General features: G+C 39.1%; 1 protein-coding gene across 6 annotated transcripts; it reads left to right on the forward strand.

Moving 5' to 3' along the window:
* Positions 1–46,354: 46,354 nt before the first annotated feature.
* On the forward strand, positions 46,355–121,190 carry usp7 (ubiquitin specific peptidase 7 (herpes virus-associated)). 6 transcript variants are annotated; one of them, XM_072268956.1, is made up of 33 exons: positions 46,365–46,459; positions 46,915–47,048; positions 63,986–64,090; positions 78,954–79,152; positions 79,845–79,983; positions 83,181–83,269; positions 83,532–83,640; positions 84,643–84,773; positions 85,281–85,335; positions 87,095–87,175; positions 87,323–87,413; positions 87,492–87,574; positions 88,459–88,568; positions 89,949–90,105; positions 93,264–93,426; positions 94,023–94,153; positions 96,655–96,789; positions 97,518–97,619; positions 99,008–99,113; positions 100,107–100,199; positions 100,276–100,343; positions 100,813–100,913; positions 104,537–104,690; positions 106,280–106,347; positions 106,809–106,917; positions 108,563–108,640; positions 110,281–110,381; positions 110,954–111,053; positions 111,139–111,258; positions 111,408–111,479; positions 113,134–113,224; positions 113,416–113,451; positions 119,747–121,190. In XM_072268956.1, exons 2-33 carry the CDS (start codon positions 46,979–46,981, stop codon positions 119,851–119,853), a joined length of 3,354 nt encoding a protein of 1,117 aa, XP_072125057.1. In that variant the 5' UTR covers positions 46,365–46,459; positions 46,915–46,978; the 3' UTR covers positions 119,854–121,190. The 6 variants fall into 6 exon arrangements, with proteins under 6 accessions (XP_072125059.1, XP_072125060.1, XP_072125061.1 ...); XM_072268958.1 differs by having other exon boundaries at positions 46,355–47,048; positions 106,815–106,917; XM_072268959.1 differs by having other exon boundaries at positions 46,356–47,048; positions 93,282–93,426.
* The last annotated feature ends 706 nt before the right edge of the window (positions 121,191–121,896 follow it).

Here is a 121,896-nt window from a genome sequence, read left to right on the forward strand (position 1 = left end):
CTTTCAGAATTTTGTCATTTCAGTTCTTATTTTTCTTTGTAAATCTTCCAAATTGTCTTCAGCCCAAGATATTATGCCAAAAGAAAGTGTTAATATGGGTATAGCATAAGTGTTTATAGCCTTTGTTTTATATTTACTAATGAGCTCTGTTTGGCAGATATTCTTAAGCCTTGAAGTGAATTCTGTTGAAATTTTTCAATTTATCAAACTATGATCTTTCTTTGCTTGTTGATATATATATTTCATATTCATCGATCGGTTGTATTGTATCCTGCTGCTCTGTTTTGTATTCTATTAGCTCTATTGTACCTTTCTTTATGTTTAATTAATATTATTATAAAAACACATTTGTCCTCAGCTCAAGCTAGTAAAACATATGGTGTAGGCAAAGCTGAGCACGCTCATTTATCAATTGCTAGGAACTTTTGGACTATTCCGGTGTTGTTTAGTAAGATAAAGATGCATGAGTTGGAGGTGATGTATTAGCAGAGATAGAGGATTGGTTAACTCATAGAAAGCAAAGAGTTGGAATACATGGGAGTCACTCTGGTTGGCAATCAGTGGTGAGCGGTGTGCCACAGGGTCGGTGCCTGGCCTGCAAATGTTCACAATATATATTAACGATCTGGAAGATGGGGACCGAGTGTAGTGTATCTAAGTTTGCTGATGATACTAAATTGAGTGGAAAAGTAAGTTGTGCAGAAGATACAGAGAGACTGCAGAGAGATACAGATAGGTTAAGTGAGTGGGCAAGGGTCTGGCAGATGGAGTACAATGTTGGTAAATGCAAGGTCATCCACTTTGGAAGGAAAAATTAATGAGCAGATTATTAATTAAATAGTAAAAATTGCAGCATGCTGCTGTGCAGAGGGACTCGGGAGTGCTTGTGCATGAATCACAAAAGGTCACTTTGCAGGTGCAGCAGGCTATCAAGAAGTCAAATGGAATGATGGCCTTCCTTGCTAGAGAGATTGAATTTAAGAGCAGGGAGGTTGTGCTGCAACTGTACAGGGTTCTGGTGAGGCTGCACCTGGAGTACTGTGTGCAGTTCTGATCTTCTTACTTGAAGAAGGATATACTGGCTTTGGAAACAGTGAAGAGAAGGCTCACCAGGTAGATTCCTGAGATGAGGGGGGTTAGACTATGAGGAGAGATTGAGTCGCCTGGGACTGTACTTACTGGAATTCAGAAGAATGAGAGGAGATCATATAGAAGCATGTAAAATTATGAAAAGGGTAGATAAGATAGAGGCAGGAAAGTTGTTTCCACTGGTAAGTGAGACTAAAACTAGGGGACATAGCCTCAAGATTTGGGGAGGTGGATTTAAGATGGAGATGAGGAGGAACTGCTTTTCCCAGAGTGGTGAATCTGTGGAATTCTCTGCCCAATGAAACAGTGGAGGCTACCTCAGTAAATATAAGATGAGGTTGGATAGATTTTTGCATAGTAGGGGAATTAAGTGTTATGGGGAAAAGGCAGGTAGGAGGAGATGAGTCGATGGCCAGATCAGCCATAATCCTATTGAATGGCAGAGCAGGCTTGATGGGCCAGATGGCCTACTCCTGCTCCTATTTCTTATGCACATGTGGCTTTCTGAAGATTTACATTGATATTGCTGTGTAGTTCTAATTGTTTAATCCTACTGTGTAGTGCCTTTGGGATTATTATATCCAGATGGTTGCTAAGGATTGTCCTATTTGTGATAATGGATCGGTCATAATGTATTAATAATAATATGTATTTATAATTATAATAATAATACCACAAATTATATTATAGCCAGTCCATTAATAAGGATAGGACAATCCATAATAACCACCCGGATATAATATTACAGGATAAACAAGAACAACTTACTTAATAGATATAGCCATTCCTAACACATAGCTTACAGAAATTAATAAGTGAAAAATACCAGAAATATGCTGAATTAAAGGAGGAAATGGGAAGATTTTGGAACATGAACAAGGTATACATTGTCCCGATAGTAATATCTGTGACTGATGTCATCCCAAAGGCACTACACAATACCATTAAACAATTAGGGTTACACAACAACATCTACGTAAATCTTCAGAAAGCCACAATACAAACACCACTAGAATAGTCGGAAAGTTCCTAGCAATTGAGAAATGAGCGTACTTGGCTATGCCCGTATCTTAGGTTTTATTAGCTTGAGCTGAGAAACCAAAATTATTTTTTTTAATACAATTTTTATTGAGTTTTCAAAATGAATACATGAAAAGATAATATCTACCCTCCCCCCTCCCCTTAACCCTCCCCCCCCATATAAAGTCCTACCTAAAAAAGAAAAGAAGAAAAAAAAGAAGAACCGCCTGGGTATTGGAAGGTTTCCACATGCTCCATGGAGTTCAAAATAAATTTGGTATACTTACTCGTTACTTTCCCCAAGGGACCAAGATCTTTGTCGGAGCACTTAAATATGCCATCCTATCTTCTGTAAATAAGGACGCCAAATATTCAAAAATGTTACATATTTATCTCTTAAATTATAAGTAATTTTTTCGAGTGGAATAGAACTAGCCATTTCATTATTCCAACATTTCATACTTAAATACGAATCAGATTTCCAAGTAACTGCTATAGTCTTCTTAGCTACTGCCAATGCAATTTTTATAAATTCTTTCTGATATTTATTCAATTTAAGTTTCGGCTTTATCTCTTCAATATCACCTAATAGAAATAACACAGGGTTATGTGGAAGTTGAGTTCCAGTAATTTGTTCCAATAAGACTCTTAAATTTATCCAAAAGGGTTGAATTTTAAAACAAGACCAAGTAGAAAGTAAGAAAGTACCAATTTCTTGATTACACCAAAAGCATTTATCGGATAGATTTGAATTTAATCTATTTATTTTTTGTGGTGTAATATATAATTGGTGTAAAAAATTATATTGTACTAATCTAAGTCGAACAGTTATTGTATTTGTCATACTGTCAAGACAGAATCTTGACCAATTTGTTTCATCAATATTAATATTCAGATCTGTTTCCCATTTTTGTTTTGACTTATGAATTCCTTGTTTAATTGTCTGTTTTTGAATCAAATTATACATACAAGAAATAATTTTTTTAATTTTCCCTTTTTGAATTAAAGTTTCAATTTCATTAGGTTTTGGCAAAAACATTGTTTGACCCAGCTTACCTTTTAAGTAAGCCCTTAATTGAAGGTAACAAAAGAAAGTGTTATTTGATATTTTATATTTAACCTTTAGTTGTTCAAAGAAACCAAAATTATTATTATTGATTACAACATAAGAATAATAATCACCCACATCAGATAAAGTACACAATAACAACAGTAATTATAGTATATAATAATAATGATTATTATTATTATTGTGTACTTTATCTTTCATGGGATTTTTTTGTGCTGCTTCAATCAATCCAGAGCAAAAATTACTTTTTCTCCTTCCACCTGTGTAAAGGAAATTAGTTCAAATAGTCTTGAATCTTGAGTAAAAGGGTTAACATATGAAGAGCATTTGATGGCTCTGGGTTTGTACTCGCTGGAGTTTAGAAGAATGAGGGGGGAGTCTACTTGAAACTTGTCAAATATTAAAAGACCTAGATAGAGTAGACATAGAGAGGATGTTTCCTAAAGTGGGGGAGTCTAGGACCAGAAGACCATAAAATATGGGAGCAGAATTAGACCACTGAGCCCATCAAGTCTGCCCCGCCATTTCATCATGGCTGATCCATTTTCCCCCTCAGCATCAATCTCCTGCCTTCTTCCCATATCTCTTTATACCCTGACCAATCAAGAATCTATCAACCTCTGTCTTAAATATACCCAAGGACTTGACCTCCACAGCCACCTGTGGCAACAAATTCCACAGATTCACCACTCTCTGGCTAAAGAAATTCTTCCTCAACTCCATTCTAAAGGGATATCCCTCTAATCTGAGGCTGCATCCTCTGGTCTTAGTCTCCCCCACCATAGGAAACATCCTCTCCACATCCACTCTAACCAGACCTTTCAACATTCAATAGGTTTCAATGAGATTCCCTCTTATTCTTCTGAATTCCAGTAAGTAGAGGTCCAGAGCCATCAAACACTCCTCAGATGACAAGTTTATCAATCCCAGAATCATTTCATAAACCTCCTTTGAAGCCTCCCCAATGTCAACACATCCTTTCTTAGATAAGGGGCCCAAAATTGTTCACAATATTCCAAGTGAGGTCTCACCAGTGTCTTATAAAATCTCAACATTACATCCTTGATTTTATATTCTAATTGTCTCGAAATGAATGCTAACATCGCATATGCCTTCTTCACTATTGACTCAACCTGCAAATTAATCTTCAGGGAATCCTGCACGAGGACTCCCAAGTCCCTTTGCACCTCAGATTTTTGAATTTTCTCTCCATTTAGAAAATAGTCCACGCTTTTTTTCCTCTACCAAAGTGCATGACCATACACTTCCCAACACTGTATTCCACCTGCCATTTCTTTGCTCATTTTCCTAATCTGCCTCAGCCGTTTTGAAGCCTCTCTACTCCCTTAAAACTGCCTTTCACTCCAATTACCTTCATACTGTCCGCAAACTTGGCCAAAAATGCATCAATTTTGTCATCCAAATCATTGATATATAATGTAAAAAGCAGTCCCACCACTAGTCACCAGCAGCCTCTTGACAAGCAGCCGATGCTGTACCCATGCACAAGAAAGAGTTGGTTTTCTTCACTCATGGAATGTCTTCCCATTAAGGGCTGGTGACCAATTGCTCAGTTCTTCATGATCAGCAATGGTTAAAGGCTGACACCTTAAGTTTTTGAGCCATGAATCTTGTATATTGGATTGAAATTGTGTTCTGTGGATTGGATTTCATAGATTTTTGATGTACATTTGTCTGCCCTCCTCACATGTCGGTGGACCATTACTGTTGAAATCAGTCAGTCTGGATATTAGTGGTTGGGTTTTGCTGGTGACGGCTGAAAGTGCGTCCGAATTGTTAATTCATGTAGCCATGCATTAATATATGGAAAATTTGGCCCTGTTGGCCCCTCATGCCTGGTCTGCTATTCAATGAAATCCTGGCTTCATTTTACGCCGTCTCTCAACTTTGCTGCATTAACTCCATGTTCGACCTAGTACAGGTGTTGCACCCTGACCCAGAGATTGCTTGTTCTCCTACAGATCCTGCCTGGATCTCAGGTCACAAATTTTATTTCAGGTTTTCAGCTTCTACTTTATTTTGCATTTGTACAAACATCCAAACCATCCAGCGATGAAGATCTTCGCTGCTCTCTGACAGTTTATTTCATAATTGGACTGACTGGAGGACTTCAGCAAAGAGTTTAATGTTCGGGTCTACAAACCTGGAGTTCCCTGATACCTGACACAGTGGGGCAATAGATTCATTACTAGTCTAATAATCTAGAGAAATTCAACTCAAATCCCATCAGTGTAGCACAGGTATTTATGTACATTTTAAAACAAACAAATAAAAGACACATTTCAACTAAAAGCCATCAGGTCAATGGAAAGGAACAAACTGATTTAATCGTAAGTTCCGTTTCATCGAGTACCTCCGCTCCATCCACCAAAAGCAGAACTTCCCGGAGGCCCAACATTTTAATTCACATTCCCACTCCCGTTCCGACAAGTTGGTCCTCTTGTGCCACGACGAGGCCATCCTCAGGGTGAAGGAGCAACACCTTATATTCTGTCTGGCTAGCCTCAACCTGATGGCATGAATATCGATTTCTCCTTCTGGTTAAAAAAAATTCCCTCCCCCTCCCCCTTCTTCTGTTCCCCACTCTGGCCTCTTATCTCTTCTCAACAGCTTATCACAACATCCCCCCCCCCACTTTCTCCTGTGGTGCACTCTCCCTTATCATATTCCTTCCTGTCCAGTCCTTTCCCTTTCCTACCCACCTGGTTTCGCCTATCACCTTCTAACAAGCCTTCTTCCCTCCCCCACCTTTTTATTCTGTCATTTACCCCTTCCTTTCCAGTCCTGAAGAAGGATCTCGGCCCAAAACGTTGACTGTTTATTCATTTCCACAGATACCGCTTGACCTGCTGAGTTCCTCCAGCATTTTGTGTGCTTTCCTTTAGATTTCCGGCATCTGCAGAATTTCTCACGTTTATGATTTAATCACTTCCTTCATCCAAGAAAATCTAGTATCCTTAGGTTATCACTTGTTTATTAATTTTTGGGATGTGTATAGTGCGGCCAGGACAAGATTTATCACTACTCTGCCCTATACCAAATCGGCTCCCTGCAATCTCTCAAGAAACAGGATGGCCAATACAGTAAATGGTAGGATTACCTACATTCCAAGAATTAATATAAATGAACATCTCCAGGACACACTACATCTGGCCGATTGACAACTTTCAACTCCATCTTAAAAGTAAGAGATAAACTAGTTTAAAGTAAATTTATTACCAAAGTACATATATGTCACCATATACAAACACAGTTTAATTTTTTGTGGGTATACTTCATAATCTATAAAATAATAACCATAACAGAATCAATGAAAGACTGCACCAACTTGGTATTCAACCGGAGTGCAAAAGACAAGAAACTGTGCAAATACAAAAAGAAAGAAATAATAATAAGTATCAAGAACATTAGATGAAGAATCCTTGAAAGTGAGTCTATCGGTTGTGGAAACATTTCAATGAATGGTTGACGGGTAATAACTGTTCCTGAACCTGGTGGTGTGAGTCCTAAGGCTGTTGTACCTTCTTCCTGATGGCAGCAGTGAGAAGGGAGCATGACTTGAGCGGTGATGGGTGCTGCTTTCCCGCGACAGTGCTCCATGTAAAAATGCTCAATGGTAGGGAGGGTTTTACCCGTGATGGACTGGGTTGTATCCGCTACTTTTTGTAAGGTTTTCCATACAAAGGCATTGATGGTGTTTCCATACCAGGCTGTGATGCAAATAGTCAATATATTCTTCAACACACATCTTTAGAATTTTGTCATAGTTTTAGATGTCATGTCGAATCTTTGCAAACTCCTAAAGAAGTTGAGGTGCTGCCGTGCTTTCTTCATAATTGCACTTACATGCTGGGCCCAGGACAGGTCTTCCGAAATAATAACACTGAGGAATTTAAAGTTCCTGTCCCTCTTCACCTCTGGTCGTCTGATGAACAGTTAAACAAGCATTTACTGGTAATTAGACCACTGCTTCCTTCTGCATTTCTATTACAGTCAAATGATTCAAACCTAAAAGCTATTCCATAATTTGACTTACTCTGTGACCTGGAAAGTTTAACTCATTTCAAGCGCTATAATTGTTAAACTCATCTGCAACACTAGGTGTTACATTAATAATGTTTTGTCACCACGCATTCTAGAAGTGACACATTGTTGAAAGCCAACTTATTTTGAAGTTTATTGTCATTGATATTACATACCCAGAGTCTAAATACCATAAAAATTACCTTTTTTGCAGCAGCACAGAGCACTACAAACATCTAACCGTGTGCCTCTCTAAAACAGGAACAGAATGTCTGCATGCTTATAATTCCCACAAAATTCTGACCCATGACCAAAACAACGAAGAGTGATTACACTTAAAAAGACAGACGCAGTTGTGTTTTCTCAGCAGACCAATTCATTGCCCGGTATGTTCTCCATTCATTGAGCTAGGCTGGAGGTGGGAGCAGGAAATAAGGCTGGGGCAAGCTAATCATTGGGTTGCACCAGATCCACTTGTGTCACCAGATCTGTAGAAATTTGCCGAATGCCTCACCGGCATTCTTGCATTGCTCTGCCCTCGGCCCTGAAATCTAAGGTGGACGTTATCCACCGTCACAGTTACTTCTTGAGTGTAAAACAGGCACTTCACTGTCTGTGCCCGACAATCGATCAGCAGGTTAACAAATTTGGGTACAGCATCACCAACTACTGGATGAGTAATTCAAAGCCCCGCATAAATTCAGAGACTGTGAGTTCATATATCCCCCCCCCCCCCCACCACCACATTGCAGCAGTACGTAAATAAAAATTTTGGAATTCATAAAATGTCTTTGTATCAGTAACGGTAACTATGAAACTGCATTAAATATATCTGGCTCATTATGTCCTATTGGGAATTTGATGTCCTTTATTTTTATCTGGCTTGACTCCAGACTCAGAGTAATGTTGTTGACTAAGTGTCCTCTAAAATGGAGGACAATTTGTGTTATAACCATTGCTGTACAGTTCATGGACAAACAGGAACAGTTATTAGATACTGCCCTTGCCACTGATTTCTATATTTGATGAATAAAACCATTTAAACAATGTACATCTATCCTTTCTGGGTGGTGGTCTAAAAGAGGATCTTCACAAACTTTGGCCAAGTGTTTATTGCTGTAGGATCTTGAACCCCATTAGGCTGCCCCAGTCATTCAGTGGGCCAGCAAAAACGGACATTAAGGGAATTCCTCCCTGTTACTCCTGCCAACTTGCCCTGAATGCATTGATCACATGCAGCAGAGTAATTTCACCAATAATTTTGTTGATTCTAGCTTTGGGCACATGAATTACTTATTAAGCAGCCTGAAGGAATGACCAGATCTCCGTTCTGCATAACACATCCGTTTGTGCAGCTTCCCCCTACTGATGTTCCATTGGTGGCAACCCTGGACATAATGTCTTCTCTGAAGCCTTCCCGTTCCACTTTGCCTTATTTATAGTGTCATGGAGCCATACAGCAGGGAAACAAGCCATTCATCCTTCCACACCTATTCTGACCATTGGGCAGCCATCCATATTAATTCCACCTTCCAGCACTTGGCCATCAGCCGTCCGCAGTGTAGGGAAGTGTATGGTCCTGCATTTTGGTCGAAGGAATAAAGGGCATAGATTATTTTCTGAAAGGGGGGAAAATTCAGAAAACGGAGATGCAAATGAACTCGGGAGTCCTAGTGCCACATTCCCTGAAGCTTAACTTGCAGGTTGAGTCTATGGGAAGGAAAGCAAATGCAATGTTAGCATGCATTTTGAGAGAACGAGAATATAAAAGCAAGTATGTGATGCTGAGGTTTTATAAGGCATTGGTCAGACAACGTTTGGAGTTTTGTGAGCAGTTTTGGGCCCCATATCTAAATGTACTGGCATTAGAGCGAGTCCAGAGGAGGTTCATGGGAATGAAAGTGCTGACATACTGTATGAGGAGAATCTCATTAAAACATACCAAATGTTGAAAGGCCTACATAGACTGGACGTGGAGAAATGCTTCCAGCAGTGGGAGAGTCTAGGATCAGACAGCACAACCTCAGACTACAAGGATATCCCTTTAGAACAGTGATGAGGAGGAATTTCTTTAGTGAGAGAGCTAAATCTACAGAATTCATTGCTGCAGATGGCTCTGTAGCCAAGTCATTGGGTATATTTAAGGTGGAAGATCATTACCAAAGGTGTAAAAGGGAGGGAAAATAAATAAGCCGTGATCGAGTGTTGGTGCAGACTCATCTGCTCTGATGTATTATGGGCTTATGCATAGATAATTCAAGTGCTCATCTAAGCATTTCTTAAATGTCGTTAGTGACTGTCACGGTCCCCACTGTTAATTCCTCTTATTATCCTAATTCCCTTTTCCCCGTGTTCTCCTGGCACCCTGATTGCGGCACCTGATTCTCTTCTAAACCTGCTGCATAAAAACCCCGGCTTTGCATCCACTCGTTGCCAGACCATTGCTTCAGTCAGTGCGGTAATTCACATTCCCAGCCACTTGGTACGGTGTATTCTAAGTTATACTTCAGTACCGAGGTTTACCTGTGAAACTCTGTCTCTCCGTGTCAAGAGAAGGATTCTAAGTTTTACTTCAGTACGGAGGTTTACTTGTGTAACTCCATCTCTCCGTGTTAAGAAAATTATTGTCTGCCACTTGCCTTTCTATGCTCCATGTCAAGATAAGTTTTGCCTGCCGCCTGTCCCCTGTTTGCTGTTCAGCTCCAGCAACGCCGAGTCAAGGAAAGTATTGTCTGCTGTTTGCCTTTTCATGTAACGCTCCGTGTCAAGATAAGTGTTACCTGCCGCCTGTCTCCTGTTTGCCGTTCAGCTCCAGCAACGCCCTGCTTCAAGAAAAGCTTTGTCTGCCTCCCGCCCCTCCGTTCACCCGTGCTGTTTGCTTGTGTTAATTCTGTCTCTCAACCGCTTAGAATTGTGTATTCTAAATTCTGTTTCCATATTGTTTGCTTGTGTTAATTCTGTCTCTTGACCACTTAGAATTGTGTATTGTAAGTTCTGTTCCTGCACTGTTTTCCGGTGTTAACCCTGTCTCTCGACCTCTAAGAATTGTTTATTCCAAGTTCTGTTTCCGCGCCGTTTGCCTGTCTCTCCATGTTAATAGGAGCATTGCATGCCACCTGTCTTCCCGTTCATCCTTCCGCCTGTTCTCCTCAAGCCACGCTTGCACCCTGCTGCATCCCTGCCCTGTCTCGTTCCACCGCCCACCTATACTCTCTGCTGGCTCGGTGGTTTAACACCGCATTCCCACCGTAGTGACCCGGGTTCGATTCCCGGTCAAGCCTTCCTCGCTCCTCGGCTTTCCTCTGCCTAATCCTTGCTCCCCGGCCTTCCCTGTAACCATTAATAAATACTTTAGATTACTCTACCTCCGTCCCTGTGTCCTGCGTTTGGGTTTGCCCCGTTCCATTGCAACAGTGACTCTGTTTTCGCCACTCTGTCAAGCAAGCAACCAGGTCCTCAACTGCTTGGATGAAAAAGCTCCCCACTCAGATTCCCTTTAAGTCTCTCACCCCTAACACTTAATATATGTCCTCTGGTTTTTGACATAGGGAGATGCTTTCTGCAGTGTGTCCTATCTATCTATAATTTTATAACCCCCCCCCCTTTCAATGAAGGAAAAACAGACCTAGCCTCACCAGTTTCTCATAACTGAAACACCTCATCCTGCAAGACCCAGCTGATTTAGATTTGATGAACTGGGTATTTCCCCAAGCTGGCAATGTGCCTTTACAGTGCCATCTTGTGGTATTGGATTTTGAGAGGCACTACAAATGGGCAATCACTGGATGATTTGAACAGCATTATAATATAGTTGCAGCACATTCTGTGCACTCTAGAGCTTTTTGTTTTGCTATCCAATGCTGACACAGGCAAAAGTTGCATTGCTTGTTTGGGGAACAAACAATAGAACACCGTTGAGAATCCTGTGATAGGGAGCCATGACAGAACTTCTTCCAATACCTTAGGACCTTCTCTTGCTTGTCAATGCTATTCCTCTATCTCCAATGGAATTTCCAATCAGCAACCTGGAACACTAACACTGATTCTCTATCACAGATACTGCTGAAGCTTTCAATATTATAGGAGGCTTTGGAGAGAGTGCAGAAGCTGTTTAACCAGATGCTGCCTGAATGAGAAGGCATGTACTGTAAGAAGAGGTTGGATAAACTTGGGTTGTTGTCTCTGGAGAGGCAGAGGCTTAGGGGATACCTGATAAGGTTATGCGAGGCATAGAGAGACAGCCAAAATCTTTCTTCCAGAGTCAAAATGTTTAGTAATATAAGGCATGCATTTAAGGCAACAAGGGACAAGTTCAAAGGATATTTGCCAGCATTATCTCAAAACATGAGTAATACATCTAAGTCCTATGTAACTATGAAAATGGACAAGGGAGAACCAGTGGATGTAGTGTACCTGGACTTTCAGAAAGCCTTTGATAAAGTCCCACATAGGAGATTAGTGGGCAAAAGTAGGGCACATGGTATTGGGGGTAGAGTACTGACATGGACTGAAAATTGGCTGGCTGACAGAAAACAAAGAGTAGCGATTTGGAATGGCAGGCGGTGACCAGTGGGGTACCACAGGGTTCAGTGCTGGGACCACAGCTGTTTACAATATATATTAATGATTTAGATGAGGGAATTAAAAGTAACATTAGCAAATTTGCCGATGACACAAAGCTGGGTGGCAGTGTGAAATGTGAGGAGGATATTATGAGAATGCAGGGTGACTTGGACAGGCTGGGTGAGAGGGCAGATGCATGGCAGATGCAGTTTGATGTGGATAAATGTGAGGTTATCCACTTTGGTGGTAAGAACAGGAAGGAAGATTATTATCTAAATGGAGTCAAGTTAGGAAAAGGTGAAGTACAACGAGATCTAGGTGTTCTTGTACATCAGTCACTGAAAGCAAGCATGCAATTACAGCAGGCAGTGAAGAAAGCTAATGGCATGCTGGCCTTCATCACAAGGGGAATTGAGTATAAGAGCAAAGAGGTCCTTCTGCAGCTGTACAGGGCCCTGGTGAGACCACACCTGGAGTACTGTGTGCAGTTTTGGTCTCCCAAATTTGAGGAAGGACATTCTTGCTATTGAGGGAGTGCAGCGTAGGTTCACAAGGTTAATTCCCGGGATGGTGAGACTGTCATATGTCGAAAAATTGGAGTGACTGGGCTTGTATACTCTGGAATTTAGAAGGCTGAGAGGGGATCTTATTGAAACATATAAGATTATTAAGGGATTGGACACACTGGAGGCAGGAAGCATGTTCCCGCTGATGGGTGAGTCCAGAACCAGAGGCCACAGTTTAAGAATAAGAGGTAGGCCATTTAGAACGGAGTTGAGGAAAAACTTTTTCACCCAGAGAGTGGTGGATGTATGGAATGCTCTGCCCCAGAAGGCTGTGGAGGCCAAGTCTCTGGATGCTTTCAAGAAAGATATGGATAGAGCTCTTAAAGATACCGGAATCAAAGGTTATGGGGATAAGGCAGGAACTGGATACTGAATGTGGATGATCAGCCATGATCACAGTGAATGGTGGTGCTGGCTCGAAGGGCCGAATGGCCTTCTCCTGCACCTATTGTCCTCAAAATGAGGATGCAACATCCTATGCCCTGAGTGAAATTGTGAATGAAACTGTAGCAAGATATTCATGCTCCAAAACCCAAATCCTATTGCAACGACAATCAATGTACCATTTCCTTCTGAACTGCTGCTTGCATGTTTGCTTTCAGTGACTATTGTACAAGGCCACTCAAAGCTGTTTGTATATCAATATTTCACAATCTCTATCACTATTCAAATAATACCTCTGCTATTCATACCAAAGTGGATACCGTCACATTTATCCATTTGATACGGGAATAGCCACAGTATGTAATCCTCCATTCCTCAACTCATCTTCATCACCTGTATGTCTTATGGTCTTATGGTCGTAATCAAAGTAGTGGACAAATTTTTTTCCTGTGAGATCATCCTCAGAAACTTACTGTTTCTCATGCTTTATTTCCTATTATCCTGCAATGTCAACTCAGCTTCTCCTGGTACTGAGCTGTGTGCAGCTGCTTGAGTACTCTTCATCTTAGGTGTTGTCTCTCTCGACTCACAGACTTGTACAGCACAGAAGCAGGCCTTCTGCCCATCAGTTCCACACTGCCTTCGTTGGCCCTTCCACTAATTCCATTTGCCTGCAATACATCTGTACCTTTCTGTGCCTTGCCCTTCTAAATGCCTGTTTAAATGTCTCTCAAACATGCTGATTGTATTCTACTCCAGGGCCTCTTCTGAAAGCTTGTGGTTTTCTACGGTTTGGCTGCATCTATAGCCTGTACTGCAGCGTGACTTGCCTTCCCAATCAAAGCTTTCTGCACCTCTGCCTATGCTAACTCCTAAAAGAGTTGATACACCAATCATTTCCTTCAATGTGCTTAACCTTGCTGTGCTTCCAGCTCACTGGGAAGTCACCACTGGGCTCATTAATTCCTGGCTTTGGCTTTATTTGTGGAGCTGGTGATTTTGCCATTGGTCATGGGGGTGTGATAAATTTTTTGACTATCTACTCAAGACTTGTCATCACTGACTCAATAATTTTCCAACTATTGCAAAGCTCTAATTCTTTCTATGTAGGAGCTTTCCTGTATACTTTTCCACAATTTATGTCATCCGTGGTGTTTCTCAGAAAAATGTTGAATGTTAAAATTTTTTGTAATTTCTCCTCAGCACCATTGTCTTTCCAGTTTATCATGGATTGCAACAGGGAAGATATAACAGCTGCTTTTCATTTGCAATTACCAGAGATTAGTGTCTTGTTTTAAAGAATCAAATTCAGCATGCATGTCATCTATGTGATATGGAATTTTATAGATTGCCATATTAAACGTTCTTATTTCCAGAACTCCGTTCCTTGAATGCATGTTGAAACTCAAAACTGTGACTTACACTGATTTTCTGACCGCAAGCCACGTGTTTTCAAGGGAATGGATGCATATTTTCCACACAAAATATAATGCCCTAGAGAGTAACACAGTACAATGAGTGCATTGTAGTCAATAACGAATTTCACCACCTATGTCTGCCTTCAATGTGAGATGGCTCCCAAGATATTAGCTGTAGTTCATGTTTTCCAGAATGTTACTGTGAACCTTTCCTATCAGAGGAGGGAGTTATTCAGCAGGGGAGGTTGGAAGAGTGCATCAGTCAGGAATGGAAGGGTGTTTTAAGATTAAGGGCATAGACTTTGCACAAAACTCGTCTACCAGGAAGGATTGATCTCTGTTCATTTATGTGCTTCTAAGACCTGGAGCACCTACAGTTACCACCAATGCTGTCACTGAAAAATTCTCCAAATTAACTCAATTTTAGCCTAGTTGAAAAACACCCCAAACATTCCCACGCTGACATGAGGCTTGCAAAAAAAGACACACTATTCTGATTCAGATTTGATTCCAAGCTGTCTTCCTTGATTCTGCCTCTTTCATTATTCTCACTTCAGCATATTTTTTTACACAAGATCAGGTTGCACTACTATACACAATTCTTTTGTTTTCACACTCGGAGCTGTACTTCTTCTTTCATTTATTATTGTCATAGAATCTACTGGCTCTGCAAGCTTCACGCAAGCAAGGAATTTCGCTGAACCTTGGTGTTTATGTTCTTAAACTAATCTGAATCTGAATCTGTCATGGGAAGAGAACACTGGAAGAAAAATATTCAAGGATTTGTTTGAAAAAATGCATAATTTCGAGTGACTCTTGAGAATCCCTTGCTCACGACAATATTGGTACTGAAAACTTCAAGTCCAGGCATTGTGAAACACAGCTCTGAAAATAGCAACAGAAGTGTTTCTTCTTCAGAAATGACTCCCATTTGCCTCAGCAGACACCACTTTGAGATCATCATTAACTCCGAAGCTACAAGATTGGAATGGGAGCCATCTTCAATCCTGTCTAGATGCCGAAGAAGACATTGCAAAAAATATACTTCTGCCTGTGACAATGCAGATCTCTACCATTCTTTTATAACAATGTTATATACTGGCACATTTCAAAAATAAATGCAAGTCATATACTCGTTGTAAACAAATGAAGAATTTGTCCCTAAATAAAACCAACTACCCCGAAGTGGCATCCTGATTCTGAACTTTAGTTTGCATGTGGTGATGGATTTACTAATTTCTTCACTTTTTCTCTTTTTTTATTCAGTTTTAGGCATCACTGCCAAAGCCAGTATTTATTTTCCATCCCTTATGAGAGCATGACTTAAGGATTGAAGGGCGCCCATTCAGAACAGAAATGCGAAGGAATTTTTTTTAATCAGAGGGTGGTGAATCTATGGAATTTGTTGCCACGGGCAGCAGTGGAGGCCAAGACGTTGGGTGTATTTAAGGCAGAGATTAATAGGTATCTGAGTAGCCAGGGCATCAAAGGTTATGGTGAGAAGGCGGGGGAGTGGGACTAAATGGGAGAATGGATCAGCTCATGATAAAATGGCGGAGCAGACTCGAAGGGCCGAATGGCCGAATTCTGCTCCTTTGTCTTTGTCTTATGGTCTTATTAGCCTTGAGAGATGGTAATGATTACACTTCTCTCACTGCTGCCATCCTTTTGATTAAGGTATTCTGGACATACTGTTGGGATAGGGGACTTCCAGGTCTTAGACCAGGGGCTCCCTACCCTTTTTTGTGCCACGGATCAATACCATTATTCAAAGGGTCCATTGACCCAGGTTGGGAACGCCCTGATTTAGAAAAACTATGATGAAGGATCAACAATATGTTTCTATGTCACGATGGTGTGATTTGGAACTTTCAGGTTTGTGGAATTCCTACATCCTCACTGCCCTTGTATTTTTCTTAGTGGTTCAACGTGAGGGTTTGGAAGGTGCTGTCAGAGCAGCCTAGATGTGCATAGGTGGTGGAAGCAGTAAGTGCTTAGGACGGTTGATGGGATACCAATTAAGAGGGCTACAAACACAAGAGATTCAGCAAATGCTGGAAATCCAGAGCAACACACACAAAATGCTGGGGAACGCAACAGGTCAGACAGCATCTGTGAAAAGGAATAAACGGTTGAAGTTTCGGGCTGAGACCCTTCATCATCAATTAGATGGCTGCTTTGGCTTGGAAGGTGTTCAGTTTCTTGAATGCTGCCGCAGCTACAAGTGGAGAGACTCCCTCATATTTCATACTTGCACCTTGTGGGAAGTGGAAAGGCCTTTGGGTGTCAGGACACTTGTTACATGATACGTTGCTTCTGACCTACTAATGTAACTGTGGTACTTATATGGTGGTAAGGTTGAGCTCCTGCTTAGTAGTGACCCACAGGACATTAGGGACACAGCAATGGGAATGTTATTGAATGTGAAGGATAGCCACTTCTTTTTTTTGAAATGGTCATAGGACCAGGAGATGTAGGAGCAGAATTAGGCCATTTGGCCCATCAAGTCTGCTCCGCCATTTTATCATGGCTGATCCATTTTCCCTCCATGGGACCATAAGACAAAGGGTCTCATAGTCTGGCAAGAACATTAGTTGCCATTTACCAGCCCTTGCCTGAATGCTTTTAAGAGCGTTGTTGCATATAGGCATGGACTGCTTCAACGAATTATAAAGAGTTGATAGCAACACACAACAAAGTTGCTGGTGAACGCAGCAGGCCAGGCAGCATCTCTAGGAAGAGGCACGGTCGATGTTTCAGGCCGAGACCCTTCGTCAGGACTAACTGAAGGAACAGTTAGTAAGAGATTTGAAAGTAGGAGGGGGAGGGGGAGATCCAAAATGATAGGAGAAGACAGGAGGGGGAGGGATGGAGCCAAGAACTGGACAGGTGATTGGCAAAGGGGATATGAGAGGATCATGAGACAGGAGGCCTAGGGAGAAAGACGGGGGGGGGGGAACCAGAGGATGGGCAAGGGGTATAGTCAGAGGGACAGAGGGAGAAAAAGGAGAGAGAGAGAAAGAATGTGTGTATAAAAATAAATAACAGATGGGGTACGAGGGGGGGGGCATTAGCAGAAGTTAGAGAAGTCGATGTTCATGCCATCAGGTTGGAGGCTACCCAGACGGAATATAAGGTGTTGTTCCTCCAACCTGAGTGTGGCTTCATCTTTACAATAGAGGAGGCCGTGGATAGACATGTCAGAATGGGAATGGGACGTGGAATTAAAATGCGTGGCCACTGGGAGATCCTGCTTTCTCTGGCAGACAGAGCGTAGGCGTTCAGCAAAGCGGTCACCAGTCAACGTCGGGTCTCGCCAGTATATAGAAGGCCACATCGGGAGCACCGGATAATAAAGAGTTGATAATTATCCAATCATCAGCAAACAATTTCAATTCTGTCCGAAAGAATGATCTTTGATTAATAAAAACTGTAGGTGGCCAAGCCCAGCACACTATCCTAAGGAACCTTTGCTGTGTTATGTTGAGGCTGGGATGACTGACCTTTAAACTATAAACTTTTGTTTAGGAAGGCGTGTGATTCTGACCTTTGGAGAGCTCCCCCTTGAGGCCCTGTGATTCAAATTTCCACAGCCCAGGCTCTTTTCAGTACTGCTTCTGGGACACCCTCTGGCTAGTTTGGATTACAATGACATTGGAATTTTAATTGTAACCAGATACCTCAATTTAAATATGTATCTATGGTTGACATCAGCAAAGCTTAAAGTCATACAGTTATATAGCATGGAAACAGCTCTTCAACCCAATTTATCTATGCTGACCAAGATACCCATGTAAACTAACCTATTTGCCTAATTCACACTCACCAGTGAAGAAACTGGGATTGAATACAGAGCCCCATACATGAAAAACATGTGCTCCCTAGCTGTGTTACAGCCCAAATTGTTAAAAGGGCACCTTTGAAAATCAATGTTTGCAAGCAGGAGTTCATTAGATAATACCTGAACACCTTTTGGATACCAACCCACTCCTATCTGACTAGTAGGCTCAATTTGAGAATGTTACTTCACCAGTGTTAGGGGTGAAAAATATTTTGAAGATCATGTCAGATAACCTTGCCGGTTCCAGCAAAATTAAATGAAACAATCAAAGAACTACCAAACTTCTTGTCTGAATTGTTGTCATCTTCTGAACATTATTTTAGAAATAACAGAGAAACACAAAAAGCATTTACTTGACCACCATAATCAGAATCAGGTTTATCATCACTGATTTATAGGACGTGAAGTTTGCGGTGACAGCACAGTGCAGACATCAAAATTACTGTAAATTATGAAATAAATAAATAGTGCAGAAACTGTAGTTTCTTCCCCTGGAGTTGGATCAACTGTTGCCGAACAGTGGAAAAACGAAAAATTTTAATTCTTCTCATAGTCAATTAGCACCTGTTGCAAAAAATATCAAATATAATTGTTCCAATTGCCCAGAATCTGTAATCGTTGCAATCTTCACCTACTCCAGATCTAGCAGATTTTGGCTAGTGATCCAGTCAGGTTTAAAGCTAAAATCCAATCCAAGTCGAATGGATCCCAGTCAGTCTAAACCTTCCCTGAGCTCAAGTACTTATTACTTTTGCCACCTGACCTGATCACAGAGGCAGCTCCATAAAAGCACATTAAAATACTTGTTATGCTTTTGATCAAGCAAAGAGGACGGATGCAATTATAGCAAGCCAGTCACCCAGACCTAGATAAAGAACAGCATGACATGACCCAACCTAACCTACATCTGAATGTTTAAAGAAACTACGCACCCAACCCAGTCTAAACATGATACATGCAGACAGGTCCTGTCAGGCTTTGACCAGGTAGCCAGACTTCAATTTTAGCAATGCCATGAAAGAACAACCCATAATATTCTTCCTTTTTAATTTGTACTGCTCTCTCTTCAGCACGTGACAAAGTATAGAGTCTGAAATCATGATCTTCTTAATAGTTCTGTGATATTTGGAAAAGCTTCTAATTGCTGCTTTACAAATGCAGCCAACTAGCTGATGGGATATTTATAGCTGGGTCTGAGCATTCAGTGATGTTGTCAGGATGAGTCACGGGTCATCCACAATACTGGAAATATATCAATGGCATTTCATCAGACCACGCTGTGTAGCTTAGCTTGTACAAGGTAAGTCAGTTAAATTAGAATTCTCCCTTTCAAGCAGGGGAAGATATTAAATTTTTAACAGGAAGGATTTCTTTATCTAGCCCTTGAGTGTGTGCATTGATTATGGCAATCACTGTCACTTGTAGCATCTGGCCAGACATATTAAATTCTGAGGAGCAATAATAGGGAAGATGTTGAAAGGCTGCTTTTTATTTCAAGAGTAAAATTTATTCACAATAAAATATGTATATGTAAAATAAAAGTGCAAAATTCCTCAAATGATTAATGTCATTTGGTCAATACTTTTGGTCTGTAGTGTTAATACTTTCTTTCTAACCAAAGCACCATTCCCACTCATGTGACGTCCTGGGGTAATACACCTCTTCAGGCTTTGAGTGGTTTCCTCATCAGTATCTGCCCTTCATGTCTAGTAGTGGAAAGACCCAGACAGTGGTCCTTCCCCACAGGATGTTTGCATTGGCTGTTCTAAGCTTCTCTGCATTTTTCAGCATATACTCCTGCAGCCTGGAATGTACCAGTTGGCAGCATTCCCTTAAAGACATCTCACTGTGCTAGAAATACCAACATGTTTCAGGTATAGCTTTCATTATGCTGATGATTCCAGAAACTGTGTGTGTGTGTGTGTGTGTGTGTGTGTGTGTGTGTGTGTGTGTGTGTGTATACGTACATACATACTTGGGAACAGCCTATAGATCAAAGTCCTCTGTTACACAGCTGCTTGGGACAGGGACTCTTGCATCTTTCTCTAGACCATCTTATCAAATTCACAGAAGTGGAGTTCTGTGCAGTTATCCCCCGAGGGCAGTAGGTGTGGGAATAATATTTCAACTGCTCTGGAAGGATCTGACTCTTCACACTGTGCACATTTAACCTCACAGACACACAGTCCAATTGGCCTTCAGGCCCACAGGTTTGATGAACGGCAGCACTGTTTTTGGGCTCAGGTACCAGGAGTGGTCTCCCCTCAGGTGTGGGCCCTTTGTGCTGGGCCCACTGTCGGGAGATCAGTCTGAGTTCCTGTGCTGGCCCCTGACTGTTCTGTACTCACCAAATCCCGGGACTGGGATGCAGTGGGCTCCACACTACTCCCAGTCTCCTGGAGTTGGGGTGTGTCAAACGTTTTGCTGCTCCTGGCCTTCTGGAGCTGGGGTGCGTCAAACAGTGTGGTGCTCCCGGTCTCCTGAAGCTGGGGGGCAATGGGGTTGTTTCTTTCCTCACTCACATTTGCCTATAGGGCTGTCCTCCTTCTCTTTGTCCCCTCCGTTTTGCCGCTTTCTCTGCCTATGTTGTCGGCTTCCTGAAATTGGCTTCATGTTCCAATGAAGAGAGATCACTGGAGTTCATCTGTTGCATAACTCTTTTCGTCCCAGAACTCTTATTCTTAGTGGCTTATTTTCTCCTCAGACTAAAGACTTCACACTAAGGGGTGCAACCTCACTCGTTTTTTTTCCTTAGACTAAAGACTTCAACAGTGAGGGGTGTAGTCTCACTCATTTTCTCCTTAGACTAAAGACTTCACAATAAGGGGTATCGTCTCACTCATTTTCACAGACTAAAGACTTCACACAAAGGGTTATCGTCTCGGGGTAAGGACAGGGAGAAATCTCCTTACGCTGAAGGTTATGATGTTTTGGAATTCTCTACCCTTGAGAGCTGTGGATTTATCTGGGCTTTGTTCAAGGCTGAGATTGAAAGATTTGTGATCACTAAAAGCTTCAAGGAATTTGGGCTCTGGGCAGGAAATTGTGTCAGATAGAATACTACTCATGATCTTTAGTTAATGTCAGAGCTAACTCAGATGTCAATTTCTACTTCAAGCACTTATCTCCTTCATCATGTAGAACCGTGCAAATAATCTACAATAAAACACTGCAGATGTGGGAAACCTGCAATAAAAGCAATGAAGACTGGAAACACTCAGCAGTGAGTGCCAGTGCCAATGACGTATTTGTCTAGGTTAAAGTGTTTCCAAGCTACTGACAGAGGACAGCAAAATTCTGGCAAGATAGTTAAACCCAGATCTGATCCCTATTATGTCCATTATTCATCAGTTGGAAGATCAAAATGCCTTCTCTTTTTGCCTGAGTTGCCTGTAAGGTTGTTCCAAAACTTTCCTACTTTTATACTTCATGCCACTTACAATAAAAGCCAACATTCCATTAGCTTTCATAATTGCTAGTTATATCTGCATGAAAACTTGCTGTGTTTCCTGTTCTAAGATCACCAGATTCTGCTACACCACATCTGGTGGTCTCACTCTCTTTAAAGAATAATTTACTTTCTGATTCTTCCTTACAAAATGGATAAATTGACATTTTCCCACACTGTACTCCATCTGCCAACTTCCTTTAAAGGATCTGTGCTCCTTGTAACTTACTAACCCAACTAACTCGGAGACTTCAGCAAATTTGGCTGCAGACGCGCGGTCTCTTCATCCAAGTCTTTAACATGGATCGTAAATCAATGAGGTTAGAATCAGAATCAGGTTTATTGTCGCTGTCATTAGTCAAGAAATTAGCTGTTTTGTGGCAGCAGTCCAGTGTAGGCATAAAAAATTACTATAAATTACAATAAATAAATCGTGCACAAGGGGAACAGTGAGGTCCCAGTGCAGATCCCTGCAGCTCTCCACTCATTAGTGATTGCCAACCTATATTCTCTGTTTTTAGTCTCCTATCTTGAAGACTGATGCAAAATAATTGTTAAGAATCTCTGCTGCTTTTCTTTTTTTTATGACTAAATCTCATTTTCTTTGCTAATTACTAACTCTTAGATTCAATACTTACTTTAGTTTACTACTGAGGTCAACAGAACGAGAGCAAACTATCCAATAATATAAAGCAGGATACTAAGATTTTTTCAGTTATGTAAAGAGTAAAAGGGAGCTAAGAATTGATATTAAACCACTGAAAAATGATGCTGGTGAAGTAGTAATGGGGGACAAAAAAATGGCTGATGAACTTAATGAGCATTTTGCATCTGCCTTCACTGTGGAAGACACTAGCAGTTTGCCAGAGGTCCGTGAGTGTCGGGGAGCAGGAATGAGTGCCATTGCTAGTATAAAGGAAAAAATTCTAGGCAAACTCAAAGGTCTTAAAGTGGTTAAGCCACCTGACCAGATGGACTACATCCCAGAGTCCTGAGGGAGGTTGCTGAAGAGATAACAGATACATTGGTCAGAATCACTTGATTCTGGCATGGCCTCAGAGGACTGGAAAATTGCAAAAGTTACTCCACTTTTAAGAAGGGAGGAAAGCAAAAGAAAGGAAATAATAGGCCAGTTAGCCTGACCTCAGTGGTTGGGAAAGTGTGGGAGTCTGTTATCAAGAATGAGGTTTTGGGGTACTTGGAGACTAATGATAAGTCAAAGTCAGTATGGTTTCTGTGAAGGGAAATCTTGTCTGACAAATCTGTTAGAATTCTTCAAGGAAGTAACAAGCAGGGTAGACAAAGGAGAGGCAGTGGAGGTCATTTACTTAGATTTTCAGAAGCTATTTGATAAGGTGCCAAACATGAGGCTGCCTAACAAGATAAAATCCCATGGTGTGACAAGAAAGATACTGGCATGGATAGAGGAATGGCTGACAGGCAGGAGGCAGCAAGTGGGAATAAAAGAGGGCTTTTCTGGTTGGCAAGTGGTGTTCCTCAGGGGTCAGTATTGGGATCGTTACTTTTCATATTGTTTGTTAATGGAATTGATGGCTTTGTGGCAAAGTTTGCAGATGATACAAAGATGGGTGGAGGGGTAGGTAATGCTGAGGAAGCAATGTGATTGCAGCAGGACTCGGACAAAGAAGTAGCTGATAGAATACAGCTTTGGGAAACACACAATAATGCATTTTGGTAAAAGGAACAATAGGTCAGACTATTATCTAAATGGGGAGAATTTAGATAATAGGTGTGAAGGAACTTAGGAATCCTCATGCAAGACTTCCAGAAGGTTAATTTACAGGTTGAATCTGTGGTAAAGAAGGCAAATGCAATATTAGCATTTATTTCAATAGAAATAGAATATAAAAGCAAGGAGATAATGCTGAGTCTTTATAAGACACTAGGCAGGCTGCACTTTAAGTATTGTCCACAGTTTTAGGCTCCATATCTCAGAAAGGATGTGTTGTCATTGGAAAGAGTCCAGAGGAGGTTCACGAGGATAATCCTGGGAATTAAGGGGTTAACATATGAGGAGCACTTAGCAGCTTTGGGCCTGTATTCACTGGAATTTAGAAGGGGGATCTCACTGAAACCTACCGAATGTTGAAAGGACTAGATAGAGTGGATGTGAAGAGGATGTTTCCTCTGGTGGGGGTATCCAGAACTAGAGGGCACAACCTCAAAATTGAGGGGCGAACTTTTTAGAACAGAGGTAAGGAAGATTCTTGTTTAGCCAGAGAGTTGTGAATATGTGGTATGCTCTACCATGGACCGCGGAGGCCAAATCTGTGGGTACATTTAAGGCGTAAGGTGATCGTTTCCTGATCAGTCAGGGCATCAAAGTATATGGTGAGAAGGTGGGTATATGGGGTTGAGTGGGATCCGGGATCAGGCATGATGGAATGGTGGAGTGGACTCGATGGGCTGAATGGCCTAATTCTGCTCCAATGTCTAATGGTCGAATCCAATTGAATGCCTGCAGCTCGGTAACATAGCGGTTAGCACGACACTTTATAGTACAGCTGGTTCGTTCAATGCCCCCACTGCCTGTAAGGAGTTTGTACATTCTCCCCGTGACCACGTGGGTTTCCTCTGGGTGCTCCTGTTTTCTCCCACAGTCCAAAGACGTAGCGGCTGGTAGGTTAATTAGTCATTCTAAATTGTCCTGTGATTAGACTAGGATTAAATTGGGGCAAGTAGCATTGCTGGGTGGTGTGGCTCGAAGGGCTGCAAGGGCCTATTCCACACTTAATCTCAATAAATACATAAATAAATAAATGGCTGATACTCTCACATCCCTCTAGCACTAACCTTCAGAGTAAAATTTCAACCTAGTAAAATTCAACATGTCATGAAGATTGTGTTTATGATTTATGTCATGTGGATGCAGCATCAGTGGCGTGTTTTTCTTATATTCACTGAAATCAATATGATGAATTTCAGTTACTGAGTACAGTGCATTGATGCTGTTATATAATATACTCAGTATAATTTATTAGAAATGAATTTCTAGACATTGATTTTTCCATCTTCTAATCCTAACACTCTACTTCTTAACTCCCATAATTATATTTTAGGATGGTGGCAAAATTGAGACCAACACAGACTGACAAAATGAAATTGAACCATTTCCTCAGAAACTTGCTCACTCTTTGTATGCACCTGTCTCATTTTACTCAGCCTGTATAATTCATGCTCACACCACCAAGAATATGGGAGCTGCTTATGGCAATTTAGTCACGGATCAACGTGCCTAGCACCTAAACATCAGGAGCAATTTGGCAGAATTTGGCGTCAAAGTTAGAAAGTGAGAAAATGCTGCTGAGGCATCCTAATAGGAACGATCTGGTTACTGGTTCTGAAAAGCAATGCATGCCCTGGTCAACAGGACTTCTGTGCAACTTGCACTGAGATTTCACTTACAAATTTCAATACCAGAGAAGGAAATGATTCTAAACATAACGACATCACAGAGAGAACGAAAAATCAACTTGCCTTCCCGAACATATTTCAATTCAGTTATGTCTTGCATGATAACCTTAAACAATAGTAAACATCTATCTATACTAATGCTATCAGACTTCTGAACCAATCACACCTTTCACCTCTTCCCAGTGATGCTGCCACATTCTCAACCCCCTAATCCCACCTCTTCTGTGATGGTCACTTTAGCATTTCTTTCCTCACTACTTCAAGTTGCACTACGATACTATGCACCATTCTGTTGTTTTTCACTTGTCCCTGCATTTGTGGTTGTATTTATTATTACCGTGTATAATGTTGGTCAGTAAGCTTCACATGAGCAAGGAATTTCATTGCACACTGGAGTATATACAGTAGACTAACATGAATCTGGATGATAGCAGTAGTGTGATCACTCAAGTTGAATATGATGTTCTCCTAAGGGTTGTCTATTGGAGGGGTATAGAGGCCGATCCAGGATCAATATATTTTGAGATGCTTCCAGACCTCACAATCCTGCATCATTCGCCACTTACTGACTGGCATGGGACTTAATCAGGGATGTTAGGGAGGATTCCCAGAATTGAGAACGCCTGTGCATGACTTTGTTTTGTATGGAGAGACCGGTGCCTGGGCAGCCACCATACAGTCCTTGGAGGACCAGAATATAAAAGCAAGGACATAAAGTTGAGACTTTATAAAGCATTGATGAGGCGCCACTTGGAGTATTGTGAGCAGTTATGGGCCCCTTATCTTAGAAAGGATGTGCTGAAACTGGAGAGAATTCAAAGGACGTTCACAAAAATGATTCAAGGTTTCAATGGATTGTCACAGGAAGAGCTTTTGATGGCTCTGGATCTGTATTGACTAGAATTCATAAGAATGAGAGGTGATCTAATTGAAACCTATCGAATGGTGAAAGGCCTTGATAGAGTGGATGTGGAGAGGATGTTTCCTACAGTGGAAGGGTCTAAGACCAGAGGGCACAGCCTCAGAATAGAGGTATGACCTTTTGCAATTGAGATAAGGAGGAATTTCATTAGCTAGAGGGAGGTGAATCTATGGAATTTTTTTGCCACAGGCAGCTATGGAGTCCAAGTCTTTCCGTATATTTAAGACCGAGGTTGATAGATTCTTGATTGGTTGGGACATGAAGGGATATGGGGAAAAGGCAGGAGATTGGGGCTCTGAGGAAAATTGGATCAGCCATGATGAAATGCTGGCGTGGACCTGATGGGCCAAATGGCCTAATTTTGTTCCTATACCTCAAGGTCTTAAAATACTGAGATAGCATTAGCTCATCCATGACTTTGCCACTTTACATCTATTTGTCCAGCATCACCAGTACAAGCAGTTATTTCCTTACTCTTTGCTTCTCAGAACAACTAAAAGTAAGCTCATAAAGTTAGCTGAAAGTATTATTTATCTATTTAGAGATACAGCATGCTGTAGACCCTTCGAGCCTTATCGCCCTAGCAATCCCCGACAAACCCAATTACCCCCCAACCTGATCATGAGACAATTTATAATGAGCAATTAAGCTACCTGATACATCTTTAGACTGTGGGAGGAAACCGGAGGACCTGGAGGAAACCCAAGCATTCCATGTGAAGGACTACAGAGACTCCTTAGCACCAGAATTGAACTCCAAAGTCCAGGACTGTAATAGCTGTAATAGCGTCATGCTAACCGCGACACTGCCGTGGCTCCTCACTGTGTCATTAATAGGTCAAAGTCGAGTTTAATGTCACATGTACAAGAGCATGGACGCACAGATGCAATGAAAAACTTACTTACAACAGCATGACAAGTAGATGGTATCATATAAGCAGCATTCACAAGGAAAACATAAATATAAATTATAAATACATTTTATAAGAAAGTACACAATTAGAATACAGAAGTCTATTCTTGAGGAAAAAGAACAAAGTGTTGCTGAACTGTAAATACTAGCATTTCAGCAGTTGGTTCAAGAACCAAGTGGCTGAAGGAAAATACTGTTCTTGAAACTGGGACATCAGGTTCTATACTTCCTGTATGGGGTAGGTGAAAAAGGATGGTATCTATGTGCTGAGTTTAGGACAGGTCAGTCAATAGGTTAGTGCCCAGGAATTGAAAGATAATTACTCTCTCTGCTGCTGATCCTCTAGTGGGTCATGTTTGTCCTCCTTCACCTTCCTGAAGTCAACTATCAGCTCTTTAGTTTTGCTGACGTTGAGCAAGATGCTGTTGTTGCAGTACCACTCAACTACGTGTCCTATCTCACTCCGGTAAGCTGACTCATTGCCCCCTGAGATTCGTCCAACAACAGTTGTGTCACTGGCAAATTTGAAGATGGTATTACAGCTGTGCTTAGCCACACAGTCACAGTGTTTCAAGTAGAGCAGAGGGCTAAGCATGCAGCCTTGAGGTGCACTGTGCTGATGATTAGCAAAAAGATGTTGTACTTCACTATGATTGATGTAAGCAGTACCGGGTGGTAGTCATTAAGACAGTTCACCAAACTATTCTTGGGCACCTGTACAAGATTCCATTTTGAAGCAGGTGGGAACCTCAGACTGCAGAAGAGGGAGGTTGAATATGTCCATAAATACTCCAGCAAGTCGTTCCCCACAGATCTTTAGTATCTGGTCAGGTTTGCCATCTGGACCAAGCATCTTTCTTGGATTCAACCTCTTGAAGGATGTGGATGTTGGCCTCAGAAACTGAAATTACAGAATTATTCAGAAATGTGGAGGCTCATATGATGTGTCATAGTTCTCCTTATCAAAGTGTGCATAAAAGGCTTGAGGACATCTGGTAATTTTCATTTATAATATCTGATCTTGCTTGTAGGAGGTTGTATTGTGCAAACCCTGCTTCAACTGTTAAGTGTCCATCCATCTGTGATTCTAGTTTAGTCCAAAATTGCCTTTTTACTCGCAATGGCCTGGAGGTAGTATCTGGTCTTCTAATATGACTGTGGCCTACCAGCCCTTAATGGCACATTAGAAATACTTAAAGTAAAAATAATTGTTTTCTTTTGAGTGACATTGATACCACATCCCCAATCATATTACTGTAGTTTGTTCTTATTCCAGCTTGCATCCCATTTGAACAGAGTAAATCTCACTCTAATATAAAGTGGTAGAGGGCAAGAGGGGATGTAGGATCTGTTGTGGAGGGGTGGATCATAATACCTGAAACGGTCATGAAGACTTTGACACTTTCTGAATCTGAGATGATAAACACTGCATTAAGATACCAGGTACGAAGATTTTCTAGGACTCTAATGGTGTAAGCTTCAATTTGTTTTCCTTGGTGAATTCATGTCAAAAATTCTATAAGAAAATGTAACAATATTCCTGATGTTCTCAGCTTAGTCTATTTAAGTATTAGCAGCTAAAATTACAGTTCAGAAAGTATCCATATCACATGTATAAGTACTGTTTATTTCAGGGCTAGTATAGGTTTGCGTATTATGTTCATTGTACTTCAGGTTGCTATTTCCCATGCACCATTCGGTGACTGAGAAGATAGGCCGTCGGCCTGCTCCTGAAACCCAACCAATGGCAATCTGTGGTTAAGTGCAAAGAGGCGATTCGGGTCAAATCACCTTCAGGACTTTGTTTCCCACGAGTGAAGAACTGTTTCCTGAATGAACTGGCTGTAATTAGAAGAGCAAGGTAAGATAATTCAATGTCACAGCAGCTTTTAGTGCCATTCTGTAATGGAATGGCAAAACCTCGTGCTCACCAGTGCTGCAGAATGAGTGCATGTTTGAGCTCGGAGGATGGCTAGAAACGTTCTTGTCATGGATGTTGTCTAAAGCATTAAATACAGTTAATTTGATGCTGGATGTGGAATTGCACAGATAATCCAGTTCCCTGGTGTTGATTCAAAGCTACTATTAAAAAATATTAATTGATCTAGCCAGAAGTGTTCCAGTGGTTACTCAGTTAGTTTCATTTGAATTAATATCTTCTGGGTTCAACCACATTCCAGAGATATGTGCATAAAAATTCTGCTCTGACTGTCCGGTGCAGTACCGAAGGAATTTGAACTTTCACAGTTGCCAGCTTTTAGCTGTAACTTTAAACTGAGAACTTGTTTGTCCCTCAGATGAAGATCCCATGAGCAGGAGAGTTATTCCTAATGACTTGTCCGAGTATTTATTTCTCAAACAAGATAACTGGAAATAGATTATCTGGTCATAATCTAATTGCAGAAGCTTGCTTATTGAAATTAGTTGTTGTCTTCCAAATCACAACAATCCTCCTTGGCTGTGTGATGTTTAAGAGCAAGCTGACAATGATAACACCAGTGATGTTTGTTTAATCAATTCAGTCGGACCACACTTGGGAGTATTGTGAGCAGTTTAGGGCCCCTTATCTAAGAAAGGATGTGCTGGTTTTGAAAAGGGCCCAGAGGAGATTACAACAATGATCCAGAATAGAAGGGTTAACATATGAGAAGTGTTTAATGGCTCTAAGCCTGTAGTTCAGAATGAGCGGGATCTCCTTGAAAACTACAGTACCGTGCAAAAGTCTTAGGCACCTATATGTATCTAGGGTGCCTAAGACTTTTGCACTATATTTGTCAACATGGAACGGAGAGTGAGTTTTTAAATTTGGCGGGAGTAAAGGATGTTGGGAATGGAGAGAGCGGAACATTGCAGGAGGCGGGTGGGGGGTGGCGTGAGTGCAGACACACCCATCCCTGAAACACCAGGCAAGGTCATTTGATTCCTAACTGGTTTATTGATCATTACAGAATGTTTATCTGGTGCTTCATTCTCTCTCCTCCACCTTTTCCCTTTTCCCATGATTCCCTTCTCTCTGCCCTCCGTCCCACTCTCAGTCCGCAACAGACACCCATATCAGAATCAGATTTATCTTCACTCACATATCTGATGAAATTTGTTTTTTTTTTGTGGCAGCAGTACAGTGCAATTAGCCATCTGGTGGTATAGTGGTACCTGCACCACACTTCAAGGCAAACGGTCCCTCGTTGGGTTAAATGTCGACCTAGCAACTTGGCCTTGTTTAAAAAAAACAGAAAATGCTAAGGAAACAGTAAGGATGCCACCTGATGCACCACAAGGCATGGAGAGGAACAACTACAGTGCAATACATACAATTACTACAGTACTGTGCAAAAGGCACCCTAGCTATCTACATATATCTATATATATACACACACATACACACGAGGGGTGATTGATAGGTTCGTGGCCTAAGGTAGAAGGAGTCAATTTTAGAAAGCCTAGCACATTTATTTTTAAACATAGTCCCCTCCTACATTTACACACTTAGTCCAGCGATCGTGGAGCGTATGGATCTTGGACCTCCAGAAAGTGTCCACAGATGGGTGATTGATAAGTTCGTGGCTTAAGGTAGAAGGAGATGAGTTATACAGCTCTCGTTACATGCACATGCAGGTCAACTCTTTGAGCCGATTATGCAGAAAGTTTGAAGTTAATAACTCATCAGGGGTGATTGATAAGTTCGTAGCCTAAGGTAGACAGAGATGAGTTATTAACTTCAAACTGTATAACTCATCTCCTTCTACATTAGGCCCAGACCCTATCTATCACCCATCTGTGGACACTTCCTGGAAGTCCAAGATCCGTATGCTCCACAACCGTTGGACTAAGTATGTAAATGGAGGAGGGGACTATGTTGAAAAATAAATGTGCTAGGTTTTCTAAAATTGACCCCTTCTACCTTAGGCCACGAACATATCAATCACTGTGTGTGTGTGTGTGTGTGTGTGTGTGTGTGTGTGTAATATATAGCTAAGACTTTTGAAGAATACTGTATTGAATATCGTACTGTTGATGTTGAGAGGATATTTTACCTATAGTGGGGGAGTCAAGTCCGAAGGGGACAGCCTCAGAATAATACAAGAATGTCCCTTTCAAAAAGAGATGAGGAGGAGTTTCTTTAACCAGAGGGTGGTGAATCTGGGACTTATTGCCACAGATAGCTGTGGAGGCCAAGTGAACGGGGAAATTTAAAGTAGGAGTTCTTTATTAGTGTGGGCATCAAAGGTCATGTGAAGAAAGCAGGATAACGGTGTTGAAAGGGTAAAGATATCAGGCATGATTGAATGGCAGAGCAGACACAAAGGTCTGAATGGCCAAATACTACTCCCATGTCTTATGGTCATATGGTCTAATTCAGACTTGGGTGGTTTGTGTGGCATTGCTACAATCTCAGCACTGCTACATTAGATTCCTCAGGTGCTCCAGTTTCCTCCGATATCTCAAAAACATACTTGTTGGCTAATTGGCTCTTGTAAATTACCATTTAGTGTGGGTAGATGGCAAACAGATTCAAAGGGGAAGTTGACGGGCATATGAGAGAGGAATTGGAACACAAGGGAAGGATGAATGATACAAATGGAATTTGCTCTACTGGAAATCAGCATTGGAGCTGACAGGATAAGTGCTATCATTTTACATCAAAGTTTTTTTTCTGTAAGCATTGCTTTAGCAGCTTGAGTGACCTATCTCTCTGACAATCCAGGCTTACAAGCATTTTTTAACTGCATAGCACAATGTTTTGCACAAAATTTACTAATACTGAGTGATACTTTGAACTTCTATCTCCTATCATATTTTACAATTCATCTTAAGAAAAATCATTAATCCATTTGTGTTTAATGAAGATGGAAATAAGAAGGGATAGTGCAGGTTGCTGCAACAGATTTTCATCATCTCCCTCCCTGGTCTTGAATAGAAATGTGAATCTATTCCTTTATTCTTCAGAAAATTTCACTGAGATTATAATACTGTACTGTATATGTATTATCTAGCATGCAATGCTGAAGCATAAACAGGCAGTTTCAGTCAGTTTTATTTTCCAGAAACAAGCTCAGAAGAGAAGCAATGAAGTATGAAATTGGGTGATCAGTCCAAAGATCTGACTGTTCCCTGTCCTCTAATTCCTGAGAGGTTTTGGCTGGTCAAAGGCTCGTGTCCAAAACAAATAGGAAGTTCAAAACCATATTGCTGAAAAGAAAATAATATCACTTGGATAATTCCCTGAATTTGTGATAAGAACCCACGGCTTGTGTTGCAATATTACTCCTGAGATAGATCCAGGAAGGACCATAGTGAACTGCTGAACATAAGAAAATGAGCTGTGAAATCCTTCACATTAGTCATTATTCACCCTAAGTTCCTTGAGAAATTATCCAAAGCTCCAACCACCAACTATAATAGAATACCTTCCTTTGAAAAACTAATGCTCCATGATCTATATCCATGTTCTCTTTGACAAAACAAGATGAAGCAAGATAGGCTGTGATGAGAAAATTACCCAGAATAGAATGATTGCTGAAGGTTGATCTCCCATCCACACATTCACATTTGAATCTGACAAAGTGAAAAGCCCAATCTATAAAATTAATTCCAAATTCAGACACAAAATTGGTATCAGTTGAGCAATAACTGATAGACTGAAACATTTGGGCAGGTCAGTGTCAGCAACTGATATCCCTGTTCTTATCAATAACAAGGGAGCCAATTTACTCCTTTCCCTCCAGTAGCATTGCTACTTGCTCCTGTTTGGTCATATACTATACCTCAACCTGTGCACTCTGCTCAAATTTGCATTTTATTTCCCAAAGGAAAGTTATTATTCTTCTTCTTCGCCAGTAAGAAAAGCTGGGCTCAATTATCTCATCCTTCAGGCACTTATTCCAGCTCCTTGGCACACGTCCAGCTGCTAGCAATTTCCTGTTCCCTGAAGGATGAGCTCCCAATCCCAAGCATGACTCACAAGTGCAGCTCGCTGACACTATGGAAACTTGGCTGAGCCTCGAAACAGTAGACTTGTGGCCGAGGGTTGTGGACATTCCACAGACTCCAAGACCAGACAACAAAGTTTGCCTCAATAACACTACATGAACCAATCTTTTTTTAAGGCAAAATTCAACTTAAAATTGCATTTATAAAAGTGCCCCTCTACCTCTTCAGTATAGATCAGTTGTCTGTACCCACCTCACTGATTCTTCAAAAGCGATGAATTGAGATGTTTCATATTCCAGGTGACTTGTTGGAGTAAGAGTTCAGTGTATAACAACCTCAACTCTGAGTGAGTTTTGGGTCACACGCTATTTTGGCTATCCTGAGCAACCTAAAAGTGATGGCACAATCTGTGACCATGAACTATGTCATGCAGTAGTGACAATTCAGGCCTGTTCTAATGTATCTTTCAATTAAGTTACATCTTACCTTATGCAATCAAACAAACCTTTCTTATCACTGAAGTCTTCTCTTCTATCTCCCCTCTCCAAATGCTACAGAAAATGTATCAGGAGGGTGAATCCAAGGAAAGCATGGGATCAGACAGGGTACCTGGCCATGTATGTAGTAAAGACCTGTGCTGATCAACTGGCTGCTGTGTTCACTGATATCATTAATTTCTTGCCTTGGCAGCAAATGGTACCTACCTGCTTCAAGTAGGTTTCAATTATACTAAGAAGAGTATGGTGACCTGCTTCATTGCCCAGTTGCACTTACATCTACAGAGATGAAGTGTTTTGTGAGGCTGGGGATGGAACATTTCAGCTCTTGCCTGCGGCACAACTTGGATCTGTTTCAATCTGCCTACTGGAGCAATAGGTCCACAGTGGATGCCACCTAATTGGCTCTTAACTCAAACCTGAAACATCTGGACAGCAAAGATGCATACATCAGGATGTTCTTTATCGATCACAGCTCAGCATTTAATACCATCATTCCCTCAAAACTAATCAATAAGCTCTAAGACAGTGGACTCAAAACCTCTTTGTGCGTTTAGATCCTGGATTTTCTCAGTCAGTTCAGCTTGATAACATCTTCTCCAAAGCCCTCCTAACCATTGAGCACATCTGCATGAAAAGCTGTCGAAGGAAAGCAGCATCTATAATTGGAGATCCTCATCACCTATGCCATGCTTTTTTCTTGCTGCTACCATCAGGTCAAAGGTATAAGAGTCCCAGGGTGCGCACCGCCAGGTTCAAGAATAGTTACTACCCCACAATCATCAGGCTCGTGAATAAAAGGGGATAACTATACTCACTTGCCCATCCATTGAGATGTTTCCATAACCAATGATCTCACTTTAAGGACACTTGCTTGTTATTTAATGTTCTCGTTATTTTTTGCTATTTATTTATTTTTACATTTTCACAGCTTGTTCTCTTCTACACTCTGGTTGTTCTTTCATTTATCCCGTTCCAGTTACTATTCCATACAGTTACTGAGTATTCTAGACTCAGTTTGCTGAGTATGCCAGCAGGAAAATGAATCTCACGGTTGTATCTGGTGTCATATCTGTACTTTGATAATAAAATTTACTTTGAACTTTGAAATGCATCAAACCTTTCAGAAATGGTGGAAGCCCGTGTAGTAGAGATGCCCAACATACTGTATAAGGTACAGGTGTCCATTGAGTTATACAGGAAGCTGGTGTAACTATACTTGCAAATTTTTCATATTCCACAAGACGATAGCTATCAATAATAGCTCAAAGTTCAAACTAAATTTATTATCAAAGTACATATATACTACCATATCGAATTCTGTGATTCATTTTCTTGACAGCATTAACAGTAGGTAAAAAGAAACACAACAGAATCAATGAAAAATTGCACACAACAAATGGAGCAAATACAAAAAAAGATAATAAGAAGAAAAAGAAAAAATAAGCAATAAATATCGAGAATACTGAGTTGTAGTCCTTAAAAGTGTGTCCATAGGTTGTAGAATCAGTTGTGTCGTGGTGATTGAAGTCATCCCATCTGCTTCAAGATCCTGATGGCTGAGGAGTACTAGGTGTTCCTGAACCTGGTGGTCTAGGACCTGAGGCTCCTGTACCTCCTTTCTGATGGCAGCAGTGAGAGCACGGCCTGGATTGTGGGGGTCCTTGATGATGGATGCTGTTTTCCTGCGACAGTGCTCCGAGCAGACGTGTTCAATGGTGGGGAGGGCTTTAACTGGACTGGGAGGACTGGGCTGTATCTAGTACATTTTGTAGTTTTTTTCCATTCAAGGGCATTGGTGTTTCCATACCAGGCCATGATGCAATTAGTCAGTATACTCTTCACTGCGCATCTGTAGAAGTTTGACAAAGTTTTAGATGACATAACGAATCTGCACAAACCCCAAAGAAAGTAGAGGCACTGAGGCCTTATTTAAATTACATGCCGGACTCAGGCAGGTTCTCTGAAACGATAATGCCAAGGAATTTAAAGCTGCTGACTCCCTCCACCTCTAATCCCCGATGAGGACATGCTCATGGACACCTGGTTTCCTCCACATGTAATCAATAATCAGCTCCTTGGTTTTGCTGACATTGAATAAGAAGTTGTTGTTGTGGCACCATTCAGTTAGATTTTCAAGCTCCCTTCTATGGGCTGACTCATCACCACCTTTGAATCAGCCTACAACAGATGCCGAGTTATATGCTGTAACTTAAAGCTGTAGCCAACTGGCTGCACCGTGGGATATTCTGACTCTTCTATAGCTGTCATCACCTTGATCTCTTCTGCCCATAAATATTAACCAGGGTGCTTAAACCAATCCAGAAAAGATGCATTCCAATCAAATTTTCACTTTTTGATCATTACAGGATATATGCCTGAAATCTTTTCCATCTGGTCAATCAGTTCCATGTGGCTGATCTATCCACAATGTATTCAAAGCAAACTGTTTCATTTGGTACCATCATGTCTCCTATTTTATAATATAAAAATGTCCATTTCAAACTTTGCCTCTTTCTTTCTGCCAGTGTTTTTCACAATTATGATTTTTGGGTGTAATTTCTCCAGTGTTTTACAAAATGTGAGCATTACATTTGAAATTATATACCATCAATTTATTTACACTCAGTGGCCACTTTATTGGGTACACCAGCTTGTTAATGCAATTATCTAATCAGCCAACTATGAGGCAGCAACTTAACACGTTAAAGCATACAGACATGGTCAAAAAGTTCAGGAGCTTCTTTGAATTTTTTGAACTTTGTTATTCAGAGCAAACAGAATGGGAAAGAAATGTGATCTAAGTGACTTTCGCCATGGAATGGTTGTTGATGCCAAATGGGCTGGTCTGAGTATCTCAAAAACTGCCGATCTCCTGGGATTTTTCAAGTACAACACAGAGAATGGCCAGACTGGTTCAAGCTGACAGGAAGATCATAAGACATAGGAGCAGATTTAGGCCATTCAGTCATCAAGTCTGCTGTGCCATTCCATCACGGCTGATCCCAGATCCCACTCAACCCCACACACCTGTCTTCTTGCCATAACCTTTGATACCTTGACCAATCAGGAAACTATCAACATCCGCTTTAAATAGACCCACAGACTTGGCCTCTACCACAGTCCATGGCAGAGCATGCCACAGATTCACCATTCCCTGGCTAAAAAAATTCCTCCTTACCTCTGTTTGAAAAGGTCACCCCTCAATTTTGAGGATGTGTACTCTAGTTCTGGATACCCCCACCATAGGAAACATCCTCTCCACATCCACCTTATCTAGTCCTTTCAACATTTGGTAGGTTTCAATGAGATACCACCCCCCCCCGCCCCATTTTTCTAAATTCCAGTGAGTACAGGCCCAAAGCTGCCAAACGGTTCTCATATGTTTACCCTTTCATTCCTGGAATCATCCTTATGAACCTCCTCTGGACTCTCTCCAATGACGACACATCCTTTCTAAGATATGGGTCCAAAACCGTTGACAACACTAGCAGAATATTGTGTGGCCTGACTAGTATCTTTTAAAGGCTCAGTACTATCTCCCTGCTTTTATATTCTATTCCCTTTGAAATAAATGCCAATATTGCATTTGCCTTCTTTATCAGAGATTCAACCTGTAAATTAACCTTCTGGGAGTCTTGCACGAGGACTCCTAAGTCCCTCAGCACATCTGATGTTTAAACTTTCTCCCATTTAGGTAACAGTCCACACTATTGGTACTTTTACCAAAATGTACTATCATACATTTCACAACACTGTTTTCCACCTGCCATTTTTCTGCCCAATCTTCCAAATTGTCTAAGTCCTATTACAATCGCATTGCTTCCTCAGTACTACCTACCCCTCCACTTACCTTCATATCATCCGCAAGCTTTGCCACAAAGCCATTAATGCCATTATCTAAATCACTGACAAACAATGTAAAAAATAGCGGTCTCTAAGACTGACCCCTGAGGAACATCCCTAGTCACTGGCAGCCAACCAGAAAAGGCTCCCTTTATTCTCCCTCACTGCCTCCTGACTGTCAGCCATTTCTCTATACATGCCAGTATCTTTCCTGTAACACCAAATGATTTTATCTTGTTACGCAGCCTCATGTGTGCACCCTATCAAATGCCTTCTGAAAATCCAAGTAAGTGACATCCGATGCCTCTCCTTTGTCCATCCTGCTTGTTACTTCCTCAAAGCGCTCTAACAGATTTGTCAGGCAAGATTTCCCTTTACAGAAACTATGCTGACTATGATTTATTTTAGATAGATGGATCGATAGATAAATATTTTATTGATCCCAAAGGAAATTACAGTGTCACAGTAGCATTGCAAATGCACAGATATACTAATATTAGAAGAGATGTAGAAAGAATTAAAAAAATAAGTTACCACAAACAGTCTAACAGGAGGGGTCATCAATTCCTCGCCCGTAGGTTGACTCATTATAGAGCCTAATGGCCAAGGTTAAGAATGACCTCATATAGCGCTCTTTGGAGCAGCACAGTTGTCTTAGTCAATACTAAAAGTGCTCCTCTGTTCAGCCAAGGTGGCATGCAGAGGGTGAGAAACATTGTAAAGTGCCAGGATTTTCCGTAGGGTCTTTTGTTCTAACACAGCCTCCAATGTGTCCAGTTTATCATTACTCTCCAAGTACCCCAAAACCTCATCCTTAATAATAAATTCCAACTCTTTCCCATACACTGAGCTTTGGCTAACTGGTCTGTAATTTCCTTTCTTTCCCCTTCCTCCTTTCTTAAGTAGTGGAGTGACATTTGCAATTTTCCAGTCCTCTGGGACCATGGCAGAATCAAGTGATTCTTGAAAGATCATATCCAATGTATCCATTATCTCTTCAGCAACCTCTTTCAGGACTCTGGGAGGTAGTCCATCTGGTCCAGGTGACTTATCCACTTTAAAACCTTTGAGCTTGCCTAGCACTTTTTCCTTTGTACTAGCAATAGCACTCACTCCTGCTCCTGACACTCCCGGACTTCTGGCACACTGCTAGTGTCCTCCACAGTGAAGACAAAGTATTCATTAAGTTCATCTGCCATTTCTTAGTCCCCCATTACTGCCTCATCAGCATCCTTTTCCAGTGGTCCAATATCAACACTCACTTCCCTTTTACTCTTTATATAACTGAAAAAAACTTTTAGTATCCTGCTTTATATTATTGGCTAGTTTGTCCCCATATTTCATCTTTTCCCTTCTTACAGTTTTTTAGTTGCCTTGGATTTTAAAAGCTTCTCAATCATCTAACTTCCCACTCACTTTTGCTGCCCTATATACCCTGAGCTTGACTTTTATGCAGTCCTTAACGTTCCTTGTCAACCACGGTTGCCTACCCCTTCTATTTGAGAATTTCTTCTGTAGGATATACCTATCCAGCTCCTTGTGAACTATTCCCAGACACTTCAGCCATCTCTGCTCTGCTGTCATCCCCACCAGTATCCTCCTGCAATCCACATGGGCAACCTCCTCTCTCATGCCTCTGTAACTCCCTTTATTCCACTGCGATATGATGCGTGACTTATGCTTCTCCCTCTCAAAATGCAGTATGAATTCAATAATATTATGATCACTTTACCTTAAGTTCCCTCATAAGATCCGGGTTATTACACAACACCCAATCTAAGATAGCCTTTCCCCCAGCAGGCTCAAGCATAAGCTGCTCTAAAAAGCTATCTCATAGACATTCAACAAATTCCCTCTCTTGCAATCCAATACCTGTAACTTAAATACTTACATGTGTGCAGAAGAGCATCTCTGAATCCACAACATGTCAAACTTTGAAGTGGATGGGCTACAGCAGCAGAAAACCATGCTAGGTTCCACTCCTGTACTTAATAAAGTAGTCATTGAGTGTATACGGCCACATTTTACCTGTAATGCCCACATTCCTTCAACTGTGGCCTTTCTTATTACAGCTGTTTACATTTTTTAAATTTATTCACTAGTTGTGAACATAGCAGCTGAGCCAAAAGTTATTCTCTGCTAACACCCACAACTTCCAATTAAGCAGCGTTAGTTAAGAGTCAAGATTGTTGTGTGTTGAGTTACAAATAACCAGACCTCTGACACTGACAGATTTCCTTCCCTGAAGGACACAAGTGGTCAAAAGGATTTTTAATTCAGTTTGGTATTTTTATGAACATCATTACTGATAGCATAATTTTTAAAAATTAAATTATTAAATAATTTAGAAATATAAGTTCCCCTGCTGCATTTGTGTAATTTGAATTTCGTATTAGCTTGGCTTCACATTAAGTCTAGGTGCCTGGATATTAGTCTAGTAACAAGCATTATGTGACTAAAACTCAAAATTATTTCTGAGTACCCTTTCTTGTGAGAAATATTTGTTAAAAGGCAGGTTGAAATACCACTTTGGTCCCATTTATCTAGTCTGCCATGGTCTCAAAGAATTTCACATTGATTTTGTGACTGCAGTAAATTCTGTCTCTCGAAGGAGCATTAATTCTGTTGTCTTTTGACTTGAAGGATACATCAGAAATGTTTCCCTGGAAAAAGAGAAAATAAAATAATTGAAGGTTCTAACTTTTGCATTGAGCTGCATTGCCAACTCAGCCCCCCCAGACAATATTCTTCTTAATTTTCTGATGAATTCTTACTTAAAACCTGATCACATATTGATATCCATGTCCAAAATGTTTAAATATAAATGAAGATAGCTCATGGAAGTATGTTCCTTCAGAATAAAACAAGGTCTGAGAGTGCATCATGCAGTTTCAAAGCTCAAAGACCAATTCTTTATATCCATTGAATTTTGCAACATTTCTGCCAGCACTCTTTGTAGTTCCTTACTTTTGTCTCCTTAATTCATTACATAAATGCTTAAAAATGACTAGCTTAATAAACAAAAAAACTTCAGATACTGTAAATCTGAAACGAAAACAAAAAAAAAACTGAAAACATTCAGCAGATCAACACTAAATGTTCCAAGCAGCTTCTGTGGTAAAATTATTCTGTCATTATAAATCCAATCAGCCCAGACTTGTCCCCACTTATGAAGAGCAATAACCCATATGCCAATGCAAAATGCAATAAAACCTCAGGAGCAGACAGTATTTTGCTGTAGTTCTGAAACTTTATTCACAAAGGAACAATCTAATTTTCTGTATCTGAAAATAGGGGAAGATCAGAAATACAGTAATTGCAACCAACTTGATGAAAGGGAACAAATCCAACTGTGAGAACCACAGTGTAGGGAACAGGTGTGGGCGCCATGCATGCTTCTACAGCAAAAACTATTGACAGGGTCCTCCCTGACTATTTATTCCCAGTGGCTAAAGGGCTAGTCTCCAAAATGCAGTGTGGATTCCATCCATCTTGAGGTAAAGTGGACACGATCAACACTACACAACAACTGAGAGGGTGCAAGTAACAGCACAACCTCTTCTCATGGCCTTTTTCAACCTCACCAAAGCTTTCATCCTCTCTTCTGTGGAAAGGACTGTGGAGCATCCTTCTTGAATTCCACTGCCAGCAGAAACTTGCCTCCAACATAATTCCCTGCTTGCAAGTCATACAACATCTGAGTGTTGTATTCCACACACACACAATTCTGGAGGAACTCAGCAAGTCAGGCAGCATCTATCGAGATGAAAAAACCGTTGATGTTTCGAACTAAGACTCTTCTTCAGGGCTGGAAAGGAAGGAGGAAGGCTTCAGAATAAAAGGTGAGGGGAGGAGAAGGAGGATAGTTAGAAGGTGACAGGTGAAGCCAGGTGAGTGGGGAAGGTGAAGAGCTGGAAAAGAAGGAATCTGATAGGAGACGAGAGTGGTCCATGGGAGAAAGAGAAGAAGGAGGGGCACCAGGGGAAGGTGACAAGCAGGTGGAGAGAAGGCGTAATAGGCCAGAGTGAGGAATATAAGGAGGAAGGGGGGAAAGCAAAAGAAAAAAAATTACAAGGAGAAATTCATATTCACACAATAGGTTTGGAGGCTACCTAGACGGAATATGAGAGGCTTCCAGACTGATATCATTCATGGCCACATTATTAACCCAACTCATTTTTGGTACAGGTTTTGGGATATTGTTGTCACATGTACTGAGACAAAGTGAAAAGTTTCTCTAGCATGCAGGGTCTTAGCCCAAAATGTCAATTGTTTATTCCCCTCCATAGATGCTGCCTGACTTGCTGAGTTTCTTGAAGACATTGTGTGTGTTGCTCAAGATTTTCAACATGGCAGAACCTTTTGTCTTCCTGTTTTATTATAAGCTTCTGGGATCTCAATGCTACCACAAACACAGTCTTTGCAAATCTCCAGAAATCCACTGGGAGCATAAGTAAACCTATCTTAGTGTCCTCGTTTCCAGCACTGAAGCCCCAATTCAGGGGTTCCCAACTTTTTTAATGCCATGGACCCCTACCATTAACCTAGAGGTCCGTGGACTCCAGTCGAGAACCGCTGCCCTAATTACATTCACTTGCCTCCATTACATTGGTCACGTCACTCACATGCCCAATACCAGAACTTGAAGCAGACACTCTATTCTAAATTAGCGATTGTAAGATATAAGGAAAAAAATGCAACATTCCCTCTGACTCCTGGGAATACCTGGCACATGAGTGGAGAAAAATCCTTTGGAATGGCACTGAGAACCTTGAATTCACGCATTGCCGGTATACTGAAGCTCAGACTGAATAGCAGAAGGAACGCACCACCTCACAATCTACTCAGCCCTACTGTTGGGGCCCTCCCATCCCATCTGTGGTAGAATCCAGAAAGTCCTCTGAAACAATGGAACTGAAGTGGAAGCTTATCAACTACAATCCCAGTATACTGCCTAAGCAGAAGAAAAAGATTTCCAAAGAAACATTTTTGGTAAAAGGTATATAGAACACAGTAATGGCATAAATGTACCCAAGCTCCAAAGTATCCCCTGACTTGCACTGGTTGCTTCCGAACTACAGATAAAATTTGAGTGGCGTGGCCATGTGTTTCCACTTGATAGGCTCTTATTTATACCTCCACAGCATAACTTGAGAATTTAAATCTTCTTCATTGTAGGACACTGTTAAAGCTTATTGATTATTAAGGTATAACTACAGAATCGTTGAGTGACTCAGGCCATAAAGTGGCTATTTAGCCTATCATGGTTCTGCAGTCCTTCTGAAAGCTATGTAGTTCTTCCTTGTTCCCTGTAATAAACCCTTCACCTTTAGTTCAGTTGTACTTGATTGGTTACATTGATCTTTTTCAAATTTCTACATGAAGAATTAATTTTTATTGCAATATTGCTTCCAAGATTAACTTGCTTGCACACCTGTGGCTTCAATATACATTTTTTAAATCGACATTTGTTCTTGTAAGAAACTAAATTTCTCTCTTCCCTGTAAAAGGTTTTGTTCAGATTAAGTTAAACCTTGACAAGTTTACTGCGGTTTCCTTTGGCTTTAAGATACACGTTGCCAGTACTTTTTAAAAATCAATTATGATTCACGTTAGTGTTCTTATATTGTTCTACCTAATTCTGCTGAGATTTTGCATTCTATGTTGGACAATGGATACTGAAGATTCCAACCTATCATTTTCAACAGACCCAATGAGTTGTTCATATTCTCCACAAACCTATAGAATGTTGAAAGGCCTCGATAGAGTAGAAATGTAGAGAATGTTTCTTATGGTGGGAAAGTCTAAGTGCAGAGGACACAGCCTCAGAATGGAGAGATGTCCATCTTGAATGGAGATGAGGAGCAATTTCTTTCGCCAGCGGTGAATCTGTGGAATTCCTTGCCACGGGTGACTGTGAAGGCCAACTCATTGGGTAAGGCAGAGGTTGATGGATTCTTTAATAGTCAGGGCATGAAGGGACACAAGGAAAAGGCAGGAGACTGGGGCTGAAAGGGAAATGGATCAGCCTTGATAAAATGGCAGAGCAGACTTGATGGGCCAAATGGCCTAATTCTGCTCCTGTATCTTATGGTCTTATAATTCACAAGGCACAAACTAATTAGTTTCAAAAGATATGCGTTTGTCATCAGTTACCATAACTGGAGAGAAGGTTTTTGGGAAACTGAAAGGTCTAAAGATAGATAAGTCACCTGGACTAGATGATGTACACCCCAGAGTTCTGAAAGAGGTGGCTGAAGAAATTGTGGAGGCATTAGTAATGATCTTCCAAAAATCTCTAGATTAGGGAATGGTTCTGGAAGACTGGGAAATTGCAAATGTCACTCCACTCTTCAAGAAGGGACTGAGGCAGAAGAAAGGAAACTTTAGGCCAGTTAGTCTGACCTTAGTGGTTGGGAAGTTGTTGGAGACAATTATTAATGATAGGGTCTCAGGATACTTGGAGGCTCGTGATAAAATAGACCATAGTCAGCATGGTTTCCTCAGGTGAAAATTTTGCCTGACAAATCTGTTAGAATTCTTTGAAGAAATAACAAGCAGGATAGACAAAGGAGAATTGGTTGATGTTGTGTACAATACTTAGATTTTCAGAAGGCGTTTGACAAGAGCCACACATAAGGCTGCTTAACAAGCTACTAGCCCATAGTATTACAGGAAAGATTCTAGCATGGGTAAAACAGTTGCTGACTGGCAAAGAGTGAGAATAAAGGGAACCTTTTCTGATTGCTGCAGGTGACTAGTGGTGTTCCACAGGATTCTGTGTTGGGACTGATTCATTTTGCGTTATATGTCAGTGATCTGGATAATGGAATTGATGGCTTTGTTGCAAAGTTTGCAGACGATATGAAGGTAGGTGGTTTTGAAGAAGTAGAGAGGCTGAGAAAGACAGACAGATTAGGAGAATGGGCAAAGAAATAGCAGATGGAATAAAATGTTGGGAAGTATATGGTCATGCACTTTGGTAGAAGAAGTGAAAGGGTTGACTATTTTCTAAATGGAGAGAAACCATTTAGCTTAATTTGCAGGTTGAGTCCAGAGAACTAGCATATAAAAGCAAGGATGTAATTTTGAGACTTTAATGGTGAGACATCACTTGGAGTATTGTGAGCAGTTTTGGGCCCCTTATCTAAGAAAGGATGTGCTGAAACTGGAGAGGGTTCAAAGGAGGATCATGAAAATGATTCCAGGATTGAATGGCTTGTCATATGAAGAATGTCTGATGGCCCTCAGCCTGTATTCACTAGAATTCAGAAGGATGAGTGTTGACCTCATTGAAATCTATCGAATGGTGAAAGGCCTTGATAGAGTGGATGTGGAGAGGACACCTCCTATGGTGGGAGAGTCTTAAGACCAGAGGGGACAGCCTCAGAATAGAGGGATGTCCTTTTAGAACAAAGATGAGGAGGAATTTCTTTAGCCAGAGAATGGTGAATCTGTGGAATTCTTTCCCACAGGCAATTGTGGAGGCCAAGCCTTTATGTATATTTAAGGCAGAGATTGATAGATTCTTGATTGGTCAAGGCATGGAGGGATACAGGAAGAAGGCAGGAGATTGGGACTGAGAGGATCAGCCATGATGAAATGGCAGAGCAGAGTCGGCAGGCCAAATGGCCTAATTCTGCTCCTATATCTTATGCTCATAATTTGTAACTAATCCACTCAGAAAATATTTTTATTTAATTACAGCTGTGCTAGTAGTATCTCAACCACTGCAGCACACAAGGTCCTTAAGAGTATATTAAAAGAAATATTTAAAACAATATCCTTATTTGAGTGTAATGCACATAATGTATAGATTTGAAATATATTAAAATTATATTGATATTTAGCATTTGACTCTCCTCCATTGCTCTAGTGTCGGAACTTGCAATCCTAATAAGTGTTTTGATACCTTCTGTATTGCTTATATGTGTAATAAGACCAAATTAAAAATATGTAAAATAATTTACAGAAAATTCTGGAAATACTCAGCAGCCCAACAAACGTCTGTTGTAAGAGAAACTGACCCAAAGTAAACTTTTTTTTCTTTCTCCTTGGATCTTGAGTATGACCAGCACTTTTAGATTAAAAAAAATACATTTCACAAAAATACATTTAAAAATATACTACACACTTCAGATTTCTGTAACTTGATCAGGATCAAACTTTGCTTCTTTACAAATACAGTGACTTTTACCTCTTTTTCATCAGTTTACAACAAAGAGATCAGAAAACAGGGAACAACCCTCCCCACCATTGAGGGCACCCTCAAGAGGGAGCACTTCAAGAAGGTAAAGACCCTCACCAATAACGCTCCCTTTGCATTACTATCATCAAAGAGCAGGTACAGCAGCCATACAACTCAAATTTGATGATTTGGGTACAGCGGCTCCCTCTCCGCCATCAGATTTCTGAGGTTCATGAACACAAACCCATCTTTAGCACTATTTATTTTTGAACATAGTAATTTTATATATTGCATTATATCTGCGAAACAACAAATTCCAGTGTGTTAATGATAATGAACTTGATTCTGAACCTTAAGCATAGGAGGTTATATACTACTGGAATTGTGGCCGCGAATCCACACAGAACAAGCTCGCAAATAGCAAGAGCCAAGACAGTTGATGTTTGATTATCTAATTTCAAAAATCCGCAAATGCTCAAAATATGAAGCAAAACTATTCGGAAGCCAAATAGCCTCTATAGTGTGAGTAAAATGGGTTCATGTTTCAGGCTGACGATCCAGCGTTGATAATGGCCATCAATTCAGAATATTTACTGTTTTTTTTTCTCCAGGTGCTGCCTGTCAGGCTGGATATTCCTACCAGTTTACATTTACATTAATATTGTTCACTGAAGCAGAATAGTTGTCCAAGAATTAAAAGACAAGAAACTTCTACATTTTCTCTATTATCTAGTCTTTTAGTACTATTCTTTTGATTTATATTATCTGCAATATTTTCATTTTTGCGCTGCAGTATTGCTCGAAATGTAATTAAATAAAATATCGTTTAATTCAAAGAAAAAGTTAACTTTTCTTTAAATTGGAGCTTCTGACTCCCTTTTCTTTCAGAGGGGAGGGCAGGGACTTCAGTGTCAGCACTCGCGACAGTGCGGCATCCCGAACGGTGAGGCCTCTCAGCCCATCGGTGGGGAGTTTTCCCAAAGAATATGGGAATCCTTTTTGTGTAGAGAGAAGGAATGAGGAAGGAGGATTTTGGAGATAAATATTACACGTATTTCGGTTGACACGCTTACCCCTCAGTTGCCGCGGTCTGCTGACGAGACGCCACTCTCCCCACCTTGTTGATGCCCGCCCGCCCCGCCTCTCAGCCCAGCCGGGCCGCGCATGCGCGTTGCGGACGTGACATCTGCGTCGCACCGCCATTTTCTGCACGGTGCGAGCAACGGGCTGAGGAGAAGAAGAAGGAGGCGGTGGCAGCGGCGGCGGCAGTAGTTGCAGCAGTAGCAGTAAGGCCTATCGAGCGGGGGCGCAGCTTGAGAGACAGCGAGGGAGGAGGGTACAGCGAGAGCAGGCGCTAGCCCGGCTGTTGATCGCCACCTCAGCGCAAGCAACGAGCTGCTCGAACACCCCCCACCACTAAATCGGCGTCGACTAATTTTGTTTTGGAAGACGCCCGCCCGCACCTCCTCCGGTGTTGGCCTAATAAAAAGCCGCTAATTTTGATTCTCGGCTCCCTCCCTCCCCTCCCCTTCTTCCCCCCTCTCTCCCCTCCCTCTTGCCCCCCCCACCCTCTCCTCTCGGGAGGCGCTGGCTCTCCCCCCACCTCTTTGGGTGCAGGCCGAGGCGAGTTCCCCCCTTTGCCGTGACGAGCGGGGAGGGGGGAAGCTTCGAGCGCGTAAACCCCGGGCGAGATTGGGCGAATCGCGAGCAAATACGTCCGGGTTTCCGTTCCTGTCACCAGGGAGCCGTCGCTCGCGTCCAACCCCGAGGTGAGGGGGCCCGAGGCGGAGGCCGGCGGCGACACCATGAACCACTGCACCAAGCCCGAGCAGAATGAGCAGCACCTCAGCGAGCCCGAGGAGATGGAGATGGAAGGTAAGCAGCAGGCCCACCGCCTGAACTTCTCCATCCGCAGCCCCCTCCTTACTCAGCACTATTGCCCCCACTCCTTCACCCACCAGTAACAAGAATATTCCTTCCCCCTACAATCAAACACCCCGAGCTAAAGCTAGGCCGCAGGCTGAGTGCGCGGGGTTTAGGTCCCCTCCCCCTCTTCCATTGGGCACCACGAGTGGGCCCCAGGCCTCCCTCCAGTTAACCCTCCCTTCTCCTATTAGTCTGCCAGATCCCGAATTATTTATTATACGATCTTCAAGTAACAAGGTGCCTGTTTTCATTTAAACATGTGTTTTGAAGTGTAGCAAACAAGGCCTTTGGCTGCTGGGATCGAGAGCTGATACGACCCAATGGCCTCCAGATCTGTGCAGCATTTGCTATCTCATGCTGGTTTGGCTTGTTTTATTTACCGTCAGTGTCTATTTTTCTTTGACTGGGACCTCACTGCAGGCTTTTGAACAGAGGTTAATGACAGTATGTTAATGTTTTTATTTTGAATAACTTATAGAAATTAAATACTTATGACAGCCAACAAAGCTTTATTTTCATTAAACTTTTTGTTTTAATCTTAACTTTTTAAATCAATTCTATAATGAAGATGTAATTTAATTTCTGAAAAATATTTCCCGTTCAAGCAACATTGATTCATACATCATCTTTCTAATTTGTTACTGGCTACAGTTCTTGAAACTACATTTTCTCCTCCCATAAGCACAACTTAATATGCAGTCATCCAGGCACTTGATAAATGTTCAAACTCTTCACAGAGCTTTGTAATTATTTTGAGGATAAACTGAATGGCATAAGGTGTGAACAATGTCAATTATGTTGTTGTGTGATTAGAACTTGCTGCTTATCCGATGTTTTCACCAGTTGGATTGTTGCAATGTACCCCCAGTCCATTTGCCCCACTGTGTCATTGTGGGTAACAGTCCTACTATCATTTCTATTCCTCAGTTATACTTATAATTAATCTGTCATTTGCCACTCTTAACAAATTTTTGAAAATCCATCCATAGTTTCTCCTAAAAGTAAAAATGTGTTATTTTGATGCATCTTAACATTGAATCTAGGGTAAATTGTCCATGTTATACTGGTGCATACTTTAGATGTCTTATGCTAATTTGGGAATACAGTCATTAGTTTAGAGTTGGCTATTCTTCAGCATGTTTGAAAACATACACTTCTCTGAATTGGATGTGAACAGACAAACTTTATGGTCAATTTGTGTTTTGCAATCTGGATGATTAGTAAAGCTATAATGGTTGTTCAGCTGGAAAACCTTGGACAACTGATGCTAACATCACTTCAAGCACCTTTTGCAATCTTTCAAAATTCCAAATATTTTAACATCAAATTAAGTTTAGTTGAAATATAGCTATCTCTGAAAGTGAGGTTCCATGATCCTTAGGAATGTTGACCGGGTATTCATGATCTCAGTTAAATGATAAACTATATGGTATTGGAATAATGGAATGAGCTCCTTACCATATAGTGGGAAGAAAAGATAAGGTTTTTGTTTAACTCCTAGAAGACAGTACTTAACTATATAGAACTACACATCACTTTGGAGTGTCATTTCAAAATGTACTTGTCTCTGAACTGGGATTTAAAGCCATGGCCACCTGTTTCAGACAAGAGTCGGACTACTGAGCCACAGAAACATTTGGCTTTCATGTTGGCTGGACTGCAGAATAGATGGTAATTATGGGGTTTTGGTGGGGGGGGGGAATATAGCACATTATCACTTTATTTGGGGAATAATGTATTTTCAATGAAGTGTTCATACTATATTTTCTGGTTACTTCTGGTTGAAAAGTAACTACATCTAGTGTTAAAAGTTTATTCAAGTTCATTTTATTGTCATTCAACCATATGTCTATACCACCAAACGAAATTTTCCGCTGGACCCAAGGTGCACAACGTAATTTGTATAGCTCGTCATGCATAAAGTAATATTACCACAAACAAATTAACAAATTTATGACAAAAGTTAAAAAAGTAAGCATAACTTTACTGCACTTCATACGTGATGAGACCTGGATGGCGGCAGGGTTCAGTAGTCTTGCAGCCTGCAGGAAAGAAACCGTTTCCTGTCCTGATATATTTTGTCCTAATGCTGCAGTATCTAGCTGGGCAGTCATGCATCATCATGGTGAAGAGCAACAGGCTGAGCTCGCAGATCTGGTGCTCGGTGTGATGGAGCTAGAGATGTTTCTGCCAACTGGACTGGATAGCCTTTCTATCAAGTCCAAGATCCAGTTCCATAAAGATGTTGAGACCCAATGAGGACATTTTACCCACCATCTTTCAAGGGATGATGTAGAGTCAAAGAGAACATACTTGTTTTATGTAACTATGATTGTGTGAAATTAGTTCCAGTAAGAATTTATTCTTGCTTTCTATCCTATTCTCTTTCAAATGCAGAAATTAGTTGAGCTAAAGTTGCTGAGGTTCCAAGTAACATTCTGTTTATATGTTCTCAATCAGGGGTAGGCAACCTTAAGCATAAATGATTTTGTAGCATGCGTTATTCATTAATTTTGAGACAAAACATAACTAGATGTATTTAAATGGATAATTCCCATATTTCAAGTGTTTTAATGGCATTTATCTGGCCCACTGTCCGCTCATTAGTACGTGATCCAACCCACAGAGGCAAAAAGGTGGCCGACCCCTGTTCTAAATGTATCTTCCTCAAGGCTCTAAATTAACAACTTAATGATTCTCAAATGACTGGGTTTTCCAATTGTAGCTGTTCTCAATAGCTTTTATATGATGTGTAGAAAAAATTAAGCTGGAAGATCTTCAGTTCTCTGCAGGAGCAGTTTGGTGTCGGGTGTACAGTGCATTCCCATCACTGGTCAGTAAAGTAGAAGCAAAAATTAATGCTTTCACATATGATCAATGATTCTTTGTAATACTTATTATAAGAAAATATTTTAAATACAATAGGGAAACATGGAATTACAATCTTTGGTTACTTAATACATCTCAGAATTTTAAAATTATCAAAGAAATTGTGCTGTTCCATTTCCCACTATTTTTCATTCACCCACAAAGCATTGTAGCTTTATATTTCTGTTGAAGATTAATTTTTTTTCTGTCTTTATTTAGTATTAATAAAATTTTCGTAGTACTGTGCATCAATATTTATGTCCTCAATTATTTGTAGCTGTCGGCTTAAGTTTGAATGTTTCTTGTATCATTCTTGCCTTCCTGCCCCTTTTATTCTCTTTCCAGTCCTGATCAGGGGTCTAGTTTCAAATTGTTGAAAATCCATTTCCCTCCATAGAAGCTGTTTGACCTGCTGAGTTCCTCTGGAATTTTGTGTGTGCTACTCCAGGTTTCCAGCAATTTTGTTTTATTTTGGAGCTAAAATATTGTACTCAGCAAAAACAGGCAGGCTGTATGGTGTTGCTAGCCATTGACATGTTAGTTATCTTTTGATTTCAACAATAGCAATTGTGTTTGTGAAGCTCATCTGATGTGTGTTTGGAGGTGAATGTAGACGCCAGTTCTTGGATGGCAGAGACAATCACAGTCGGGACAAAGGAGCTGTCCTGTTTCTGTAGGCATGGCTGTTACTGTTGTCTTCTGTCAGGCAGTCTCCAATCTGTGTGACCAGGTCCAGGTTCGATGTTCTGAGCAAGTTTAACCAAGGTGCAACAACCAGTTCTGTCTTGTGCCCTATTTTCCAGAGAACAAGCCCACTTATAAGCAATGCTGGCTTTCACACAGTCTTTATATCCCTTAAGAGTTCTATCGCGGTTTCTGTTTGCTCATGATAACTGGCCATAGAGCAGGTGCTTGGGGAGTTTGGAGTCCTTCGTGTTTGTCCAGTCCAACAAAGTTGTCCTTTCAGGATTATGGTTTCAATACTGGTAGTCTTTGCCCTTTTGAGGACTTCCAGGTTTGTAATCTGCTCATGCCAGCGGATGCCCATAATGGATCTCAGGCTGCACGTGCGGGAGTGCTCCAGCAGTTTGAGTTAGTTGCCTTTTGAATATGGTCCACATTTTGCAACCACACCAGAGGACAACAGCCTTGTACAAGTTGATCTTGGTGGACATCTGGATATTGTGCTTGCAAAGCGCACATGATGTCAGGCAGCCCAGGCTCTGACTAACCTTGCAAATCCTGGCATAGATTTCTTTTTCCAAGTAACCATCACCAGAGATGACACTGCTGAGATACTTAAATTCCTTTGCTACCCTCAGTTCTGTGCTTTCAATGTTGCTCGAAGGCCGCACAGTAGTGGATCCAGGTGCAGCCTGAAATAAGGCCTCCGTTTTGTCCAGACTGGTGGTGAGGCCAAGCTGATGCATTGTTTCTGCAAATCTCTCAATAACCAATTAGATTCCGTGTGGGCAATTAGAGTGCTTTGAGGATGATTCTTTTAACTGTCTTTGACATTGATATAGAAACATGGAGGAGATGGATGTGTAAATATGCAATTGGAATATCTGTGGGCTAGTTGAAGGAAAATTTTGTTTAATGCTATTTAAGCAACTGATTGCCTTACTGTAATTCTGACGTTTTGTAAAGCAGTGTCTTATTGTGGGACAGAAATAATTATTTTGGTGCACTTTCAGTACTACACATTTTGTATACTCAAAACTAAAATGCTTTCTAAAAAGGGGAATGAAGAAGCTGAAGATAATTGCTCCTTAACGTGCTTAAAAGTCATGTTCTTCGCCCAACTGGTAATGTGTTTATGCCCAACACAGGTAATCAGTAAAAATAGAAAATACTATGGGAATTTTCTTTGGAGATGAGAGGTGATGTTATTGAAAGTATTTATTAAAAATGCAAATTAGACTTCCATCAATGATTTGCCTTGCTAAGACTTGTGCTGTATGCTCACAATACTAATGGAGCCATAGGTTTGTACTTTCAGTAAATGCATGCAAAAAAAGTCTATCTAAAAATAAGAGTACGAGCCAGTTTAGAGCTTGATGCACCATTCACTAATGCCATCTTCGACTTTTATGCCACTTTCTCCACAACATTCCTCAATTCTCTTAATCCAGAAGTCTTTGCTCTGTTTTAAGCAAATTCAATTAAATCCTCCCTACCATCTGGGATGGAGAAATTTTCTGAATGGATTGTCTTTCTGAGACACTTGACATCTTGTTTTAACCATTTCAACTAAGAGAAGCATCTTCACTGCATCCATCCTGTCACGCCGTCTGAAATTCAGACATTTCATAGAAAATGAGAGGTGATTTCATCAACTGAAAACAGTGGGGCAGTGTTCTACAATTTGCTATCTCATCTTGATTGCTGTTGCTGGGATTATAGAACATAGAATAGTACAGCACATTACAGGCCCTTCGGCCCACAATGTTATGCCGACCCTCAAACCCTGCCTCCCATATAACCCCACACCTTATCTTCCTCAGTTTATTAGGTACTCCTTTTAAATTATATTTTAAAGACGAGAGTTATTATGCCAGAATACTAATTTGCATTATTGGAGGTGCAGTCTTTTGGATTGCATGGTAAATATGTCTGTTTATTGATAAAAGGCCCCATGACAAAAATACTATAGCAGATTATTTAGCTGTTTTGGATTCCCTTGATTTCTAAATTATTCTGGTTATAAGAATATTGGTTCTTTGAGGTTATAAGAAGCAGATTTATTAAACATCTTAACACATATATTCAAGTTTTGCTGGGCCAGAAATATCTATAGTGGATTTTCATCAATTTCATTTCCATGTATACTTTGGGTCTTTAAAATACTTTCAAATCTTCTGTGGGCAGCTATATTTAAGTCATCTGAGTTGAAAAGCAGTTTGAAATTTTGTGATACTGTCTAATGGAACATAGTATCACATTTGTGTAGATTAGAGTAACTGAGCTGAAAGTGACATATTGTATTTTAGAGCTTTGCTGGCTTTAAATGTTTGACCAATAATATTGCTCACTTGTGAATACCCGCGATTTTACTTTTTGTACTATTCTTTCATTATTACTAATGCTATTTTCTAGCTCTTCTGAAGCTATATTGTCTGGTTCTGAGTATATGATCCATCTAATTACCTTAACACTTGTGCATATTTCTACCACTTTGAATTTCATGTACCTGTAGTTTTTAAATACTGAATATTTTAAGACTACTACATGCATCAAGTTGAAGGTAATATATCCAACTGGGTATGATTAAGGTCGAAGCTACTTGAGAGGCATTAAAGCACGACTTTCGATATCATGGAATCTGCAGCAATGCGAAATAACAGATATGGCTAGATTGTAATGGTTTTAAGTGGAATTGATGCAGCAGGGTCTCAGTTGTGGAACTGAAACAACGTGAATGTCACAAAAATAAGCCCTTTGGAATATCATGTCCATGTTGTCTGGTACTATTAAACTTTCAGGATGTTCTCTTGTGACAGGGAATGAAGCAGATCTGAGGTGTTGGGGGAGAGAAAGGGCAAAACAAAAGTAGAGTGACTCTAATGGCATTTGAAAGTAGATTAATTTTGGTTATGGGATTGGCATTTGCTTACTGAAACCAACCCAAGGATTTGATGGTACTTCTTTCAGGCAATTCCTGACTGGTCCATACTTGGGTTGGGTAGTAGAGGTCAGAATAAAGTGCAGAGAGTATTGGTGGATTTGTTCAAAACAAAAAGCCAGCTTGGTCCAACTCTTGAGAGCTTGTAATTATTTTAATACTTGACAAGAGCATTTTTTTGGATCTTACTGTTACAGGACATCGTGTATCAAATGTATAGTAATGTTACTGCCATTTTACAGCATTATGATCACTAATTACAGAGCCCTTATTTTGTGAAAATAAACTTGTGAATTGAACTGCTAGTGTAAGGCAGAATAGCTGTTTCATTTTAATTATAGATTTTAGTTTTAATTAACATTTGCCTATCATAAATTGTATTTTCCATATTCTTGATTGCAGAATGGATTTGCATTGTTTAAGGCTCTTTTTCCAAAAAATTAAGTCTCTCAAACTGATATAGTTATCTTGATTAACAGTGCATGATGGTATAAATTATAGAACTTTATAGCACTGCGAGTACAGTTTGAAGTGCCAGTAAGATGACTACTGTAGATATTTCTACAGCTGTTGCAGTTAGTTTCAGTTACAGATATTGTTTGTTTATTGGATTGTGATGGGGAGGATAGTTTCCAAGTTATTGCTGTTCAAATGTAGGTTTTTAAAAAAAAATTGTTCTCAAATAAAAATTTGTCACGGCTTTTAACTATAGGAGAAATTGGTGTGGATTCCTCATTCCTTCACATTAGTGTTTCTGGTCACTTGGTTTTCAGAGGACAATTCTGAAATGTCTTGGATGGTGAACACTTCTGTCCCTTTTATACTCTCCATTCATTCACTTAGTAAGTCGCACTTAATGTGAATCATGGGGTTTTGTGAAGGCTCAGCTTTCTGAATTATGTCATATCCAAATGTTTTATTCTTAAATTATTAGTGGTGTAAATTCTATTGAGCTTAATTTGTATAATATCAATTTTCATAATGTCTTGAACCTGTGTATCTTGCATCAAGTTGTTGATATGGGATATATGTATTTGCTGGTTTTAGAAATCTGCATAAATAGGTAGGTAACCAGTCTCTGAATATAATGTTGCATCAGGTTTCACCCATGGCAGCATAGAGGTTAGTGCAGCACTATTATAGCTCGGTGTTGGCGTTCAGTTTCAGCGGCCTCTGTAAGCATGTACGTTCTTTCTTGTGTGGGTTTCCCCCAGGTGCTCTGGTTTCTTCTCACAGTCCAGAGATGTACTGGTTAGTAGGTTAATTGATCATTGTAAATTATCCCAAGATTAGGCTAAGATTAAATCGGTAGGTTGCTGGGTGGTGTGACTCAGAAGGCTCTGTTTCACGCTGCATCTCTGAAGAAAATAAAACTGCATTCTGACATGCACAGGCTCTTTTCGCATCTTTCTGAAGGGACTACTTTAAATGTGGTCATTTGTTGGGATTTACATTAACTATGGTGGAAATGGTTTTGTAAATCTTCAAGTTTTTGTTCTGTGTACTTTGGTTACTCGGTAAATAAGACACATGAACTATTACTGAGGAATTTATTTTTTAGGTTCATAAGAAATGGATTCCAAGATAATTTAGAGTACCAATCTGGCAATAATTGAATTGTTAGACGTTGTCTTTCAAGCTAAAAAGTGGTAATGTCACGATTGAAACCATTCTTTTTGGGTCTCCCCTCTTTCAGTATGCACTGTCATCATTGGAGACACATTCCCTTTGCAGACTGTGAAAACCTGAACATAATCTTTCACTTATTGGCAAGTTCCACTTTAACACTAGAGATTTTTTTGTTTTCACTTGGCTTGATTCTCATAGCTACTGTAAGAAAATCTTCTGCAAGCCTCTTTTTGCACGCATTTCCTTTTATTATGGCTGTCAAACTATTTAATTATTTGTAAAATTAATAAGTCTTCTGAGTTAGATGAGTTGAACCAGCTGGTATGTTAGAAATGCCATCAAATGCCAGATGAGCATGTGGATTTTCCTTTTACATGGCATGATTCAGTTTCAGTAGAATACTCATTGCACTTCACATCCAAGAACTGTGCCATCAAGAATCGCAGAAGACTCATCGGATCACAGATTTTTCGTTCCCTTTTCCCCCCTGCCATTGTGAATAAAGTAAATATTTACGTTCCTTTTCAGGCAGCCATGTCGTTGCTTCAGTTGTCTAGATAACCTTATGTTGTAACCATAATGGTGTGAGAATAAGTTTGCAGAATATAATCTTGGGAGACTAGTCAAGCAGAGAAAACTATTTCCGATTGCCTGCTTGCCCTTGGTGTTGTGCCAATTGTTTTAATGCATTTTACAACATTAAACGTTAGGTTGGTAATGGTTCTGTGCTATGGATTTTATTATCCTGCAAGTTATATTTTTAAATTATAGAATTTAATGACGTTTGAATATATCAAATACTGAAGGCGGTTAGGCTGTTTTATGACAACGTTGTTTTAAAATGAGAGGTTTCTGAGAAGGTAATAACTTTCAGGTTAAAAATGGAGATGCTTTAAAAAAACTTTACATCAACTGTTTAATAACTAAGCGTGCTCATTTTTGATGTCTTCAACTGTTCCTGGTTGCTGAAGTGCAGAAGAACTGCTTTCAATGTAGACAGTTTAGAATGTGAAATATAGAATGTAGAATAAATTTGTTTCACAATAATGAACTTGAAATTTCACACTGCTCTGTGAGGTTCTTAGAGAACAGCAGGGGCCAACAAAAAATGAAAAGTGAGTATAGGTAATAAAATATAGAACTGTACCTTGAGGTTGACGTTTCAATATGTTTATTTTCCAACTGTATTGTTATAGTTGTAGAGTCAAAAGTGCAAGTAATGAATAATAGATTTGATTATTCCTGTGGCCTACGTATTTTGCACTGGTTTCCCAAGATAGTTACTGTGTTAAAGAATCGACAGTGAATTTACATTTGTGATGTCAGTACATTATTTCAGAGTATAAAGTATGACTTAATTGAGAGATGAGGCAAATTGGACAGTTTAAGATAAATGCCTTCCTACAAAATGTAATGGAGCAAGGAGGAGTTAAAATTTTCTCAGTTAAAATAAACTTCCATTTTCAATAAGTACAGGGACTAATGGCTCTAGAGATGTCTGTTGTCTGACAAAATAGTTGTAGTTTTTAAAATTAATTTGGTCAGCTGAGATATTGGAACATTGTAAGTCTTCCTGTGCAGCAAACCAATTTCTAATTTAACTTCCAGGTTACCATGGAGTCAGATATACAGGCAAAATTGGGACCTTTCTACCATGTTGTCCATTGTAACAATCTACCCCAATCCTAGTTACCCACATTTGGATCCTTAGGTTAGGTTTTTTGCTTTGGTGATTCAAGTATTTGTCTAGATATTTCTTAAATGTCATTACCAAATTTATTCAAATGTATATAGAAATATCAAATCATACCCATGCAAGATGCCACCTTCGGCTGAGTAGGATGCTATAATTTTCTCAAACTTCTAGTTAATTTCTTCTGTTAAATTTGTTAGTATTTGGTTACCAACACCTTTTAACTTTGCTGTTTGCCAGATGTTCGTGACCTGTGTCCTTTCCTTGGATGGACCATAACCATTTGACGACATCACCTGATTTTGAATTTTACTGGATGTTGTAGATCCTGTTTTCATTGTGTACTTTCCACCATCGCACAGCTTGTGCAGCATTTGACCAAAGTATTTCTGAATATCTTTACTGCCGGAAACGCATCCTGTTGTCAAAAATTTAAATTTGATTTGCTTCTGTGTCAGTCCTGGAATTGAGCATTCTAGAAGAAAAATGCTTTCATCTTTGAGTCAATGCTCCAGGAAGCAGCTTGAAGAAAATACTGATAGAGCAGGTCATAAAATTTCTTAGCACCTGTGCTCTGGAACCTGTCTTGAGCTTGGTTTGCAGTTGGAGTAGCATATGTACTTGATACATTGTGAACCTATATTTTTTGGCTCTTAGAAATGCGTAATATCATAAAAATTATAACAGTGCCCTTTAATCTTTAAATGAAAGACAAAATCATAGAAACCTATTAAGGAACTTCAAAAGCAAATCTTTTTGTATTTCACCAGATGAAGATATTTTTCCATTACTTTAATCTTTCTGCTGTAATGTCTTCCACTACTCGACAAGTATTGGTTAGCTTCCAGTCTTGGTTTTTGTTAAACCAAGGAGCAGAGCCAGTTGGATGACTGGCATGACAGTAGATCAAAAAAATTACTTCCAATCCTAAATTGATTTCATTTTCATGAGCCAAGACTCAGTTTTCAACAATTTGAGTGTAAAATTAATCATAGGTTAATCAGTATAACTGAATAAACTAAATGTAGAAATTTTAGAGACCAGAGTAAGAATCATTAAAATTATGGACGAGCAAAATTGCTGGCATTTGCATCCTAGCCAGCAGTTTGATCTTACGCCAGTTTCTAAGTGTTCTGGTTTCGGGTCATTTCACAGAAGCAGATGGGGTGTGAAAATGGCTCATAGGATGCTTGCCTTCCTCAGTTATGATATAGAATATAAGAGCACAAACATAATTTTCCAACTAAATAAACCTTCGGTTAAGTTACACTGTAAGCACTGCAATTTTGGTTGCCACTCTGTCGGACGGGTAGTACCCTCTGGTTTGCAGAGGTGGCTTGACTGGATTGCAATATCTTAGTTACAAGGAAGGATTAATAATTTTGTTTTTCCTGAAACCGGGAGTGTAGAGATACAAAATTGTGTGATGGGTAGATAGTAAGAATTAATTTTTCATGATGGTGTCTAAAACAAGAGGACATGAGGGTAAGGTTGGAGCTTGAGGTTATCTTTAGGACATGATATTTAAACAAACAAGCTTGGTAAACTGAATCTCTGCTGTAGTTCAAAGTCTGACTGAACATTTTGTGATGGACCTACTTGGAAGAAAAATTATTTTGAGGCAGTTTTCAAATCAAGTAGGGTATTTTAAGCCAGTTACGTAGAGTATCTTCAATTCTTCACTACAGATTGTGCTTTCTTACAGGTTGTAAACATAATGGTTTTGGGCAATTTGCTCTTCGGACCTCTCACCTTGCAGTTCTTTTTCCATGCAAATTGTGAGGGATTCTGAAAAGTTAACCTTGGGCTCTGATTACTTTGTATAATGTTGCAATGTAAATGAAGTATAGTGTTACATTACACAGTAAAACAATTGGTGGGGATGTTATGCTGGCAAGAGAATATTAAATCTGTAATGATAAGTGCTACAGTTTATTGAGAGGAATTGAATACAGGCATATGGAGTTTTGTTCCATTTATATTGGACATTGGTGAGATGACGTCTGTACTATGTATTAGTCACAATTATGGAAGGATGTTAGTACATTGGAAGATGTTGATATCGTATGTTGAGTTGCAGCTTTATTTTGTACTAGATAATAGCTGGGATGTATTGAATGCCTTATAAGGAAGGCTTGCACAGTCTAGCTTTGTGTCTGTCAGAGTTGTTCGAAACACATGTTCCTGAAGAATGTAGGCAAGGTGAATGTAGCTTTGATGTTTTCCACTGTAGTACAAACTAGCAGTGAGGTCACTTTTTTAAAAAAGTGGTGTCCCATTAATTTGGGTGTGAGAGTCTTTACAATAGTTTTCAGAGTAATGGAGAGTCTTTTTCGATCTCTGCCTCAAGAATATTCAGATACTTGAAGCAAAGGGGTTAAAAGCCTAGAGAAACATGATGTGGAAGTTGGTCGTTCAGCCGCAATGGTAAATGGAAGAGGAGGTTGAAAGGACTTCAGTAGTCTTCTCACTGTATTTTAAATGCATTAATAGGTTTGTATTTGCACTTAGGTTGTGAACATTACTAAGGCCAACAATGGTGCTTGTCCTGAGTGACACTAAAGAGAATGGACACACTGATGTACTGCAGTCCTTGCCAATGTTATGAATTTAGGGGGCCAATAAAGATAGAACACTAATTTTTACAAGCCAGCATCTTGTATGACCTGGAATGGAAATTGTAGGTTGTGCACTCCGGGGTGTACTGTGTGCTTGCTTCTCTTTCCATACAGTGGAGGCAAGAATTTTGTGTGGCTGTTTCGGGTTTTGGATATACATTTTATTTTTGTTTGCACAAAGGCAAGATTGTCTGTGATGCTTTGCTCTGAAATCAGAATCAGGTGGAGGAAGAAGCTGTTCCTGAATTGTGTGTGCCTTCAGGCTCCTGTATCTCCTTCCTGATGGTAGCAATAAGAGGGCATGTCCTGGGTAATGATGGATGCTTCCTTTTTCAGGCTTCAGTCCTTGAAGATGTCCTGGATACTACAGATGATGATGGAGCTGACTAAGTTTACAACTGTGCAGCTTATTTAGAGGATGCGCAGTAGTTCCCCGCTCTCTCTTCTCTCCTCCCCCCCCCCCCAATCTTTCCTATACCAGCCAGTTAAAATGCTCTCCAGAGTACATAGTGATAGAGAATAGTGTACTGCAGAGAAACAGGGGTCTTTGGCCCATCTAGTCCACAACGAAGCCATTTAAACTGCCTACTTCCCATTGACCTACACCAGGCCCATAGCCCTCCATATCCCTACTATCCATGTAACTATCCAAACTTCTCAAAAATGTTGAAATCAGGCTCACATACACCACTTGTGCTGGCAGCTCATTCCACACTCTCGGCCCTATGAGTGAAGAAGTTTCCCCTCATGTTTCCCTTAAACTTCTCACCTTTCACCTTAACCTATGACCTCTGGTTGTAGTCCCACCCAACCTCAGTGGAAAAAACCCTGCTTGCATGTACCCTATCTATACCCCTCATAATTTTGTATATCTCTACCAAATCTCCTCTCAATTTTCTATGTTCTAAAGAATATAGTTCAAACTTACTCAATCTTTCCTTGGGTCCTTCAGACCCAGCAACATCTTTGTAAATTTTCTCTGTACTTGTTCAACCTTACTTCCGCCTTTCCTGCAGATACAGTAGGTGACCAACACTGCACACAATACTCCAAATTAGGCTTCACCAATATCTTGTACAACTTCAACATATATCATCTGTACTCTGTGCTCTACCTGTGATGCAACTTTCAATGAATTATGGACCTGTATTCCTAGAACTTTGCTCACCCACAGCCCTCGGTGCCCTACTGTAAGACCTACTCCAGTTGATCCTAACCTTGCATTTATCTGCATTTAATTCTATCTGCCATTTTTCAATCCATTTGTGCTGCTGATGCAGCTCCCTCTGCAAGCCATGAAAACCTTCCTCACTGTCCACTACATCCCTAATCTTTGTGTCATCTGCAAATTTGCTGGCAAAGTTAAGCATGTCATCCAGATCGTTGATATATAGATGACACACAACAAAGGATTCAGCACCAATCCCTGCTGCACACCACTAGTCATAGGCCTCCAGTCGGAGAGGCAGTCCTCTACTACCACTGGCTTCTTCCATAAAACCAGTGTTTAATCCAATTTACTACCTCATCTCCCATGTGGAACCTTGTCAAATGCCTCACTAAAGACCATGTAGACAACATCTGCTGCCTTGCCTTCATCCACTTTCCTGGTAATTTCCTCAAAACTATAAGATTGGTTAGATGTGACCTACCAAGCACAAAGCCATGCTCTATAGAAATTTGCAAGTGTTTTTGGTCACAACAAATCTCCCTAAAGTCCTAATGAATTATAGCCACTGTCATGCGGCCTTTGTAGTTGCATGAATATGTTGGGTCCAGGTTAGGTCCTCAGAGATTGAGGACTGGCGTGTGCCCTTTTTTTTTTACCCTTTCTGAAGTCCACAACCAGTTCTTTGATCTTACTGATGTTGAATGTGAGGTTGTTACTGCAACACCAACTAGCTGATATATCTGTCTCCTGTACGCACTCTCGTCACCATCTGAAATTCTGCCAACAATGGTTGTATAGTCAGCAAATTTATGGGTGACATTTGGGCTGTGCCTAGTCACACAGTCATGGTGTAGAGAGAGTAGAGCAGTGAGCTAAGCACATATTCTTGATGTGTGCAAGTATTGATTGTGTGCAAAGTGGAAATGTTACTCCAATCTACATGTTGTGGTCTCCTGGTTAGGAAGTCAAGGATGCTGTCAAGGTGCTGTGTAGCAGCACTCATTTGAATCAGAACCAGGTTTATTATCACTATTATACGATGCAAAGTTCATTATTTTGCAGCAGCACAGTGCAAAGACAACATTAATATAAAGTACAAAATAGTGCAAGAAAAGGAATGATAAGTCGTGTTCTTGGACTGTTCGGAAATCTGGCATGGGGAAGAAGCTGTACCTAAATCATTGAGTGTATCTTCAGGCTCTTATGCCACCACCTTGATGGTAAGACAATAAGGCATGTCTTGGATGGTGAAGGTCCTCAATGAAGGATGTTATTTTAAGGCACCATCTTTGGAAGGTGTTCTCAGTGATGGGGAGGGTTGTGCTTGATGGAGCTGGCTTAGTCTACAACTCTCGACAGCCTACTGTACATTGGAAATTTGCAATAATCTTTTGTTGACATACCCTCCTCAAACTGCTAATGAAATACAACAGATGACTTCTTTGTGATTGCTTCAATGTGTAGAATCTAGTACAGATTTCTCTTTCTCCACCTCCTCCAACATACTGACATCCAAGAATTTGAATCTGCTCACCTTATTCACTGCTGAGCCCTCACTGGTGTGTATTTTTCTGACTCCTTAATTACAATCAATTTCTTGATTTTGTCAACATTGAGTATGAGGAGGTGGTTGTTGCAACACCACTCAACCCAATCTGTTTCTGTGCCTTGTTGTACCCTCTGAGCTCTTAACAACAGCGATATCTGTAAATTTATGACTGATATTAGAGATGTGTCTGTGATTGTCAGTGACAAGTGGAAAGTATTATCAGCCCAGTCCCTTTTTTTTTATATAGTGTAGTGGGTTTTTTCCCCCCTCTCCATTTAAAACTCAATATTTGTTTTCTTTCCGCTTCATGAACTGATAAGAGGTGAATTGCTGTTTTCATTATGATTTTAACAATGGCTATCTTAATCTCAGTTTGTATTATTGAGAGAGAGATATATATATATATATATAATATGAGATAATTCTCTTCTTGATTGTACTTATGTTCCTTTTAAATCAATAAGAACATTAATAAAGAAAGAAAAAGTTATATCACAGTCCAGGCATGCTTAGTATATGAGATTCTGATTACCTATTATTACAGAATGTGTTGGGTTGGTATGTGTTAACTGTTACAGATAGTTCTGTTCTAAACTGTTGCCATTTGGCTGTTCAAGTGCAAGCAACCTCTAGTTCTGCATTTTGGAAATAATTCCAGCACTTTATGACCAATTTAGAACTGAGTATTCCGTGTCTAAGGAATTCCTTAAATCTTGTTTTCTTTTGGGATTACAGTGCGATTTAGATTTTTGAGTGCATTCTTCAGCTTTTTTAAAATTCAGAGACTATTATTTAATTCAGCTGCATTTTAAACTACTAAATTTAAACTTTAGTTGACAGAACTCTGCCCTGTGCCACCTTGTGTTTAGGGGAAATGGCCGCATTACTGTATCTTCAAGTTCCTTCTGCCACAAAGCACCGGAGACCAAAATGGAGAAAATCAGAGTCCCATGAGCCTGCCATGGATGATTATAGATATTCTGCCCAATTTTTGTAGGTGGTAATTGCCCAAGAATAATGGTGGGGGGGGGGGGGAGGGCTATTAATTCTTAAAACATTCAGCGTGTTGAAGGAGAGGCTTGATGTTTGTGCTCTGCCAGGGGTCCTAAAAACTGACCTATGAACTGTTTTCTGCTTGAAGACACAAACTGACATCCATTTGTTGCTTTTGATATAGACAATGTTCCTGTGATTGTGCCAGCTTATTCTGAAGATTATCGCTTAGTCAGCTAATGGGATCACCGTCAATCACAAATATGGCAAATTAAGTTCATTTAGCTCTGGCACATTAGTAGAAATAATTTATTTTGTAAGCCTTTCCAGTAGGATTGCTGCTATACTGCTTGTCATCCAACCAGACCTGCCCACTTTAATACCCATCTAAATAATACAGATGGAAAACAAAATCAGTATTGTGATGCTATTACTCATTGCTTGCTTTGATTTTATTTCTTCTGCTCTGAGCATGATTATCCTCTTAATTTTACAAAATGCCTCGTTAACAACATGCTAAAAATGTTTTGATTTGCCTCTCGTTTGATGCCTTAAAGAATGTTTTGTTTCTAATTCATGTCTCTGTTAATCATGTCTTAGAAATAGCTTAGTGTAGCCACTAAATGGTGAGAGTTAGACTTAGTTAAGTTTGTCTGTTATTTGTAGGATATTCAAAATACATTCTTGTCCAAAGATACATATGGTGTCTGTAGCATTAATGCATTTAAATTTTTTTTTAGCTGGCGATGCAGATGATCCTCCACGAATTACCCCTAACCCAGTCATCAATGGTAACGTAGCGATGGCAGATGGACACAACAATACAGAGGAAGACATGGAGGATGGTAATGTTTTGTTTTTATAATTGTTTTTCAATTGACAACTGAATGCTTTAATTACGCTGACTCCTAAATGTTGTTCAGTTTTGACTGAAATCTTTTTTGGCATGCAACCAACATTTAACAAAGGTTCTGGGAATTTATTCTAGCATATCTGAAACAATGTATTGATGCTTAATTTGTTGTATATTTGCTTCTTGGGATATGATAGCTGCTGTAAAATTTCCTGCTCACCTCACTTGCATCTCCCTCAACTCTGCACTTTGGAATCACTGTCCTATCAAATTATTCATTATTCTCATCTTGCTGTGATGTTTTCCTTGAATTCATTGTACTGCAACACGACATAACGCAGTGTATGAATATGAGCTGTGAGGAAGATGCAGCAAAAATCCAGTGAATTGGACAGGTTGAGTGAGTGGCCATGTGCATGAAAGGTAAGTGTGAAATCATCTCTGAATTTAAAAAAAAAAAGTGGAGGCAGAGTGCTGTCTGAATGAAATTGATTAGGTAGAATGGCGCATTTAGACCAGGATGTCCTTTTTCGACCATTTGGTGAAAGTCAATATACAAAGATTAGGTATGTGGCCTTCATTGCAACAAGATTTTAGTTGAGCAGTAGCAATTGGAGTAGTATGGGCCACACCTCTGTTTACCGTTCTGGTCTCCCTATCTGGGGAAGGGTGTTCCAAGACTGATTATTGGGATGGTAGGATTGGTAGAGAGAATTGGCATAGCGAGGCATACTTCTGTTGGTCTTTGGAAGAATGAGAGTTGATTTCATTGACGTTTGCAAGATCCTGTTGGGGACTGGGTGGCATATGGTCAAGATGAGGAAGTCCCCAACTATTGATCACAGCCTAAGATAATTCATTTAGGACAGATGAGAAAGAATTTCTTCAACCAAGTGTGGAAAACAAAATAGAATAAATGTATTGAAAGAAAAATCACAAGTAGTTCAGATAGTTAAAGGTTTAATATAAATGGGGAGAGGACAGGAATAGGGTATTGAATTTGGATGATTGAGCATATATTGAATGGTAGAGCGAGTTTAACTGACCAAAAGGCATAATACTGTTTCTTTTATATTAGTGAAACTAAAGATACTATTTCATCCAATCACTGTCAACTTCCCTCATTTACATTTTTAGTTGTTCCTCTTCCCTTGTCTCTCTTCACGATCCCACTTTCCTCCTTCTCCTTTCTCCCTACCCCCATCTATCATCTGACAGGGGAAAGTGTGTTGGCAATTATTCAAAAGCAGTTTCACCAAATGATGCCAGTCCTGGAATTGACTTGGTCTTCCACCAATGATCTTGTGTTGTATATGGTACACTCAGTGACCACTTTACTAGGTACACCTGTACACCACCTTGTAAAGCACATGTCTAATCAGCCAATCATGTGGCAGCAACTCAGTGAATGAAAGCAAGCAGACATGGTTAAGAGGTTCAGTTGTTCAGACCAAATATCAGAATGGGGAAGAGCGTGATATAAGGAACTTTGACTTTGGAGTGATAGAGTTGGGGTGGTTTGAGTTTCTCAGAAATTGCTGATCTCTTCAGATTTTCATGCACAAGTTCAGAGTTTACAAAGAATGGTGAGGGAGAGGAGGAGGGAAAAAAAAGAAAAATTTGGCAAATGGTAGTTATGTGGTCGAAAAGTCTTTGTTAATGACATGTCAGAGCAAAATGGCCAGACTAGTTTAAGGGTACAGTGTCTCAAATAACCACACATTACAAGAGTATGCAGAAGAGCTTCTCTGAATACACAGAAAGGTTGAAGTGGATGGGCTGCAGCAGCAGACCACTAACATTCTCTGTAATCAGTGTTTTTCTATAACTTTCAAAATTTATTTGCATTTGTGTAACCTGCTGGATTGCAATACTGAAGGCATTGAAACCACCGCAGTAAATGAGATATTTTTCATATATAGAAGTGTAGGCAGGGTGATATATTTAATATTTGAAATGATTTCCCCTTTGAATTTTGTAGTAAAATCTTTCTGGAGAAAATACTTGATGCTTTGACAGAAGTTTGAAGACGTGCCACCAATTTTAAACAATAGGACTTCAAAATAGTTGTATCTGATTGGGCATTGTATACTTGCTGTATCTGGTTGTACATTAGTAATTACAATGATTTTGGATTTCCTGATATCCCATTGTGAAGTTTTAAAGGCTAAAATACAGATAATGCTATTGGTTTATACTTGGATAAATATTTCTTAAGGGCTAGATTTATTACACATATTAGTCTTCAGGCATTTCACAAATGAGCACTTAATGGGTTATATATGCTTACACAACTAAATGGAAGATTGAGAATTGCACACTTCTGGCAAGATGCCTCCCCATGGGGTAGGTGCTCTCTGATTTTTTAAAAAAATACTGGTCACAGAATCTTTCCCCCCTACTTGATGCACATCATGAGAGATTTCTCAGTTCTATCTCATTCATTCAAGTTGTACATACAAATAAGGAATGTGTCATTAATTTTAGGGGGCAAAGGAAAGTACATGGCCGCATCAAGCAATTTGCCAGTGCGCTACCAATTGTGTGTGCCCATTGTACATCAACTTTTAAAATGTTTATTTCTATTGTTTTGCTAATGATTGTATATTTTAACTTGCAGTGAAAAATTACTGCAAAAGTAATTTAAGTATAAAGATTCAAGATATTTTTATTTTTCCTGATCTCACATTTCATAGTTTCAACTCAGAAGCACTAAAGTAAGGTGAGCTTCAACTGAACTTGTAAAACACAAGTCTTTGCAAGACTTGTGCCTTTAGTGTTTAGGCTGTGCCAGACTGCAGGAGTGTTGAGTAAGATGTGAATATTCTTTATTTAAAATGCCAGTACTCCCAGTTATAGTGCAGCATAACTTAAAATTCCAGTACTGAGTGCAAACTCAGCTCAGGCAGAATTGAGTTGAAATGGCGATATATTGTGCTAGGTAATGAGAAATGCTTCAGCTGTTCACGGTGCATGCAGTCTCCCAAAAATTAATCGCAAATCTCAACTTATTCTGCGGAATTAGTAGTTGCTGATCAGTCATTCTTCCACTTAGACGTTACAACATAAAATTTGCCTTTTAGTGTTGTTTTTGGAGTTGATAGGTGATAGTAGATGAGCAGTGTTTTGCCCTGAATCAGCTTGAGGTTTGTTGCAGCTTAACCATTCTTACTAAGTGTATTGCATTGTCACACTTCAAACTGCCTCCCGAAGATTTGGGTTTCTTGGATAACCATGGCACTTAACTGGCTGTATGCTATCAAATTTGTTTTGGGGCAGCAATTCAGTACAAGGCTTAATTAAAAAGTGTCTTGTACAATAAGAAAATAAATTGTGCATGGGGCCCATCAGAAATCTGACTTTGGAGGGGAAGAAACTGTTCCAAAACTTTATCTTCAATTCCTGGTAGAGGGAAGATGCTGGAAATCTAATAAAGGAATGAGCTCACTAGTCCATAGCAGCATTCAAAAACTAGGGTTTTGATCTTTTACCTGAAAGATTAGTTGTTCCCCTTTCACTCCCCCTTCCCTCACTGCATAGAGTGCCTCGCCTGAATTCTAGGTATATCCCTAGACTGAATGAAGCTGCTGTGCAGTTTCCTTTTCGTGTCTGCTCCTTTTTCCTCTTCTCCTTCCGCCCTCCCCCCACCAACATGGAAATCGCTGTAAACATAACATCTGGCGTTTATACACTTGAGCTCACATTTTGACCATTAAATTTCATGGACACAAAATTGGAAAATCTAGGCTACAATAAAAATAGTTTGGATATTATTTATTTGATATCCTAAAATAAATCAGTGGTCATAATGCTGACTGTAAATATCGGAGAGCTATATTATTTACTGTATTTGATAAAATTTGAGTGTGAACCAAGCATGTTACACTGAACTGAGGTAGCTCAATTACTGGTAACTCTGTGATTTTAGAAGAGGGTGCTGAAAATAACCTTAAGTGCTTTTAAAATTATTGTACATGACATCTGGGTAGAAAACTATCATCCTAATCCAAGATCCAGCTAGGGCAGGAAAAGTTTTTTTTTCTCTGATCTGAATTGTGTTCTTGGTGCAGAATATCATCTCAAAAGTATTTGGGGAAGAAAGAGATAGAATAAAGAACAGTGCATAATTTCCGAAGCTGTTGTCTTCTGAAGTATTTCAGAGCAGCTAACATGAATAACAAGTTGGTGCTAACTAATGTCAATAATAGAATATTGATTGGCTCACAATTATTTTTGTAATAAGTATTGCTGGTAAGGCCAGCATTTCTTGGTCTCCTGAAATGAGAGAGCCACCTTGAGCTACTTGTCTGTCATAGAACTAATTCTAATTGGGTGGAAATTTTGAAGAATTTGTATCTAAAGATGTTGAAAGGACAGTTAAGCTGTATTCCTAAAAGTAATTTCCAATAAATTAGGAAATTGCATATGAGGTTGAGTTAGCATTTGCCTAATTATGAGGAATGGGCTAAAATAAGCTACCAACACACTTCATGTATTTTCTGTCAAACTGTGCAAACAGTTGGCTGGTAAGTGAGAAAAAAAGCATTCGAACAGATGTGGATAGGAAAGTTTAGAGTGATGTGGGCCTAACAGATTAGTTGGGCATCTTGGTTAGCATGGACAAATTGGGCCGGTATTGACTATGTATCTTCCCAAGTCGATTTTAGAAGAGGATGCTGAAAACTACCTTAAGTGCTTTTAAAATTATTGTACATGACATCTTGGGTTGAAAACTGTCATCCTAATCCAAGATCCAGCTAGGGCAGGAAAAGTTTTTTTTCCCTCTTTTGCCTTTGGTCTGTTGATTTCAATTATAAAGTGAGGTGTAGTGTCTGCATATTTATCACTAGTTAAAATGGTACCAATATGAAAATATATCTGAAATCCAGTGTTTTAAATGGGCAGCATTGCAATAACAACGCCCAGTTCTCTGAAGGAGGATCTTTTACACAGACCATAATCCACCCATCCAGTTCTTTTAACTGTTTTAGCTTGGCTGTTAGTCTGCAAATCACGCATGCAGTCATATTTTAGTTAACTGCTTTGGTATAGATTAGTGCTTAAAATGTCTGGAAGAATCTTGGTGCAAAGGGTAGTGAATTATGAATGTGAGTAGTGAATTAAGTTGCGACTAAAATTGAATTAGGATATTAAGTATGATTTTTATTTTTAAATAATGCAGTCTTAATATTTTCATGATTTAGGCAGAACACAGATGGTGAACTTCATGTGAGAATAGTATTTGAGCTTGAAAAGCAATGGTTTGGTTTCTGCAAGCTTGCTCTGGAAGCTAAAGATTCTGAAAACATGGTTGTAAACTTTGAATTGCATTTGAGTGTAGCTTTGTTTTTGATTGCTCTTGGTAACTGGACAATAGTTAATTAGTAAATAAACATAGGAATTGCCTAAGGATATTATTGTAAATTCCTATTGAGAAATAAAATAAAAACAGGAGTAGGTCATTTGGTAATTCATGTATATTCTACCATTCAGACAATCAAGGCTGATCATCTGTTTCTGTACTATATTCCAGATCTCTCCATAACCTTTAATACTTTTTTACTGTTTATCCATGCCCAGTTGAGACCTGAAGGTCATGTGTAATTTTAGCAAAGCATCCTTGCTGTTACTTAGAATGTTCTGAAGGCCAAGATACCATTTGTCTCTTAACTGCTTGCTCTACTTGCATGTTGCTTCAGGTGACCGATCTACAAAACGCACAGGTCTTTTTCCATTTCCACATTTAACCACATTATACAGCATCAAACATATACTTACCCCTTGCTCAAACTGTTGGTCACATTGAAGTCTCTGTACCTTCTCATAATTCATAATTACATTGCAAACTGAAATATTACTCAAAATCATTGTGGCATATTCTAAATAAATGAGGTACAACCTGTACAAAAAGGATGGTTGCACCAGAACCTGACCAATATTCTTGCAGGTAGGTTTGCTGGAGCTGTTCCAGGGTTGGGGGCATGTGGTTTAAACTAATTTGGGGGGGGGGATGGGGACTACAGCAATAGGGCTGAGGATGGGGCACTTAGTTTACAAACAGGCAAGGTGTAGTGAGACTGTTAACAAGGACAGGCTGATGATGATGCAAAATTGCCATCACCAGGATGTGTTGCAATGTAAAAGGAGGACAAAATTGAAAAGGGTGAATGCAGGACTGAAGGTGTGAAATTTGAATGCACGCAGTATACGGAACAAGGAAGGTGAACTTATAGCACTTACGGATTGCCATGTATGTCATGGAGATCACTGAATAGTGGCTGAAAGAAAATTATAAAAGTATAAGACATAGGAGTGGAATTAGTCCATCTGGTCCATCGAGTCTGCTCTGCCATTCAATCGTGGCTGATCCTTTTTTTTAAATCTCCTCCTCAACCCCAGTTCTTGGCCTTCTCTCCATAACCTTTGATGCCATGTCCAATCAAGACCCTATCAATCTCTGCCTTAAATACACCCAATGACCTGGCCTCCACAGCTGCATGTGGCAACAAATTCCACAAATTCACCACCCTTCGGCTAAAAAAATTTCTCTGCATCTCTGTTTTGAATGGACACTCCTCTGTCCTGAGGCTGTGCCCTCTTGTCCTAGATCTACTTTCCACATCTACTCTGTCTAGGTCTTTCAACATTAGAAAGGTGTCAATGAGATTTCTCCCCAATCCTTCTGAATTCCAACGAGTGCAGACCCAGAGCCATCGAACGTTCCTTGTATAATATCCTTGTGAGCCTCCTCTGGACCATCTCCAATGCCAACACATCTCTTCTAAGATGAGGGGCCCAATATTGTTCATAATACTCAAGGTGAGGCCTCACCAGTGCTTTATAAAGCCTCAGCATCACATCCTTGCTGTTGTATACTAGACCTCTTGAAATGAGTGCTAACATGGCATTTGCCTTCCTCACCACCGACTCAACCTGCGAGTTAAAAATTATAGTGGGGGAGCTTAACGTTCAAGTATATGTATTGTATTGAAAAGACAGGTAGGTAGGTAGGTAGGCAGGCAGAAGGGTTGGGGTGGCTCTTTTTCTAAGAAATGAAATCAGATCATTAGAAAGAAGTGACATAGGATCAGAAGTTGTAGAATTGTTGTGGGTCAAGCTAAGAAACTGCTAAGGTAAAAAGACCCTAATGGGAGTTATATACAGACCTCCAAACAGTAGCAAAGATGTGGTTTACCAATTACAACTGGAGATAGAAAATGCTTGTCAAAAGGGAAATGTTACAGTAGTTGTGGGGGATTTCAATATGCAGGTAGATTGGGGGAAAATGAGTTTGGTGCTGGATCCCAAGAGGGGGAATTTGTAGAATGCCTACAAGGTGGCTTTTTAGAACAGTTAGAGTGAAACCCACAAGGGGATCAGCTGTTCTGGATTGGGTGAAGTGCGATGAGCCATGATTGATTGGGAACTTAAGGTAAAGGAACCCTTACGAGACAGTGATCATAAGATAGAATTCACCTTGCAATTTGAAAAGGAGAAGCTAAAGTCAGATGTATCAGTATTACAGTGGAGTAAAGGAATTAGAGGCCGAAATTGACTTGAAGGGAACACTAGCAAGGATGATGGCAGAGCAGCATTGGTTGGGATTTCTGAGCGCAATTCAGAAGGCACAGGATGGAGTACTTCTAAGAGAAAAAAGTATTCTAAACGCAGGATGAGGTACCGTGGCTGGCAGAAGTCAAAGCCAATACAGAAGCCAAAGAGAAGGCATGTGATAAAGGAAAAATTAGTGGAAAGTTAGAGGATTGGGAAGCTTTAAAAACCCAACAGACAGCAACTAAAGTCATAAGGACGGAAAAGATGGAATATGAAGGTAACTTAGCCAATAATAGGTTGCTAGAAGTTTCTTCAGAATATTTAAAGTGTGAAAGAGAGGTGAGAGTAGACATCAGTCAGCTGGAAAATGATTCTGGAGAGACAGTAAAGGGGATAAAGAAACAGCGAATGAGCTAAGTATTTTGAATCAGTCTTTACTGTGGAAGACACCAGTAAAGTTTGAGAATATCAGTGGGCAGAAGTGAGTGAAGTAGCCATTACTAGGGAGAAAGTGCTTGAGAAACTGGGGTCTGAAGATAGATAAGTCACCTGGACCAGATGGTCTACTCCCCAGGGCCCTGAAGGAGGTGGCTGAAGAGATTGTCGAAGTAATAATAATGAATCAGTAGATTTTGGCATAGTTCTGAAGGACTTGAAAATTGCACGTCACTTCAAGAAGGGAGAGAAGAAGGGAAATTACAGGCCAGTTAGTCTGACCTTAGTGGTTTGGAAGAGAGTCAGTTGTTAAGGATGTGGTTTCAGGGTACAGGTGTCCCCCCGCTTTTTGAACGTTCGCTTTACGAAACCTCGCAGTTACAAAAGACCTACGTTAGTTACCTGTTTTTGCTAACAGGAGATGTTTTCGCTGTTATGAAAAAAGGCAGTGCAGCACGTGCCCCAAGCAGCCAGGCTCTTCCCCCGGATCTGCATTCTAGCTGGCATTGCTTAAGCACGTGCCTGTGAGCATCTGTGCATTATGTCGATTTATTTTGAGCATCCGTCAGCAAGTTGAGTTCTAAGGTATTGGAAAAGCCTAAAAGAGCTCATAAGGGTGTTACACTTAGCGTAAAACTAAACATAATTAAGCGTTTCGATCGTGGTGAACGAAGTAAGGACAAAGTGAGTTTGGCTTGTGGAAATTGACGAAGATGATGTTGAAGGAGTTTTGGCATCCCACGACCAAGACCTGATAAATGAAGAGCTGATGCAATTGGAAGAGGAAAGGATAACAATCGAAACCGAATGCAGTAGCGAACGGACCGAAAGTGAAGTTGTCTAGGAACTGAACGTGCAGCAACTGCGTGAGATTTTTGCTGCAATTGACAGCAATGATTGCAGAAAAGTACGACTTTAATTTTGAAAGGGTGCATAGCTTTAGAGTATATTTGCAGGATGGCTTGAGTGCTTACAAAGAACTGTATGATAGAAAAATGCGTGAAGCTAAGCAGTCAAGCATACTGTCGTTTTTTAAGCCTTCCACATCAGCCATAGCAGACAACGAACCTCGACCTTCGACATCGAGGCAGGCAGATATAGAAGATGACCTGCCTCCCTGGTAGAAACAGACGGCGATGAGATTACACCCCATTGTCCCACCAACCTAACCTCCGGGCCACAGACCGATAAATTAGCTTGTTTATTTCAGCTTTTTTTCTTAAAGATGTGCTGGGTGCGTCCCGGCCACAGCTGCACCCCTGCATGTGTTATTTGGTATGATTTGGCAGCTTCATAGCTTAAGGTTACTGGAGCAAGTGTTTCTGCCGAGAGCGCTCGCGTGAGATTTTCGCTACGGTGGACAGTGCGGCAATGATTGTAGGAAAGTATTTCTACTTGATATGGTCTGTGTATTTATCATATCATTCCGGCTTTTACTATATGTTACTGTTATTTTAGGTTTTATGTGTTACTTGACATGATTTAGTAGGTTATCTTTTGGGTCTGCGAACGCTCACAAATTTTTCCCATATAAATAAATAGTAATTGCTTCTTCACTTAATGACATTCCGGCTTACAAACCGTTTCATAGGAACGCTCTACCTTCGGGTGGCGGGGGAAACCTGTACTTGGATGCACATGATAAAATAGGCTGAAGTTAACATGGTTTCCTTAAGGGAACAAATCCATTGGAACTCTGTGAAGAAATAACAAGCAGGATTGACAGGAGAATTGGTGGATGTGGTGTACTTGAATTTTCAGAAGACTTTTGACAAGGTGCTGCACATGAGGCTGCTTAAGCCCGTGGTATTGCAGGAAAGATACTATCACGGTTACAGCATTGGCAGCTTGGCAGGAGACAGTAGTAATAAAGAGAGACTTTTCTCGTTGGCTGCTGATGACTTTTGGTGTTCCACAGGAGTTTGTATTGCGACCACTTTTTACATTATACAGTTAAGTCAGAAGTTTACATGCACCTTAGCCAAATACATTTAAATTCAGTTTTTCACAATTCCTGACATTTAGTCCTAGGAAACATTCCCAGTCTTAGGTCAGTTAGGATCACTATTTTAAGAATGTGAAATGTCAGAATAATAATAGAGAGAATGATTTATTTCAGCTTTCATTTCTTTCATCACTTTCCCAGTGGGTCAGAAGTTTACATACACTGTTAGTATTTGGTAGCATTGCCTTTAAATTGTTTAACTTAGGTCAAATGTTTTGGGTAGCCTTCCACAAGCATAGTAAGTTGCTGGAATTTTGTTCTATTCCTCCAGACAGAACTGGTGTAACTGAGTCAGGTTTGTAGGCCTCCTTGCTCGCACGTGCTTTTTCAGTTCTGCCCTCAAATTTTCTATCTAGGATTAAATGTCAGGAATTGTGAAAAACTGAGTTTTAAATGTATTTGGCTAAGGTGTATGTAAACCTCTGACTTCAACTGTATGTCAGTGATTTAGATGAAGTAATTAATAACTGTGGCTAAGTTTGCAGATGATATGAAGATGGGTGGAGGGACAGGTAGTGTTGAGAAAGTAGAGAGGCTACAGGATTTAGACTGGTTAGGAGACTTGGCATAGAAGTGGCAGATTGGAATACAATGTTGGGAAGCGTATGGTCATGCACTTTGGTATAAGAAATAAAGGCATGGACTATTTTTTAAATGGAGAGAAAGTCAGACTTGGGTTTAATATCTCCGGCATATGTTGTGAAATTTGTTAACTTCACGGCAGCAGTGTTGTGCAATACATTATAAATATAGAAAAAACTGAATTACAGTAAGTATATATGTATATTAGATGAGTTAAAATTAATGCAAAAACAGAAATAATTTTTTGTAAAAGGTAGTGAGGTAGTGTTCATGGGTTCAATATCCATTCAGAAATCCAATGGCATAGCGGAAGAGCTGTGCAGTATTGTTTTCCATAATCTAGTTTACTTCACAGCTGCAGTAAGCTTGTCAAATGTAATTTGCTTAGCAGAAATCAATGATTTTGTCTAATATGGTTAATATTTTCCAAGTGTCCTGTTGTCTCCTCTACAAAGAGGTGTTTGTACTTAATTCATTGCTGATGTTAAGATAACTGATCTGTTTCCTGTTTGTAAATAATGAATTTACATTTGTTACTTGCTAATCTTCAGGAATGATATTGTAATCATTATAATTCTAGAAAAAGATAACTAATGGATCACAATTTCCATGGTATCTCCTTTAGTAAGTTAGATTAAAAGTTGTCAGGCCCTAAGTGTTTGTTGGCTCTGCTTACTGGTTTCCAGTAGTATTTTAATAAATTAGTTTGTTGCCATCATTAGATAGTTGATTTCCTAATATTTCTGGAGAATTATTTGTCTCTTTGCTAAAGGCAGTCCTGAAGCATTAATTGCTCTATCTGCATAATGAATTCTTGTAACACTTTTAACATATTTATTGAGATTTTGTAGCTATTTTTCATGTTTCCTATAAGTTTACTTTTCTACTTTTTTTGTTCATCAATTGCTCTCTGAAATTTCAATCTTTAGTTTTTTTAAATTTACACATGTTCTCAATCATAATTACATCCTTCACTTTGGTTAGCTATGGTTGGCTTAGTAAAATAGAAGGCTATGTGTAAACCTAGTAATTTCTAACGTAGGGACATGTTTGGTACAACTCTGTGGGCCGAAGGGCCTGTATTGTGCTGTAGGTTTTCTATGTTCTAATATATACCATGGACATTTTGCAGTTGCCTTTCACGTGACAATTCGTATTAAAAGTTCAAACTTAAATAATCCCTCATCAATTGAGTCTTAGAAAGCACTCCTAGATTCGGCACAAGAATTATTCACTAGTTGGTTCACTCAATCTATTCTCATAAGGCATGCTCCCCAAACCAGGCAACATCCTTGTAAATCTCCTCTGCACCCTTTTTATGGTTTCCACATCTTTCCTGTAGTGAGGCGACCAGAATTGAGCACAGCACTCCAAGTGGGGTCTGACCAGGGTCCTATATAGCTGCAACATTACCTCTTGGCTGTTAAGCTCAATCCCATATTGATGAAGGCCAATGCACCATATGGACTCAGACCCCCAAGATCTCTCTGATCCTCCACACTGCCAAGAGTCTTACCATTAATGCTATATTCTGCCAGCATATTTGACCTCCAGGAATGAACCACCTCATACTTATCTGGGTTGAACTCCATCTGCCACTTCTCAGCCCAGTTTTGCATCCTATCAATGTCCAGTTGTAACCTCTGACAGCCCTCCACACTATCCACAACACCCCCAACCTTTGTGTCATCAGTATACTGACCCATCCCTCCAGTTCCTCATCCAGGTCATTTACTTAAACAGGGATTGCGCATTCAAGGCGGCACAGAATATTTAAGAATTTGACTCTTCAGGTTTGCATATGTGACAATTCATAATGGAGCATAATGTCATGGATTTTGTTATTTTATATATTTTATAATCTTCAACCTTGTTATTTTTATTTTGCTTTCTTATTTTCAGGACATTGCACTAGACCATGCCCTGCCCCACCACTTTCTTGTGGAAGGAATTGATCAATATAGAGTACTAGTCAGTTTATCCAGATGTGCATCATGGTCCTCTGGAATAAGCAATATGATTTTTGGTCACTGCAGTGTAATAGACTAAACAAATGTGCTTTCTCAGAATTGCACTGCTAAATTTCAGAGGAACTGTTTTACTGCTTTTAGTACGCAAAGGTTAAACAAAGGAAAACACTATGGACACCTACAGTGGAAATTGTCTTCAGTTCAGTGTCTAATTCAAAACTGCAAGTCTGATCCATACTGATTGTATTAACTTTTTGTAGTTAAATACTGTTGATTTCCTAGTGCAGCTATGTGGGTTTGGGAGGGGAGTGTGTGGTGAGAAAAAAATGGTCATGTACAGCAAAGTAGCCAGAGAGCTTCAGGTGAAATCTTGGAATGAATAGTACAATGGATTCTGGTTAATTGGGCACATTGGGATCAGTGCATTTTGACCCAACTAAGTGGCTGTCTCAATTAGCTGAAATTGCATAGAAATAGTTAAAAAGGTATTTCTTTTTAAAACTCAAACTGATAATTGTGTACTTAAATGAAATACAGGACAAAATAGTACAACTGCAGTACTATCAATTGAATATCAATTTCTTCTGAGAACCAAATTTCTTCTCCCCCATTCCCTACTCTGACCTTTACTACTTTTCGCCTAGTTTCAGATACACCCGAATCACCACACCAACCTTCTGCCACTGATTTGGTGGCGCCATTAGCAGAATTGTCTGTTGGCACAGTCTTTAAAGGAAGCAAGTTGTTCCCCTGTTGTTCTGAATTTATTTTTAAAATCTCTGCTATTTAGCCCTACTCATGTCTTCATTGAATAAAGGAAGTGCTTCTCATGTTATCTATCCAAGGTGGAAGTTCTGGAGGGGAAAACAATGACAGTGGTGTGTCTTTGAAAAGCATCTGCGACTTCTATAACATTGGCTCTTCCACAGTTTATGATATAAAGAAACAAAAGGAAATGTTGCTCCAGTTCTTTGCTGACAGTGAATCAGAAAGAAATAGATGTGCATAAGGAAAACAGTGAGAGATAGAAGGGTGATTAAGTGGGTTAAAGGTGTTTATTTAATCCTAACCTAACCACCTGTGATTCGGCAAAATTACAAATCCGGCACTGCACAGATCCTAATCACTCTGGATCTGTGGTAGTCAACCTGTACTGTTAATTCCTAATACTCATCAACAAAGGAATTCATCTGCAGATAATGGACTACCTTCATACTATGCCTTCGATGATTGTCAATACTTTCAAATTGTCAATACCTTCAAGTTCTTCCTAGTTTCCAATGAAGTGTGATGTAGTTTCATTTTCACTCCTGGCTGTTTCTTGCATCTCTTAGCCCGAATACCTGAAGCCACAGTAAACAGTTCTGAAGTGTCTTGCTGCTTATTTCTCGCCAAATATCAGTGTTGAAAAAACACTTCTCTTTGAACACAAACACACACAACTGATGCTCTTTAAAAGCTATTCTGCTCAAAGCACTCTGTGTTAATGGCCGCACAAATGCACACATCAGAAACTATTCGGCAACAGCTTCCTACTCCAATTATGTAGCATAGTGTCCCAAATAAATGAATGGACACTCTCGATTACTTGTTCTTTAAAAGTTGTCCCAAAGAAGTGGCGTCCCTGATTAACTAATGGCCCAATTAACCAGAATCTACTGCTTTTGTTGTAATCCTTCTCTCCTCCTCTGCCTTCTGATATTCTCTTCATTCAAGGAATATAAGCTCCTTTCCACAAATATATATTCATGGGGAAAAACAGCTGCACTGAAAAGAAACATGCCACTACCACTCATTCATAAATCCATGCAAACTGACTCAGTGTTGGTTCTTTGCAAATGTTTCAATAAAGTTGGTCACTAGTCATAATTTTGTGACCAATTTATTATTGTTGTATGGAATGTAAACATTGCTCTTTTTAACTGAAGGTCTATACTTCTGTGCAAGTTTGGTTTGTAAGTGAGCTTTGTTAGTATTAAGATATTCTCAATAGAAGCTGTTACTTCAAATAAAGGCACCTTTCCTCAAGCTACAAATCTATAGCTCAACAGTCAAAATCAATGTAACTGGTGCTTAGTTACAATGGAGAAGCAAATATCTGTGCATTTAAATGACAAATTTGTATTTTACAGTTGAAAATTATTTTGTACTATAATTGTTATTTATCACTCTGCTACGGTGGAAAAAGAAGTATGATTTGTTTTGTCTTGGATGCATCGACTCGGATTTGTGCTAACACTTGAAAACTGCAGGATTAAATACCAATCAATAAGGCCACCATTTTAAAATGCAATTCTTGGTTTTAACAGATACCAGTTGGCGCTCGGAAGCTACATTTCATTATACTGTGGAACGGTTTAGTAGGCTTAGTGAGTCAGTGTTGAGTGCTCCTTGTTTTGTGCGAAATTTACCATGGAAAATTATGGTAATGCCTCGCTTCCATCCTGATCGGCCTCATCAGAAGAGTGTTGGATTTTTCCTACAATGCAATGCTGAGTCTGATTCTACGTAAGTAAAATTTAAAAGTTCTATATGTAAGTGGTATATCCAACTCATTTTTCTACCCTGAGATAAAATAAACGTATGAAGTACAGAGCTGCTGAAACTAATAAAGATTTAATGTATGAAAATGAATTAATTAGCTACTTAAAAGGGGCTGTGATGGGTGACTGACAAAACACATTTTATAGTCCCATACAAAGTTATATAGGCTTTTATGAATTTAGATTGCTTGGATAGAATGTATCAAGATCTTAAGTGATTTAATTTGAATTGCATCATCTTCTGAAAGTGAGTACTGAAGGTTCAAAATGAAAGATTACTGGCAGAGAGTCACCTGAAGTCCTTAGAGGTTTTTAGTCATGTCTCAAGGTTATCTGAATGTTGGGATAGGATTATTTTTGGAAGGTTGCAGTTGCTGACTAAATTCTAATTGGATTATAAACTAAGTATTTCATATATCTCATAAGCAACTTTTAATCTGGTGGCTTGCTAGAGAAGTTAGCAAGCTTCATAATCTAGGAATTTCTAGCTCAGAAGGCATATTCCTTTGTCCAATAATGTGCATATCCTGTATTTCTAAATCTGAATTTGTATTTTGCTATGCAACTGGATTACAGGCAAAACATTGTTTTAATTCTTAGATTTAGTTGTGGTTAGTTTTGTGAAAAAAAAGCATTTACTTGTGTTCATTTCTATAGGTCATGGTCTTGTCATGCGCAAGCTGTGTTGAAGATTATTAACCACAAAGATGAAGAGAAGACCTTTAGTCGAAGGATTAGTCATCTTTTCTTTCACAAAGAAAATGACTGGGGTTTCTCTAATTTTATGACATGGAGTGTAAGTGCTGAAAATTTTACTTAGACTGACTTCTGATTTGTAATCAATCAGACTGCAAATATGGAATGATGGTCTTCATTTCTCAATTTCAAAACTACCGGAGAGTGAGAGGAAATGCAGGGATGTGGCTAAGCATTTAAAATGTAAAAAAAAATTCTACACTGGAACAAGGCATGTTGTCATCAACCCACCATATGGAATTTTTTGAATGTTGTCAAATGATCTTAAATTTGCTGCTAATCAAACTCATTTGGCAAGCTTCCTATCTAATCCAGGTTGTCCATGTTTCCAGGTGCCTGTCATGGTCTTGCTGGAGTGAGGTCTTTGATCCTTTACAACTGAGCCATCTGCAACCTGATTCATTTCCTGCTACTGTTATGCCAAGCAGCTAAAAAGGACTTGTCAAGAGATTGAATAATTGGATTCAGTGCATGTGGCGACTCAAGTGGTCAAATAGCCGAAACATCCATTTTGTCAATCCAGCAAGATCGAAACATGGACAATCCTGGATTGCAAAGGAGGCTTGTCAAATGAATTACAGACCAGCATCAAATTTAAGATCCCTTGACAATATTCAAGAAAAAAAAAATCACCATTGACCTAATTTTGTGGTTAATGGCAAAGCAACACTGTTTGCTGCCGACCTCAAGTTTCTTAAAACGATCACTCCTCATTTGTTGCTGTCACGCGCCAGCTTTTGAGGATCTCTGGTGTCCAGCAGTAGTGATGCAATCAAGCAGGTTCAGCGACCAGTTATTTAGAAGAATTCTCAGAGCAAATCAAGAAATAAAGTGCAGTTTTTAATCAACTCTTCAAACGTTTTACAGAGCTGAAATAAAGATTGGAACATGCATACAAGATTAAGGTAGAAATTGAAATATCATAAACTGATTTTTTCAATTTTAAACAGCTGTGGAATTTTGGAATTTGAGGGAATGATGATGCAAACATGGTGTTCTAGTACCAACGTTTGTTGAGTAGTAGTTGAAGTTTAGTGTGCCATTTAAAATCTTGCACTTCAAAGATGTTATGCTGAACTGCTTGAAGTATTCATGGTAATGAATCACTGATTTCTACACATTTTGCTTATGGAGGCTGTACATGTTACTCCCACTGCAATGGTGGACACTGGAAAGCCTCATGGTTACTTGCCATGAATTCTGGACTATTGTTAATCTCCAGTACTTGATGAATGGCATCATGAGTTGGTTCAAGCACAGCTCCAAATTGGAAGAGGTGCTGTCAAGCTCCACTTTGAGTTATAGATGTTCATTCTTTTGAAGTGTACGTCACCTTTATTAGCATATGAAAGAGCTCCAAGATTTAGATTTTAATGCTATTTATCCCTCAATTAATTTGTAGAGACTGGTTCTGTTCAGTGCTTCTTCCTCAATTTTGCAGCCTTCCTGTATATTTGCTGTACTACAGAAAGTTTAGGGAGCTGCAGGTCTCCTTAATTTCTTTCATCTGGCTACTCTTTTATTTGTATCTTAAAATGAAACTTAAGTGCAGAGTTATTGTGATTAATATTTCTGTTCAAGTTCACTGTGAACTGACTGTACATACAGCCAAACAAAAGAACATTTCTCTGGACCACGGTGCACAAAACATACACTTCACACAGCACATCAGCATATTGCCACAAATAAGTTATTAAGATAGAATTCAAAGTGCATGCAGTATGCAGCGCAGGTAAGCAATAAACAGTGAAACAACTCACTGTCCTAGTGATGAGATTTGGTGGTGGCAGGGCATTCATTAGTCTTATAGCCCGAGGGAGGAAGCTGTTACCCAGTCTGGCTGTCCTAATCATGATGCTCCTGCACCTCCTTCCTGACAGTAGTGGTTCAAAATGATTGTGGGATGGGTGGTAGGGATCCTCAGCAATGTTTTGGGCACATAGGTCTTTAATCTACGATGATCTGTTACATTCTGATTCCAGCTGGGTTTTAAATTTCTTCACATTTTAAAAATTATTATTGTTTTAGGAATTGATTATTCACTTGCATTATTTTTTGGTCTTTGATGCAAATAAAGAATTAGAATCAAATCTACTTGATTCTTAACTTAAAATTAAGTGATTTTGGAAATAATTTCCTGTCATTTCCAATTTGCCTGTGAAATCTTACAGCGGTATTTTAATCAGACTTAAGTGTCAGTCCTTTCTGAGGTCATGGTGTTGCTGTGATATTGTTTGCATTGTTGATATTTGTCTGGGATCGTAGTCTCTGAGTTAAAAATCATTGAATTTGAAGAATGTATCTGTTGATTTTCAAGAAAGGGCATTCTACATCATTGGGTAATTTGCTACATTGTCTTACTGATCAAAATTCAAAGCGCAGGGTTCATTTATTATCAAAGTTTGTATACCATATACAACATGGTGATTCATCTTGCAGGCAGCCACAAAACAAAGAAGCAAAAATCATTCACAAAAATCTCCACACCAGAAAGACAATCATAGATCCAAGGTGTTTTTTTTTAAAAAAAAAACAGATCATGCAAACAATTTGATTTTTTTTTTTAAAAAGCAGCAAAACAATCCACGAAACATGAACTACAGAGTTCCTGAAAGTCTGCAGCCATAGAGCTAGTAACTGTAACTGAGCCAGGAGTAAGATGGCTGCAGGCTACAGCCTCAGAGCCAGTTTCAATGCTGAGGTGAGTAAAGCCTCATGGAGTAGTGAGTTGAACACTGGTTCTTCCTCCACCCTCAGCCTGCACGCCTTAATCTTTTTAATCTGGTTTTGTGCTTAAATCAGCCAAAATAGTGATTCATTATCTGTTCTCAGGCCCAGGCCCTGACCCTTCAGTCCAGCCTGAAGTTCGCTCCAACAATGGCCACCGCGGCCATACTTGCATTCTTGACATTACAGTTCGTGAATATTTTAGGAAACCACAAAAATGCCAGGTTGTACAGGTGGTTCAAAAGCACACCTCCCAGTGGGAATTTGTAGTAGTTGTGGCCCTGAACAGGTATATTTAGTGGAATTGTTGGTAGGTTGGTTGAGCTGTCTGCAAAGCATTGCTGTGTCTAGCCAGCACCATATTTGCTATGCTAGTGCACTATGAATTCTGGTCTCATCATTTAGGCTGAAAGTTTCAGTTTACTGATAAAAATCACTTTTTTCCAGTAAGCAATGGAATGAGATTTCTAATTGAATAGCTCATTAAAAGCCTATTTAAAATCTCTTTAGGAAGCAACTGATGCTGAAAAAGGTTACATAGAAGATGACAAGGTTACATTTGAAGTCTTTGTTCAGGCTGATGCACCACATGGTGTAGCGTAAGTATTAGAATTATCATATCTTGGGTGTCTTGGAAGCTGATTAATGGAGAGACATTTACATGAATAGTTAATGGTTAAGTACATTGGTAATGTACAAAGAAACATTAAATCCTGATTTGTCACCTTGCTGATAAAACTTAGAATGGAAAATGGAAAAGCTTGCTTAACAATGCTGTTGAGCCTTCTAGGAAGCATGAAATCTTAAATTGGAAGCTGCTGAATTTTTGCAAAATGTACAAATTAATGTATTGTTTTTCAGGTGGGATTCTAAGAAGCACACAGGCTATGTAGGATTGAAGAACCAAGGAGCAACTTGTTACATGAATAGTTTATTGCAAACATTGTTCTTCACAAATCAACTGCGGAAGGTAATGTGGATGTCATTCCACAGATAAATTGGCAGATGAATGGTACTGCAGTCATTTTTTTCTGTACTTGTGATCCAAATTCAAAAATTTAAGAATTAAGCTTGCAAGCTAAATACCCAGGCAGTTCCCTTAGTATGATTGTGCTGCCACCACAGGTCCTGTGATAGATCATAATTTCTGCATCTGACCAATCAGTTATAGAAACTGCAACAATATGTTATGTAAGGGTAGGATCTGGCTTGGCTCTACTCAAAGATGAAGTTCCAGTATCCATGCTGAAGAGGTCTGGTGGTGCATATGCCCTAACCTTCACAGTTACCTCGTGAAAGTTGTTTTTTCACCGTGTACCATGAGGCTGATTTGCTTTGTCACTTTTCTCCTTGTGCTTTTTGGGTACAGTTGAAATAATACTTTCTTTGGATTATTCCCAGTGATATACAGAATACTGTATATAAAAATAAAAGCACAGGCTGGAAATCTGAAATCTAAAGAAAGTAAAAAATGCTCAGCAGGTTAGGCATCATCTGAGAAAAGAGAAATAGTTAATATTCTAGGTGCAAGATCCTTCAGAAGAAAACGGTTACCTTTGCAAGGAAGTGGGGATCGAGGTATAAAATAAAGGGAATATCTCTGTGAAGCCAAGTATAAGTTAATATGGCAGTTGAGTTGTGGCAGGCGACGTGAAGCTCGGGGTCACTGCTGAGGACTAACTGATTGCATTCATGATTAGGATCTTGTGTGGTGGTCACCGAAATGGCCACTGTTGCTTTGTTTATGTTTTAATTTTTTATTTTTTATTTTTATCTCTTGGCTACAAATTGGGCAATGCAACAATTATGTGGTATTTTGCAGTGCTACATCATTTGATTCAAATTTCACTTGTGTGCCAGTTTAATGCACTAATTTTGGAAGTGCTCATTCCAATTAAATTATAAATTGCTGTGATAATTTTTGTTCACCATTTTGTGATTTTTTTTCCAATAATTTACTGTCTTGTCATAGGCTGTCTATATGATGCCAACGGAAGGGGATGATTCATCCAAAAGTGTCCCTTTAGCATTGCAGAGGGTATTCTATGAGCTGCAACACAGTGATAAACCTGTTGGAACTAAGAAACTGACGAAGTCTTTTGGGTAAGGGGGAATGTGTACTGCCATGGGAGAAAATTACATTACCTGTTTTACCTTTGTAATGGGTTCCAGCTGCATTTTAGTATTTTACTGTGTGCCATACATTTTATGTTTTGATAGTTCTTCCCCAATGCTTGAACAATTAGATTGTAGATGATGTAATAATTAATACATCATTCTAAATAACAGCTAAATTTTAAAATGCAGCTTGGTGTATATTATGCTTTGTGAAAGCAACTGGGTGAAGGCTTGTTTGAATCTCTTGCATCCATCCGACTGTAGATATAACCATTGGGAAGTGTCTGTTTTGTAAGTAGAGTTAATTCCATAATCACAGTTTGCTGTCCATATCACATTACATTCTGTAACATTGAATGTTTTGTGGTGACCAACAATTTGAATTGGGCTTTGGGGGGAAAATTTGTGCACATCTGAAGTTGTAGTTCACCTTAAAGAACGTTACCATTTATGAACTGTAATAATTTAATGTACTAAATATTTTTCATGCAGCTGGGAAACACTAGACAGTTTTATGCAACATGATGTCCAGGAACTCTGCAGGGTGGTAAGTTTTTTTTCCCCTATATATAAATTCATTGCTTGCAGTTGTTACATTTAATTATCTTAATCCTGTAGCGTTTAATTCAATAATGTGTCTTGGGAACTTACAGATGTACATAAGTTGTTGTAGAATTGAGTATTTTTAAACTGTTCTTATTCACTGAACATTTGAAACATGCAGGCTTACACAAATTGAAGTCTCATGCTTCTTCTGCTGATCCAATGTTATCCTCAACACTGTTTTCCCACACACTCCATGGAATATATCCTAATAGTTTTAATCTTCTTGGTCTCCACCTTGAATATATTCAAAGACTCCCCAGCTGTGATTAAAATTAGTCATTGCCTTCAGAAGATTCCCCTCTCCGTCTTAAGTAGATTACTCCTCTTTCTGAAACTGGTCTATATTCCATTACATCCAACCTACCATTCCCACCACCCTTTAGAATCTTAAATGTTTCAAGGCATTTGTTTTTCTTTCATCCTAATTCCAGGGTATGCTCAGTCTTTATGTTAACCCTAAATCCTAAGAAATATCAACATGACTCTTATTTTGATTGCTTTCAATGCAGGTATATCTTTGCTTAAATATAGAGCCCAAAACTGTCCTTGTTGTATTCAGTGCCCCGTGAAATTTGAATTAAATGTTCCTTTTTTTTTAAAAAAAAGTTTGCATGCATAAGGATGAAGGGTAACATTTAATTAGATTTGCTAATCACTATATTTGCTTGCTAACAAATATTTTGTTCCCAGACAACAGATTCTGTATAATTGTATTTTCATTTTTTTCCCCTTCCTAAATTGATAAACCTCAATTTTGTGTGGATAAATATTATTTGATGTGTTGTAATCTTGGATTATTTTAAAACTGCATGTTTGGTGCTTGTAAATTGTTTGCTTTTAGAATATTTCAATAATTGGACTGATCTTTATTGGAAACTATATGGAAATTATGTAAAGTAATTTGCAACCCAAGCTCATATCTTGAATATTGAAATGGTATTTTGTATATCTGGTAGCAGCAACTACAATATTAATTACTCCTATCATAACTTGAGTATTGGTGCAACCATTTTCTTTTAATTTGTTAATTTCTGTGTTGGAAATGGGGTGTGAAATATTCCATCTGGTTGCATTAGGGTCTTAGCAAACTCTTGGGCATTGAAATAATATGCAAATATAAATACCTGCTCTCTGTGACCGTCCACGTGCCCTTATTTGCTGAGGACTGCCAATGGCAAAAGCACGGTACTGCAATATTAATGGTGACGTGAGACTTCAGATGCTGGAATCTGGAGCAACAAAGGATGTGCTGGAGGGACTGAGGATGAGACTGCATCAATGGAGGGAAGCAGACAGCTGGCATTTTAACCGTTTGCTGTGTGGGGCAATATTGTGCAGATGTTGCCTGACATGGAGTTTTTCCATCATTTGTTGCAGCATTTAATTGATATTTATTTCGGTTTTCATAAAGTAGGTAACAAGGTTTTGAATGGGCAAACAAAGTAAGCAAATCATTCCAAACTGAAGTGATTTAGAGCTGTTGTAATTACTTCAAAAATTTATGAATTCCCATAACAAACTTAGTATATTTATGAGCCATTATGATTGAAAAATCATAACATGCTTTTGTTTGGTTGGTGGCAAGATACACTATTGATCTGTGAAAATTATTCTAGTTAATACACTTTTGGTTTGTATTGTCATGAATTCTAGTCTTTTTTAAAAAAAAAGTAAATCTGACAGTGGAACTATTTTTCCAGCTACTGGACAATGTGGAGAATAAAATGAAAGGAACCTGTGTAGAGGGGACTATTCCAAAATTATTCAGAGGAAAAATGGTGGTAAGTGCTTTTTGAATTACTTGCTTAAAGTTTACATTGTTTGTTAATATCAAGTCAAAAAGAATTTCAGGATGTATATTGTATACATTTCTCTGACATTAAGTGTACCTTTGAAACCAATAAAGATTTTTATTTTTCTTTTTGAAGTCATATATTCAATGCAAGCATGTGGAGTATCGATCTGAGAGAATAGAAGATTACTATGATATTCAACTCAGTATAAAAGGAAAGAAAAATAGTGAGTACAACTATTATTTGTATCTTTAACTGTTTTGAATTGTAGCAAATTTACCAGCCTCTTGGTTTTGTTTCACAGTATTTGAATCTTTCAAAGATTATGTGGCAGTGGAGCAGCTGGATGGGGATAACAAATACGATGCTGGAGAGCATGGTTTACAGGTACGTTTCTGGTACTGATGTGTGGTATCACAGCATCAGTCATTTTAGTAAATATTTAGCAATGGGATATAGTTGTATTGAGACACCATGTTAAATATATGCATCAATTTGAATACAAGTTCTGTCACATTAACAATCTGTTTTATTTTAAGCCAAGTTTCATTCACTGCTTAATAGCATTTCCAGTTTTCAGCCTGAACTGGAATCATAGGAACATGCTTCCATTTGAAATGTTTAGTTGGTGGCAAGATACACTATCAATCTGTAAAACTTGGTCTAGTTTCAATTACCGAAGCTTACCTCCTGTACTTCAGATTGACTTCTATCAGTTTTCATACCAAATAAAACTAGAGCTGAATAATTAACTGTGACACTACTGCAGTGTTAACTGCTTTCCCCCTTCATCTTTTTTATTCTGATATTTGCCCTCTTCCTTTCAAGTTCTGGTGAAGAGTCTCAGCCCAACGTGGCAAATTTTTATTTCCCTCCAAAGATGCTGTTTGACCCGCAGAGTTTCACAGTATTTTGTATGTTACTCTATGTCCAGCATCTGCAGAATCTCTTGTCCATTTGATCATCTTTTATTGAGTCCTGTCAAGGCAAATTCAGTTAATTCCCTAATTCCAATAGTTTCCTTTCTTTAATCTTTTATTATTGTAAACCTGTTGCAGTGGTTGACTCATATCTAACTTTGCTATCTGCAGTCACTCCATAATTTGTAAAGGGCAGTTTTTCTTTAAAAACTACATCTGGTGAAATCATTACTAGGGTCCAATATGTGTCCGTATGTTGACCTTACTGTGCACCTGATGCATCGCTCTGTACTTGTCCTAAAGGGCATTTGATCTTGCGTGTATATGCTAATATTTATTTACTGTTTACAGGATGCAGAAAAAGGTGTGAAATTTCTTACTTTTCCACCAGTATTGCATCTTCAGCTTATGCGTTTCATGTATGACCCACAGACTGATCAGAACATTAAAATAAATGACAGGTAAGCATTTTTTTGGGGGAGGGGGAGCATTATGCCTTGACATTGGAAAATCTATTTCAAATTAAAATGGTACAGTTCCATTGAATATAATTCAAATATGAATTTTGGGTTCAGTGGGCTTCTCTACTTGCAACATGATGGCTAAATATAGTTTGTTTTGGGTCTGTCCAAGTTGTCATGTACAGTGGAAAATGAGTGCAGAACATTGTTCTAAGCAGTCTCAGTGCAATTAGTTTTAGATTCTAAATTGTACATGCATACTACTTTCTGCAGTTTTCAAGTTTAGTGTTCATGTTAACACCTGTAGTGGAGTAACTAAACCACTGCAAAATAGCTGGTGCATTTTCTCTCAAGTGCTCATGACAGCAGCCAAAGAGATTGTATACCAGGGCTCTACATTGAAACTTCACCACTAATGTTTTATGACAGATGTAGCACAACTGCTCCTCATTGCCTTCCTTGCATATAAGGAAAGTCAGATACATTAGATTGAGGTTATGAAAGAATCTGGATAGAAATTGTATTAACCTTAGTAAATTATTTATGCAGCCCTTTGAGTCTTTGGTAAATGATTGGGGTTTCTACTGTTAGAACTGTACTTTGTGTGATTGAGATGCATTTGTAATCAATTTTATATTAGAAATCTATTTATGGCTAAGTATGGAGAAAATAAAAAAGAATTGGCCAGGGAAATTTGGATCTGTAACATTGATGTATTTATTTCAGAATAATATGCTATGTGATACTGGTAAAATTTCTTGAAGGATGACAGTTGTTATCTGAGTTTGTTTAGGAAATGATTTGTAGTTATTACAAATATGAAACCTGCTTGCCTTTTGTTAGTGAGATGTGAAAAAGTAAGCCTATTTTCAAGTGCAAGGAAGTCCCATTTCATCAAGTTCAACTTCAGAATGCATATCTAGCTGATTAATTTTTAAATGATGACTGATGAGCAGTGATTAATGTAGTGAATTTTGTTTTTAAATTCATTTTGGGGATTTGGGCATCATTGGTAAAATCAATGTTTACTGTACATCTCTAATTGCTTTTGGGAAGATGGTAGTGAGCCATTGCAATTATCCTGGTGAGGATCATCCCACAGTGCCCTTGGGTAGGCAGTTGTGGGGTATTAAAAACGAAGAACCGGTACTGTCAGGATAGTGCCTAATTAAACTACCGACCAGTGGATCTATGGGATGTGAGAGCAAACTAGATCAGCCAGAGGGAACCCATGCATCACAGTGAGAATGTGCAAACACCACACAGGACCAAAGGTTAGGATTGAACCTAAAAGGCAGCTGTTCAATTCACTTTATATGAGCTACACTATAAAATGAGCAGTTTTCTCTTTCCAAAAACAGCTTCTCGTGTTTTTTCCAGATTTGAATTTCCTGAACATTTGCCCTTGGATGAGTTCCTTCAGAAACCTGACCCAAAGGATTCTGCTAATTACATTCTACATGCAGTGCTGGTGCACAGTGGGGATAATCATGGTGGACATTATGTAGTCTACCTCAACCCGAAGGGTGATGGAAAAGTGAGTATGTTTTAACAAAAAGTGTGGCATCTGTGCATGATGGGTGTACTATTTTTAAAAAGCTGCAGTAATATGTTGAATTTGTGGGTGATCAAAACTTGTATTTGAGCATAGTTTATCCTTGTGTTTATTTACTAGAAATCTATACAAAGTAAATTTATTTCCATAGAACATGCTGTATATGTTACCATATACAGGCCTAAGATTAGATTTTGTGGGCATACACAGTAAATCCAAGAAACACAATAGAATCAATGAAAACTGCACCCAATAGGACAGACAAGCAACCAATGTGCAATAGACAAACTGCAAACACTGCAGAAAAAATAATAATAGAAAATAATAAATAATCAAAAACATGAGATGAAGTGTCCTTGAATGTGAGTCCATAGGTTATGGGAATATTTCAATGATGGGGCAAGTGAACTTGTTCCCTTTGGTTCAAGAGCCTGAGAAGCAAGCATGACCTGGGTGGAGATGGGTGCTGCTTTCCTGCAACAGCACTCCATGTAGATGTGCTCAGTGATAGGGAGGGTTTTACCCATGATGACTGGGCTGTATTCACTCCTTTTATAGAAAATGGAAAATCAGAGGCATTGTTGGTGTTTCCATGCCAGACTGTGATGCAAATAGTCAGTATACTCTTAACCACACATTTATAGAAGTTTATTAAAGTTTTAGATGTTGAATCTTTTCAAACTTCTGTGGGAGTAGAGGCACTTCTTCTGCATAATTGCACTTGCGTGCTGGGCCCAGCACAGATCCTCTGAAATAACGCCAAAGAATTTAAAGATGCTGACCCTCTTCACCTCTGATTTTCAGTTGTGTGATGCTGCATCAGAACAGAAATAAAAACCTTTGTATATGAAGTCCCAGAGAAGGGCAGGAGGAGTTGGAAGTAGACCAGCATAGTAGTTAGGGTAACGCTTTTAACAGTGCGAGTAACCAGGGTTCATTTCCACTGCTCTCTGTAGGGAGTTCATATGTTCTCTTTATGACCACATGGGTTTCCTCCGAGTGTTCTGATTTTCTCCCCACTCTGAAGATGTACAACTTAGTGGGTTAATTGTTCACAAAGGTGTAACTGGGCAGCGCAGGCTTATTGAGCTGGAAGGGTGTGTTCTGTTTTTCTAACTAAATAATAAGTATTTGACTGGAGAGTAAGCAGAAAAGTAATGTCGTAACAAATTATAAACAAAGGTGGTGGTGATATGAAGATTCATATTTGGAGAAGAAAAATAGGGGTTAACCTTTCAGATTTTAAAAATCAGCTAGAAACTCGATTTGAAATTGAATCTAGTGTTAATTCCTGAAAGCATGAAAGTGGTTAATAAGAAAATTAAATTCTGTTCCTTGGGTAAAATTGGGCCTTGCTGGAGTGGCACAGAAGGACATTGCCAGAAGTGGCAAACACCTGGAAGCTCAGGTCATCTTTACATCTAACAACTATTCCCTAGAGCATTCATTCACTCTGTGTTTGTTAACACCATGTAGAAGAGACTGTAAAATGAGCACACCTTCAGAAGAGGTGCAAATGAATCCTGGGTTCATCTGCGAAATGTGTTTATGTTCTTGAATGATGGAATGGAAAGAGGCAACAAAGCAAGAGTTATTACCTCCCAGTTGCATGGGAAGGTTCAGTGAGAATGGGAGATGTTAATGAGGATGGAAGCACAAAGTAGAGCATCCTGGAGAGAAATATCCTTTGGAAATGTTACAAGGCAATGGAATGTCTAGTGGCAGCATACTGAAAAGATTTTTTTAAAAAATTATAGATTAGCTTTATTGTCACATGTGCATCGAAACAAAAGTGCAACTTCTTTGGTGTGTCAACGGCCAAAAGAGGGAGCATGTGCTGGGGCAACTCGTGTACGTCGCCATGCTTCTGGCGCCTACATATCCTGCCCACAACATACGAACTATAACTTGCAAGTCTTTAGAATGTGGAAGAAAATCGGAGCAGTAGGAGAAAAACCCATGCAGTCACAGAGAAAATATTCAGATTTCTAACAGGCAGCGGCTGGAATTGAACCTTGAACTCTGAGCTGTAAAGCGTTGTACTAACCACTATGCTACTGAGAAGATCATAGATTTGCAAAGTAGGCTTGCACTTGCATGGGAGGAGTGAGAATGCAAGAGTAATAAGCGCTAAGCTGGATACAAAACCTTTTCCAGCTTTTTTCTCCTATCTGACCAGTTCCAATGAAAGGTAGTTCATCTGAAACATTAACCCTGTTGTGCTCACTGTGGTTACTGCGGAGTCTGAGTACTTCCAGCTTTATTTCCAACATTCAGAATCTGGAGCAACTATACTTCATTAGGAGTTTGAAGAGATTTGGTATATCAACAAATACACTCAAGAGCTTGTATAGGTGTGTCATGGAGAGCATTCTGATAGGCTGCATCACTGTCTGGTATGGGAGGGCTACTGCACAGGACTGAAAGAAGCTGCAGACGGTGGTAAAATTAGTTGGCTCCATCTTGGGTACTAGCCTACAAAGTACTCAGGACATCTTCAAGGAGCGGTGTCTCAGAAAGGCAACATCTATTATTAGGGATCTCCAGCACCTAGGGCATGCCCTTTTCTCACTGTTACCATCAGGTAAGAAGTACTGAAGCCTTGAAGGCACACACTCAATGATTCAGGAACAGCTTTTTCCCCTCTGCTCTCTGATTCCTAAATGAACATTGAATCTGTGAGCACTACCTCACTTTTTTTTACTATAATTTGTTTTCTGCACAATTTTTAATCTATTCGATATGTGTCTACTGTGATTTACTTATTGATTATTTTCTTTCTTCTATATTATGTATTGCATTAAGCTGCTGCTGCTAAGTTAACAATTTTCAGAATACATGGTGATAATAAACCTGATTCCGATTATTTTACTTTTGTAGTTTTGAGTTTCACTGCTATTTTTCACCCTCTTCCCTGCTTTCATTCTTGTCTTGCTTTCATATCTGGTGAAAAGTTACTGACTTGAAATGTTTACTTTGTTTTCTGTACACAAATGTTGCCTGATCTGTTGAATATTTCCATAGTTTTGTTTTTATATCTGAGTATCAGCAATCACCTTAGAGCATTTTAGTTAATTTGAAGAAATAACTTTAATGATCTGTTTTAATTAAACTTATAACTTGTCTTGGGCTAAAATTAGACATTTGTTTTTCTCGAGTGGTGTAAATTCGATGACGACGTTGTATCAAGGTGTACAAAAGAAGAAGCAATTGAACACAACTATGGGGGTCATGATGATGACTTGTCTGTGCGACATTGCACTAATGCCTACATGTTAGTGTACATCAGGGAATCAAAACTAAGTAAGTAAAATTATTTGCTCGTTGAAATGCCTTCTGTGGTCCTACAGTTTTAGTATACCTTTCAGTGCGCATATTTACCAGCAGACTTAAGCCATCTGTTCTCAGACCTAAGACGTGAAGTCCTGTCGTGTATATGCAGTGGGACTGGCCAAGTTAAAGTATAGTTACCCAGTTAATCTACGCGGGTAATATAAAGCTTTGGGCTGCTCATTTATGTAACCCTAAGGTTTGACATATATGACAAATTCTACACGAGGGCTTGGAAAGCAAATCTCTTCCAATGTTGTGTACATAGTTTTCTTTGACTGAATTGTTAAATCTGTCTTTACAAGTGGAATTAGGAGTCAAATCCAAAGAAAAGTATGCTCTGGCTATTATTTACAATTGTTATCAATAAATTCAGTTTAATTTGAAATATCTGCAAATTCACTTATTTGCCTGTAAAATAATGAAGTTGCTGGCTGTAAAGTACCTTGAGTCATATTTGGAGTGCAAAGGGCTTGTATTGTACTTGTATTATTATGAATATCTATCTTGATATTGTAAGCTTGAGATAGTTCATGAGAACACAGATATTCAAACAATTGTGTTTACAGGTGAAGTGTTGCAAGCAGTCACAGACCACAACATTCCACAACAACTGGTTGAGCGTCTTCAAGAAGAAAAGAGAGTAGAAGCTCAGAAGAGAAAGGAAAGGCAAGAGGCACACCTCTACATGCAAGTGCAGGTATAACTGTGTTCATAGATCAGTTTACTCCATGATAACACAAACATAGAACATAGAAAACCTACAACCCAATACAGGCCCTTCAGCCCATGATGCTGTGCTGAACGTAAGACCGTAAGATATAGGAGCAGAAATGGACCATTTTGCCCATCGAGTCTGCTCTGCCATTCAATTATGGGCTGATCTAATTCTTCCAGTCATCCCCACTCCCCTGCTTTCACCCCATACCCATATCCAAATCATTGACATACATCGTAAAAAGCAGCAGTCCCAACACCAACCCCTGTGGAACTCCATGTACTTACTTTAGAAATTACCTAGGGTTACCCATAGCCCTTATTTTTCTAAGCTCCATGTACTTATCCAAGAGTCTTTTAAAAGACCCTATGGTGTCAACCTCCACCATCGCACTCGCCACCCTCTGCGTATTAAGAAAAAAAACACCTGCCCTTGACATCTCCTCTGTACCTACTTCCAAGCACCTTAAAGCTGTGCCCTCTCGTGTTAGCCATTTCAGCCCCGGGAAAAAGCCTCTGACTATCTACACAAGCAATGCCTCTCATCTTGTACACCTCTATCAGGTCACCTCTCATCCTTCCTGATATGTCTATCAACACTATGCTCAAGTGTGCAGAATTTGTCTCTGAACTCAAGAAGTTGACCAATGTACCTGAAAATTAAATGTGGAATAAATCCAGACTAGATTCTTTTAGCTCTATGCTGCTTTGATGTCAGTGGATGTTGTTTACTTGGATCTTCAGAAGGCATTTGACAAATGCCATACACAAAGCTATTGAAGATGAGAGCCCATGGTATTACAGGAAGGATCTAGCACAGACAGAAGATTGGCTGACTGGCAGGAGACAAATAGTGGGATTCAAGGTGACCTTCCCTGGTTGGCTGCCAGTAACTAGTGGTGTTCCACAGGGGTCAGTATTGGGACCGCTTCTTTTCACGTTACGTCAATGATTTGGATGACGGAATTGATGGTTTTGTGGCCATGTTTACAGGTGATACAGTGATAGGTGAAGGGGCAGGTAGTGTTGAGGACACAGAGCCTGCAGAAGGTCTTGGATTGGGATAATGAGTAAAGAAGTGGCAGATGGAATATAGTGTTGCGAAGTATATGGTCATGCTCTTCAGTGGAAAGATTAAAGGACCAAGCTGGTTTCTAAACAGAAAATTCAAAAATCAGAATTATAGAGGGACTTGCAGTTATTGTGTAGGATTCCCTACAGGTTAACTTGCAGGTTGAGGTAGTAATAAGCAAATGCAATTTAGCATTCACTTCAAGAGGACTAGAATATAAGAGCAAGGATGTAATGCCAAGGCTTTATAAGGCACCGATGAAGCCTCACTTGGAGCATTGTGAGTAGTTTTGGCCTCTTATCTCATAAAAGTTGTTGTGGCATTGGAGTGTGCCTAGAGGTGGTTCATGAGAATGATTCTGGGACTGAAAGTGTTATCGTTTGGGGAGTGTTTTGATGCCTCTGGGCATGTACTTGCTGGAGTTTAGAAGAATGAGGGAAAACTTATCGAAAGGTCCATATAGAGTGGATGCAGAGAGGATGATTCCTATGGTGGCTGAGTCCAAGACCAGAGGGTACAGCCTCAGAATAGAGGGACATTTATTTGGAGCAGTTGATGAAGAGTTTCTTTAGCCAGAGGGTGGTGAATCTGTAAAATTCATTGCCATAGGCGGCTGTGGAGGCCAAATCATTGAGTATATTAAAGCAGAGGCTGTTATGTTTGTGATTAGTCAGGATGTCAGAGGTTATGGGGAAAAGGCAAGAGGTTGGGGGGATAATAAATGATGGTGCAGACTTAATGGGCCAAAATGGCCTAATTCTGGCTATCTCTTGGTCTTAAGGTCTTTTGTTGCCCTTCAGACTGTTTTACTTTTTACTTGTACACTTTCCAGATGAATAAAATTCACTTCCATTTTTAAATAATTGCTAATTCCATCTTTGCCCCACAATTACTTGAAAGCTACTCAAATCTTTTATCCTCGTGTGAAAATTAGAGGAGTGGCATTGTCTTTTGTCCCTTTTTTTGGTTGTATTTAAAGTTTCCCTTTTTTGTTTACCACTTCATTGGTTTCTTTTGTCTGATTTCCTGTGACAAGACTGGGATGCTGTTCAGCTTTTCAGCAGTACATGAAATAAACATTATGACCACTACTTAATCTATTTCTAATCTAACCTTTCCAGATTTACTTTATCCAGATTTCCATGAGAACTAAATTTTCACAAACTTGTCTCACTTCCATTCTCTTGATGTGTTTGCTCTGATGTCTGCTTTGTACTTGATCCTTGTCACCTTTACACAAGACAAAGCTGAAACAGCTACTTTATTTAGTCCTCTGCCCAGAATTTATTTTAAACCATCTGCATCCAATTTCATTTGTTAAAATCACACTTAAAATTGCAAGAAATGAAGTGACTGAGATGAAGAAAAATATGCAGTATGACTGTGCAGCTAATTCCAACATTTTATTTCAGATAGTAACAGAAGACCAGTTCTGTGGACATCAGGGTAACGATATGTATGATGAAGAAAAAGTGAAATACACAGTGTTCAAAGTCCTCAAAAACTCCACACTTGCAGAATTTGTTCAGAATTTATCACAAACAATGGTGAGTATTTCAGTAGGAGCTGGATAGTGTAAATCAATGAGATTTGCTGTTATTTGCCTCATTATCATTTTGTTATGCTTTTGGTACTTCCCTGGATTACAGCTGAGGGTACCAGAACTGGCAAGTTGATCATTTCAGTTCTACTTTGGATGCCCTGCCTTCAACTACGGGATGTTAAATCCTTGAACTCATTCCTTAAAATTCTGTATTATTTTCACACAAGTGTTTTTTTAAGAGTGGCACGTGCGGTCTTTTGTCCAAATATTTATTTATATTACCTCTTTCAAGAAAAAAATGCTACCAGAAGTTGGATCAGATTCTGGTACTTGGGATACGAGTGATAATGGGGTAGAAGATTAAATTACTTAAATCATTTTGGAGAGAGTAACTGACTTGCATGATAATGTTCAATTATTTGTAAATTATAATCCAAGAAACATTAATGAGTTGTTGGTATGGATGTTGATGTGGTATACAGGAGCTGAGATGCTCTAGTTTTAGATGGAGCTTTTGTTTGACTAATAAATGGAGTGCAGATTAAGGAGTACTTTGTTTTCGATATCATTGAGCTTACTGAGCGGCTGTCAGCTACATTTATTTAAGCAAATGGGAAATATTCTGTGGTACCTTTGACTTGTAGATATTAGAGCAAAGTTGTGTATTAAAATATGATTAATGGTGCTTTTCCCAAGACTTTCATCCAGTATATTATCCTTTCTATTATTTAGGGTTATCCACAGGAACAGATACGGTTATGGCCAATGCAAGCCCGGAGTAATGGAACTAAGAGACCAGCAATGTTGGATTATGAAGCAGATAGCAACAAAACGGTAAGTGTGTGTTCCCATATGCCATAGTTGTATTTCACTTTATTTTATTCCTCAAATCCTAAATATAATCTGAAGATTTGGCCGCCTTAAGTCTCCAGTTTATGTAAAAACCTTAACATAGACTGGATGTAAAAAAAAAAGCTGTCTAGTTTGTGTTAGAAATATAGACCTTTATTTTCTCTTGTTGAAAAGTAATATTGTCAGGCTGTTACCGTAATTTTTCCGAACTTTAGGTGGCACACTGGTACAGCTCTTAGTGCCAGAGATTCTGGTTCAGTTCTAACCTTGGATGCTGTGTGAAGTTCTCCCTGAGACTATGTGGGTTGTGGTTGGTTGGTTAATTAGCCACTCCATGTTGCTCTTAGTGTGTTGGTGAGTGACAGAATTTGGAGGGATAAATGTAAATTAATAGCTGAAGGTCACTGTAGATTGAGCCAAAATGGGCCTGTTTTTGTGGCACGGTTTCACGGAGCTTTTACAGATGGCCTTTTAAGTGCTACATAGCTGAGATTCAATTAACTACTTAGATGTCATGTACTTCAGATCCATTATCTGTTGCAGGAAAAAAACACATTTTTCACAGTTAAAATTTGGAGAGATGACTTGTAAGCCATCTCTAGTCCAGTAATTTTGAATTTTCTTCATTTTGTGGAACTTAAAATAAGAAAGTGATGTGGGAAAAGAGGGGTTTAGAAAAGAAATTCAGTTGTTAGCAGCAATGAATGAAGAGGCAACCTATAAAGTCGGGCAGAAAACAAGGGAGATGGGTCTGCAAGTATCCAGGATAAAGTTACGTTATCACTTAAGCTGGGCTGTAAATTTACAGTGGTGCACTACTTTTTAATGAAAATAAAATGCAGGTGTTCAGCTTCAAAAGTTCAAAGTAAATTTATGATCGAAGTATGTATATGCCATCGTGTACTAGAGATTAATTTTCTTAAATTCACAGTAGAACAAAAACACAATAGAATCAATGGAAAAACTGCCCACAATGAGAAACAAACAATGTGCAAAAGACGACAAACTGCAAATATAGATAGATGATACTGAGAACATGAATAATACCGTAGAAAGAATGGTTTATGTTTTAGGCTTTGAAATGATTTGTTTCATCACAGATGCTGATTGTCTTTAGGAGGATTTCATGCACTTTCTTGCACTAATTCTGATTGAGTGTTCATTATAAATAACTATCCAACATTTATCAGAAGCCACCTGCTTTGTATATACTGTATATTCTGCTTGGTATGTTGTCCATTCAATCAGTGTAGTTTGCATTTTAAATCATTTCAGTGTAGAAAAAGTTTTCATTTGATTTTTAAAACATTGTAACACAGTCAATTTTTGAGTTAAATGTGTTCTCATAACCAAAATTTGATTTCCCTTAGATGATTGAATTGAGTGATAATGACAACCCATGGACAATATTTCTAGAAACAGTAGATCCAGAGTTAGCAGCCAGTGGAGCAACATTGCCTAAATTTGATAAAGATCGTAAGTCCATGTTAATGTATTATGTTGATTTGTGATTATAGACAGCAGTTAAATTTTTTGATTTTGTCGTTAAAGGCAGCACTACTCTGGGCAGTTTAGGCGCTGTGATGCTAGAAAATACGCTGCATCGTGTGATATTATGTGAATCCATGTCACATCAGGTTGAAAATAAACTCAGTTAATTTATTTACTGTTTTGCCACACAAATAATAACATACTTGCACATGTGTTTTGTGAGTGCAAATTTTATTCTATAACTCAAATTTTAGGCTAGTGATTTGTGACCTCTAGGGGGGAATTTGTGTAACTCAAGATTTTAACACAGGGATTGTCTGTACTTAGTTGGAGACGGCTGTTAAAGATTACAGGTTACCTTTGTCACATGTACATCAAAAGCATGCAGTGAAATGTGTAGTTTGCGTTAGTGACCAACACAATATGCTGGGGTCAGCCTGCAAGTGTTACCATCTTTCTGCTGTCAATAAAAGATGCCACTTTCTAACCTAACCTGTATGTCTTTGGAATGAGGGAAAAAACTGGAGCATTCAGAGGAAACCCACGTGATAACAGAGGAATTGGGAATTGAATCCCAATCTTCTGATCAGTCACTGGTGCTATAAAGTGTTGTGCTGCTCTGCTACCATGCTGCCACCATGGTACGGTATTAACATTAGGAGTAAATGACACAATGTAATAGGAGCATGAGTAGGCCACTTAGCCCCATAAACTTACCCCATCATTCAGTACTATCATGGCTAAACTGCTGTCCTCACTGTTTTCTCCATAACCCTCAGTTCCTCTTTCAAATCTCTAACTAGCACTACTTTATTTCTTGTTATTTATCAGTCTTGTTCTTGAGCGGTCCAACACAGAATGTAGCCATATGCAGCAGGAGCAGAATGCCACTTGGTTGTAAACTTTTACTTCCTTTCATGTCATTGCTTCTTGCGAACAATAACATCGATAATACCATAAAACAATTTTTTTTTCCAGATGACGTGATGTTGTTTTTGAAGATGTATGACCCCAAAACTAGGAGTTTAAATTACTGTGGACATATCTACACACCTATATCCTGTAAAATCCGTAAGTTCCCAATTGATATTGCAAATATTAATTTTGAAAGTATTCTAAATAATAACTTGTGCACTATTTTATGCAGGTGATTTACTGCCGATCATGTGTGAGAGAGCAGGGTTTCCGCAAGGAACTAGTCTTATCCTCTATGAGGTATGATGAACATAACAAACATTAAAATAGTTTTGAAATATTTGATTAAAGCCATAGCATTGCTGTATGAATCTAACTTCAGATGTCTCTTTTGGGAATTAGTAAATCAAAGGATGGATGATTCAAATACTAAATGATCCTCATACTTTGGACTACTTTTGCACTTCTACTCAGGAAACAGCCTGTGTTTGATGTCTAGTGTGAGAAAGATGTAAATACATTCAAACAATGTAGATGAGTTAAATGTTTAACAGTAAAATGTGTTGAGCTATTTATTAAATAAGTAACAAACTTATTTTCCATGTTTTTTTCAGAAATACAAAATTCTCTTTTTTAAAACTGGAATAAATTTTTATTTGATATCTGGTTGTTGAACAATGTGGCTTTTATAATTATGGCAACAGATAAATGTAACAATTTGATATTTTTTAAAATCTGCTTTAATTCACTTATTCTGTCTTTACTTTAGGAAGTAAAACCCAATTTAACTGAGAGAATTCAAGATTATGAGGTGTCCCTTGATAAAGCACTTGATGAACTCATGGATGGTGATATTATAGTATTTCAGAAGTAAGTAATGTTTTTGAGTTAACTAAGGGGTCCAACTCGTCAGGTTATGTTTTGATCTGATGAGTACTTTATTAACTTGTGGGATGGTAGGGCCTGAAATCCCAGAAAATTGAGTGGGGTAGCAGCAGTAGTGATTGCAAATGTACACAACTGTATGAAGCTGTTGTAAGTAGTTCTGCTATCGAAATTCATCAGAAGTAATTTCATTGCATTCATTTTAAATAACTCTTTAAAAATTTAAGGGATTTTTATGCAAAAAAAAAGTTTCCTTGCCTTTATATATTTTTAAATCCTATTGGAGCAAGCCAAATGACCTTCTTGACCTGCCTGCTGAACCTTTGTTTATAATTGTGTTCTAATTTTCCACCCACCCATTTGGTGCTGGATAACAATAGGGCAATTTTGGTTTGTAATTTGTTTACCATATTTATCATTTAATGGAGTAAGATGCAACAGGCTGTTTTCATTACAGTGTACTTCCCAAAAGCCTATTTGTGCAGGATTTTACCAGGTGGAAAGCATCTAGTCTTAGCCAGGTGTACTTTCAAAATTGGTCTTGATGTGCTTCCCAACAATATAACTGAAATGTATTTAGAATGGGAATCCAGGCTGATTTCCACCCCACCCCAACCCCTGGAACTTCATGTTAATTGAAGTGCCTCCACTCCTGTTCAATTCTTGGCAGGTATTTTGTGTATGGGCCGAGATTTAGACTGGGGTTTCATGTTTTTAAACATGGTTCTGGCAGTAATTTCTTATTCTTCAGGCCATCAAGTGAGCTTTGTGCTTGTGTGCTTGATTTCTGAGATTATACAACACAGAAGCAGGCCGTTTGCCTCAGAGTGATTATGTGCACAGACCCCATTTCCACGTGTTTTCCTACAACCCAGGGGCAATTTACATTTGTCGTTTAAACAACTTGCATGCCTGTGCTATCTGGGTGGAAACCTGATTACTGGGGCAAGCTACACTGTCTCATGAAGAATGGGCAGGCTCCATGCAGACAGCAACCAAAGTCAGAATCAAACCCGAATCTCTGGAGCTATGAGACAGCTGCAATGGCTACTGTGCTACTATGCCACCGTGATATATTGATTGCACTACAGTTTGACTCTAGAGTTCTCATCTGACTCTGGATTTTTTTTCTATCTGCAGCCCTTTTCAGCTCTCGGAGATTAACAATTAGTATTGATGTGGTTTGAGCTGGGGGAAGCATTTTTTTTGTATAGCACTGCAATGGATTGCTGCATTTCATCAAAACTTATGTTCTAGTTAAAGTCTACAGTGGTGCTACCTACAGTTTGGTTTTCTCTTAAACTATAAAGGAAATGAAAACACAACTGTAATCAGTGACACTGGATACTTGTAACTATTTGATTTCTTTCCAATTTGGTGGCTCAAAGCATATTCCACCTTATTTTTCCAGTATTTTGCAGGTATCAAAATTTGCTACCCCAGCTCAAAATGTAATCCGCCCTGCAGACGCACAAAACATCAGTGTGAGTTACTGCTCAATTGTGACAGGCTCCAGACCTCAGCTTGCTTCCACATTGGGTAATGAAATTGCCTAGCCTTTGCATGTTTATCCTTACGATTGGCAAGAGGTGCTATTCAATGTTGGAAAGCCAAAAATTATAGCTAGCAAGTCAAGCATTCAACAGTTGTGTTATTGATGTACACTTGGATGTTGCACACATTCTGTTACTGTGTTTTTAAGCCTAGCTGTACAACAAAAACATCAAGGACATTGTCATTCATTATTTTTAGTTAGATATGTGACCACCACACATGACGTGTAATATTGGTTCTTCAATTAAAATATTGCATGCTTATAAGTTACTTCCTTTTGACTTGTAATGTGCTGGAACATGGATACTAGAGGGCAATAATAAAGTTCCAAGATATTGTTTAAATAAATTCTTTGAGAAATCTCAAAACTTTTTTTTAGGATGTTATGTTCTGCCATTTTAAAAGTAAATAGTTGACAACACAAGTTTTTATGGCAAGGGATTATGTTGATCTTCAGTGTATTTTTGAAAATCTTGGCATAATGTGGGTAGAATTATTTCTCTATTTGCACGTCGGCTTACATTTCTTATCTGCTGGAGTTAGATGTTTGTGGTGGCTGGTCATTGGGTTACTTGCCATAAGTCTGCATCTCCAGTGATTTCCCCCCCAGCGTTTTCCAGTGGAAACAAATGGAAGAATGGTCAGAATTGGCCTATCACTCCAGCCTACAAGTTTCAACTGAGCCTAGTGAATAGTAGCAAATTGAAGTTGTTCCCCTCTGCCGAATGCTTTTCTTGTGCTATAATTTTCATAATTTTACTTCTAATTTACCTTCTAGCTATCATGCTCATCCAATTCCTTTATTTTCTGTTCATCCCTACTCCTTGAATCTTAGCTTATCTTTATATCTTCCTCCTTAAATTGGGCATTTTTCTAATAAGAGGAATAAATAGAACTGATCATTTGATATTGATTAGCATTCTTCTGAGCAGGGAAGCAGAATTATCATAAAATCTGCTGGACAAGTGTTATGCTAAATTCTGGAGTCTTGGATTTAGAGTTACAATCCCAAAATATGTGATCATCATTAGCGAAGAGATGAGGGTATGCCCTGCTGTATATTTTTAAAGTTTCTGATGTGGAAAATGAGCCAATTGTTGGCTTACCAGGGAATGGAGGGATGTACTGCTTGGCTAAATAGGTGTAAGTGGATATAAAGATTCAACAGAATTAATATTTGCTTTGTGACCACTTCAAGCAACATTTGAGCACAGGATTCCCCCGCTATCCGAAAGTAGAGCCTTCCTATGAAACCTTTCGTAAGCCGAAATGGCATAAAGTGAAGAAGCAATTACCATTAATTTATATGGGAAAAATTTTGAACGTTCCCTGACCCAAAAAAAATAACCAAATCATACCAAATAGCACATAAAACCTAAAGTAACACTGACATATAGTAAAAGCAGGAATTATATGATAAATACACAGCCTGTATAAAGTAGAAATAATGTATATACAGTGTAGTTTCACTTACCAGGATCAGCAAGTTATAGCCAAAAACCAATTTGTAGGGAAAAAATCAGTGCGTACACCTACCCGCGCAAGGCTTCACGGTCATGGTAGTCTTTCTTGGGGTAAACAGAAGTTTAAAGCGGGCTCTGGCGCCGTTTCTTGAACCTTACTTCACAGAGAGGTAAGCTCCCAGGGAAGGAGCTTGGTGGCGCTGCTCGGGGCGCAAGCTGCCTCTATAACGGCTTGCTGCAAAACAAACGCTGAACGCTATTTTCGCTTTTGGTAAAAGTGAAAATCCTCGTTCGGTTAACGAAAATGGGTACTAACGTAGGTCTTTTGTAAAAGCAAAGTGGTGTAAAGCGAACATTCGTAAAGCGGGGGACACTTGTATAGTGGAATCGAGTTTGTACTCAGCAATTTTAACACTTTCCAATTAGAGTTAATGGAATTTTCTCCCTTCTTCCCACGTCATTGAAGTTGTGAATATTATATCATAAAGAGTAAACTTTGATTGCATGGCAGGCACAAAACATAATTGAGTTCATGTTTGGAAGAATTGCTTGGCCATGTAGAGTCATTGAAATATTTTGACTGGTTTTCAGGGATGATCCAGAAAATGACTCCAGTGAGTTACCAACAGCAAAAGATTATTTTCGGGATCTCTACCATCGGGTTGATGTCATCTTTTGTGATAAGACTATTCCTAATGACCCAGGCTTTGTGGTCACTCTGTCTAATAGAATGAACTACTTTCAGGTATGAAAGTTTTGACATATGTTCGATTTAGGGCTTAAATAGGTGTTGTAAAATTTAGACTCAAGTGATATGAATTTGGCTACACTGAGCCAATACCAACAATTGCACCATCCATTTAAAGCGTTCTGAAGGTGGGCATTGAATATTTTACAATGCATGTAGATTATCTCTGGGTTTGGTAGTTATGTTTGCAACTAAACATTCCTATTACTTTAGCTTTGGTTTATCAGCTATATCAAAAAGCTGACCTTTTAAGTCTTAATACTGTTAAGTCAAATACTGCTTATTTGATAGGTGACATTTGTGTAATTCCTTTAATACAGTGAAATTTATTAAGGGGCTTAAATGAGGGATTGTTTTACAAAATGTAATACACCAACTAAGGTGATTTCAAGTAAAGGGCAGAGCCCATAACCTTCAGGAATATAAAATGGATTATTTTAAAATGATCATTGCTGTGTTGTTAAGACAAGGTCAGACACAGTTATTAGACATTCCAGAGATAATGGAATGAGTAGGACATTGGAATAGTTAAGATGAGAGAGCAGCAAATGAAATGCTGGAATAGAGCTTGTCAACATTATGATGTAGTACATATTTTGCTGATGGGGCCCCAAATGCAGTCACCCAGTTTCAGAACATCATTGCGAGTCATCCTCAAAGTAGTGTTCTAGGCTAACCATGCTTGACACTTAACTTCACTTCAGAAGTAGTGGGGGTTTAGTGTGGAGAGTTGCAGCTGGTTGCAGAACATTCAAATCTGTTTGCAGCTTCCAGATAAGTGCAACAAAATATGTTTAGGTGATTCTGAAGTAAGTACTAAGTGTCAGTTAATGACCATACCACAGAAGTGCCAGGCTATGACCATTGCCAATAAGTTCAGCTGCTTGGTCTTGATGTTCAGTGGCATTTTCCTATCTGCATATCTCAAATTTTCTAGGAGGCACAATTGACCCAAAATTAAAATGAGCAGTCAGGTAATACGTTGGCTGCAAGAGCAAGTCAGTTGTTAGTATTGTGTGGATGTGACTTACCTCCTGATATCCAAGGCCTCTGTCATTTACAAGGCTTAAGCTGGTTGGTATGCTCTCCATTGCCTGTATGAATATTGTGCCAACGATACTGAAGAAGTTTGTGTGCCATCCAGAGCACGGTAACTGCAAGATGTATTCTTCCCAAAATGCTCTGGGTCATTTGTCTTAAGTTATTCTGGTAGCACTTCTGGAAAGCTCAACTTCACTATCCTCTATTTGTGGGTTCCCTTCCAAGTCTTACATTGTGCTGATCTAGAAATGTACTGCTGGATATTCCTTATTGCTAGGTATAAATCCTAATGCTGCCAGTCCAGTAGTAAAATGGGAGTGCCTTCACCAGATGACCACTGCCACCACATTGAGGGTAATTAGAGATGGGCAGTTAATGCTGACTTATGGTTAGAAATAGAACTTTCACTTTAAAGAGGTCTGCTCTTCTGTTCAGTGCTTCATTTCAAATGTCTTCATTCCATTATAGATGCTACCTTGCAATATCCATTTTTAATAAGTTGCTATTTATAACACCAGCTTTTAAATGTGCTTTCTTTTTGGTAGGTTGCCAAGACTGTTGCTCAGCGACTAAATACTGACCCAATGTTGCTTCAATTCTTCAAGTCTCAAGGGTAAGACTACATAATTTCATTGCTGAAATCCTTTTTGTATATTTGTGCATATTTCCTAACTTAAACAACAGTGAACTCTTAAGTGATCTGTAACTTTTGAAGATGTAACAAGATGCAGAAGGGATATGGTCTTGAATGTGGTCTTGCCATACTTGATCGGCTGTGGCTGCTGCTGATGTAGCATGCCTTTTTAATTAAGAGAACTTCTACTGTTGTTTTGTGAAGTAATTCTTTGCTCACTGAAGATAAGAGTAAAGAGTGATTACAGCAGGGATTAGAGTTGAAAAATTGTATGCCCAGAACAAAAGTGAGGTGTCCCCTGCCTTTTTTTCCATGCAATTGACCATGTGTTAGTTTATTCGTCTTGTGTTCTGCAACCAATATTTGAAGTAACCAGTCCTTTTGGCATGATGCTCTTGCTTTAACAGATTTCCAGAAATTAAAGAATTTTATTGTTAAAGTTACAGGGATGGCCCTGGTAATCCTCTTAGACATAATTATGAAGGCACACTTAGAGATCTTCTGCAGTTCTTCAAGCCAAGGCAACCGAAGAAACTCTATTATCAACAGGTATGTTTGATTATCTGCAGGATTAATAACATGTTCAAAAAGTTTGGGTAAACTTGTGTAAAAGATATGTTTAGAATTATCAATAAATTTGTTGATATCACTTCTCATGATCATCTATCACTGTTCTAGTGCAGTTTTCCCAATATTTAACCTTTAGTAGCCTTGTCACTGTTGCCTGAAGAATATTTTAATCTTTAAATTTAAAGAAAAAGGGATTCTATTGCAAGTTTATGTGGAGTTCTTTTGTATTTGTGATATGAAAATGCAAAGAGGTATGAATGTTATGTTTTGAACGGTAGCCAGTGTTTTAAGTGAACTTTAACAAAAAGGTCTTTTTCAGCTTGTTATACCCAATTGTTTTGGGTATAGATAATGTAAAATGCCTCCTAAATCATCCTGGCAGGTTGTTTCTAAGGAGAACAAGTTGTTCCTTTCTAATCACACTATTAAAACTATCTAATTCTAGAATCAATTTGATCTTGTCTACAGCCTCCCTGGATTTTTTGCATTTTCCCTTAAATTATAAGATTCACCAGTTACAACTAAACAAGGGTTTTACATACATTCATTGTGACTTCTTGCTCTTTTTCTGAACTATTTCTGAAAAGTACAGTTACGTTAGATGCTGTATTTTCTCAATGCGCCCTGCCACTTTCCAAAAACAATACTCCAGATCTGCTTTTAGAATTCTAGTTTCTTGTAAGTTTTTTTCCCATTTTCTGCTTCATTTCTCTGTATTAAGTTTAACAAGCAAGTACTCTTGTTCCACCAGCTTGTTTGTTTCCTTGAATATATTACTATACACTCAGTTCATCAAGTTTTTTCATTTATATATTTGGAAATTCTACTCTGTACACCTGAGTCCAGATATATATTTTTAAAAAGTAGTGGTTCTAACATGGTGGGGGTTGGTGGAATACTATAATTTCTTTCTCTCAGTACAATCCCTTTGCCACTACTGTTCACTGTTAATGTGTCAATCCTATTCTTGCTTCTGCAGCCCTTTTCAGTACATAACCCTTCAGCCAGATGACAGATCTATTATGTGATACTTTTTACCAAATGTAGTTTGGGAGCACAACCACCTCACAGCTTTTTCCTCAGCAGCCTCTCTACAAAGTTTTTATTAGCCCATATTGAGAATATGGAACAGTAAACTAAACATGCTTAAATGAGAAAATATTCCTTTTTTTGGCTCAATAAATCTCGCAAAATTGCTGCATGGCAGCTTAATGTTTGAAACATATTACTGCATATTTTATTGCAGATAAATTTCTTACTGGCCTGGAACATGGAATTAATCTATTTTAGTAGTATCCGTGAACTTGAAAGTTCCTAAAATCACACTCAAGTTATTTGCTTATTCTGTAATTAGAGTATGTAGTGCGATTAAAGGGTTGTAAAAACAAATTGTTGTCAGAACAATTTTAATCCCGAAAGAGAAAAAAGGTGCCCTTAAAGAGATTGTTTTCATGTGAAGTTGCTGCGTTTTGATTAGAAGTTTCAAGTGGCTGTAAAATGCTTCAATCTGGCAATATCTGTTGCTGAGATTGAAACTGGTCACACCTGCAGTTATTTTTTTCCACTTTGTTTTAAATTTTATACTCTTCTAGCACTATAATAAAATCTTGTTTCCTGATCTTAGTTGAAAATGAAGATCACAGATTTTGAAAACAGACGAAGTTTCAAATGTATATGGCTCAACAGCAACTATAGGGAAGAGGTAAATATTTACTTCTGGGCTACATTTAAGATTGAATAGACATGTAGCTTAATGTTGCAAAATGAGTGACATTTTAACAAAATTGGGGAGAGCATTCTAAAAAGATGGCTTGCAGCTGTGCCTAGAGAATGTTCTCTAGGTTTTCTGCATTTTGGATATAGACCTGGACAACAGAATTTATTCAGTCTTGGTTTTTTATATTCTGTTCTTTTGCCTGATCTTCCTTGTCTTTTTGTATGCGTGAGTTGGGGATTGTTGATTGTGCTGCTGTTCTTTTCCTTCCTGGTTTCGTGGCTATCTGGAGAAGAAGAATTTCAGAATTATATGCTTTGATAATAAATGAACCTTTGAAAAAATTACTAACTTGAGTTGTGGAACATTTGTTTTTACATATAAATGCCACTCTTACAGTTAGTTATTTTAGAAGCCATTTTCTAGGTTCAATGTTCCTCATCCCTGTATATGACTCTTTGCCAGAAAGTTGAATCATAATATTTGACCATTGATAAGATTTGTATAATTTCATAACAAGTACCAACGCAAGAAACGTGAGCAGGAGAGCATTCAGGCCATCTTCTATTCAATAGTGTTAACTTCCAAATAAACCTCATTTTTTGCCTTATCCCAATAGCGTATTATTCTCTTAACACCAAAAAAACTTTTGATCTGTGCCCTAAATGGCCTCTTGATTAAGTATCTACTGACAAAGCAAATTTCAAAGATGTGTAATCTTAACACATTTCTCCTCACACCTCTAATGAGATTGGGTAAAGTCTGTTATTTCACATTTTCTTATTGCTGAAGAATGCTTTGCTGCTTTGTTAACTCTGGAACATTTTTTATAGTATTCCTGCACCAGGATTTGTAAGCACAATGGTAAGATGAAAAGATGATCTTTCACTCATTTCCCATATGGTCTGTTAACACTAAAGATATGCCGTAAAGGTACGGGATCTCTATCGTTCTGAAAAATTGTGCTCCAGTACTTGTTTCTTTCATCGTATTATAATATTGTAAACTTATCTTTCAGTTGCTGCCAACGTGTAGCCTAAGAATAAGGGTATCAATTTCACTGGAGTGTTAAGATTGAGTAAATGGCCAATTTACTTTTGGCTTTCAGACTTGTATATTGTGATGTGAAAGTCAGCAACAAGCTGGAGGTCATATGCCAGTCTGAACCTGGACGCCTGTAGGACTTGGCACTGTGACTATGGGACACAGTGCAGACATCAACTGAGAATTCTACCAGATGCACTTTGCATTCAGGTCCCCGCCCTGTTGTTGGACTTGCCCAATATACATGGCGTGACCCTATTCATCTGAACGATCATTACTGTATTGGGAGAATCAGCCACAGGAAGTTGGCTCAGATTTTATATTTATTTTCTTGTATTCAAATAGTTTTACGAGAGTATTGTTTTTTTTTAACTTGAAATACTTTTCAAACTATGAAAATGTTTTTTGTGCATGGGTCAGATTGGAACTGAAATCCATCAGGTGGTCAGGTGTGTCTGGCCAGTATAGTTGAGTCCACATAGTAACAAACAATATAGCCACAAGAATGCTGCTGGTAGCCTGTTGGGTTGTGCAGCTGTAAATAGGTTTAAACATTTGTTAATCATTATTTGGTTTTATTACAGGAGATAACACTATATCCTGATAAGCATGGTTGTGTCCGTGACTTACTGGAAGAATGTAAGAAAGCTGTAGAGTTGTCAGATAAAGGATCCAGTAAACTGAGGTAAGAATTGTGTAGTGATCACCTTGTTAATATAGCCAGTGTAAATTACTTAATAGTAAACTGTTTTGATATGTTGTTTTGTTATTTCTTGGTAATCCATATCACGAAATCAGTAGTCTTATTGTTTAATCCAAAAAAAAATTCAGCGCGTTTAACTTTTCAAGTAGTAGTATTACCTTCCTTCACATTCTGGTAATTTTCATACGGGTTAATGGCTGGGCATTGATCTTAATTAACATATTTGCCTGAAGAAAGTAATGCTTAGATGCTAACTAATATTCACCAGATTGTTTTATACAATGAAAAACAAATTGTGTGCTTCAAAGGGTTTTGTATTGCTATCTAGTCGTTATTGATTCCTAGATAATATATGGTCAGATGTTCCTGGCTCAATTTCTGTAAACAATGCTAAAAATTTAGAGACAAGGTTTTTTTTTTTTGCAATCAAAACAGGTCCAATTGAATGGATAATATATGGTTCTATCATATTTGAGCAGTCAAAAGAGAATTAAAAATTATTCTGCATTAACTTTAAGAAAAGACAATTTGTATCTATTTTTGCTTTTACTTAGGCTACTGGAAATTGTAAGCTACAAAATAATTGGAGTCCATCAGGAAGATGAGCTGTTAGAATGTTTATCTCCAGCAACGAGCCGGACTTTCAGAATAGAGGTACATTATTTTAGTAAGACTGTTAATATACATTCTAACTTCAAAAAAAACTTTCTAATTAGTGTATTGATTTGACATTTCTCAGGAGGTTCCTCTAGATCAGGTAGAACTGGATAAAGAGAATGAGTTACTGATCCCAGTGGCACATTTTCACAAAGAAGTTTTTGGCACTTTTGGAATTCCATTCTTGTTGCGGATATGCCAGGTGAGCTGCCTCGTGTATCAAACACTTAGGTATATCAATAGAATATCACCGGTTTATAAAAGTTCAACGTGAAATATTTGTGAGCATTTTGAGAAACTTTTTAACGATGTTTCTGAAGAGCAAGAGTTCACCTGTATTATACATTTCAGAGCGAACCATTCAGGGAGATTATGAAACGAATTCAAGGAATACTGGAAGTCCAAGAGAAGGAGTTTGAAAAAGTAAGTGCTTTGAATTTTGACCTTCTAATTCATTGTGGTAGTCGATAAGAGAAAGCAAATATTCTTGTTTCCAATTCATAATTGTTTAATAAATACATTTACTGCTTTCTGCAAAAGAAGAGACATCAATAATGCAACACACAAAATGCTGGAGTAACTCAGCAGGCCAGACAGCATCTGTGGAAAAGAGTACAGCAGGACTGGAGGGGAAAAAGCCAAGGAGAAGATTTTAAGAGTGGGGTGGGAAAGAAAAACACAAGGTGATAGGTGAAACCTGAAGGGGGGAGGGATGAAGTAAAGAGCTGAGGTTGATTGGCGAAAGAGATAGAGCTGATAGAAGAGGACAGAGGCCATGGAAGAAAGAAAAGGAGGGAGGAAGAGCATTGGAGGGAGGCAATGGGCAGGCAAGGAGATGAGGTGAGATAGGGAAAAGGGGGGTGGGGAATGGTGACGGTTGTGCAGGGAAGGTCATTACCAGAAGTTCGAGAAACCAATGTTGATGCCATCGGGTTGGAGGCTACCCTGACAGAATATAAGCTATTCTTCCTGCAACCTAAGTGTGGCCTCATTGCCACAGTAGGAGGAGGCCATGGATAGACATATCAGAATGGGAAGTGGAATTAAAATGGGTGGCCGCTGGGAGAATCCTGCCTGTTGGAGCGTAGTTGCTCAGTGACGCAGTCTCCCAATCACATCGGGTCTCACTGATACACAAGAAGCCACACCAGGAGCACTGGACACAATATATGACCCCAGCATGCTCACAAGTGGGATCGCCTCACCTGGAAGGACTGTTCGGGCCTTGAATGGTAGTGAGTGAAGAAGGGTAGGGGCAGGTGTAGATGAACGGACAAGGGATTCGTGTAGGAAGTGATCCCTGTGGAAAGCAGGAAGTCGGGGGGAGGGAAAGAAGTGATTGGTGGTGGGATCCCGTTGGAGGTGGTGGAAGTTGCAGAGAATTATGTGCTGGGTGCAGAGGCTGGTGGGATGGTAGGTGAGGACAAGAGGAACCATGTCCCTAGTAGGGTGGCGGGAGGATGGGGTGAGAGCAGACATGCGTGAAATGGAAGAGATGCGGTTGAGGGCAGCGTTGATGGTGGAGGAAGGGAAGCCCCTATCTTTAAAGGACAGCATGTCCTTTGTTCTGGAATGAAAAGCAGAGAGCAGATGTGGCAAGGACGGAAGAACCATTCACCATACCTCTTTCCCTCTCTCACCTCATCTCCTTGCCCACCCATCGCCTCCCTCTGGTGCTCCTCCTCCCCCCTTTTCTTTCCTTCTGTCCTCTTCTATCAAACTCCCCCTTCTCCTGCCCTGTGTCTCTTTCACCAGTCAACTTCCCAGCTCTTTGCTTCATCCCTCCTCCTTCAAGTTTCACCTGTCACCTTGCGTTTCTCTCTCCCACCCCTGCCTTTTAAAGCTACTCAGCTTTTTTTTTCTCCGGTCCTGCCAAAGGGTTTTCACTCGAAACATCGACTGTGCTCTTTTCCGTAGATGCTGCCTGCCTTGTTGAGTTTTTCCAGCATTTTGTATGTGTTGCTTGGATTCGGATTTACAGCATCTGCAGATTTTCTCTTGTTTGAGCAATAAATGCAATTGCATTTACTTTGCTTTGTTTAGAATTAATATTAAATATCAAATCTCTTTTTTAAAGTTCAAGTTTGCGATTGTGATGATGGGTCGGCAGCAGTACATAAATGAGGACGAGTATGAAATCAACCTGAAAGATTTTGAACCACAGCCCAGTGAGTAGCAATAGATTTTTTTTCTCTCTTGGAAGTGAAAAGGGTTGGTTGGAATGCTTAAAATACTGCTAAGTTGATTCCAGAAATTTTATGGAAATAACCATGGTCATTATTTATTTCTTGTGTTTGTAATACGAGGGCAGTAAGGGTCATCTCTTGTGGGAGTTTTATATACATGGCTTTTTTTTCAGAAGACTGGCCTGTTCCAGATTCTCTTCAGTTAACGGGTAAGCTTTTGTAACACTGGGAATAGATTAAAGATTTATTTGTACATGTAACTTGTGTCTTTGCATGAAAATCTGAATTTTGAAAATAACAGCAAAATCATGAAGTATTGGTCATTCTTTGACAAGATCCCAAACTGAGATGTTAGGATCTTCAATATTGAAGGCTACTTCTGTGGCATAATACATTCCAAGTTATTTTTGTGACTAAAGCTGACATGGACTTGATGAGATACATTTGCAATTCTATGTATTGGATTCCAAATCCAATGCAAAGCCAGTTTCACGATTTTGTGTATTGGCATTAGAATTTTCACTGTATACCAAAGAAATGTAGATCACCAGTTCACTGTAAAAGCATACCATTCAGTCATAATTAGTGCATTTTACTGTTAACATTTTTTCTATGGGACCACTAACTGTGTGAGGTGTCACTTCAGCTGTCTTAATTTTTGGAGCTTTCCTGCAACCATGCTGAAGTAACGTATGTATTTGCATGGATTTTAACTGCTAATCCCATCTAGTATTCTCACTTTTTTTTTGTTACTTTCCTTTCACTGCCTTTGTTCTTCTCCCTGTCCCTGTCATTTTTCATCTTCTATTACTATGCATTTCAGTCCCTACCTCGTACTGACATTGCTACTTTTCTGCCATTTTCCAAGTCTTCAATTATTTACTGCCTTCTGAAGGTGGATGGAGATGCTTGGTGCTGCTTCTTTTTACATGAAGCAACTGCAGCTCTTCATCCTTACTGCTGACCTGTTGTGTAGGGGAAGTCAAGAAAACATACACCAGTTCTCATCGAGAGATCAGTAGTGGAAAGGGTGAGCAGTTTCAAGTTCCTGGGCGTCAATATCTATGAGGATCTATCCTGAGCCCATATCAATGCATTTAAAAAAGTCACAACAGTGGCTATGTTTCATTAAGAGTTTGAGGAGACTTGGTATGTCACCAAAGACATTTGCAAATTTCTACAGACGTACCATGGATAGCTTCTAACTGATTGCATCATCATCTGGTATGGAGGGGTTATTGCACAGGATCAGAAAAAAGTTGTAAGCTCAGCCAGCTCCTTGATGGGCAATAGCCTCCCCAGCTTTAAGGACACCCTCAAAAGGCTACGCCTCAGGAAGGCAGCTTCTATCTTTAAGAACACCCATCATCAAGGAGGTGGTACTGGAGTCTGAGGACGCACATTCAACATTTAAGGAACTGCTTCTTTCCCTCTGTCATCAAATTTCTGAATAGATAATGAACCCATGAGCAACTGTAGATAACTGAAGGGTCTTGGGGCATTTCTATGGATCTTCAAAGATAGCAAGACAGTTAAAAAAAGATTAAGATATGTTTCCCTTGATTAATCAAGACTGTTAAAATAAGAGGAAAGAGGTACTTGGAACTGCATTAAACACCTCACTGTATGTAGCTTGTCCATTTCTGGTTATCACATTCTAGCAAGGACATAACAATTCAAAGGAGGGAGTGGGCCAGGAAAGGCATGTTACAACCAGGGTTGGGGAAGTTTGGCTGGACTAGAGTTGGTTTCTTCAGAGCAGATTTGACTGGGATATTTATTTAAGATGCCAACAAGTATGTGATTCAGGTAAAGTGGATAAGGAAGATTTTTATCCTAGGGTTATAATAGCACAGAAACAGACTCGGTATAGCAATGCCAGTCATCAGGTATCCATCTGCTTTGTGCCTACGCGATTCAGGTGCTTATCCAGATAACTTTTTATTGTTGAATGTATACGTTTGTCTATCATCTCATGCAGTGCATTCCTGGTTGCAACTACTCTCAGGGTGAAATGTTTATTTTCCTCATATCCACTGTAACCACCTTGCTGCTCATGTTAGACATAACCCCTCAGCTTCATGGAAAATGAGCTCAGTCTATCCACTTTCTCACTGAAACATTCCATTCCAGGCGATATCTTTGTAAATCTCTGCACCTTCTGCAATGCAACCACCTCTTCCTATACTGTGGTTAGACTACAGTGGGCTATTGTGTACATTGCTTGTTGCCAAAGCTTCAAAGTTGTACCATAACTTTATTGGGTTTATTTTCTGTGTCCTGGCCAATGAAAGCCAGCATCTCATACTTGCTTCAATACTTTGTCTACTAATGCTACAATGTTTTGGGATCTACTGGTAGTGCTTGTACTTTGTCAGCTGTAGCATTTATGGTGTATGTCCTATCCTTAGAACTCAAAATGCAGCACTTCTCAGAACTCAATGCCACCTGCCTTTCATTCTGTAACCTAAGATCCTCTCCAGAAGCATTAAAATAAGAATTTGTGGTGAAGTCCTAGTTACATTAAAAAAGTATATTTCTAAATAAGGTTATGATTTAAAAAGCTAGAATTAAACAGCACAAGTGAGAAGTTGAATGATAACCCTGTGACAAACATTGAATTAGCCAATTGGAAAAAAAAGTTTTTTTTTAAATAATGCAAGTTGCAGGAGCTCAGATCAAAAATAAATCTTTATTCCTTCTAGTGAATGTGACTTTTCAAGCTTGCATGGAGTTTAGCTGCTACCTCCCTTGAGTATGTTAGCCTGTAATTTGAGATGGCGTACATTTTGCAATCTACAGTAAAGTGGAATTTACTAATTTCAGAGAAATATCCCATAAACGCCTAAGATAGCAGATATGTGCAACATTTTAAAATGTTGTGAAGTCTATTATTTTGAATAAATAATGAACATTAAAGTCCATATGTTGATTTCAGGCCCTTTTTGAAAAATGCATTATTTCCCTTGATTACTTTAGTGAAGGCAGCAGTCTGGAGGGGGACTAAATTTATGAGGACAACTGTGCTGTTTGGTGCAGAAAACCTGAAGGAAGGTATTCTAAGGCACCCTAACTGGAAGTACAGTGGATTCTGGTTCATTGGGACCACTACTTTTTGGCCCAATTAAGTGGCTGCCCCTATTAGCTGAAGCTTTATATAGAAATAGTTTAAAAAGATATTAAAAGGACAAACTACGGTTTAACTGTGACAAGTTATGTATTTAAATGAAATACAGAACAAATTCAAATGCTACAAATATGACTGTAGTCCTATATTAGTTCCTAAAGGCTATTGATGGAGGAATTCGTCCAGTGTATGCTACTGTTTGATTATATGTAAATAAAATCAGCACAGCCATGTAGCGTAATATTTTCAGCTAGTATCAAATCTTTTGTGGCATCTTGACATGGGTGTGAAATTTTTAAGTCTGAATAAACAAGTTATCAAAAGTTACAGGTCTTTGAATCGGCATCTGTCAGCCCAAGTAGATAATTGGACACAAGTACGCCTGACTGAAGCCAGTTAGAAGTGGTTCAGCAACAGTCTTCTATCCCAGTTAAGTGGCACAGTATCTCAAATAAACTAGGGAGGAGTCCCAGCTATTTTCTCAATTAGTTTCTGTTTAAAAACTGTCCCAAATAAGCTGCTGTGCCAATTACTGATGGCCCAATTAGCTGGAATTCGCTATTTGAATAGACAAGGACTGATAAGTCGTAGATATCATGATTTTATGTTTGTGGTAGATCATGTCTAATGATTTTTTTTTTTTTTTTGGTGAAGTGACCAGGAAAGTTAATGAAGACAAAGCAGTGATTGTTGTCTATATGGACATTAGCAAGGCTTATGACAAGGTCCCGCATGGGAGGTTGGTCAAGAAGGTTCAATCGCTTGGCATTCAAGATGAGGTGGTAAATTGGATTAGATGTTGGTTTTGTAGGAGAAGCCAGAGAATGGTAATAGATGGGTTCCTGTCTGTGGAGGCCTGTGACAAGTGGTATGATTCAGGGATCAATGCTGGATCTGTTGCAACAGCTCATGAAGATCATGTCAGTGATCTGGATGGCAATGTAGTCAACTGGATCAGTAAATTTGCAGATGACACCCAAGATTAGTGCCGTAGTAGGCAGCAAGGAAGGCTATCAATGCTTGCGGCATGATCTGGATGAGCTGGTAAAATGGCAGGTGGAATTTCATGCAGACAAGTGTGAGATGTTAGACTTTGGAAGGACTAGCCAGTGTAGGACTTGCACAGTGAGAGGTAAGGCACTGAAGACTGCAGTAGAACTGACGAATCTGGGAATACAGATTCACGCTACTTTGAAAGTGATGACACTGGACTCTCTGACGGTGGTGTCTGAAAAGAGGATGCTGCCCGAGTTGCACGTCATCTTGGACAATGTCTCCCATCCACTACGTAATGTACTGGTTGGGCACAGGAGTACTTTCAGCCAGAGTCTCATTCCGCCGAGATGCAATACGGAGCGTCATAGGAAGTCATTCCTGCTTGTGGCCATCAAACTTTACAACTGCTCCCTTGGAGAGTCAGACACCTTGAGCCAATAGGCTGGTCCTGGACATTTCCTGGCATAATTTACCTATTACTATTTAATTATTTATGGTTTTATTACTATTTAATTATTTATGGTGCAACTGTAACGAAAACCAGTTTCCCCCAGGATCAATAAAGTGTGACTATGATTAGATGGGTCATAAAGAGCTTTTGGCATGTTGGCCTTCATAGATCAAAGTGTTAAGTATGGGAGTTGGGATGTTATGTTGAAGTTGTATAAGATGTTGATTGGGCCTAATTTGGAATCAAGTTCTGGTCATCTACCTACAGGAAAGATATTAAGGTTGAAAGAATGCAGAGAATATTTACAAGGATGTTGCCGAGTCCTTAGGACCTGGGTTATAGGAAGAGATTGATTACATTAGTACTTTATTTCCTAGAATGTAGAAGGTTGAGGGAAGATTTGATAGTGATATACAAAATTGAGGGGTTTGGTAGGGTAAATGCAAGTAGGCTTTTTCCACTGAGGTTGGGTGAGACTGGAACTAGAGGTCATTGGGTAAGGATGAAAGGTAAAATGTTTAAGGGGAGCATGAGGGGGAACTACTTCTCTCAATGGGTGCTGAGTGTGGAACAAGTTCCCAGTGTAAGTGGTAGCTGTAGGATCAATTTCAACATTTAAGTGAAATTTGGATAGGAGAGTCCAGGTCGATCAGACTAGGCAGATTAATGTTTGGCTTGGGTTAGATGGGCCAAAGTACGTATTTCTGTGCTGTAGTGTTCTCTGACAATGTAATAATAAAACATTTTACAATGTGGAGTTATTTAGGGAAACTCATTTTATTAATATGTTACAATTTTGAGGATATGAGTAGAACAAATCAATGGAAGTGGTATATTTGGGTTTTGGAAAGGCTTTTAAGGCCCGCACAGGAGGTTGGTTAACAGAGTGCATGAAATTGAAGTCAATGTACTGACATGGTTAGAATTGGTTATTGGACAGAAAGTCAGTAGCCCACATTTAAAAACCTTTCAGAATGTAAGATTGAGAAGAGTGATGTGCTGGCATTCCTCTTTTGCTATCAGTCTACACTTGAAGTTGGTTCTATTACGGACCTGTTGCTTACATTTGTGGTTTGTATGTCATCATAAAGCAGATATGATGGCAGATTTCTGGGCAAGCAAACTTGAAGAATGTTTCACAAGCCCCTTCAACACAGTAGCCTAGCTAGTAAAGCTGTTGCTTTAGTTCTGGTGACTGGGATTATTCCGACTGCTAGTGCTGCTTTGGTGAAGTATTTCTCCAATGGCACAAAAGGAGCATCTTCATTGGTTCAGCAGTCATCACTTTGAACAATAAAGCAGGTCCTTGCTAATAGTATCAAGAATTTGTGAATTTTAAAACAAAAGCATTAAAGTTTTAATGACCCATATACACTGGGCATATATGTGTGGCAAATTTAGACGGTGATATATTTTACTATTGGAATCTAGAATGAAAATCAAAAGAATATACATGCTGGGAATCTAAATTAGAAACAAAATGCCAGAAAAGTTCCAAGTCGGGCAGCAACGTGTGTGTTTGGGGAAGGGGACACTTCAGAGTTCATCCTTTTGAGTCTTTGAGGCCCTTCATTAGATACAAATGAGTTTTATTTTATGAATGAGTAAAATGAAACTGAGCAATTCCGTTTTTGTCCATAATGGAGCTTTCATCGCAGAAATTTTAAGCATGTTTGCTTACAGTGAGAAGTCTGCTGCAGGTGGAGAAATGGCTGTGGCATCATTATGTTTTAAGAAGTGTGGGAAGCTCTGAGAACGTGTTTCTTCTTATTTATATGCATGGGCTTTAACACCCTTGATGATTGTGTTTTAGTTTTTGTGGTCCTAAGTGATGATAATCAATATGAAAGCTTCAGTTTATTCATGATAAACAACTGAGTTACATATAATCAAAATTAATCAAGTATCTAATGTATTTTTTTTGTTCCAGGTAATATGTCCCAGCCAAGGCCATGGTTGGGACTTGATCACTTCAATAAAGCTCCAAAGAGAAGTCGCTATGCATATCTGGAAAAAGCGATCAAGATTCACAACTGACACCAATAAATGACTTGGTCAAAATTGTGTGTCTGAAAAAACAAATTTAAAGAATCAAAAAGACACTGTGCACCTATCCAACAACAGTAACAAAAAACTTTGGTACAAGTGCACCTTGTCAAAAGTCTTCAGCGACAGGATTTGCTGCTGATGCTAATTTTATTTTGTTGAGGCTGTTCGGTTTGGCTTCCCTGTACCAATTGACTGCCTATTTTCCAGATGGAGCAAAGAAATGGATTTACCCTTTACAAAGAGCAATGCAGTCAGGTGTGAGTTCTTCTTATAAAGGTGAAAAAATGTGGCAGCATAGTGAAGGAGCTGAGTAGTAAGAAAACAGCTAGTCATTTGCTAAATGGTTTCATGCCTTTTAGAATAACCCACAGCAGATGGCATAGGATTCACATCTTTGACTGGCTGTTAATTACAAGTGTTGTGAAACTTCACAAATGCTTGAAGAAGCAGTCAGCATGTTCATGTTTACAGTCATTTGGATAGTTTTTCTTTATTTAGGTAGTTTGGATGAATTCAGAATTTTTGTGAATTTGTACACCACCTACTTTCACAGCATTAATAAATGGTGTCTGTACTACATCTTGCACGTTGTTGGCACTTAATATTAAGGAGATTTTTTTTTTCTCCCAGCTGAATGTGGTCTTTGATTTTGTTTTTAAACATGACCTGGTTTCTGTTCCCATACCATACTCTTTGTAGAACACCTTGGCAATAATAATAAATCAGTACTCATTGTATCCTGCCTGGTGCGAGTTTGTAGATCTGGCTATGCTTGTTTTACTTTGATGCTATGGCCATTGGTGCTTCCAAATGGTAACTGACTGGAGTAGGTGGGGTTTACTGTGCTGCCTGTGGGGAGTTGGTTTTAAAACAGTGGTGGCTGGAAAAGGCAAAGTTGAAAAATCTGAATGTTCTATTTTGTCATGGTGAGATGTGAAAAATTATAACATGACAAAAACAGCCTTTAGCACAGAGGGCATGCTCAATAACGTAAGTAGTAAGCTGTTGACTTTGTAAAAATTCAAAAAAAATACAAAAAAAATGTATATTTAATGATGAACATGTACAATTTAACACTCTAAGGATAAAATTCCCATGGAGGAGTCTGCAGGTAAAGTCACTGATGTTGATATTCATTGCGTGTAGTTTTATTTCAGACTGGGTTTTTTTTAAGCTAATTGCAGCAGCGTGTCTAGTTGAGTGCAGTAAAATAGAAATCTGCAATTCACAATTTCTCTTCCTTCTATCTTTTTAATTCACGTAGCAGTGTATGAAATCTTTTCCTGTATATTGCCTTTTTGCTGGAAAATGTTGTATGTTGAATAAAATTTTCTATAAAAATTGTGTTGTATTTGCTTTGTCCATCAACTAAGATTTTTGTTTTTATGGTTAAGTATTTAATCTGCAAGAGTGTCTTTTGATAGGTTTTAAGATTTTTTAATATTGTTGAATATTATAAAATAGATTTAGACCAAAATGCGGATGAGCAGCATTTTATTTCTTAGAGTAATAAAGTTATGTGAGTATTAAATAGTTATGTACTTGAACTGTATTTCCATTTCAAGTGTTCTGTGATTACCTGCCCAAATGCAATGATTGCTGACTCTTAACTGCTGGGTTTGGTTCTGCTTTTATCAGTTCATTTCTAAAATTTTGTTACATCAGTAAAATTTGTTCCATCTTTTTACTATGAAATGACACCACACACAAAAGTTCCTATTGGCTCCACTGATTCTAGGGTAAAATTCCTTCTTTCATAGTGCTGTGACCAAATGTCATAATTGTGAAAAAAGCCACAACCAAGAATGAAGTGGACTAAAACTTTAAAAATTGTTGATGAGATCGACAATATTTGAAGAGAAAGACTTCTGAAGTTAGATGTAAATCTGTTTGTGTAGTGATACACTCAAGGTGCTTTCTGCCATCCTGAAAATATATTTTCCCCAAAATCCTAACTGGGCTATATTCAAGGATGCTGATCTTGACTTGAGGCTGACCTAGAAGAGGAGGCAGACTTTTACCCCATTGTAC

The sequence above is a fragment of the Mobula birostris genome, chromosome 9, assembly GCF_030028105.1.
Source record: "Mobula birostris isolate sMobBir1 chromosome 9, sMobBir1.hap1, whole genome shotgun sequence".
NCBI classification, from domain to species: domain Eukaryota; kingdom Metazoa; phylum Chordata; class Chondrichthyes; order Myliobatiformes; family Myliobatidae; genus Mobula; species Mobula birostris.

Bases quoted from the DNA above. Each gene is read 5' to 3' on its own strand.
- usp7 (XM_072268956.1), top strand. From the start codon at position 46,979: ATGAACCACTGCACCAAGCCCGAGCAGAATGAGCAGCACCTCAGCGAG. The intron at 96,790-97,517 runs GTGAGTATTTCA...TCTATTATTTAG, and splicing joins AGAATTTATCACAAACAATG to GGTTATCCACAGGAACAGAT. The intron at 100,200-100,275 runs GTAAGTTCCCAA...TATTTTATGCAG, and splicing joins ACCTATATCCTGTAAAATCC to GTGATTTACTGCCGATCATG.